This window comes from Mesocricetus auratus, unplaced genomic scaffold (assembly GCF_017639785.1).
Source record: "Mesocricetus auratus isolate SY011 unplaced genomic scaffold, BCM_Maur_2.0 Super-Scaffold_100013, whole genome shotgun sequence".
In the NCBI taxonomy this organism is placed as follows: domain Eukaryota; kingdom Metazoa; phylum Chordata; class Mammalia; order Rodentia; family Cricetidae; genus Mesocricetus; species Mesocricetus auratus.
In genome coordinates, this window is record NW_024429196.1 from 15,331,767 (window position 1) to 15,475,945 (window position 144,179).

At 41.7% G+C, this 144,179-nt stretch overlaps 3 protein-coding genes and 3 long non-coding RNA genes across 15 annotated transcripts; 3 read left to right on the forward strand and 3 right to left on the reverse strand.

Moving 5' to 3' along the window:
• The first annotated feature begins 1,561 nt into the window (after positions 1–1,561).
• LOC106022202 lies at positions 1,562–28,835 on the forward strand. Of its 5 annotated transcripts, none has more exons than XR_005880722.1 (5): positions 1,562–1,968; positions 4,104–4,160; positions 10,502–10,565; positions 27,083–28,323; positions 28,708–28,800. It is a non-coding gene; the product is annotated as an uncharacterized LOC106022202 (long non-coding RNA). The 5 variants fall into 5 exon arrangements; XR_005880721.1 differs by having other exon boundaries at positions 27,083–27,270; positions 28,185–28,730; XR_001197225.3 differs by lacking the exon at positions 27,083–28,323 and having other exon boundaries at positions 28,708–28,835.
• Spag6 (sperm associated antigen 6) lies at positions 19,757–81,822 on the reverse strand. 2 transcript variants are annotated; one of them, XM_005082708.4, is made up of 11 exons: positions 81,689–81,822; positions 81,514–81,609; positions 63,248–63,414; positions 56,031–56,214; positions 39,011–39,216; positions 37,989–38,162; positions 36,564–36,716; positions 34,081–34,272; positions 28,728–28,844; positions 26,069–26,214; positions 19,757–20,047 (listed from the first exon to the last, which is right to left on the reverse strand). In XM_005082708.4, the coding sequence occupies exons 1-11, from the start codon at positions 81,711–81,713 to the stop codon at positions 19,978–19,980; spliced, it is 1,530 nt and encodes a 509-aa protein (XP_005082765.1). In that variant the 5' UTR covers positions 81,714–81,822; the 3' UTR covers positions 19,757–19,977. The 2 variants fall into 2 exon arrangements, with proteins under 2 accessions (XP_005082765.1, XP_021090100.2); XM_021234441.2 differs by lacking the exon at positions 81,689–81,822 and adding an exon at positions 75,744–75,783.
• On the forward strand, positions 37,982–57,112 carry LOC106022203. Of its 2 annotated transcripts, none has more exons than XR_005880717.1 (5): positions 37,982–38,067; positions 39,028–39,241; positions 48,672–48,863; positions 52,428–52,712; positions 56,614–57,111. It is a non-coding gene; the product is annotated as an uncharacterized LOC106022203 (long non-coding RNA). The 2 variants fall into 2 exon arrangements; XR_001197226.3 differs by having other exon boundaries at positions 38,058–38,185; positions 56,614–57,112.
• LOC121143503 lies at positions 54,478–55,664 on the forward strand. The gene is made up of 2 exons (XR_005880718.1): positions 54,478–55,232; positions 55,324–55,664. It is a non-coding gene; the product is annotated as an uncharacterized LOC121143503 (long non-coding RNA).
• Positions 81,823–93,772: 11,950 nt separating the features above from the next.
• Positions 93,773–103,158, reverse strand: Bmi1 (BMI1 proto-oncogene, polycomb ring finger). Of its 3 annotated transcripts, none has more exons than XM_005082710.4 (10): positions 102,992–103,158; positions 98,478–98,608; positions 98,082–98,178; positions 97,477–97,532; positions 97,344–97,394; positions 97,094–97,202; positions 96,976–97,015; positions 96,616–96,714; positions 96,311–96,391; positions 93,773–96,223 (listed from the first exon to the last, which is right to left on the reverse strand). In XM_005082710.4, exons 2-10 carry the CDS (start codon positions 98,587–98,589, stop codon positions 95,894–95,896), a joined length of 975 nt encoding a protein of 324 aa, XP_005082767.1. In that variant the 5' UTR covers positions 98,590–98,608; positions 102,992–103,158; the 3' UTR covers positions 93,773–95,893. The 3 variants fall into 3 exon arrangements, with proteins under 3 accessions (XP_005082767.1, XP_012977991.1, XP_040611355.1); XM_013122537.3 differs by lacking the exon at positions 102,992–103,158 and adding an exon at positions 102,633–102,737; XM_040755421.1 differs by lacking the exon at positions 102,992–103,158 and adding an exon at positions 98,983–99,283.
• A 1,051-nt stretch (positions 103,159–104,209) lies between these two features.
• On the reverse strand, positions 104,210–107,909 carry Commd3 (COMM domain containing 3). Of its 2 annotated transcripts, none has more exons than XM_005082711.4 (8): positions 107,726–107,906; positions 106,341–106,452; positions 106,168–106,231; positions 106,034–106,068; positions 105,639–105,699; positions 105,502–105,558; positions 105,354–105,413; positions 104,210–104,544 (listed from the first exon to the last, which is right to left on the reverse strand). In XM_005082711.4, exons 1-8 carry the CDS (start codon positions 107,862–107,864, stop codon positions 104,485–104,487), a joined length of 588 nt encoding a protein of 195 aa, XP_005082768.1. In that variant the 5' UTR covers positions 107,865–107,906; the 3' UTR covers positions 104,210–104,484. The 2 variants fall into 2 exon arrangements, with proteins under 2 accessions (XP_005082768.1, XP_040611356.1); XM_040755422.1 differs by having other exon boundaries at positions 104,491–104,611; positions 107,726–107,909.
• Positions 107,910–144,179: the final 36,270 nt, after the last annotated feature.

A 144,179-nucleotide genomic window follows, 5' to 3' on the forward strand; every position in this document is an offset into this window, starting at 1 on the left:
TTTTAATAGTGTATAATACCATGTAGCTATTCTTAAAGTCCTACAGCAGCCCACCATGAATGCTACTCAAACTACCGTATACTGGAAGGGAGCTTGTAACTGGAGATTAGTTACAATTATGGACATTCACTTTCCTCGTACACTTTAGGTGAATTCACATCAGAGTATCAATACCTAGAATGAAAAGCAGCAGAGGAAAGAGCTCGATTCCCCCCCCCCCCCCCTTGGAAAATGAAATGGCAGACTGGCTACCTTTTAGCTAGTCCTTATGGATTATTGTGTCAAAAAAATAAAACTGAGTTAGGAGAGCAATTTTCTTGTGTCTTGTGGTTTTTATCCTCAACTCACGGGACCTTTAAATAAATAACGCTGTTGCTTATTTGCTGACTCAGCAGCTATCTGCAAATGTTCCCAGTACATTGCCAAATACCACACTAGGCTCCAGGGAAAATAGTGAACTCCCTGTTCTCATTAGGTTTACAGGGAGGAGAGAAACCAAGAAACAAATACGTAAAGTATATAATGTTAGCAAGACATGAAATGCCGTGACTGTGGGGGGGGTAATTTGCTATGACAAGAAACTCTAAAGCCAACTTGACTTCATATTCTACATTGCTACTTTTTGTTTGTTTTATCATTCCTGGCGGGTTGTATGCTCAAACAGATGCCTTCTCTGATGACTCAAAGCCGGTCTTCATGGACCAGTTTCTTCCCACATTCGCTTTGGGTAGTCATAAATCATATTATGGGACCCCAACCTAACTCTAACCAGGACGGTTCACTTCCGTAGGGTCTAAGGTCGTCTGGTTCCATTGTTTCTGCCCATGGTTGGACACCCAGCAGCGACCGGGAGGCCTCCGCGGAACGAACAGCACAGGTTGTGTGTGCTGTGCGCCATCCCCAGCTTTCTCGCTTTTTTTTTTTTTTTTTCTTTCACAACATGAGGGTTCAGGGAGACAGAGAACTTTGTTCCTACAAAATTTTAGAGCATGAGAAAAAACAAAACCCAACGAACAAACCACGAGCGGGGACGGGGACCGATAGTTCGAATCTGAACGAGAAGGTTGTGCATAAATGCGCCCCCCCACCTCCCCTCCACCCCCCCCAACCCCGGTCCCCGGGCGCGGGACGGTTCCTCCAGCCCGGGAAGGCAGCTGGGCCGCGGCTCGGCCGCACAGACAAAGCCGCCCTGTGCTCTGCGCTCAGCCTCGGGGAACAAAGCCTCAGCACTCGGCAGAAAACGAAAGTCAGCCTCTGGGCCCTGCGCAGACATGCCGAGGCGCCGCCGGCTTTGTCCCATCTCATCCCGACACGAAGTCATCCGATTCCCTGCTACCGGGACGCGGCGCAAGACAAAGCCAGTTCCGTCCAGCGGACGGCGGCGAGCGGGCACCTCTGCTACGGAGGAGCCCAGAGGCAGGAGCTGGAAGGCCGCCCAGCTAAGACCTGGCGAGCTCGGAGCCCAGCGCCCCGCTGGGAAGTAGTGCCGTCCGCGCGCGGAGTGGGACGCCTGCGGTGACGCGGAGTGAGACGCCGGGTGTAGTGCGGCAGGAGCGCGCATATAAGCGCGCCGCTTCGGGGCACCACAGACATGGCTGAAGTTTGGTTGTCCTGCTGTCCACCTCCCGCCTTTTGAGAGCCTGAAGACCCATCATCTGTGCATTACAGTGGCCCTGCGGCCGCTCAACTGGAGCCCTTGGCCCCGGAGGCGGATGCGGGGGCACGGGGTGTCCCGTGGGGGTGGCGACTTCAGCCTCCGAGAAGCCCTGGGCCTGGGTTCAAGCATGACTCGCCCACTTTCTAGGGCATGTTTTGCCAGAGTCTGCTCCACATCGCTTGGTCCTATCCATCCCCTCAAGCTTCACACCACTTGCTAACGGGTTGGCAGAAGTTGCTCCGTGCTCCCTTTCCAAACTGAAATGCTGTCCATCAAGGTGGTGAAGAGGAATCGAAATGAGGACAATGCAGGTAACATTGTCTAAAAGCATGTCGTACCCCAAAAGGTTGCACAACATTCCCTCAGTGTGAATACAGCTAATAGCTTGCACGGATCTGAAAACGTGGAAATCGCAAAAAAAGGCCATGGTCAATTTGAGTCCACGACTGAGTTTTAGAAGATGTAAGGTAGCTATACAAAGTGGAGGCCAGAAAACAATTATGTATCTCGAAAGGCATAGTGGTTACATCACAGTTGCCACAATTCGTTGAACTGCAGTCTAAATGGATAAAGTTTATTCTATTCAAACTAAAGTAAATTCCTCAAAAGTTGCCTGAGGTAGGATGTTTGGGGGTGGGGGTGGAGATTCCACCTTCTCATCAAGTCTTGGCATTTAAAACTTGGCCTCTAGGTTAGCTTTTCTTTGGCAGTGTTTGGGTGTTAGGAATACTTTCTGACGTTTCACAACCATAACAATTTTTTTCTCCCTGTTGTGGCTCTGAATTGCTATCTCATTAATGTGCCACTTTAGCAGTAATCGGTTGAGATCAATGCCAAATATCACTATTTGAGGTTTGGAGAGAGATAACGGTTTGGGTTTCTGTTTATTTGGTTTCTCCTGGTGTTTCCTCACACAAGTTCATAGAGCATAGGCTCTTACATGTTTTAAAATATTTGGAAGTTTAAAAAGTTGAGATGTCTGTTTTTGTGTAAAACAGAAAAGTTTCAGTTATGACTATACAGCTGTTAACCTGGGGCTCTAATTATATGTTTATAGCTTGTTTCCACAAAGCTGTGTTTTGTTTGTTCTAAGATCACCAGGAGAGGAAAAATTACTAGCCTTTTGAAACAACCCCTAGCTCATGATGCTTTGACATTTTTCTTTGAATTACTTTAAATATCAGAGAGTTAAGTTCATGGTTTTAATGATAATAGCCAGTGATTGTGACAAAATGTTTATTGAAGATTCATCAGGCACATTCTGGCTCCCTCCTGGCTTGCCAATCATCTGTAACTTGCTCAACAGTAATTTGAGATGGGACCGGCCAGGGTCATATGTTAAATAGAACATTTCCACTTTTCTGACCACAAAATCCTCCCTTTCCTGGCCACTTATAAACTGTTACATAACCTGCAAACACATGAATCTCATGATTTCTGCTGCAGACCTTGGTAAGGACCACTCCTGCAAATTTGCCTTTCTGTTGCCACAGTGTTCTCTATTAGTAACTTAACTGCTTAAAATTCTAGCCTTGAAAATCATTTAAAAATATATTCTTCTTTCCTCTACATCTGTAGTTGAGTGAATTGATTTTTACAGTGAAAACAATTTCTCTAATAGCAGTGTTTACAATTTTTAATATTTGTACTTGAAAAACATTTCATCTGAATTTAATTATGACAAAATAAAGCAAGGCTATGCAGATAATGTACACACTTTCAAAGAAAGAAAAAGACATTTAGGAATTCTTAGGTTATTCATGTCTATGCGATAGCAGAAGTAACTTAAAGAACAGGAGAACTTCTCCCTAAATCCTGGCTGCGAGTTCTTCCTAATTTATGAGGACAGAAAATGCTCAGCAGCCACACAGGTTTATACTTACAAACAGGTTTGACCTCTTCAGTAGGTCATAAGCATGCTGCAATTGTGTGCTGTTACTCAAACATTTTTAGAATTCTTCGTGCCACTAGTGTCTGAGTCACATTTTAAATGACATATTCAGTGTTAGCAAATCTTTGCCCACTTAGAGCAGATCAAACTGTTAGAAATAACTGAAAGTCATTTGCAACCACAGCTAGGGAACCAGCATTGTTAAACAGGTGAAATTTTAATGAGGAAGAATAAAACTAAGTGACCTGAGCAGCACTTAAAACAAAAATACGATAATCAAGTAATAATAATAATCATAAGCCTCCAAGGAAGGGGGGTTGAAGAATGACTACTGCAAGAGAAATGGATGAGTTAGAGACTGACAAGATGGACTAATTCAAAAGGAAAGAGATAAAGGAAATGGGGAAATTCCTGAAAAATCTATTTAACAAATTATACCGAACAAAGGTAAAACAGTAAAAGACATAGGAGATAGCACTGATTAGGAGTTTGTTATTTAAATTACATGCTACTATCATGATTATATTTTTGGTTTTATTTTTCCTGGAAAGACAGAAATCACCAAAAATTGATCAAGAAGGAAGAGGAAAACGAAGTGTAGATCAAAGCCAAGTAAGTGCTTTGTGAAGGTTTAGTGATGCTATAGGCATATCCCAACAAACTCCATAGGACATACCATTACCTCTTAGAGTATATAGATACTTTAAAACATGTTTTTATAAATTGAAATGTATTATAAAACTTTTCCAAAGTGCTACAATTTTTTCTAAAAGATGTAAGGTTAAACAACAAATCCAGGGTCAACAAATTAAATGAAATACAATAAATCATTTCGCATGGTGCTTTTTTTCTAGAAATAAAATTTTTATTAATTTATTTTAGCTTTTCATGGCAGGTTTTCTCTGTGTAGTCCTGGCTGTTATGGAATTTGCTCTGTAGACCAAGCCGGACTCGAACTCAGAACTGAGATATCCATCTACTCTGCCTTCTGAGTGCTGGGATTAAAGGCGTGAGCCACCACTGACCAGCAAAACAAGATACTGTAAAAATATACTGCTACAATTAGGCCATAAAAGTCTTAATCAGTGATGAAACTCTAATATCTATGATTAGAACAACTAATTTTAACATATTAGTTTTTGTTTTATGTGTATGGGTGTTTTGTCTGCATTTATATGTATGAACCATGTAGTGCAGTGCCCACAGAAGCCAGAGAGCACGTGGAACTGGAGTTACATGTGGTTGTTACATGCCATATGAGGGCTGGGAACTGAACCTCGTCCTCTACAAGAGAGCAACAAGTGCTTTTAATCACTGAGCTCTCTCTCCCACCCACAGATTTTTTTTTTCTTTTTCGAGACAGGGTTTCTCTGTGTTGCTTTGGAGGCTGTCCTGGAACTCGCTCTGTAGACCAGGCTGGCCTCGAACTCACAGAAATCTGCCTGCCTCTGCCTCCCGAGTGCTGGGCAGATTTTTTTAAAACTCAGTAAACAGTACATCATTAACCGCTGTTACTTTTTAATAGTGGTTTATAAAAATAATTTATAAAGATAGTTTCTTGCAAATCCTTCCAGAAATTTTTATACATGTATTCTTTTCTCCTTGGAATAAATTGTGTGTGTGGTGTGTGTGTGTGTGTGTGTTTTTTTGTGATTTTTTTGTTGTTGTTCTTGTTGTTTTTGTTTGGTTTGGTTTGGTTTGGTTTGGTTCTTTTCGAGACAGGGTTTCTCTGTATTGCTTTGGAGGCTGTCCTGGAACTCTCTTTGTAGAACAGGCTGGCCTCGAACTCACAGAGTTCAGCCTGCCTCTGCCTCTCGAGTGCTGGTATTAAAGGCGTGCGCCACCACCTCCCGGCTGTGTGTATGAATTCTTCAACAGCTCCCTGTACCCCCACCCCCAGTCCTCATCCCCCAACCCCAGACAAAAATCTGTTGTTGAACCTGGAGCTCACCAGTTAGTGAGGCTGACTGAACAGTGAGCTACAGAGATCTGCCTGTCCCCATTCCCACCCCACCCCAGTGCTGGAGTGACAGAAGCTCAACCCGGCTTTCATGTGAGTGTTGGGAACTAAGTGAGCTTCTCATCCTTACACTGATGGCACTTTACCAAAGAAATTTTATAAAGACATGACTGTTTTCTTGTCAGCATTTTTTATAATTGCTGAGTATAAATGCACAAATGAATCACAATTTTTCACTCACTAATTGGTGACCACTTAGATTGCTACACAGTTTTCTGCAATCACATAGCACTGGAATGTCTTTGCCTATTAGCTAGGAAAAACTGTCATTGAATGTTTTTGACTATTAATTAGGACTAATACCTAGTAATGGGAATGAAGAGCAAATTTTCCCTCAATATATGTTTTTATTTAAATTAGAAACATGAATGCTTCACATGTCAATCCCAGCTCCCTCTCCCACCTCTCCTCCTTTGCCCCTCTACCAGCCCCCCGAGCCCCCACCCAATCCCCACACCATTCCCCTCCTTGGAGGGGATCTCTAAAGTTTGTCATTTCATCCAGGGCAGGACCTAGGCCCTTCCCCATGTGTCCAGGCTGAGAGAGCATCCCTCTATTTGGATTGGGTTCCCAAAGATCATTCATATACCATGGTAAACACTGATCTACTACCCAAGGCCCCAGTGATTTCTGAGGCCTCCTCACTGACACTACATTTATGGAGTCTGGATCAGTCCCCTGTTGGCCTCTCAGCCATCAGTCTGGGGTTCAAGAGCTCCCCCTTGTCCTGTCATCTGTCTTTGTGGGTTTCAGCAGCACAGTCTTGGCCCCTTTGCTCATCACTCCTCCATCTCTGTCACTAGGTTCCAGGGGTTCAGTTCAGTGTTTAGCTGTGGGTATCTGTCTCTGCTTCCATCAGTCCCTGGATGAAGGTTCTAGGATGGCATATAGAGTAGTCATCAACCTTATCATCAAGGAGGGGCTTATTAATGTAGTCTCTCCACTATTGCTTAGTTTACCAGTTGGTGTTATCCTTGTAGATCTCTAGAGATCTCACTAGTGTCATCTCTCTCCTCAAGCCTATAATGACTCGATATATTATGGTATCTCTCATCTTGCTTTCCTCTATTTTTACCTCGACTCAACCTTCCTGCTCCCCCATGCCTTCTTCTCCCCTCCTCTTATCCTCCTCTCTTTTTCCTGGTTCCCTCTCCCCTCCCCCGATGTTCCCAATCTGCTCAGGAGATCTTGGCTCATTCCACTTCTCTGGGACATCATGCATCTCTCTTGGGAACATCTCTGTTTCCCATACTCACTGACACTGGGATTGTAGGCTGATACCCCCCTGATCCATAGAATGAAGAGCAATTTATGAATAGGTATTTCTCCCTTCCATGTACTGAACAGGCTGTAGAGACTTAGCTTCTGAGAGCAGACAAGAACATTCAGAATGGCCTGGCAATAGACATGAATAGGTATTTCTAAGCCTGTATCTAGAAGGGCAGAATTTGCAGCCCTTTGAAAGTATATGCAAAAATGTTAAAGGTTGTTGCAGGTGGGTGATAGGCAAATGTCATTTTATTATTCACTTTACTTTTGTTCATAGTTGAAAATTTCTATACTTAATCATATAACCATAGAGCCATTGTCGTTAAAATCAAATACAAAGATGGCTGTTATCACTATTGTTATTTAATTTTGTTGAAATACCCAAAAGACAAAATGTAAATAATAGAGAGACTATTGCAAAGAAGTGGGAAAAATACTTTTATTTGCAGGTAATACTTTTGCCTACAAATCTTTAGAGACCTAACTGAAAAGCTACTGTAAAATACTGAAAATTGGGGTTGGAAGATGATTCAATGGGTAAAAGTGTTTGCTGTGTAAATATATGGGAATCTAGCTGGTCAATGTCAATGATGGCACATGCCTTTAATTCCAGCACCCTGTAGGCAGAGACAGGCGGATCTCTTAAGTTAGAGGCCAGTCTGTATGGCATAATTAGTTCCAGGACAGCCAAGACTACACAGAGAAACCCTGTCTAGAAAAACCAGTGTGTGTGTGTGTGTGTGTGTGTGTGTATGTGTGTATGTGTGTATGCATGCACATGTCATCCCAGCACTGGAGGCAGAGATAGGCAGATCCTGGAAGCATTTTAGTCAGCCAGGCTAGTTAAATGACAAGCTTCAGTTCAGTGAAAGACTTCCTGGAAGGAAATAAGGTAGAAATGATAGAATGGGACACCTGATGTTCTTCTCTGGCCTCTATAGGTATGTATGCAGCTCTATACATCTATACACATGCATGCCCACATATACTGCAAATATGCACTCTATACATATGCACATACATATATGGTTTATATAAAAAGGTTTTCCAGTGATCTATGAATTACCGGTTGGGTAATAAAATTGTTTAAAAGACCCTATTCAAGATAACTAAATGATCTTATTTATACATAAATAATGTTAGCAAGAACTGAGTGAGATACATATCCCAAATGAAAAGGGGAACAAAGACTCAAATAAATCAAGATATATATGTGCTTCTAGGTAAATATTTGCAATTTTAGCAAAAAAAAAAAAACCTCCAGTGGGACAGGTTTGATTCGAAACAGTTTCTACCTGGAGAAAAGTAATAGTAACCAGAATAGATCTGAAGATGAAGAGTAAGAGCAGAGATGGTCACTCTACCAGATGTTAATACATATCATAAAGCCTTAATTACAGTGATATTGAATTACTGAAAAAAGATTGACAAATGATTAATATTTTAGACTAGATAGCTCTGAATTCAATATGTCAGTAAATGAAGCATCACTAATGAGGAGAACATGGATTGTCAACAAACAGTACTGGGAACCCTGGCCAGTCACTGGGGGGAAATCTAACTGAGCACATGCTTCATACGTACTGAAAATTCATCTCAGGTTAAAGAGGGAGGCATGAAACAAAGTGTAATGTAAGAAAAGATACACCACAAAACTATGGAAGAAGTAGATTTATATGAAGAATTATTTTGATCGTCTGTATGCCAAGCATTATAAATAATACGCATGACCATGGCTATTTGTGATGGCTGTCACTCAAGAGAGGTAGCATTTGCACCTTAGCAACAGTCTTTCACAGTGTTCTGGGAATTTGGACACTAGCATCAATATACATGTGTGTCAGTGTGCGAAAACCCTCAGAAGGTTTGAAAGACTCACTCATCCTTTTTTTTTCTTTTGGAATGCTCAGATTTTTGTTGTTTGTAGATTTTTTCTTTTGGAATGCTCAGATTTTTGTTGTTTGTAGATTTTTTCTTTTGGAATGCTCAGATTTTTGTTGTTTGTAGATTTTTTCTTTTGGAATGCTCAGATTTTTGTTGTTTGTAGATTTTTTCTTTTGGAATGCTCAGATTTTTGTTGTTTGTAGATTTTGCTTGTTCTCACCTCTAATCCTCAGAGGATCGCTCTCAACCAGCATCCTCACATCGTGCTTCTCCCATCCCTAGCTGCCACAGAACTCACTCAGGGGCTGTAGTCTAACCGTTGCAGTACCAAATAAGAACACACCCCAGAGACCTCAGGCTGCAGAGATGGGAGTCTAAGAGGAAGTACTCTAATTTCAGTGGGAAACTCTGCTTGGTAGCTGCATTTGTGTTGGCATTTACAAGGAATAGAGTTTGTTGTAAGCATGTTCTGACCTTGAAACCTGCAGGAATTACCTCGTGTGACCATTGCCAAACACCCCTAGAATATACATAGTTTCATTATCTATTTTCTGTATTATGGAACCTTGCTGTCACCCACTCAAATGGAAAGTGGTGAGGGTGCAGTCTGAGCTCTTTGTAGGAACTCTCATGATCTTTACAACTTTGTGAGGACATAAAGAAATATCCTTCCTAGTTTATACTAAGGCAGTGGGAAGCAGAAATGGAATTAATACATTTTTGTTTAATGATCAGAAGGAAACAGCTGAGCATGGATAGATAGGTGATATGGAATGGCTGGAGGGAAAACAAGGCTTAAAAGGCCTAGATCAGAAAAAAAGGAAAGGAAGGGAGAGAGAGAGAGAGAGAGAGAGAGAGAGAGAGAGAGAGAGAGAGAGAGAGAGAGAGAGAGTACCCTGAGCTTTTTTAGATGAAAGCATGCCAATCTTTAGAACATCATGATCCACAGCAGTCTTAGATATGAGACAGTAAAAGAAATCACACCCATACTGTTTCCAGTTGTTTGGGAATCTACCTTCCTGAAATCCTAGCTCCTGTTTGGTATCCCTGTTTATGTAAGACTCACATTCATTGTGTACAACTGTTTATTTAAGACACTTGTTAATTTATATCTCTGCTTATTTACATGGCTTTTGTTAGTTTAGATAACAAGAGTAGGGGTTGAATGTAAACCACCAAAATGAAGTTTTGATTGAGCAGAAGGATTTTCACTTACTTCCTAAATGTAAGCATGGCAATGAAGTTTAGGTAACTACTTTTAGAATTTTAGAACTAAAGCAGTATCTGTTATCTTCTGAACTTGCTGCTTGATTTTTTTAAGCACACTTTTTTTGAATTCTGAAATATTCTAGAAGTAGCCTCACCAAAATAAAAATAAACATGAATATGATGAAAAACTTTTATAAAATGATTTTCTAAATATGTCCCTATCAGATTTATCATTACAAATATTGTCTCTTTAGTGTTAACACTTTTATAAATAACTTCCATAAATGAAGTTCTAAATCCTCTCCCAAAGTAGCAAATTCCATGTCATAAATCCTTCCCAGCCTCCCCATGCCTCTCCAAATACATTATTTCCTCTCTAATTCTTTGTCATCAAAGTCCTTTGGTGACTTGTAGCAGCTAAACAGGTTTCTAGTATTTGATCTCATAGTTTTGGTTTTTGTTTTTTTAAGATTTTTTTAGACTGAAATATTTGGCTATGCCTAAGGGGAGAAAAATAAGACACTTTTAATCCATGGTTATAACAGCCTTTTTATGATTTTTTTATTGCTAGAGCTGGCATGAATGAATATAAGATGACTCATTCAATGAGAATTTGGATGCTGGTGGAAATCCAGGTGAGTCAAAAGAAAGGCCTGGAACTTGCAGGGAAAGTGATGTCAGGAAAAGAAAAGAAGACTCAACAATTGCAGGAAAACAAGCATGGCCAGCTTGAGCTCTAATATTTAAAGCTGATGAAGGCGAGAAACACATAACACCAGGATGGGGGAAAGCCAAGGGTGAAAAGTTTCTAAGCTGACTATTAAATAGATGTAACTCACTGACTAGTGTGCCCATGTGGGATTTTAATTACTGGGACATCTGTTTAGCGAAGTGTACTACTAAATAGGGATCAAATACAGAGATCAAATTACGTGGGGAGGGGAGTGGAGATGACATTCATGAGTCAGAAAGGAGAGCCATCAGCCAGGGGACAATCAATCCCAGCTTTACATCTCACCAACAGAGAAGCAATTATTTTAGATGTGGGACTGGTTAGCATCCTCGGTCATGAATTTAATTAAATAACCCTCGAGTGGCAGAAAACAGAACAAAACACTGTATTTAACTGTCAGTAAGACATGCAGCATATAAATGATCCAAATTCTTCCTCTTTCCCGCCTCCTCATACATAGATCTGTAATAATTTTTCTTCCCTTTCCTAACTTAGTCTTTTCTTCCCAAAGGCCTCCAGCGAACTCATTGGTATAGATGGTTTAAACCAGAGAAGCAGGATTTAGCACCAAAATCATTGCAAAGATGAAATTTGAAAAATGGGAGTAAAAAAAAAGATTCAAGGATTGAATTGCCATTTAAGTTCTTCCTTGGGCTCAGTACAAAAGTTAATAAATTCACAGGAATATCTTGAAATAAACAAAACTTCTGTGATGCTCTTACTGATCCTTATTTGGTACCTTGGAAGGATAAGGCAAAAGACACAAAACTTAAAAGTTCAATTGGTCAGAGCATGGAAGAGACCAAGAAGAGTGTATTTGGCTGCTTTGGAATGGATATGTTAAAGCCAGCCTCACTTGGTATGTCTACTTAGAGTCATTAACTCAGGACTAGCTCCCTACTCAAGTCTCCTTCTCCCTCTTCAACTACTACTCTGCACAGCACCAGAATTCTTCCACAGCCCAACCTGGATCCATCTGTTTTACTCCAGATGCCGTTCTACTGTTTACAAACAGCAGAAGTCAGCAGGGGAGACCCTAAGTGGCAGTACACGTTTAGAAACATGGTACTTGAGCATCTTATGGAACAAACCACACCACTTCCTTATACAATAAGTACTGTGTGGTTAGTTCCTAGTGCCTCAAAGCCAGAGCTCACTGATTCCTCCATTGGGCTGGCATGAACCACTCCGAAAGACCCAATTATCACTGTTGATATGAGTAAATTCTAAAATTCCCAGGAGACTCTGATTGGTGAGTTCACACAATAAATATGGAAGCTGAAGCTGTGGGATACATTCTGAAAATCTCATTACAGTGTGGGGTCCTTCCTTCTAGTCTTTTTTTTTTTCCTATTTTAAAATCCTAAGAATAGCTTCAGGCACTGCTAACCTCAACTGAGTCCATGTGGCCTACATAGCTTGTGTAGGAGAACTTGAAAAGAGCCTGTTCCTCCTTGGGCAAGTCATCCTTTCCTAGTGTCTTCACCTGGGCCAGGGTCTAGAGCATGCTAGTCAAATGTTCTGTCACTGGGTTCATCAACAGCACTGAGAAAAGAAAACGCAGTCAGAGCAGAGTTTCTTTAAGAATCAACAGCCAGGATGGCTCATGGAACTCTGTGTGATACCTTGTTTATACAAATAAAGCTTGTCTGAAGATCAGAGGGTGGAGCTTGCCACTAGCTAACCCTAGAGGTATGGAGTTCTGTCCAGACAGACAGTTAGGTAGCTGGGCTGAGAAAAGAATGTAAGTTGGAGAAACAGGAACTCGGTCTCCTTTCCTCTAGGAAGCTAGTGAGGTAAAGGTGGCTTTGACTTGCTCCTTCTCTCTGATCTCTCAACATTTTCCCCTATATCTGACTCTAGACCTTTATTATTAAGACCTATTAGAACTCGTGTTACAGAACTCTGCAGAGCTTCCTAGCACCAGACTGAACACAAAGATGACTAAGTATGGCTCCTTTCTTGCCCTTGTGAGTACTCCTAGATATGTATCTAGAGTAAGCAACAATCTAAGGCTTCCTCAGAGTAACTTCATAGGGTTCTAAACCCTTTTCCCTTGTATGAGAAACGTAAGCATGTTACCGGGTGGGAGGCAAAGTCATTGCTGCCGAAGGTAAGATTTCATGCTGTTCAGGGCCTGCGTTATGTACTTGATTTGTATATAACCAGACCTCTTGCTACATAGCTGCATGACCACCTAAGTCAGGTCATAGTAGTCTACAGGAACTTTTGGAATGTTGTTTCTATGGTTTCTGCTGTGATTCTTTTGAGATTCCTAGTAACTTCCTGGCCTCCTTTCCCAACAGTTGCCACTAATACCATAAGGTATTCTGAGTGGCATGGCAGGGTTTCCTGCTATAGAGCTCTTTTCCCTGGTAAAAGGGCTAGAGCAACATTCTGGTGATGAGAAAACACCACGAAGTACATTTTTCTTGGACAGTGGGATTGGGGTTTTGGAAACTGTGCTAGTAACTGCAGCAGTACCCTAGTTTGGTTTCCATTTCTGTGATAAAACACTAAGCAAATGCAGCTTGAGGAGGAAATGGTTTATTTGGCTTACAGGTTGTAATTCATCATGGAGGAAACCTAAGGCAAGGCCCAGAGTCAGGAGCTTGCAGAGAGCACAGACTTACTGTTTTGCTTCCTCCAGCTTGTAAAAATGCTTTTCTTATATAACCCAGACCCATCTGCTTAGGGATGGCACCCACCTCAGTGTGCTGACTACTTCTTAACCAGTAATTAAGAAAATGCCCACAGATATGCCAACAGGCCAACCTGATGGAGGCTTTTTTGTTGTTGTTTGTTTTTGGAGACAGGGTTTCTCTGTGTTAACAGTCCTGGTTTTGTCCTGGAACTCGCTCTGTAGACCAGGTTGTTCTCGAACTCACCTGGATCTCACTCGAGATCCACCTGCCTCTGCCTCCTTGAGTGCTGGGATTGCAGGCATGTACCACCATGCCCTGCTAGAGGCTATTTCTTACTTGAAGTTCCCCAGAACATGCAGCTACTGGTCTCCTAACCCATCCAATCTTGGTTTATTGCTGTTTTAAGCTGTTACTCTTGTAGACCACCCTCATATGCCTCTAAAACATTAAGTTCTATTAACCGTCTTCATAGCTATCTCGATAGGACCACTGGATGACACATTAACCTTGTCCTTGTGTTGCAATAATTGCACACACTTTGCTCCTGGCATTATCTGGCTTCTGTTATTTTGTGAGCTCATCCTATTATCCTAATTTCTGTCAAAGAGCCCCATTCTATAACTGTGTCTCTTCAGTCAGTCCTACATGTAGAAGATGGCCTCCACTAACATCCTTGGTAATCTTTACCCTTTAGATATACTTTATCACCATGGTATGTCCTGTGGGCTCTCTATAGATCACATCTGCCTGGCCATTTTCCATCCTTGCATAGTATGACACTTGAAGCTGTTGGTACCTTTTATCACTCTACTGTGACTGTTGTAACATTTCCACATCTTGTACAACAGACTGTTGTTTGCTCCAAGTTTCTATGAGCCATCCTAGCACCTGTGCTCCTTGCCAAGGTGATAAATCCTTCATCCTGACAGAGTGCTCCCACTATCAATGAACTCTCCCCTATGAAGTGGCAGCCAGTAGTCTCTGTGATTGTAGAGTTCGGTATGAAAATGAGCCCAAGTTTTCCTTTTGTGTACAAAAGGAAATTGTCATCGTTACTACAATAAGGATTCCCTGCTGGAGCAGAGGCCTGTTGTATCCCAGCCTAGGTTCTTGGCTAAATACAAAACAACAGAGTTACTTTCCTGGGAGAGACCTGCCATCTCGTAATACTGGTATATTTAGTATATTATCAGTGTATTGTTTTTTGTTCAGTTTTTAAAATAAAAGGGCATTTTAAAATAAAAATGTTCTTTTACAACATGCTTTGCTTTCAATACATTAAAAATCTCCTAGTTTGATCTTATGTCCAATGCTTATCAATGTAAGATTAATGACTCAATTAGTTTTTTAGAAGATTTTATTATTATTATTATTAGTGTGTGTGTGTGTGTGTGTGTGTGTGTGTGTGTGTGTGTGTGTGTGTGCGTGTGAATCTCTGGATCTGGAGTTAGTAGATTTTGTGCTCCAAAAGTGGATGCTAGGAACCTAACTCTGGTCCTCTTTGACTGCTGACTCATCTCTCCAGCCCTCAGTTGATATTTCTGCTAACTTTAACTATAGGTTTTACTATAGAATATTCTTTTTGGTAAAGAAGTGGGAGATGATGAAAGTAGTGAGCACAGATGTTTCTAGGCTTTGTTAAAAAAAAAGTTGATTCCTTTTACTGACATTAACTTTGCTGCTGGCTCCATGGTATAGTGTTTAGTGCTTTGAACTTTGAATGTTTAATTTAATTTATTCATACAAGTGTTACCTGGAATCCTTTTCTAAGCAACATTTCCCAGAAGTTAGGAGAGCAGCAAATAGACTTTTATTTAGTGCTTGTGTGCACAGTGGTGCAGGTCATGTTCTACACAAAGGCCCCAGTACTTGGTGTCATGGTTTATGCATTAAACATCATAGATTTGCGTGTTTACAAAGAGTTTTCCAGCAGATGGCAGTCAAGTGTCTTATTTTAACAAAATAAGAGTATTATAACAATTTCTATCAATAGAAACAAAATGTCTTGAGGATTGGTCACCCTTTTCAACTCACACAAAGGTATACAGACTAATGCCAAGTCCTATGGTTTTTCAGCCTCATTTAATCCTCAGAGTTGTATGAAGAGAGTGTTACTGGTCATTCACCCATGACTTCAGAGCACGGTAGCTTGGAGATTCTCACGTGGATCTTGGTCTCCTTAAGACTATGCAGTCCCTTCTACACTGCATTATTTCAGAAAACTAAAGCCTCAGAACTTGAAGAGACTTGACTGACTGTGATGAGAAAGTTGTCTGCCTATATTAGCCAGGGGCCAGAAGCCCTGAGTCTCAGCCTATCCTTTGCTACCTCTACCCACTGCAGGCTTGCTGCGGTGCTGGAGATACGGAGAGCAGAAGAGAACAGAGCCACCACCCTTGTGTGGTTTATACTGTGCACGCCACAGAAACATGTAAAATGGAGAACTCAGTATAGGTTGCAACCATTCACAAGCAACTGAACATCTTTATATCCAGCCTACTTTGAGCATTCACCATCAGTAATGCATACATTTGATATTATGGACAAACTAAGAGGCTTTATTTAATGTGTAAATGTCTATACTAGACCATTTTATGATGATGATATATTAGTATTCTTGATCCAGCATTCAGTTAAAATTACTATAGAAAAAATACCAGTCACAAATAAAAGGAACTCAGAAATACACATTTTTATACTGATCCCTAAATTAATTACTAAGGAAATACTTTCCCCTAAACCCATTAAGATAGATAGTGAAATTTTTGTGCTCTATAAAACAAAGAAACTACTGTCTCTCTGGAAGTTTTATTTTTAAAACTCTTAAGTAAAACAGATGTATTTTCCCCAAATTTTTTTCTAACTGTACAAGGCCTAGGAAGCCATTTGAAGTTAGGCTAACTTCTTACTGGATTCTTTCCTGGTTCTGAGGTCTGGAGTATTTTTGCTTTCCTCCCCTTCCTCTGCCTTTCACACTATGACCAACATTTGCAGAGCTCTGCATTCTTTAGAGCAGTACCCTGATTAGGACCTAACTTTATAGCCTCAAGGACTAGTTAAAAACAAAATGTTCTGTTCACATTTTACCAAAATCTAATTTTAAAACTAAATAGTCTTTGTCACAATTGGTAAATACAACAGTTATGGATATAGACCTGTCACTTGATCCTGTCAATCTCTGAAAAAGTAACTATAAATTAAGTTTTCTAAACATCAAATTTGATGACCAATGAGCCCCAACATTTGCTAGGACCTATCTTAAAGGGATGGCTACAGAAAATTCTTCATCCTTTCAAGGTCAGGTTCTAAACTTGACTTCTTAGGGATGGTCTTCGGGATTTAAGGACAGGGCTTTATTTCTAGCAACAGACCTTTCATTCTTTAAGAGACAGGGTTTTCATTGAGAAGAAAGGTTAGAAAAACAGGACAATGTCCTATGAATATGAAGTTGCCATTTGTTTTCACATGCTTTGTGTTCAGTGTCTTGTGACTGTTTTGCTCCATCTGGGAAATTGAGTGTTAGAAAACTCCATGAGGGTAGGAAATTAGCTTTGCTTTATCACAAATCATCAGGCTTAAACCCTACATAACTTAACTTAACCCTACATAACTTAAACACTACATAACTGTTGGCCAAAATGTCTAACTTTGTCCATCAGATCTCCCACTATCATACCAAGTTTATGTAGAATGGAAGAGTTACAACACTGTCACCTGCTTCATTATAGATTGTTTTCATAAGTATTTCATGAGAAAACTGAGTGCATATCATCACCCTTCCTCGCTAACAGACTGGTGACTAGAACCAGGCTTCAATATCCCTTTCAGAAAGGTACTATGCATTTCACCTCTTCCCACACAGGTGAAGCAGCTTCATCTGCAAAAAGAAGGTCTGGCCAGCTCTGTTCCCAAACCCCTGACAGCAGTTATCCCTCATATGTGAGGAATCCGTATAAAAAGTTAAAATTTGAGTAAAGTACAGGTGACAGCGGGAGAGGGGTTAGTCTACACAGACAATTGGCACCAACACAACTTAAGCCAGGAGTGAAAATACCAGAGAACATCATCAACGACAGACATTATTTTTGCTTTAACACAAATAAATTTTAATGTTATATTAAAAAGGTTTTAAGTTGCTTAAAGTGTCTTACAAAGAAATATTTTATACAGCTGGGTGTGGTGGCATACCCCCTAATTCCAGCACTTAAAGTGTCTTACAAAGAAACAGTTTATACAGCTGGGTGTGGTGGCATACCCCTTAACGCCAGCACTTCCAAGGCAGAGGTGATCAGACCTCTCTGAGTTGGAGGCCAGCCTGTTCTACATTGATTTCCAGGATAGCCAGTGGTACATAATATACCCTATCTCAAACAAAAACACCAGAAAAAGAAATATAACTTAAAATTTGCTAATACCATCTGATCAAATTAGAAACATCTAGCAGAACAGTATTATTTTATTCTTAGTGTAGTACCCTTTGATAAAGATAAAGTGACATATAAAGTGAAAAATGTCAACTACATTAGTATAATGGTAATAGAAAGAAACAAGAAGGAATTTACCATTCTAATATTTAAAGATATTTTAACCTAGGTATTATATGGTCATGTAAGAAAACCTACTGTGTTTTTGTTGATTTGTTTTTGTTTCAGACAGGGTATTAGTCTGTCACATATACTAGTCTCAAACTTGAAATCCTGACACCGTAGCTTTCCCAGGCCTAAGCTATAACACAAGACTGAAAAGGCCTAGTTAAGCATGAAGCTGGGTGATGGTGGCACATGCTTTTAATCCCAGCACTTGGGAGGCAGAGGCAGGCAGATTTCTGTGAGTTCCAGGCCATCCTGGTCTACAGAGTGAGTTCCATCCTATGCAGAGAAACCCTGTCTCAAAAAAAAAAAAAAAAAAAAAAAAAAAAAAAGAATGATGCAAGCTACTTTTATCTCCTCAGACCATTTAAATGCTTTAGAAGACAAACTGGATGGACAGGAAAGAGAAAGGTAAACTAAAAAAAGAAGAAGAAAAATGATATTTTCCTATGAAACAAATCTAAGAACTTTCTGTAAGGAAATAAAATAGGCTGTGAAAGTATTAAGAGATGAAATCAGGAGTGGGGGTGTGTGTTGTACACACGTGAGCATGAGCTCAATCCTCAGCATGCCACCACAAACAGGAAACCACTAGACAGTCTAGCTTAACACAAGTAAAAAACGAGATGGGAAATTGGTTGCCGGTTATGAAGAAGTTTTTAAAAGCTGTGTCAAAGCTGCTGGTAGAAAATACAGAAGATGGAGGTAAACCCAGGAAAATGCTCCTTGTAAATGGGTACTTTCATTTTGAGAAAACTAAACGTAACAGGAGTCTAAGATGAACTTGAGAAATCAGTTTTTCAGAACTGGGCCTACTGTAGCTTGGGGATTTTCTAGGATATCCTGTCCCTCTCTATTCTTCAGGCCTCCAGGAAAGGCCACTCAAGAAATATACCTTTATGGGCTATAGAGAGATGGCTCAGGGGTTACGAGCCCTGGCTGCTTGCTCTTCTAGAGGACCTTAGATGGATTCCCAGCACCCACACGATGGCTTACAACCATGTGTAACTCCAGTCCCAGGAGATCTGAGGCTGTCTTCTGAGAACATGGTACACAGACATACATGTAAACAAAACACTCATAAACATAAATAAAATTAATTAAAAAGGACAATATTCCATTAGGCCCAAAGACATAGGCACAACAACCAAGACTCTAGATCCAAGCACAAGTCCCTAAGGACAGAAGTACATTGGCTAAGTAGAAAAAAATTAAGAAAAAATTTGCAATGCTGTTTTTAATGTTTTGTTGGAATCTGCTTTGGCCCCATTACAGCTTCTTATGTGAAATGCATTAAGCCTGACCCTGCTGATATTCTGCTAAAATTATACCTTAAATCCCTGAGTATGTGCATTCTGAAAATATGTTGAGAAAGTTAACCTGGGACAAGGGAATCCTGAGGACCCATTTTCCATGTCTGTAACCTTGAAAGGGAGTCATGATAAGACCTCTCAGTGAGAATGGAGAGCTTGACCATCAGAGTACACGAAAGGGAAGCAACACTTCATGTAGGGTGAGAAGAAAAGGGTTTCAAAACCTGTACTAAAAGAGGAGGGCTTTCCTAAGTCCTTAGGAAACCAAGCAGGCTATCTGTAGATCTCTCGCATTAATTCAGTGCACTTAAGTAACCACGAGTCTTTTTTAAGGGCCCCACATTTCTGCCTCCACTTTTCTCTTTCCATACTTCCCTCCCTATTCTCTGTCTAACTGACAAGGTCAGTTAGTGTCCTTACCCATCCCCATGAGGAAATAGCCAAGGGTTTTCAAACAGCAGGTCTCATTTATATCTAGTCATAAGGATGTGTGTGTTGTGTTGTGTGTTGTGTTTTGTATAAAAATAAATACCTTAAACCCCTTTATTGCCTTTTAAACCTTCCTTTATGCATCTCTATGCATGCAAATGATAATTAGTCTTTCACACATTGAAGCTAATAATTTATAAAGCAGTACATAAATGTAAAAAATATTAAAGGTATTTCATATAGAACAAAACTGGGATGTACTTATGTGAAACATTTCAGAAAGATCTTTAACAATTGTACATAGCCCTCTGTGAATCTGAGCATAAAGTACACTTTGTTCAGTTAGTGAGCGGCTGAAAGCTGTCCACCCTCTGCAGAAGCGTATCTGAGTATCCGGGGGAATAGTACCTGAAAAAGAAAATCTGCTATTAGATACGTGGAAATGTTTCATACAGTAGGCACAAAGCAGTCTATGAAATAATGTGTGGGGCTGGTGAGGTGGCTCAGCCAGTAAGGGCACTTGCTGAGTTCATCCCTGGAGCCCACATAGTAGAAGAGAACCAGCCTTACAGGTCTGACCTTCCCATGCACACTGTCCTACATGTGTGCACACATAAACACATGTAAAATGTTGTAAAATAGATAATCATAGGTGAAACGTCACATATGTTCCAGTAATGCTTGTGGATAAATGTAGAGCATATGAAGGAAGAGAGTCCTACTCACAATGTTGTACTAGATACTACACTTCAGGAATGTACGTGTGGTGACACTTCGTCCGAGCACATGCCTTCCATCCAGTGGTCATACCTCAGAGATTTCCTTTTTAGCACATCAAATGAGTGATGGTACGCAAGGATCATAGCTAATAAATGTCTTTTGTATGTTAGACCACACAACTTATTATTGCTAATCAATTTCTGGATTCCAATTGCCTTAGAAATCATGTCTGAAAATATAGCTTGATCAGAACCAGTCATAATTCAAGTTGAAAACAATTGGAAATGGTTTTGTTAAATACTCTTATTATATAAAATATAAAATTAAACATCTTAATTGGTTCTTGGACATATATAGTACTATACATTTACATTTGTAGATTCCTAAATTGAACATCTTACAAAATATCTAGTATCAAATATGAAATATGTTAATAGTGTGTATGAATAGTGATATACTATGGAAATAATTTTTATTTACATAAAAAAGACATAAAATCTAGTAGGTATGCTGATGTTAGAAGTGGATTTAAAAACCTAGAAAATTATAATTTAGAAATTTCCAAAATATTTACTCAAAGTGATTAAGCCTTTGAAAATGTTTTCTGTAGATAAAAGTTAATGTCGAACATTGTCCTTTGTTAGTTGTCTTTATGCCTACTTAGAAAGTCATAAATTTGGAGCTAGAGAGATGGTTCAGTGTTTAAAACACTTATTGCTCTTTCAGAATAGCTGGGTTCAGTTTCCCAGTTATATCTCCAGTCCCAGGGAGTGTGCCCTCTTCTGACATCTGAGGGCACCAGGCACATAAATGGCACGCAATCACACATACAGGCAAAATGACAATACATAAAATAAAAAATAAAAAATCTTCTAAAAGGCATACTTTCTTCCACAATGTATCAAGTTAAGGTGGGCAAAACAAAGCTATATTTTCTTCAATAGTGTCTTTGCTCACGATTAAAGTTAAACAGAGTACACGCTGCCTAAGACAATCTTTTAAAGAGTGTTCTTTCTCCTGCACTCGTGTCCACAGACACATACATATACACATAATTAAAAACGAAAGAGTAGACAAAATTTAGCTGGGCATGAAAGCACACACATTTTCTTCTAGCACTCAGAAGGTAGATACAGGTGGATCTCTGTGAGTTTGAGACCAGCCTAGTCTACATAGCAAGTTCCAGATCAGCTAAGACCCTGACCCTGTCTGAAAAAAAAGTTTTCATCAAAAGTCCAAAAAGGCCACCTAATCTAGAAAAATCTATTTCAAACATGGATTTCTTAGCCTGTCATTGAGGACTGTCAATTCTGCCTCTCAGTCTGCATTAGTACTGATGTTAAAGCTGGTTCTGCTTTCATTGATGCCTCATAAATGTGTCAGGTACAAGACAGGTAGTTTTTATATAAAGGTGAGGAGGCAGGGTTTGCAAAGTCTTTTTAAATATGCTACTTCAAATGGTAGCCACTAATCACATGGGGCTGAAGAACACTAGAAATATAGTTACTATACTTAAGAAACTAAAATTTTAAATTTTAGCTTCAAAACTGACCAGTCAACTATAGGAGAACACAAAAAACAAGTCTGGAATCCTTTGTGAGTCTTCCTTCCAATGTAAGTTTTACATGATCTAAATTTACCCCAAATATTTCCAATAAGATTTACCCCCTGAATTAAGATATTCTAGAAGTAACAATGTACAAATGTACAATAACTCACTTTGAAATTATATAGTTTGGATATTTGGATTGTTAAAATTTATAAAAAATTTATTTACCATTTCATTTTATCAAGTTATTCATTGCTGAGAAAGCCTCATTCCAACTGCTATTGTGCTAACATTCAAAAAGTAGCTTCCTCTAGGAAACATGGAGGACCTAAGAGGGACACATACAGTCCCCAGGAGGAGGGGAAAGGACAAGACCTCCTGAGCTAATTGGGAGCATGGGTGGGGGGAGAGGGAGTTAGGAGAAAGAGAAGGGGAGAGGAGGACATGAGGGAGCAGGAAGATCGAGTCAGGGGAAGAATAGAGGAGAGCAAGAAAAGAGATACCATAACAGAGGAAGCCATTGTAGGTTTAAAGAGAAATCTGGCACTAGGGAAATGCCCAGAGATCTACAAGGATAATCCCAACTAACAATCTAAGCAATAGTGGAGAGGCTACCTTAAATGCTCTTCATCAATAATGAGATTGAAGACTACCTTGTATACCATCCTAGAGCCTTCATCCCATAGCTGATGGAAGCAGAAGCAGACACCCACAGCTAAATACTGAACTGAACTCTGGAATCCAGTTGCAGAGAGGGAGGAGTGATGAGCAAAGGGGTCAAGACCAGGTTGGAGAAACCCACAGAGGCAGCTGACCTGAACAAGGGGGAGCACATGGACCCCAGACTGATAGCTGGGAAACAAGCATAAAACTGTTCTAGATCCCCTGAACCAGGATGTTAGTTTGGAGGTCTGGTTAATCTATGGGGCCTCTGGTAATGGATCAGTATTTATCCCTACTATACGAATGGACTTTGGGAGCCCATTCCACGCAGAAGGATACTCTCTCAGCCTAGACACATGGGAGAGGGTCTAGGCCCTGCTCCAAATGATATGATAGACTTTGAAGATCCCCCATGGAAGGCCCCAACCTCCCTGGGGAGCAGAAAGGGGATGGGATAGGGGGTCAGTGTGGGGCAGGGGAGGAGGGGAGGGAGAAGGAACTGGGATTGACATATAAAAGAAGCTTGTTTCTAATTTAAATTTTAAGTAAAAGAAAAAAAGTAGCTTCATATTAGGAAAAAATATGTAATTCCAGCTCCACAATGAATGGCATTTTAAATACACCAGAATAATTTTATTTTATATTTGCTTGGTATGCATTTTTATCATCAAAAAATAGCAAAAAAACAAGGAACCAAGTACTACTATATAGTATCTCTAATATGATTATAAAATTAAATTTTATTTGCCTAATAATACTATTTATTGTAAGATAAAAAATAAGAATAGAGATACTCCAAAGGGACAATAAGAAATATTGATTGAATTCTTGCTAATTCAAGCCCTTGGGCTATTATGTCATTTAATCCTAATGTTATGAGATATGTAATAATATTTACAAGTACAGCAACTCTAGCTTAAAGAATATAAATAATTGTCTTTAAGATCACACAGGATATAATTAGAACTGAGATAGGAACCTAGGTCTGTCTGGACACATGACCTGAGCTTTCATCAGGACCATAAAAAAAGGTGAGACATTTCTTCCTTTCCTCTAGCTATCAACCACTGCTACTCTAACCTAGCTCTGACGGCCTTTAATCAGAGTGTAGGCAAATTAACTTTACCACAGACTAGGAGGAATTTGGGTTATTCTTGTCTTGGCCTTTGGGCATGGATCTAGTGTGCTACAGTTAAGTTACTACTGTGCTGGGTAGCAGGCTGTATGCATGCCCCCTCCCTCATCAGATGTGTCCTAGAGGCCCCTTTCCTCCTGACAGTGTGCAGAGATCCAGAAGGCAAGTTCAGAACACACCTGTGGCTGGGGAGTGAGCCCAACCTAGAGAATAGGTCCTTCGAAAGCCTAGTCCATACCCTTCCCTCTTATAACACTCCCTTGTGCTGGAATGATAGGTTAAAAATTAAAATTGGAAGACAATATGGAATGATGCTGTCTTATAAAAATAATTAGATCTAAAACAGTTGTCATCAACTGATTTTTGAGAAATAGATAACTGTAAAAATAAAACCATTTTGAAATTATATTTATCTATTTTCACAGTGTTTTAAAAATTTCCATAAAATGTTATTACATAGCAGCTAGTGCTTTTTTAAAAATCAGAAAGTTGAAAAGATCAGCTAACCAAAATCCTCATGAAAATTAGATAGTTTTAAAAATGAAATCTCAGCTGGGCATGGTAGTGTCTGCCTTTAATCCCAGCACTGCTGTAGAGGCAAGAGGATCTCTGTGAATTCAAGGCCAGCCTGGTCTACAGAGTTAGTTCCAGAACATTCAGAGCTACACAAAGAAACCCTGTCTCAAAAGACCAAATAATAATGATGATGATGATGACGATGATGATGATGAAATCTCAAAGCATAGAATTCAAGGATTTAAATTTTATGATAGTATTTTGACAAAGCACCAGGTTGGGTTTTTTTTGTTTGTTTGTTTGTTTGTTTTTTAGTATTTTCAAAACTGGCTTATTGGAATTGTTTCAAGTTCCCATCAGCTTCTTAAGAGTGAATGACTTAGACTGGAGAGAAGGCTCAGTAGTTAAGAGCATGTATTGCTCTTACAGAGGACCCAGGTGGCAACCTGAGTTTTGTTCACAGCACCATCTCAGATGCTACAGGGGATCCATCTGGAGGCACCTGCACTCATGTACACATATACACAGAAATGTAATTGTAAGTCTTTAAGAAGAGTTCAAGCTAGGCATGGTAGCACACACCTTTAATTCCAACACTTGGGAGGCAGCAGCAGGTAAGATCTGTGAAAGTTGAGGCCAGCCTCATCTACATAGTGAGTTTCAAGCCAGCAAGGGCTACATAGTAAGACTCTGTCTTGGAAGAAGGAAAAAAGGAAGGAAGGAGGGAAGGAAGGAAGGAAGGAAGGATAGAAGGAAGGAAGGGAGAACATAAAGTTGTTAGTAAAAGAACGATTTAATCTTAAAATTCCCTTGTGCTTTTAAACTCAATTGTTACTATATTTTTAAAGCCACTAGTATAGCTAGGCATGGTGGTGCATTCCTTTAATCTCAACACTCAGAAGGCAGAGGCAGGTGGATCTCTGAGTTTGAGACCAGCCTGGTCTACAAAGCAAGTTCTAAGACAGACAGGGTTGCACAGAGAAACCCTGTCTCAAAAAACAAAACATTGAGTTTTAAGTAGGAAGAGTAGGTGAAAGGTATAATTTATATGTGTTAGAGCCTGTGAGTTGTTATGGAGGGTGTTTGTATTTTTTTTGTGGAGAAAATAAAACTGTACTCTATGCTCAATTTTGTTTTTTAAGACTCAATTCTTTAGATTATTCTATTCTTTTCTTGGCAAATTTGCTTTTGTTTAGGGCTTAACCATATAGTTTTCCTCTAGGTTTACAGGACCTGAGACCTGGATCTAATGCTCTAAAAATGGGCTTAATGTTGAGAAATCTTAATCTGGAAGTATAGGTCAGTGACACAGGCCCTGAGAATATGTTCTTGTTAAACCTGGCTTGGAGGGTCTCCTGTAATCTCTATACAGCAAGAGCATCTCAAACAACAAAAAGAAACAGTTGCTTCCTCCTCCTCCTAAGCCTAACCCTCTTCGCACACTCACATGCGTGCGTGCGTGTGTGTGTGTGTGTGTGTGTGTGTGTGTGTGGTATGTATGTACATGTGTGTGGATATAAGTGCATTACTTACTGCCTTGTTTTGGGGGACAGCATCTCTCCGTGAACCTGAATCTCACTGACATCAACTTAGCTGGCTAGCCTATGAGCTTCCAGGTTCCACCTGTATCTGCCCCAGTACCTAGGACATGTGCGGCCCAGGTTCTCCACAGGTGTAGGAAGCCTAACTCGGGCCCTCTAGCTTGCATAGCGAGCACTTCTATTACTGAGCTGTCTCTCCAGCCCCCCAAATCTACATTTTGGCATAGATATAAAAGTTAGATTTGAAAACAAAACAAAACATTAAGTCTCTGTAATATTGAGCTGATTAAAGTCCGTTTTCCCACCTTACTATTTCCTCTGGGTAACAGCTGTTAATATTGTTGATGTATTCTTGGAGGAGAGAACCAGGTTCTGCTTTTATCTCTTGGATCTTTTTAAGTCCACCACTCATTACAAAAAGCCTTCGAGCTTTGCTGTCATGAGGCAGCACCTTAAAAAGAGAAACACATGAGAAACCTCGTCTGTACTGTTCCAAGTTAGATTATTTCTCTTTAAAAGCAACATTGTGTCAGAAGTGATGCAGAAGAGAACCATGTTCAATACATCACCTATAAAATAAGGAGCTGATGACTGGACATGAAATACATTAACCCTTGCTATAGAGGTAGAATAGAGCAATGAAATGAGCAAAGCTGGTGGATCCACTCATACCTAAAGCATGAACCTGGGGTCTGCCCACTATCAAAGAAAGTGAAGGCAAGATCCTTGACAAGGCAGAAAGGTCCTCTCCCATCCTCTCCTAAGTATGTCCGCACTCCAGACTCTCACGTCTCCACCCTAAGCTCTGGGTTCAGAGCTTGCATTATGTGTCATCGTTTGCATTCCCCCCCCCAGGAAATGTCCCCTTGCCTGGTTAACTCTTTCTCATTGTTTAATACTCAGCTCCCTGTCACCTCCTTTAAGAAAATCCAGGTGTGGTGTGATGGCATACACCTATTCTCAGCAGGCAGGTTATGACTGGAGGTCAACCTAAGCTATATGATGATACTGTCTTAAAAACTAAGGTAGAGCAATGATAACATTTGGCAAGTATGTCCAAGTCCCTTGGGTTTGATCCCCAGCACTGGAGATAGAGATGGGAGGGAAAAGGGAGAAAGGGGTGAGAAGGATGTGGAAGAAATTACCTTGTTTATAATAGCATTAAAACTGACCATTCAACTGAGTTGTCTCCTTAACTAAAGAAAATTTCATTGGCTATAAACACTTATTACTGTGCATGGGCGTGTGTGACATGACATGCATGTGGACTTCAGAGAACAACTCTGTAAAGCTGGTTCTCTCTTTCCATCTTCACATAGGCTCCAGCGATTGAACTCAGGTCAAGCCTGGCTGGCAATGCCTGTACTTGCTGAGACAGCTCACCATCCCCAATGCGGGGTGTTGTTTTAACATTTGTTGATTTGAGTCGTGGGGGTGCACATGCCATAGCACATGTGTGGAAGTCAGAAGATGACTGGGAAGAGTTGGTTTTTTTTCCATTTACAAGGTGAGCTCCGGATGGCACTCAGCTTGCCAGGTGTAGTGAACACACCTTTACCTGCTGAGCCGTGTCACTGGGTCCAAATGTCTTGTTTTTTTTTTTAAATAAAATTTTGTTTTTGTTTTCATTTTTGATATTTTATGTACCTTAGCTTGAATTAAACTCTTAGCATTTAACCTCTATAACAGTATATGGAATAAGTATTCTTATTCCTGTCTTGTGCATAATAATATTAAGAGTTAGAGAGGTCAAACTTTACTGAAGAATTAGAGCTATAACTTGGAATATGATGCAATAGCAGAGCAGTAACCATGTGTGTGACCTTAAGTGTGGCATCCTGAGCACCAAACACAAAACAAAAAATGTAAAGAAACAGAACTGAGCCTGAACACATAAATACTCTGCAACATGGCTTGTGCAGACCCCATTTTCTTTCTTCTGTTTTTTGTTTGTGTGTTTGTTTTGTTTGCTTGTTGTTTATTTTTGAGATGGGTCTCATTTCATAGTCTTGGCTGACCTGGAAATCTGTGTAGCTCAGACTGGCCTCAAATTCCCTACAACCACCCACATCTGCCTCGACCTACATGATAATAATTTCTTTTTTAAAATGTGTATGGTGTTTGGTCTGTATTTAATTCTGGGTACCATGTGCATGCCTAGTGACCATGGAGACCTGAAGCAGCCATGGATCCTCTGGGAATGGAGTTAAAGACTCTTAGGAGTTGCTGTGTGGATGCTAGGAATTGAAGCCAAGTCCTCTAGAAGAACAGCCAGTATTCTTAACAGCTGAGCCATCTCTCCAGCACCTGTAGATCCCTATGTTTTAATTCAGATATGCAGAGTAGAGTTTCTCCAGTTCCCAACAGATGAAGGTCACCATCCTGACTGTCAGTGACGATAACACAGTTGTTCTCTTCCAGCCCTTGCTGCCTTGTTGGCTGTGCACTTCGGCAGCCTGACCTTTCTGCATCACCATCAATCTGCAATGATCTATGAAATATGACAGTTGCATTCATAAGAAGTCACTGTGTGCCAAATGACCGAGAACATCTCCAGCAAGTATAGAGTTTCTGGAAAGTATTTTAGTGGCCGAAAGACCTTTCTCTTTTTCTAAAAATGTTTGCTATGTTCCTAGACTAAAAGTGAGACTAAAGGACACAGAAAATCACTAAAATATACGTTTCAGCATAAATCATCCATATTAGGTTTTTATGTGTTGACATATTAATTCCTTTTTACATTGTTTAAGAAGACAGTACAGAGCTATGAGAACTATATGAGGAAGGATAACTGTTTACTTGTGAGTTTTGTTAACCTATGTTACCTGTGTCACTTGAGATTGGTGAGAGTTGAGACATGAGTAGTAAAACCCAAACCAAATTATGCAGAAGAAAGCAGAAAAAGAAGCTCACAAATAGCTTTCATCGTCTTCTCTTCTTCCAGGCTATGACAGCATTCCTTACCTTACTGAACTGTCCAGCTACATACTTCAGGATATTGGGAGGTGCATCATAGAGAAACGGCTCGAGAGCTGGGAGGTAGGTGCACTTTTGTATGATATTCTTTATGGCCCTTTTACTCTATGGAAATAAAAAGCAGAATGCATACAACGCTTGGCAATTCATGTCTCATATTCTTGAATTTTGAAAATGAAATCAGTTTCTTGCAGTTGTTTCATTTTTAAACAGTTTTCTGAAGAACTTAACAGCTGAGACCTCTCTCCAGCCCCTGTTGGCTCTATGTTTTAAGTCAGATATGCAGGGTACAGTTTCACAAGTTCTCAACAGCTGAAGAACTATTGTGACTGGTTTTATCAGTTGTATCCTGTTAAATTTGAAACTATGCAGTGAGTCACTGAACTCTTAAATATATAACAGGGCATTGAAATTATAAAGTCTACTTATACACTGCTAATTAACATGTATAAGTATAAATAAGTGTATACGTTACACGTGTAGCTATTAAACAGATAACTAAAGCACCCTATTTGTCTTAATCAACAACTATTAGATAATAGTTATTATAGAGTATTCTATGTTACCTATATAGTATAGGTATTCTATACTGCCTAAAAGATTTCATGCTAATATAGATGCCCTGAAAAATGCTAGTATGTAAATTATTCAGAGTGCATTTGTAGACACTGCTATAGCTCATGGGTAGAAATTGACCCATTCTCAAGTAGAAGCAAAACAGAATCTACTCAGTTGTTGAACCAACTGTCAACTGAGTCACTCCTCAAAACATAGGCACCATTCCTACCTCTACTTCCTACCAACACTCTTCCTTCTTTTAAATTGATACCACACTGCTGTCCCCCTCCTGTATGTGGCTGAAGAGCCCAATGTGACTACAGAACACTGCTGCAACCATAGCTGGTTGTGATTCTGTTTCTTTGTATGACATGGCATCCCCTTCACATTGGAACTCTCTAGAGTCCCACATCTCGTGTGTGCTGTGCATCTGAGATGCCTTATGGACTTTGTTCTTTTCTTCCTCTGAAGCCACAGCCAATTTGGTCTTCTGATTTTGTTATTGTATGTCTGGCAATAATCTTGAAATGAAGGACCATTTTGATTTTTACATCCATCATGGGCTTTATAAATAGTAGTCATATTCAGATTTATCAGATTTGTGCTATCAGCAAATGATGTCTTGAATTTTAGGTTTTCTTTAGAGACCTATACTAAGAAGTCTTACACATCCTTATCTCCTAATACATTTTACCAAAACCACTGTTGCATAGGTTAAATAACGAATGTAGAACTTAGCCCACAAGTAGTATAGGTTGAAAATTAAACCCCAGCTTCCAACACACCTGATTATACCGTCCCTTTGTAAGCCATCTTAAGACCACGATGACCTTAGCAGACCAAGAAATTTAACTTAACTGCCATTGCTAACAAGGCCAAATAGCTGTAATAGCACAGATTATATCAATCATACCTTACAGACAGCCCTACTCTAACTCTGATCATTCCAAGTCGATGATGTACAATCAAGACATTAGTCAAGAGCTCTAAAATGCAATGTAATAAACTCAGAAGTTCATTGAAATTACTGTCCTCAATCTGAAAGATAGACAATTTATAACTATACTCTTAGATAGGAATATATGTTATAATAATCAACATAATAATAATAATAATTTCATGTCTAAAATGAAATAAACATTAGTTGGTTAAGGTTTTGCTTACCTGCCTACCTCTGAGCTGTAATAATTAACAGATAAATGACCCAGTATAAAAATGAGCAGGCCTGGGTCCTCTTTAGCTATTTTCATATGCTTTCATGTAGATGTATTTTTTAATTTTTAGAAATGTATCATTAGTACATATATGCATGTATGTGTGTGCACATACCCAGTGTCTACCAACTAGGAATGGATAAACAATGAAATATTATCTAGCAATAAAGAGACACAAAGGGTTGATATACCCTACACAAAAGAATCTATCCCAAAACTCAGGTTACAGGCTGGAGAGACAGCTTCTGGTTAATAGTAGCTGCTCTTCTAGAGGACCCAGGTTTGATTCCAGCATTCACATGGTGGTTCACAATGGCTGGTAATTCAGTGCTAGGGAATCTGATGCCCTCTCTGGCCTCCTCAGGCACAAGGTACACATGGTACACAGATACACATTTGGGTAACATATCCATACACATTAAAAATCAAACTAAGAAAACACCCTCAGACTAGGGAATAAGGCACAAGGCATAAAAGGACACATATATCCTAAGATTCCTTTAAATGAAATGCCCAGAAGAGGCAAATCCAGAGAGATGGAAAGATAATCAACAGTTGTCTGGATTTAGGCAGAAGAGATGTGGAATGATGACTGATGAAGGGGGAAATTTTTTTAAATTAATTTGTGGTGATGATTTCACAATTGTAAATACACTAAAAACAATTGAATCTTATACTTTAAATGGGTAAATTGCATAAATTACATCTCAACAAAGCTACTGAAAATGCAATGAGAGCCATGACTACAAGCACATGAAAGCTATGTGGAATAAACGACCTAGGAAGTTTCATAACAATTCAAATGCCAACATGAGCTAAAGCATTTATTTCAGCATGATGCCTCTAAAGAAAGTATAATAGATGATCTTATCAGATAACACACTTTTCACTCTTTATTAAGATATTAGAATGACATAGGGACAGCAAACAGTGACCACACAGGAGAAATTCCAAGAGGCTGCTACAGGCTCTCCCAGATTAGAACCAATTAACCAGTGCTTACAGAAGCTGACCTGCCTTTGGGACAGAAAGAAGAGTGAGGTAACTTTATTCTTTGAAAGCTGCCACAGAGGAACAAACGAGAAAGGCCACTAGACAGTTTCTAATGCTATTGTCTCACAGAGCTAGTGTTAAATGGAACAGACTTGACGGACTCCAGTCTAAAGCAGCAGCTATATGCTCCCAGACCCTGCAGAAGAACAAAAGGGATGGAACCCCTACAGTAAGAAGCTATTCAGATGAACAAGGTTTGGGAAGGCTTTGTTGCCAGGGAAATTACTAAAGGTTCTTTTCTTACATTTAATGCCTACTATATTTCCTGAAAGTAAATACTGTATCAAAAGAAACTTTTGTTAGTTAACCTAACAAAACCATCTTTGATGAATTAAAACAGAATAAAGGTTTTCTTACCTTAAAAAGTAACGGTTTTATTCAGTGGATATTTATACAATATAATGTCACAGTAATTCATTAGAAAAAACAAATTATATTGGCAGGGGACATAGTTTAGTGATCGAAGGCTTACATGCCTGACTTGACCAAGCCCTGGGGTTAATCCCTAGCACCACTTAGAAGTATATACAAAGTATACGAGGCTACCCAAGTACTACATTGCCCAGGTTTCTCAAGCTATTATTACTGTTAATTACATTAATCAGCCATACCTGAACAGATCAAAACTGCAAATGTAGCTGGGGTTTCTCACAAAAAAATTCAAAGAATCAGATAACCCTTTAACTGGAAAAGACTAGGGAGGGCCCACTGTCAGTCTCTGCCAGCTAGTTATTGCTAACTTGTTACATTACCTCAACGCTATGGTCATGAGGGGAGCTCTAAACCTATTCTTTTCTTTTTCTTTTCTTTTTGTGGGGGGTTGGTTTGGTTTGGTTGGGTTGCATTTGGGGGGCGGTTGTGGTAGTTTGAATGTAACTGCCTCCCAAAAGCTCACAGGGAGTGGAAATATGTCACTGTGGGGTGGGCTTTGAGGTCTCCTTTGCTCAAGCTGTACCCAGTGTCTCAGTTCACTTCCTATTGACTTCAGATCAAGATGTAGAACTCTCAACTCCTTCTCCACCACCATGCCTGCCTACACACCATCATGTTCTGTCATGGTGATAATGGACTGAACCTCTGAACTGTAAGCCACCCAATTAAATGTTTTCCTTCATAAGTGTTGCCATGGTCATTTGTGTCTCTTCACAGCAGTAGAAATCCTAAGACAGGGTTTTGTTTTGTTTGGCTTTTGGTTTTTGTTTGTTTGTTTGGTTAGGTTTTTTTTTAACGACAGTTTCTCTGTGTCACCCTAGCTGTCATGGAACTTACTATGTACATCAGGCTGGCCTTGAACTCACAGAGATCTGAGTGCCTCTGCCTCTTGTGGGCTGGAGTAAAAGGCATGAGCCACTAATCCCAGCTCTAAACCATTGATTTGATCTGGTAAATGTTACAACTACTAAGAAAAATCTTACTTTTGGAAATCAGTTTATAAAACTTAGCATATAAATATAACTAGATAAACTTACTTTCATAAAAATGTGAGAACTTCCTACCTTGTCATCCAAAGTTACGTTCAGTAAATATGTTTTACTGCTCATTAATTTATCTATCTAATTAAACTTTCATGCACTCTACTATTATTGATTTTATTTGGGGTTTTAATTACATTTATTTATTTATCTAGTGGGGTGGGGGTGTGAGCTTGTGCCTGCAGCAAGTGTGTGGGGCTCAGTAAGTGTCGTGGCCTGATTCAGAGTCTCTTCTTACACCATGTGAGTCCTGGGGATTAAACTCAGGCCATGAGGGGTAGCAAGCAGTGCCCACCTTACCCCCTAAGCCATCCAGTTGGCCATGGTCAGCTTATTTTGAATTACTTCCTTGATGTCAATGTCCCCCATCAGTTCAAAGACCTCCATATTTTCCTAGTATGTATGCTATAAAATATTTCTTTAAAATTTTAGAATTATTAAGTAGTCTATGTTTCTGAACCACCTTGATAGCCAGTAATAGTTTTCTTATAAAACTTGCCTTTTAAAAAATACAAGATTCAAGAATATTTACTTTAATGTACCTTATACACATTTTAAAAAGAAATAAGACAATTGAAAGATCAGGCATCCTTGAAGTTAGAAGAAGTAAATTAAAGCTTCAGGAATATTCTCTTACTAGTTACGTCTCTGAAGAGCAACTTAAATTCTGTTAGACTTTGTTTTTTAAAAGTAAATGGGACAGAGTACTCCCTAGCAAATCCAAATTCAAAAATTGTATTATTCTCCCATTGCTATTTCACAGAAAATGTCAACAGTAATATAGAATGCACATGACATCCACTTCACAACCAATTGTTTTCTGTACAAGATTTCCTTGAGAATACATCACTAACTGTTGAGACAAGGGTAACCAGTTTCCAGAGATGAGTTACCCATTCTTCTGGCAGATTTGTATTTTTTCTGACTCAGAAAAGTAACACAGTCCATCAAAAATCAAAGTATTTAAATATTTGGATCACATGTTGTAAAGACTAAGTTAGCATCTACCCAGTCTCGCCCAAGCCAGTTCAAAGCAGCCCTTACTTTCACCTGCAGGTCCTCAGAGCTCTCTGTAGACAGGTACAAAGCCAGCAGCACTGGCAGAACGTTTGTGAGGGCAACAGCCCGTGCGTGCTCCGGAGTGTGTCTCCCAACCTGTCCTAGAGCCCAGGCTGCCGCGGCTTTAATATGATCTTCCGGTTCCTCTGACAGGCAGGCTGACAACTGGGGCACACCCTGCAGTGGGGATCAAAAGAGCAAGGGTTCTAAATGTAGAGCGGAATTAAAGAGCCTCTGTGTCTCTCGGGCATTAGAAGAAATCACTCCAGCCTTGATCTCTTTTTCTTCCTAAATGGTTCGATAAATGTGCACATCACAAGGGCAGTCATTTCTGAAGTCAATAAAATGACTAGAACTAAACTGCCTTAATTACCTGTAACAATCCAGCTTGAGTAAGGATGTCTCTACTAGCTTCTACCCCCCAAACAGAGGAACATTGAAGCAAACAACAGGAAAGCCTCCGTCCAGGCAAAACCGTTTTATGGTGACAAACTGAAATGTGTAGGATCTGAACATTTATTTTCCTTTGTTTAAGAGTAAAGACTGAGGACAGCCCTCGGTTCAGCCCTCAGCTACATGTGCGCCCCAAGTACAGCAATCTGAAAATCAAATAACTACACCAAACAAAGATCAAATGGATATGAAGCCACTCTAAGTGCCCTTTACACGGAACATACTCCACTAGCATAATAGCTCCTGAAATACACAGACTTTTCCAGTGGTTTTGGTCGGCTTTGTAATGACAGCTCTGCTGCTTTCACGGCGTGAATATGGCCAGGCTGCTTTTGTTACACAGGTGGCATATGTGTGCATTTTGCGTTTTAGACTCGAATTTTATTTAAATAATAAAAACATTATCATCAAAGGTCTCAAAAAAAAACAGTTTATATACCTAAGGAAGAATCAAATAAACATATTAAATTTTAATTCTAGATTTTGTACAGAGATAATTTTTTAGCTAGTTTGAGATGATAGTAATTGTTTCAAAATTAATGCTGCAAGAACCAGTATCACATGTTCATGCTGCCGTGGCAAAGGTCAAGACCATCATATATGCCTTCCCCATGTCTTTTAATTTTTTCTTTGCCCCACCCACCTCTGCATCAGGTTTTGTGACACTTACCATGTTTCCATGTCTGCCCTTTTCCAAGCACTAAAATGGTGTGTCCACAATAGAAAAGGTCACAGCTGCAGGGGTGGAGTAACTTTGTAAAGACCCATGTGTGTAGGACGTAAGATTGAGGAAGACGGAATGAATTGAGGAGCAGCAAATGGTCCTTGCACCTCACCCCATGTTCCCACTACTGGCCCCAACTGTGAATACTCAAATGAGCCCAGGAGCATGCCTGCTGCAGAGGTAGCAGAGTGCCTGCCACAAACAGTCCACATTATCGACTGGTTCCTGAGGCACCTCAGAGGACACGGAGAAAATGCCTCACTGCTGTGCAGTTTGCCTCAGACACCGGGAGAGACCGGCAGCAGCCCTCCACCAAAGAGAGTGTCCTGGCCAGATTCAAAAAGGCAAGCAACTGCCACTGCGCTCTTCGTTCTTCTGATGAGGAATCTTCCTGACAAAGGAGTCAAGGACCAAATCCCAAACACGTCCCTAATGACCCCTGCAAATGCACTGGCACTGCTCTAGTCATCGCTGCCGTCTGTAGCGACAGAGAACAAAAGACAGGCAGGATGGGAGAGCTCAGTACCACAGAGCATCCCTGTGGAATAGGGAAGAAACCAAGAGCGTGGGCTCCTCTGTACCCTGAGGGTTAGCAAGGGAAAAAAGATCCCCATTTCTGCTTAACAAGCAGCAGCAGGTTTTCTATGCTGATAAGAACCCTACCCCCTAGAGGGCTGCACACACAGTGTGAGCACATAGTCTTTGAAGTGGTCTTCAGGAAACCCATGTCTATATACCAACATATTTTGTGAGCACCTACTATGGGCCAAGGCTAACTATAGGGTGGATTCCTACAAAGCTGTAATTGAAAAAAGGTTTAAATCCCAGAACATGAAATAACAAAAATTCTGCCATCAGCTGTGCCCTCTGATTGATTGACTACATCTGAATGAGAACTAGCCAGCACCATCTCCTTATCCAAATGACAGGAACAGGAGGAATACCCAGACCTCTGAGGTGCGTGAAAGTGATAAGTGGGAAAGTCATTTAAATGATGTTTTCAACTATAGTGTGCTTTTGCATGTATGCACAATCAATCCTTCAAGATATATATATGTATATATATGCATATATATATTTAAAGACAGATTACAGTAATGTGGAAAGCTGTACATTTTCTGTAACTTACACCTTTTGTTAAAGATCCCCCTGGAAAACAAACCAATAAATACTGGCATTAGCAATGAAACAACATGGAGGCAATTCTTTCGCTGCTCCTCTTTGGTGTCAGCCTATGGCTGTCTTAGCATGTCCTACCACAATGGCTAGGAGAAACGAAGCAAGCAGCAACCTTGGAGATGATCACGGCCATGGCCAGGTTCTCAGAATGAGCAGCCACGTAGCCCAGCATCATGATGCCAGGCAGCCGGATGTTCCCTTTGCAGGACTCAATGCAGTCGATCACTGCAGCCACGCCTCCTGCATTGACGATCAGCTGCGAGAGCTGAAAAAAAAGAAGAGGCCTTTAAATATGACCTGGCCACATTTTATGTAGGACTTAAAATACCTGGTAAAATAGAAATACCACTCAAAGAAATTACTGAATTTATTAAAGAAATGTTCAAGTATAAGAATCCTTTATTTTTTTTCTTTTGGTTTTTTGAGACAGGGTTTCTCTGTGGCTTTGGAGGCTGTCCTGGCACTAGCTATGGTAGACCAGGCTGGTCTCGAACTCACAGAGATCCGCCTGCCTCTGCCTCCCGAGTGCTGGGATTAAAGGCTTGCGCCACCACCGCCCAGCATAATCCCATCATTTCAAATGCTCAAATATTCACAGTGGAAAAGTTTATTTTGTGATTTTAAAAATATATACAACTTTTATTCCTATTGTAAGGAATTTTAGAAGTCTTCACTTAGACACTAAGCTGGGGGTTCATTCATACCTGGCTAACTACAGAAGTGCCCAGTCACAGTGCATTAGTGTTAAAATGATTCAGTGCCCAAAGATATCCCACCTAATTACCCCACACACTAGCGGTGATTACTGGCTGGGTGCCCTTCTGTTCTTGGAAAATCTCAACTACAAACAGACAGATGAAATAGGAACGGGGACTGTAACATGTATTACAATGAAAATAGATTAGTCAAAATATAAACAAGCAAAGTCGTCTCAACCTCAAACTCCGACATAGGCTTGCTTTGCCTCTCTTTCCCACACACCTAAAACTCAGGGCAGAAAATTGTATTACAGCGGCTAGCTATCAGAGTGTCACAGTGGGCCAGGGAGCCCCTGTGGTCTGTCCCAACCTCCAGATGCAATATCATTCTCACTGCTCCCAGCTGTCATGACATGATAAGGATGACAGAGGTTCATAGTCCACACAATCTAGAAATGGAAGGCCAGCAACGATTAGAAACTGGATTTCAAACTCGAATGTCATTAATACAATTCAGTGCTTCTCAAATGGAGGTGATTTGCACCCTAGAGAATGTTTGACAATGTGTGGAGTCAGTTTTTATTGCCATTATTTGGGGGGAAGGGACAGTGATGCCCTCAAGTGGGCAGAGCCCAGGAACACTGGTGAATATCCACTCTACAATTTACAGACAGTCAAGTCATCCAAAATGTCTGCAGTGCTGAGGACGAGGAGCAATAACCTAGTTAGAGGGCATGGAGCAAGCCTCAGACCTCATGAACAGATTGGTGTTTTATTTAAAACTCTGAAACTAAGTGTAACTGCACCCTGGAGACTCTGCTTTTTTGTTTTGCTTTTACCTCAGGAGTATGCTTCGCGATCTCTCTAATTAAAGTGCAAGCGTTTTTCTTCACATATTCATCTTTGTCCTTCAGACAGGTAAGTACAACCGGGAAAATCTCTGCTTCAACAACCATCTCTGCCAGGTCCACAGAGTGCTTTGCAATGTGACTGAGAGCTGACAGGACCTGGTGCTGATAAGCAGAAACATAAATAGGTAAAACAAAACACTACACAGAGTCCACTAATCCACCTCCGAGTTCAGATGTAACTTAAACAGCTTTATAATACTCAAATTTCTTTATGGGGGAGAGCTACATAGATATTTAGCACAATCTAAGATTTCTGAGCATTGAGACTTTCACGTACTAGTCTCAAAATAAGATTTTTAGATATCCCCATTAATTCTCTACTGAGTACTTCAAAGCCTTTTAGAGGTGATTAAAATGCAAGACCTTTAGGTAAAAAGTACTATTACACAGTACATAGGTTGCTAATTTATGATATGTGTGGTATGTAGTACAATAACAAGCAGAATTAATGTCTTTATTGCATGATGGTGGTACCATGTCAAAGAAATTCCCATCACTTAATGTTAACAATTAATATACATATATGTATACAGTTGCATAATTGGTGAATTTAAAAAACTAACAGAGGACTAAAAAAACATGAAAATTTCATAAGAAATTCAAATATTCTAGCGATGGACTAGAAAATCTTTAGGTCCTTGTTTTAAGTCTAGGGGTCTCCTAACATATATTTTGGCCAGACCAATGCCTTATTTTAATTATTAATGTTAAAACTCATGCTACCTGGAGTCTTCAGCATTGCACACAGATTTCCAAATAACATCTTAAATGTGACAGCCAAAGCATTATTTCCACATGTTAAAAGACCCAAGACACAATGTATTTGTATCTGCTTTCAATGCTATTTGCTAATTGTTTTTCTGTGTAACATTAGTCTGTACACATCTTCATTTTCTTGGATTGTAACAACACTGGCTTGCCTGTTGTCTCTTGACCTCAGTTTTAAATACCTTCAATTTTTCATCAGGGTTGAGGATCATCTGGGCTAAGTGAGCAATAGCTCCTACATCCACCACCGTCTGTGCTAACTCGGGAGAATGCTTTGAAATATCACCGAGGGCCGAGGCAGCAATCCTTTTCAAAGCAATTTCTGGCTCCTGGATACAGAGCACTAAAAGAGGAACAGCTCCCGCATCCACCACAGCTTGTGACAGTTCTGTGGGTCCAAGAAAAGTAATTAAGTGAGTATGGGTGACTGACCCTTGTACAAGCCATCTTTCACCCTGACAGATACAGCAAAGAAAAAAGGGGAGGGTGTACTTCACTCTCTCGACATCTGCATTTCAAATCAGCCTTTCTGGTTTCATAAACCATGTGGACCAATCCTGAGCTGAAAAGAACCCAGGTCAATAGATGGACCTCCATTTACATGAACACATTTGAGGTAGATTAGGCTGAAATGGCTTGTTATCCTTTTTTTTTTTTTTTAAGAGAGTAAGCAGATGTCAGCTGTTTAAGCTCAGGCAATTCTGCACTTCTCAATAGGCAAGCATTTTATGCATGGTTTACAATAACAGAGAAAATTAAAGTACCAAAAATTTACCACCACACTAATTAGGCAGTATTTTGTTCTATTTCCATGAGTAAACATTAGCGTGAATCATGGACCAATAATGTCAATTTTTAAATTCCCTTCACCTTCTAATACTTCGAAAAGATTTTCTAAAATATTTTTATAAAATAAAAGGCTGTATTTTCATTATATGCTAAAATACTTTCAAAAATGAGGTTTAAAACTTATCAACATACTTTTATATGTAAGTATTAATATTTAGATAAGGGGATAAATTTATATTTACCATGTTATACAGAGAGCAAACAAATATCTTTTGAATATACATGTTGATTTACTTATAGGTCCAAGAACAGCAGCTACAAAATAATAATTTTACATTTCAGAGAATGAGAAGTGTTGAGGCAGAACCTTATAATGCACATACAATAAATGCCACTTGAGAAGCAGGAGGCTCTGTTCAGTAACACATTTCAGCCCTGATGTATGTGTGGTCTCATGGAATCACACACACCATATCTCAAGTCTCTTCCTTCTAAATTATCTTTGTGTTTCCCCATATTACTTGTGCCATATATATATATATATATAGAGAGAGAGAGAGAGAGAGAGAGAGATGTCCTAATTGTCAAGCTAAAATGGCTATTGACCGTGTCACTTTAGTCTTTAATTTGAAGATACTTTTTCAAAAGATTGGTAATACTACATTTTCTAAAAGAAACTTATGTTAGCAAATACAGGTTAGTGTCTATAATTTGTTTCCCTTAAATTATCATAATTATCTTAGAAGTCTCAATGATGTTTAATCACTTTATTAATTCTTTCATTAAACAAGTATTAATGGAAGGTTAACATGTGCCAGGCTCATTGAATTCTAGAGCCTGTGACACTGCAAATTAACACTACATTCATTAGCAAATGCTTTAATTTTAAAAATAATCTAGTATGTAATATGATATAAATGTGAAGTTTATATGCCATCTCAAAACCCTGGGGAAACAAGAGGAATCTTTCTTTACAAACATAATGTCAAACAGACTTGGGTATCACACAGCAATGTAACAGGTCCCTCAGAAGTATCTGCTACTCTATCCACCAGAAGCCAGACAGGACAGCAGGCCCAGAAGGCAAGCCCTGCTTCTGTCCCACACCCACCCACTCAAGGGAAATGGAAGAGAATATAAAGTACAGTGTGTGTGTCCTTTCTAAATACAACACTCAAATTTCTTGTTAATTAACAGACTCCTGGCAGATTCGACCAACCCAACTTATACAGGTGCCATATGGTAATACAAATTCTACATGTGCCTACTGGAATATAATGGGCAAGATGGTAACTACTGTCAACCTGACACCCAGGAGTAGACCTCCAGGCACACCTATGAGGGATTGTTTAGACTAAGGTAGCCTCAGAATGTTGGAGAAGGATTGTCTTAAGTCAATTACTGCGGGAAGACCTACTTTGATTATGGACAATACTGTTCTCTGAGTAGGGAGACCCTAGGCTCCATAAGACTGAGACTGCAAACTGAGAGGTACCATGGGTGACCTCATTCATTCTTCTCTGCTCTTGACTATGCATGTAATGTGACCAGTTCTCTCAAGTCCCTACCACTGTGACGTCCCTGCCCTGATGAGCTGAAACCTGGAATTGTGAACCAAATAAACCCTGTCTCCCTTACAGCAGTTTTCACAGCAACAGGAAAGAAACTAAGACAATGGGCCAAACATTTATCTAAAGAAAGTAGAAAGATTAGTTCACTTCTGTGTTTTCACTCTCGTTCAGTTTCTAGGGGTAAAGAACACGCAGTGAACTTCAATTCTTTAAAGGAAATATCAAACCATCCCCAGATAAATAAATAAGCCATTAACAACAAAAACTTAAGGGTCTTCCTACAAGACACCTCTTTTATGGTGTGTATATATTTTCTCATGGAATGGTTGTCGGAGTAACAAATGCTCCATCACCCTAATGCTGACTGGTTAGTAAATAAGAAAGCACCGTGTCCTGACAAGTTTCCTGGCTCCACCCTCTGCTGCTCTGCGGCCTCTCCAGAGCAGGGCTGTGAGTGCTGTTAACTGATGGGAGAGTGGGAGTGCCCGTGGACCTCCACTAGTCCCAGCAACTTGGTGCTTTTATTCTCGCATCCTTCCCATCAGTAAATGCATATGGCCCCACAGTGCTGAGATATACCCCTGAATGCCACACAGTGCTCCTTAGAAATAATACTGATCTATGACCTTCACACATGCGGTCTCTATTAGCTGCCCTTCCCCAGGTGAGGACACAGTAGCCTGAGAATGTGACACCCCCTGCCTTCAACCCCACTTATTTTCAATGGTATATCTTCCTCCTTTTCCCAATTACTATCTCCTGGTGTGTCGAGCTAGTGACCACGTGTATACCCATCATACTTGTCGGCAAGGGCATGGAACTGTGAGTGCATCTTGACCAAAAGGACCTGAGTTGAAGCTTTGTAGAAAGTTGTTCTCCAGTAGAATAATATTCACAGTAGCAAAGAGCGCTGTTCCTTCACTGGGTATGGCCATACCTGCAAAGGACATCTGAAATGCCTACCCTCATCCTGTGGAAGACATCACCAATATTTTGAGGATGGCTGAGTACAAAAATGAAAACATCCAGGTCCTCCATGACACTGTTCAGCTTGGAACTATCCTGACTCGGAACGTTATGTCATCTGACATATATATATTAAGTTCTGATTGCTTAAGTCACTGTGGCCAATGTTCTATAACCTACAGCTAGAAACATCCAGATACAATTCTTTCCTGTCCTATGCTTGCTGTATATCCATATGTCCCCATCTGCCTTCACTTGCCAAGTGTTCAGAGAGTGTTTCCCACTGGCTGGAAATCTGGCTGACTTGGAGGAAGTAAACAGAACAAAACCTTGCTGTAGACAAGAACTCGCTCCAGATGAATGCAGGAACAGGCACAGGGCAGAGCCAGGCCTTGGGTCTGTTGCACATCCAAGGAAATGTGCACAGTGGCTTCATCCCAGCAAGTGCTTGCCAGCTGCGGCCTTCTCCTTTTCCCCCTTCTCCTTTACTTTCCTGCCTGACAGTCTCCTGAGACCGGAGTCTCACTGTGGTTGCTAGCACTCAAACCCAGGTCCTCTAGAGTAGCAGTCAGTACTCTTAACTGCCAAGTCATGTCTCCTCAGGGAGCTCATTTTAAAACTTTAGGAGCCAGCTTGTGGATGTTCAATTAACATGCTTAGGAAAGCGATGGTTGGTGTGTACACAGATGCTCACTGAGGGCTGTTTCAAAAATTAAAGAAAAGTAGGCCAGATGTGGTGGCAAATGCTTTTAACCCTAGCACTCAGGAGGCAGAAGCAGGCAGTTTCTGTGAATTCCATGCTAGCCTGGTCTACATAATGAGTCCCAAGTCCCTCAGAGCTACACAGTAAGACCTTATCTCAAAAAATCAATTAACTTTTTAAGAGTAGCCAAGAAATTCATCTTCAGTACCTGAAACTATCTCAGCCTCATGTTAAGTTTTTTAATTATTTATTTTAAATATCAACGAGTTTCCCCTCTCTTCTCATTCCCTCCCCCCACCTCCCTTCTACCCTCCCCACCCACTCCTCAGTCTGTCTCCATTCAGAAGGGGTAAGGCCCCCCGTGGGAGTCCACAAAGCACAGCATATCAAATTGAAGCTCCTCCCCCTCTGCATCAAGGCTGAACAAGGTATCCGGCCATAGGGAATAGGTTCCAAAGAGCCAGCTCATACATCAGGGACAGGTCCTGGGCCCACTGCTAGGAGCCCCACAAAAAGTCAAGCTACACAACTGTCACCCAGATGCAGAAAGTCTAGGTCGGTCCAGGGTCTGTGAGCTCTCACACGCTCAGGTCAGCCTGTGTGGGTTTCCTGACGATGATCTTGATCCCCCTTGTTCATATAATCCCTCCCATTCTCTTCCTCAGGACTTCCAGAGCTCAGCCCAGTGCTTGGCTGTGGATCTCTGTAGTTTCCATCAGTTAGTAGATAAAGGCTCTATCATGACAATTAGGGTAGTCACAAATCTGACTACAGGGAAAGGTCAATTCAGGTACCCTCTCCACTATTGCTAGGAGTCTTAGCTGGAGTCATTCTTGTGGGTCCTGGGAGATTTCCCTGGCACCAGGTTTTTCCCTAACACCATAATGGCCCCCTCAATCAAGATATATCTTTCATTACTCTACCCCTCCCCCAACTCTACTGTCTATATCCCTCATATTCCTCATTTCAGTTTTTAACTAATCTTTAAAACTAATTTATAAGCATCTTTTATTACATAATATGTGACATAACCTTACACTGTTCAACAACAGATTAAGAGTGTATATAGCTACATTTCAAAAGTACATGGGAGGCTTGGTATGGTAGTCCATTCCTGTAATGCAGAATTTAGGAGGGTATGTATGACAATTAGTCATACTTGGCTCCATAGCAAGTCTGAGACCAGACTAGACTGCATGAAACCCTGCTTATTTCCATTTTATACATGATAGCTGGGAAACAGAAGCATCCTAGAACTCTATCCACTGATGAATGGATAATGAAACTATGACACATATACAAAACATAATTTTATTAGAATTTTAGGTTAATGTATGAGATTGGAAAAATATATTTATTAAAGTAATCCAGACATATAAAAGCAAACATCTCCCACCAGGCCTCATGGCACAAACCTTTAATCCTATCTAGCACTTGGGAGACAGTAGCAAGTGAACTTCTGTGAGTTTAAAGCCAGCCTGGTCTACATAGTGAGACCCTGTTTCAAAAACAAAACACAACACCGTATATTCTCTCTCATATATGGACTGTCTCAGTTAGGGTTACTATTGCTGTAATGAAACAGCATGACTAAAGCAACTTAGAGAGGAAAGGATTTCTTTGGTTTACATTTCCACATCACAGTTCATCATTGAAGTAATTCAGGACAGAAACCCAAACAGAGAAGGAGCTGATGCAGAGGCCATGGAGGGTGCTGCTTACTGGCTTGCTCATTATGGCTTGCTCAGTCTGCTTTCTTATAGAACCCAAGACCACCAGCACAAGAGTGGCACCACCTACAATGGATTGCCCACCCCCCCACCAATCACTAAGTAAGAAAAGTCCTATAGCTGGATCTTATGGAGGCATTTTCTCAGTGGAGGTTCTCTCCTTTCAAATAACTCTAGCTGTGTCAAGTTGACATAAAACCAGCCAGCACAGGACCCTCACTTCAAATCTCTAGTTTTGTGTGTTTAACTTAGAAAAAGGCTGTTCTCCCTGCCGGCATTGCTGCTGGAGGGGAAAAGACATCAGAGGTCTGTCTTACCCATCTGGGAAACACAGGGCTATACCCTAAACCCTCCATTTTACTTCTTAATTATGCATTGAGAAGTTATCTGTTTAAATCCGTGAGTAAACTCAGTGCCTACAGGGTTCAGGAAAGCCCGAAGAAGTAAGAAAATCAGGACACTTGGAAGCAATGGAGAAGGGGAAAGCCTCTATCTATAAGTGACAGAGGTTCCCAACCTTAGTCTTGTGTGGCTGTGCAAGAATATGGGCATTCTGTTGTTAGAACCTTCTAAAATATGAAGTCCCTTGCCCTTTAAGTGTCAGCAACTTTATGTTTTAAAAGAACTCTGTGTGAGACAACATAATACAGGCCAAATAAAACACATCCACCTGGGAGCCGGCTTTAAACTCAACCACCGTTTTACAACCTCAGGCTTAAACTCTTAGGCCTTCTTAAACGACCTGTGCAGGGGCTTGAAATGAAAACATGATGTTCTTTCTCTTTAATTCTTAAAGTCATCGTCAGGGATATCATAAATGAAGACCACTACAGTGGTGTTGGAAGGAAAAATGAAAGGAGAAACTAAGAAATGATGAACAACTAACAATAACTAAGGGGGCAGGCTAACCTAAGACCAGATACTCAGCCGAGTTTTCTCTCATAATCAGTATGTAAAGAAGAAGGTGAGCAAAATGAAGTCATAAATTAAAAGGTACACCAAATGAAGAAGCTTTCCAAAATGAAGAAAGGAAGAAAACGTGTGTGTGTGTGTGTGTGTGTGTGTGTGTGTGTGCGCGCGCGCGCGTGTGTTCTAGCATACAAGTTCAGCAACTCCTCTGGAAACCTAATTTCTTTAACTTTACTTACTTTTTATTTTATTCCTAAGCCCTGAAAATTTACATTTCAACCTGTTTGCTTATAAAAATACAAGGAGTCATAATCCAATTCCTTGCACTTAGGTGGCCCTATGTCAGTTTAAAAACCGGCTGGCTGGTTTTTTGCTCTAGCCATAAAAATGAAATACATAGCTGTAGCTTTATCACTTTCAAGCTTTCGTTCATTTGTTTATTTATTTTGAGGTAGTCTTGTGTACCCCAGGCTAGTGGCCTCAAATGCATCATGTTGTTGAGGATGACTTTAAATCTCTGATTCTCCTGCTTGGGTCTCAGGAGTGCTGGGATGGCATGTCACTTTACATGGGCTAGACAAGCACTCTACTAACTGAGCTACACTGCCAGACCAATCAAAACTTTTAAAAGCAACATAGAAAATAAATTGAGAATGTAATCTTACATTAATAGTAATCTGATTCAACCATTCAACCACTGTTTCATAATTAGGTGAAATTACACTTAAAACAACAACAACAAAACCAAGCTGCAGTCCCAAAGCTTCAGGATAGCTTCAATGACAGTTCTTCCAAAGCAAAATTAATTTAATCTTGGTCTAATGCAGCTGTTTACCATTGGTTTGGTTATCTACCGCTAGCAATAAAATCACATCAAACTTAGAAACCTAAAGCATCTACTCCCTAGTGGTCTCTGTTGGTCAAAATTAGGAAATAGTTTAGCCAAGGGGCTCAAGTCTTTCACTAGGCAGGGGGTCAGACTGGACTGGGTGGCTGCTGAAATCCACTTCCAGGTGTACTCAGGAGTCTTGGGAGAACCCAGCCCTTCCCAGTCCGTGGGGTTCCTGGTAGGCCAAGGAGGGTAATGTGAAATAAGAGATCCAGAACACACAATCCAACACAAAGCCTGCAGCCTGTCATGACCAAACTGGAAGTTAGGAAACATCACATCTTTGGGGGAAGGGACCACACAGGATGTTCACAGTAGGAAGCAGACATCCCTGGGCTGGCTCCTATAGCAACCTGTTCTTCACCAACACAGCTGAAAGATACAACATCCATAGTCAACAGTCCCTCAATTGGGCTATCATTATGAGCTGACTGACATCTCAATTAGCAGATAGAAATGAGAAAAACAGAGAGGAAACTACCCTGTACTGTTAAAAAGTTTCATGTGATTTTCCTTTCTCCTCCCACAAACAAATGTCATTGTCTTTCCATCATTCCCATCTCACATTCCCCTACTAGATTTTCATAGTCATTGGTCTATCCCTAACATACGTATTAAATGATAATTTAAGGGGTAACATATATACATACATTTGCTTCCAAGGTCAAATGATTCAGGTACCTTAAAACACTCAAGTGAGTCAAACAGGCCACTGATGTGCAGATACGGGGCTTTAGTTAGAAATTACAATCGACTGGTTGGACAGAGCAGGCAGCACGCACACAGGCTTTTATGAAAGGAGGCTCAAAACATGATGTGGGAAAATCAAAACTAAGAGCACAGAAGAGGAAGCAGAAAACAGTGGAAACTGGCTGTGGCCTGAATGACAGGAGGAGGAGGTTGAAAGCACCCTGAACCCCACCCCCACGCCCACCTTAGCCTCTGATTCTCCACAGCTAAGACTGGGCAAAGTCAAGCTACTGAGCAGGTTACAGTGCCCTGGTAAAAAGAGAAACCAACATAGGAAATAAGTGGAATCAGATCTTTTCAAAATATGCTTTTTATGTCTAGAAGTCTTTTTTTTGGTTTTTGCGAGACAGGGTTTCTCTGTATTGTTTTGGAGGCTATCGGTCCAGCCCGGCCTCAAACTCACAGAGATCCTCCTGCCTCTGCCTACCGAGTGCTGGGATTAAAGGCGTGTGCCACCACCGCCCGGCTGTCTAGAAGTCTTTTTTACGTTTTCCACTTACTTGATGGAGTTTTGCACCCATGGTTGGAGTTTCACTTAGCCTACAATATTAAAAACAAAAATCCTTCTAATGGGCACCAGTGTTTATTACTCAGACTTCAGTGGTATTCCTTTTGCTTCTGCCCAGTGCTAGGTAGGGTTCCTGCCTTATATGGGATGGAGAAGGATGTCCTGTCCAAGGTTACAAAGGTCTGGTGGAATTCTCTATGGAAACAGGACAAGGAGGGAGGCAACTGAAAGACAAACAAAAATATGACACTGGGCATTAAAAAGGTCACACCAATGCCAAGTGTGGTGGTGTACATCGTTAATCCCAGCACAAAAGAGGCAGAGTAAAGGAAATCTTTGTGTGTTCAAGGTCTGCCTAGTTTACACAATGAGTGCCAAGACTACACAGAGAGACCCTATCTTAGAACAAACAAACTGTAGCACAATAAATAAAAGACCCAGAGACAGATATCGGGGTTCAAGCTTCAAGCTGAAGATCAGAGAAGCAAAGCAGCCAGCCACTACATCCTATCTCTACCTTAGGCTGAGAGGGCTGATCCTGTCTCCACGAGTTCTCACCAAACCTCAGACTTCTGCCTCTCAATGTGGCTGGAGAACAATCCTAAGACTGAACACCTCTACATTTTATACCCCTCAAATCCTGGGATTAAAGGTATGAGCTCTGATTCACTCTCCAGTTGCCCAGGGTGGTCCTGGAGTCAGAGAACGGTCTACCTCTTAACCCTGAGTCCTAGCCAGATTAAAGGTGTGTGCCTAGCTTCTATGACTAACTAGTATGGCTGCTTTGCTATTCTGATCTCCAGTGACTTTAATAAATCATAAACAATATGTCAACACACAAACAAACAACAAAGTCATACAAGGCTCTCAGAATGAGGTCTCTGTTCACAACTTTCTGCTGGGCCTCCCCTGAGTGGCTCCAGAAAGTCCCCTGAGCTTCACTGTCTACTTTTAATTCTGGAGGTGGAGCTAACACAACATTTTTTTAAAAAAAAGATTTATCTTTTTAATTATGTGTTTGTGTGCAGGTATCTATGTGGGATAAGTGCAGGTGCCCCTGGAGTCCAGAGGTGTCATCCCTGGAGCTGGAGTTACAACAGATGTAAGCCACCTGACACTGGTCTTGGGAGCTGAACTCAGGTCCTCTGGAGGAGGAGGAGGATGTGCTCTTAACCAGCTCCTCACCTAGCATTTTTAATGTTTGTCTCAAACCACATTGGGTAAGTATTGCCATTATTTCCTCAGCCAGTCCCCATAATAGATATTTAGTTGTTTTTCTTCAGTTTGGTTGTTATTTTGGGGGTATAATACAATGGATCTTCTGTGTCTGATCACATGTTTCTATATTTTTTAGTATTATGTGTGGCATACATGTGTGGGTGCATGTTTGCATATGTGTGGGTACACAAGTGTGTGGAGACTAGGCATTGACATCAAATGTTTTCTTGATTGCCTCCACACACACACACACACACACACACACACACACACACACACACACACACACAATTTATTGAGGCGGGGTGTTTTGCTGAACCTGGCCATTTCAGCTAGCGTGGCTGGCCAGCTTGCTTTGGGGATTACCTGCTTAGCCATGTGTAGCTGCTATGTGTACCTGGCTACTTCTGTTTAAGCATAAACCTCATGCTAAGGTTCACAGACATTGTGGGGAGGGGCACAAGACCTCTTTGATCTTCCTCCCAGTGTGACCACACTGAATAAATCTCCTTTCTCTGCTTTCACTATTACTTTTTTGCTTAATTGGCCTACTGAGGATGGGTGGTCAGCTTGTTAGGGCTGCCAGGGCCCAGCCTCACACCCTAACAACTTCAGAAACACTGTTTGAGTAAAAGGCTTTGATGGAATTAACTTACTCTGTACTTTGAAAGCAAGCTGGGCCATTCATCTAAAACCACATTTTAAAAAAAAAGCAAAAAGGCCCCCAAAGTATGTCAGCTAGCACAGTATACTTGCCATTTTCCTGAAGACTATAGCGTTGAAGACTTATGGTAAGACCAGGTGGTATGTGTATATTACTGTAAAGCACAATTTCAACACTCACAAAGTCCTTAGCATTCAATGGCTAACTTCTCTCATCGAAGGCTGTGAACTGCCCAGGTGGAGTACTTTCAGATTCCAAATGCATTCTGCTCAATGTAGTCCTAGAAATTCAGCTCCATATTTAAGGGATATTGTGTGAACTGGATGATAAATGATGTTCGAGAAGCAGGGTGGCTCAGAATCTGTGTGGAACATGCCACAGTATTGTGTTCAAGCACTGGAATACCCTTCTCTTCATCCCCAGAGTCTGATCAGTGGTTCATAAGAAAATGAGACGGGCCTAGACTGAGGTTCTAGAGGCTTTACTTGTACCTCATGATTCATATGCCACTATCCTAATGTATGTTATTCAATACACTATATGTGTTTGTTTTGTTTTGAGACCCGGTTTCATGTAGCCCAGGCTGGCCTTGAACACAGTACATGGCCAAACATGACCTTCTGGTCCTCCTTGTCTCCACTTTCTCAGTGCTGGGCTTACATGCATGTGACATCATGTCATTTTATGTGGTGATGAGGATCACACCTAGGCCAGCATTGTACCAACTGAGCTGCATTCCTAGCCCTCATCCATGCTTTTTAATACAGTACTGTAGGTCTATGTGCTTCTGTCCAATGTTAACCACATTGATTGCATGACCTTTATGCCCATTTGTATCAATTATTTTTTCCTCAGGGATGAAATCTTAGCCAATTAATTTTACTCTGTCCATTAAGAAAGGCATAGTGATATGAAAATTAAAAGTTTCTGTAAGGCAAAGGAAACAATCAACAGACAAATAGATAAGCCACAGCATGGTGAAAATCTCTACCAGCACACTTCACACAGGGACTGACATCCAGAATTTACAAAGAAGTGCAGAAATCTAACCAAGGAAATAAAACTGCCCATCAGTAAGGGGAAAAACTAATAGCTTCTTAAAATAAACGCAATGGTCAATAACTATTTTTAAAAATATTCAGTATCCCTCTTCATCAGAGAAATTTAGACTAAAACTACTTGATATCCCAGTCAGAATGACTATTGTCAGGACATCTGACAGCCAGGTAGGAGAGGGTGTGGAGAGAAAGGAACACTGTTTACTGTTGGTGGAGGTGCAAATTAATACAGCCATTGAGGAAACTGGAGATTTCTCAAAAAATTAAAAGAGGAATCACCATAGGACCTAGTTACTTTATTTCTGGACATATACCCAAGAACTCATACCCTACCTTCCACAGGGATATTTGCACCCTTATATTTATTGCCATTTTATTCTATATAACAAGGCATTGAAACCAACCTAGTTGCCCATCAACAGATGAACGGATAATGAAGATTTGGGGGAGGTGTGTGTGTGTGTGTGTGTGTGTGTGTGTGTGTGTGTGTGTAGAATAGTGCTTAGCTCTAAGAAAAAATTAATTTTAAAAAACACAGGGAAGTTTATGGACCTCTATAACATTAAGTGAGGTCACACAATCTCAGAAATAGTGTGTTCTCTCTCAGATGTGGAACCTATAATATGTGTATATATGTAAATAGATGTCCACGTAGGTACACTATAGCATATAGGAGAGGGGAAAAAGAAGGCTAAATGTGCGTGATGAGGAAGGCTGATGCAGGAACCGGACGTGGGTTATGGAAGACTATAAAGCTAACCATCTTTCTAGTTCTGGTTCCACCACGGACTTTTTCTTTGAAGTGGTAAGTAAGTGCATAAGATATTTTTGATATTGAAAATGTAAAAAAAAATTATTTCGTTTTGTTTGTTTTCCGAGACAGGGTTTCTTTGTGTAGCCCTGGAACTTAACTCACTAGACTAGGCTGGCCTTGAACTCAGAGAACCTGCCTGCCTCCCAAGTGCTAGGATTAAAGGCATTCACCACCGCTGCCTAGCCTGAGTTCTTAACAACAACCAAAAAAAAAATCACAAGAATTTAAAAATACAGGAAAATCACAGTGTACTTCTTACCAGCATGCACATGTGACTGGCAAAGTCGCTGCCCAGTAAGTAGGACATGGTTCTAACTAGAACGATATTTTAACACATTTGACCTCTTCTCCCCAAACACACAAGAGATGTTTGCTTTCCACTTTCCCCTTACCTAACTCCTGGGTCCTTGGAAAGGGATTTGGGAAAACAAGTGTCAGGATCAAATAGATATGCTATAAAATGTTATGGTCCTCTAAGATTCATTTTCCTCTGTGTGTACAACAAGCATCCAAGATTAAATAAATATAAAACAAAAAATAATGTTAGAGAAATCAGCATTATTGTTTACAGTCACCAGCCTACAGGGCTTTGCTTTGTTTTGTTGTTGAGATGGGAGTATTTGCTCTGTTGCTTGGGCTGTTTTCAAGCTCCCAGGATGCTCCCACCTCACCTTCCAGTACCTGGGACAGTACAAGTGGCCTCTATGGTGGCTTCATTAGGCACTTCATAGGAGGCTCCTGGCCCCCCGATGCTCATCTATTCTTAGTCTGTTAGCACAACATCACTAACACTTGTCTTCAATACTGATCATTAAAATTTGTACTTTTAAAAGTTAATTACTTTGAAAATTGTTAAACAGATTTAGGTAGTTTCATCATAAACAAATATGAGAGTTTTAAAGTTGATTATAGCTTCCTAGGCCATTCTACCCTCTGTATGCCACTAATACTTGCATATTGAGAGAGATGAATATTTCTAAAAATTCTACATTTTTAAGCCTTCTCCTTTCCATTCTTCTGCATAAGATAGTTAAGATCCCTTCCACGTGCTATGCATTTCAAGAGCTGCACATAGATCAGAACTGAAGAGGAATAGCACACATGTGGAAGCCAGCCCATGGCAATCAGAGGCAGAGTTGTCTGACATCATGAGGGGCTTGAACTGAAGAGGACGGTATCCTGGAGACACTCTTTCCCCACAGAGGAGGGGCTGGGAAACTATTGACTGTCCAAGAGTTCCATCAGAAGCTGCTGGTGACAGAGGCACCATCTAACCCTGCAGCTTCCTCAGCTGGACCCAGACACAGAATCATACGTAAGTTGTAGAATATCTGATCAAATGTACTCCTCTGTGCTAGATTTAAGTTCAACCAAAGCTTACTACCAAAAGATAGCCTGAATTTTAACTAAAGGTCTCAAAACCTAAAACTTATTTTTGAGCCCAGGTATAAAGAGATTTTCCTCAAAACACGAAGCCATTTCTTGCCTTCCCTTCAGCTTGCATTTTTAATGAGGCCACCAGTGGCACTAGGGGTTCAGCTTGGGAGACTGGGGACAGGGCTCCTGTGGCATCTCTCTGTAGCTACTGCCCACTACCCAGAGGCTACAGTCCTACTGCTCTTTCCACCTCATCCCTCATGTTTCTGGTCAGACACTTTTATCTTCAAAAGCAACACTAGGCTTGTTAAGTAAGAGACTTGTTAAGTATCTGATCTGGCTGCACAGTGGTGGCACACACCTTTAATCCTAGCACTCTGGAGGCAGAGGCAGGCGGATCTCTGTGAGTTCAAGGCCAGCCTGGTTTACAGAGTGAGCTCCAGGACAGGCTCCAAAACTACAAAAAAACCTTGTCTTGAAAAAAAAGAGAGAGAGAGACCATTCTTAAAAAAAAAAGGGCTGACCCCCAACCTCCAACCTCCTCTTCTTGCCCTTAAGAAAGGTATAATTCCTTTGGCATTTCACTTAAGATCTACAACATTTTAAACCACTGAGTGCTTTAGCATGGACAGTAAGAAGAGGACAGTGAATGGATGTTTCCAAGTGATCTCAGTTAAGTTTCACTGGGAAATAAACAAGTTATTTGGGGATAAACATTCCATTGTCTTTGATTTGGCTATGACTGGTGACTTCTGTGGAACTGGACAGTAGTTCCCTTTCCTTCCAAGAAATTGATACAGTAATCTCTTCTAGGAGTCTTGGACCCTAGGCCCTAACTGCTGTGAAATATTAAATTAGAGGGGGCGTTCCACATGGGATCCAGGCCATCGAGAGAAAGTGGAATGTGATCCCTAAGTTGGATCCTACTTATGAACTACAGTAATATTTCTCAGACTGTCCAAACAAAAGAAGATGGGCAGGCCATTCCTGGCATGTGCTTCTCAGTAGTACATGGTTCTACAGAGCTTGCATGTACTACTCAGAGACACCCCCCACAGTCCACACCTGTCCTCTGCCTTATCACAACCTACCAAATCCAATTGTGAAGCTCTTGGCTTCTGATTGAACACTTTATATGACAGGCTAACATTACAGACTCCACACACTATGGAATGGAAATTAACTTTAATATGAATCTTTCTAAACATGACAAGAGTTTTCTTTTGCAACTTAGTTTCCTGCTGTTCTATTTCTGTTCTGTCGCTAGTGGTGTCCCCATCTTAAAAACCAACTATAATGTGAGAGAGGCTCTGCCTGCTTCTGTGGCTTTCCTCCAGCCCTGCCAGGAAGTGGTCAGCCCAGCTGTATGGGGCAGCGGCTAACATGCTCTTGGGAGTAGGCAGATTTAGACCCGATTCTGATGCCACCATTCGAATCATCCCAGGCCTCTTCTCTAAGTCACACCTTTCTCGACAAACAGGGAGAGAAACACCAAGGGCAGCTGCAACCAAAATGAGATAATGCACTGCAAGACACAGAGTCAGCCTCGTAATAGTGACTTGCCACATGGCAGCTGCTCTTCTCTATACACACTGGAAAATATAGAAGCGGAAAGAGGCATCTTTAATTCTACCAGCTTGGTAATGCAGCGTGCATTTTGTAATCTACATCCAAAGGAGAGCTCATTTGACAGTATTGTAAGCATAACATACAACTTTCTCCTTTTTAGTATTTAATTACTTTTCCTAGTTAACATGTAAGGACTCTACCTTTTACTTTGTTGCATGAGATTTCATTAAATAGATTACTATAATTTAACTACTTAAGTTCTGTCAAATATCTGTGGCATTTGATACTGCAAATAATGTTATAATAACATTTTCACAAATATAGCTTTTTCATTCTGTGATAGTCTTTCTTCAGGACCCATTTCCAAAGCAGGTGTCTGAGGTAAGCCTGAGCTCTCCCCTAACGTCCACTACTTTTGACAAACTGCTTCCCATTAGTTTATACAATTTACTTCCTCCTCCAATGTCATAAATGTCACTTTGTTTTGCTTTACTGCTTTGTTTTGTTTTATAAGATTCAAGCTTTACTGTGTAGCGTAGGGTGACCTCAGACTTTCATTCCCTCATCCTCCAAGTAGCTGGGCCTACGGGCACATGCCACCTCATCTGGCTAGAAGCCATCAGTGTTATAATGTCCTTTCCAATATTTAACACTAAAATTGACACCTTGTATTCACCAGGTACATGACTAGCAATGATTGGAGATCTTTGCTTCTAATGCCACCATCCTCATTACAAACCTGAGAAATGACTGTTAGCTACCCTCTGTTCAGATGAGGGTGTCAAAGCTCAGAAGTTACAGAGCTGAGGTCATACAGCAGCTAAGTATGCAAGCCTGGATGGAATCCAGACCCTAACCTGTGGCTGTCCTGCCACGTCCCTCCTCCCCTGTAAGCAGATGGCTATCCTGTTTCAATATGCTACCTGTTGATTCCTAGCAAAGCTGATCGTTTTCATATGCTTTTGTCATTTGCTCTTCAGCAGCTTCTACAGAAGATGCAGTGAGTCCATCCCCCACATATCATTTATCAATCGTGTGTCTGCACAGCTTTCTTCCGGGAGACCCACATCCCATCCTGTTGTCTTCACCAAGACATCAGTTTATAGAAGACTGTTGCCCTTATTTTCTTCCTCCTCCTTCCTGCTAACATGAGGGAATAAAGCATTTTCTACACCTTTTCATCATCTTTTCACATCACTCATTCTTGTGATTTAGCACCTTGATTGGATTCAAATGTCCTGTCATGAATGACAATGGGCTCAGAAAAACATCATTATCTGACCAGTTACCAAGAATAAACTTATCTGGTTGGTTGGTTGAACTTTTTGGTTTTTTGTTTTGTTTTGTTTTATCTGACTTGGTTTGGTTTAGTTTTGAGACAGTGTCTTACTGTGTAACCCAGGTTGATTGAATCTTCCTGTTTCTTGAATGCTGGGACTACAGACAATGTGCCATTGCCAATCCCACTCTGCCATACCACTCACCCCCTTCAAGTTTCCCTTCTGTTGGCATTCAAATGTACATGTGTTTTGTAAATGTGTAATCCAAACAGTATGACCATCCCTCGAGACTGGCCTTTCATGATATCCAGCAGCACCTTGAAAACTCCATCGATCTACTAAACAAGCCTGTTTTTAGCTAATAAATCTAAACTTGAGTCATCGTATTTTCAAACACACCCCAATACCTGCATTATGCCTTGCAATATATGCAAGTGCCCAGGCTGCAGCTTCCTTGACTCCAGGGTCAAAATCTTCCAAGCATATCACGAGGGAGTCCAGGGCGCCACAGTCAACTGTGGCCTGCGCCAGCTGAGGAGAGTGTTTACCAACTGCTCGAAGCACAAAGGCAGCTGCTTTCTTGTAGACACACTACAGGGAAAAGAGAACAAACCCAGAATCTAAAATAGCCTGAAAGCAACACAAAAATGGCATTAACCTAAAGCACAAAGGCCTCTGAATGCAAACAATGCAAACCGCCTGCAAACATGCTGATTCTTTGATATCCCCCATTGCTTTTCTGTTCAGTAACTAACCTGGAAAAGAGGTAAGCTTTAAATGATGTTACAAATATTTTTCTTTGAAGCATGCATTGTGAAATTGTATGAAATCAAACATAAACATGGTGCTTTCTGCAAATTCATAAAATAATAGGATTTTCTGTGTCTGCTTGATACTGAAAGGTACTGTTTGACTTGTGGGAACTCTAGAATGTTAGTTCGTTGAGTGTCTCTGTGGACTGACCACCTCTTCTCCTCTACTTCCTCTCAGCCTCTAAGGATGGCAAGCTGTCCTGACCTCAGCAGATCATCCTGAATAGCAGCTATGCTCCAAGACAAACCTAGCAATCACAGAGACAGTAAGGTAAAACATTCACATTTCTAAAACTTGTCCTGGTTAAAAAAATAATACGGTAAACAATAGGATATGTTATTTTTCTATTCTAGAAAGGCTTTTTTAAAGATTAAAAACAAGCCAGTCACTGTGTGGCTGGTGAATGGTGTTTCACAAGATTATACTTTCAGGGATCATTTCTATAGTTTGTGAATGGTGTTTCACATATATATGTTTCATATGGTCAGGTAATAAAAAAACTGAAAGTGAGACATAGGAGTAACACATTTCTCTCCATTTGCTAAAAAGTTACTGCCTCACCCCCTGCGCAGCCTGTATCCGAGAATGTGCAGAGGGTGTCGGGATTGATGACACAGAGACCAGTCAACGATGTAAAGAAAACTTTAAGCAGGCCCCAAAAAGGCTCAAGAAGACTTCCCAAGAAAGGCTTCCCTCCAGAAAAGCTTCTGCTCCCTCTCTTACCCCTGGCTGGTTCTGCTCTGACACCAGAGACTGACTTGGGTGGGGTCAGAAGAGGTGGTTAGTCTTTGGAAAAGGTTGAGGTCAGGGCAGTTCCCATGGGCAAGCCCTTATCAGGAACTTATTGCCCTGGGCACTGTATTGTTTTTAGTAAACATGTTTTTAGTAAACATTGTCTTACAGCTGTCTGGTCCCAGGCTGATGGGGAAGTGGGTCTCTGGCCAAGGTCTGGTGTCCCCACAATTCCCCCTTTTTTATTTTCTAATGAGGCACTCCTGTCTTAGGTCAAGTAGGGTCACCCTCCCTTGCCCGTCCGTGGGGGACCTGCCGACCCCTGTCTTAGGTGGGAGGTGTCTTCCCCACAGGTTGCCCGTCATTGAAGAACCTCATCCTTAAATCATCTGTAACCAGACTTCATGGCTACCGGGATTGCCATGGGCTAAGCTGAGCAATACTTGGTTACGGATCTCTTGCCTCTGGAACAAGGCATGTTTGAACTCGGCATAAAGCCAGAATGCCTACTGCCACTGCCACCATTTCCAGGACCCCCATTGACATAGTGCCTCTCCATCACCGTACCCATCCCCAGATCTGGGCCATAACATTCTACCAGCCTTCCACTGTTACAAGGGTAACCCGCATGTGATTTACAGTTACAATTTGATGGCCAAAACAGTGATAAAGTTTACAATCATTCCAAGATCTACTCAGGAAAGCATTTAGAAAGTGCACTTGCACAGATACATTAGGTACAATCATTGATGTTACACATGTAGCATGATAAAAAATATGAACAAGAGGCTTGTTGCACTATCCACAGAGCATCAATTTGTTCCTGTGGTAATGCAGTTTGTTGATTTAATGTCAGCAGCCTCAGCTGAATATGCGACTTGAGCCAAAGTCTCTTTTTTGTTGCATTAGGACAAGTTGCATTTCTCCAGAAAAATACACTGGCATAGGCGCGATTCCAGAAACAGGAACCACCAAGGCTGATAGTTCAAGTGACCATGTCCTGTTCAAATACTGAAAAGGAGCTTTTGCCACTCATCACAGTCCATAAACTTCTGAAAATCACTCAAAGATTGTAAACTATACTGTGTCCTAAATAACTTTTGAAAATTATTTTAAATCTGTGAGCCGTCTTTCCCAATCTAACCGGTAGAGCTCTCACTAGCTGACAAGGTCTCATTTGCATCTTAACTTTTCTGTTCAGACATTAACCGACTGGCTGGATGTTCCTTCAGAGTCTGTGGAGTGCTGCTTACTGGCTTGTTCCTCATGGCTTTCTCAGCCTGCTTTCTTCATTCAGGACCATAAGCACAAGGATGGCACCACCCACAATGGACTGGGCCCCCATATCAATCACTAATTAAGAAAATGCCCTTCAGGTTTACCTACAGCTTGATCTTGTGGAGATTTCTTTTTCTTTTCTTTATTCATTTGAAAGTATTTTTTCTTTCTTAAAAAACAATATTTTTATGATTTTTTGTGCATTTCACATCATGTATCCTGATCCCACTCATCTCCCTGTCCCTTCTTTTCTTAATTCGAGTCTTTTTTAGTTCTTTTTTAAGGGCCGTGATCTCAGCACGTAACCGTTCCTTCTCAGACTCTGACGAGTCTGAGTCTGAGCTACTTCCATTTTCTAGATCTGACAGAGAAGGATATAACCGATTCTGACTGGAGTCCTTCTTTTTGGGTTGCACCCGGAGATCTGTACCCATTTTTTTGTTGTTGCTAAGAGACTCCTCCTCATCCTCACTAACAATGGAGCCTCTAGTTTTGGGCAGGGTCTCTTCAGATGATTCATCCTCACTCTCTGCCCCTGAACTCAAGGAGGCTTGAGTCTCAGTCTCTTGTAACTCTAAAAAAAGCCTCTTTTGTGTCCTGAACTACCTGGCGGTGACGAACCTTATCTGTCAAAAGTGCACCCCTCACTCATCTCCATAAGGAGAATGTTGTAGGGGGCAAGGACTCAGATCCCTCTTTTCGTAAAAGTCTATGAAGATCACAGTGAACCTCCTCCCAATCTGGGATATTTAAGCTTCCCCCAGTAATGAACCATGGGCTCGCTCATTCAATCCATTTTAGAAAGCCTTCTAGGGTTTTAGACTTGACTGCAGTCCCATGTCCTTTAAGTAACTTTTTTTAATTGATACTGTAATGATTCAAGCTTCCCGGAACTATTCCCCATCGTTTCTTAACCCCGTCCACTTACCTCGCTTTCACGATCTCGGTGGGACCGCCAATTGCCGCGCCCGCTGCGCAGCCTGTATCCGAGAATGTGCAGAGGGTGTCGGGATTGATGACACAGAGACCAGTCAACGATGTAAAGAAAACTTTAAGCAGGCCCCAAAAAGGCTCAAGAAGACTTCCCAAGAAAGGCTTCCCTCCAGAAAAGCTTCTGCTCCCTCTCTTACCCCTGGCTGGTTCTGCTCTGACACCAGAGACTGATTTGGGTGGGGTCAGAAGAGGTGGTTAGTCTTTGGAAAAGGTTGAGGTCAGGGCAGTTCCCGTGGGCAAGCCCTTATCAGGAACTTATTGCCCTGGGCACTGTATTGTTTTTAGTAAACATGTTTTTAGTAAACATTGTCTTACAGCTGCCTGGTCCCAGGCTGATGGGGAAGTGGGTCTCTGGCCAAGGTCTGTTGTCCCCACAAGTTACATCTGCAAGAAATATTTGCCTACAACACAGTTGTTATGTGACTAAAATAATATAGGAATGACCTCATAATTTTCTGCTGGTTCCATTGCTTGCTTGTTTTTTAAGATAAGGTCTCACTGTGTGCACTGGGCTGACCCTGAATGTACCACATAGCCCATGTTAGTCTTGAACTCATAGATATCTGCCTGCTTCTATGTCCTGAGTGCTAACATTAAAGGCATGCACCACTATGTTCAACTGACCTTACTATCCTTATTAATAAAACCCAATTAATTTCTGACTTGACATTATCCAGTTTTGATTTCTTTATATTAAAACTGTCGTGGTTACTTTTCTATTGCTGTGAAGACTCCATGACCAAGGTAACTTATGGAAGAAAGAATTTCATTATAGGGCTCATACTTGTCAAAGGTTAACAGACCATGGTCATTAGGGTTAGCAGCATGGCAGCAGGCAGACATGGCTCTGAAGCAGCAGCTGAGAGCTTACATCTGATCCACAACCAGGAGGCAGAGAGAAAACTAACTGGAAATGGCTAGCATTGGCTTTTGAAACCTCAAAATCCACCCCAGTGACACACCTCCTCTAGCAAGACCATACCTCCTAATCCTTCCCAAACAGTTCCACCAACCAGGGAATCAACCATTCATATATAAGAACCTGACATGGCTTTTCTTATTCAAACTACCACACTACTAAAGAAGGAATAGCAAACTACCTTCTCTGAAAGATTGCTAGTCACTTAGACTAAAAACATACAAATTAAGATAAAAGAAGAAAACATATCACGTGCATTTTAACATGTTATATCTAAAACAGTGACACCTTAATACAAAAAATACTAGTACTGATGTTTTAGTGGTACATATTTCCTTTTGTTTCTTAAATTATGTCAAAAACCCAATTTCTACTAATTAATTTAAAATTAAGATAGGCCTTTAAAATAACTGTCTAAAGATTATTTTATTATAATCATAAAAAATAATGTTGGCACATTTCTTGTCATTATCTTAAACTAATTGGACTTTTTATTCTGTAGGATTACCAATTTATAATGCAAAGTCATCAATAGCTCCCTGCTAACTACCAGTACCTAGAATTTTCACTTTCTTATCACTTTCTCCTGCACTTTACTAATGTTTCACATTTTGCCCTCTTATTCATATAACCAAAAGAACTGAAAACAAAAAGAAAAATTACAGGACTTCTTAACTTACACATAGGGCATGGTTTGCAGCCACTGTGTCAGTGACGGGCCTCATGGGGAATGCCTCGCATCCTTGCTTTATTGTAATGAAGCTACCTCCTCACTTCTCTGTCTAGTGTTAGATGTCTGTTTACGACTAGAACACAGATAGTCCTGATTAGAAAACCATCAAGAATTTACACATGGGAGGCAAAAGCTGCTCTCAAAGGTAAGGCTGAATGGTCCAGAGAAAAAACCCTGACAGCACATGTGAAGCAAAAACACCCACAGAAAAGTGAAATCTCTTTAATTCTTTTAAAAGGCACTAAAAAGTAAATCTATGACATAAAACAAATTTCTGCACAGTTAAGATGTCTTAATCTGGTAAGATAAATACATCATTAAATTCCCATTTAAACTCTTAGTATTGTGCAGGTGCCACTGCTGTCTGGTTCTAGAACATTCTCACCACCCAAGAATCCTTTAAAGGACTGGGCAGTGGTGGCCACACCTTTAACCCCAACACTCAGAAGGCAGAGGCAGGCAAATCTCTGAGTTTGAGGCTAGCCTGGTTTACAGAGTGAGTTCCAGGACAGCCAGGGCTACACAGAGAAACTGTGTCTCAAAACCCATCCCCAAAAAGAATCCCTTAAAATTCAGCAGTGCTTCCTCTCTTCCTTCTTCCCCCACCCTTTGGTACCCATGAGTCTGCTTCTGTCTGTATGGATTTGCATATTCTGTATATTCATATAAATTACACTGTGCAGGCTTTTGTGTCTGGCATCTTTCACTTGGAATAATGATTTGAGAATCATCCATGTTGTGACATTTATCAGTACTCAATTCCTTTTTATGACAGAACAATAGTCATTGTATGGGATAGATGATTTTTTTACGCTTTGTCCTTTGATGGACTTGCATTGCTTTCCCTCCAGACTACTCTAAGTTGTGCTGCTCTAACATTAGTAGATGACTTTTGTGAGTGTTGCATTTAGTTCTTTCAGATGCAAAGCTACAAAAATTGCTCATTCGTATCATAAAACTGAACTCACAGCATACCTGCTGAATTTCTTTTCATAGCAATCATGTCATTCTGCATTCATTCAGGCAATAGCTGAGGGTTCCTATTTCTCCACTTCATCATCACACTTGTAATTTTCTTTGAAACTATTTATTATGGTCATCCTCGTAAATGTGCCATGATACCACACCATGCCTTTAACTTGTACCTCTTACCAATGCTACCTAGTTTCTCTTGTGTTTGTTCATTATTTGGAGATGTTCTTTTGGGAAGTACTGTTCAAGTCTTTTGTCCATTCTTCAGTTCTTATTTATCTTTTTGTTATATAAATAGGAATCCAGACTTAAGGATATCAAAAGAAGCTGTATACCTGCATTATGATAAACTAAGAGTGGAATGGGTAGTCTAAAAGTCTACTTACACATACCAAATAGGCGGAGAAACATAGAATAACACCAAAGCACTGTGTGTCTGTGCGTGCACGTGTGTGTGTGTGTGTGTGTGTGTGTGTGTGTGTAAACCAGAGGCATCCATCCCTAGGAATGTCTTCTGCTCCTTTGAGACAGTGTCCCCCTTTGGCCTAGCTCATCAGTTATGTTAGGCTGGCTGGTTTGTGAACCCCAGGGGTCCTTATGCCCTGCCTTTCATCCCCAGGGCTGAGATTAGAAGTATGGGCCGCTGTGCCTGCCATTTTTACATGGATTCTGAGGTTGAACACAGGTACTGGTGTTAATGGGGCTCAGTTTATGGACTGAGCTATCTCTCTAGCCCCCAGAGAGTGTTTTAAAAAGAGTTAGGATACTTGTTTACTCAGAAGAATTTATCAAACTCCATTTAATGCAGTGTCTCCCCCAGAGTTGTCACTCACTCTTCAGGCAGCCTGTAAGGGTTGCTGACAGCAGCTATGTTCTGACCCAGGGTACTGCCCTCTTCCCTGAGGTAGATCCTAGAGCTTTCAAATGTGGAGAAATGCTGCATGTGTCTAATTTCCTGAACTTTTATCATAGGCCTCTTAAATTAACAGTAATGAAAACAAAAACCTCATATCAGCCCCAAAGCAAAACTTCCCTAAAGATATGATATGTTCATGTACATATAAGCATCTAAGTTATATTAACGTCCCAGTGATTCTAATGCCTTCAAGTTTACAACTGTGCCAAAGCTATCAATTTTTTAAATCTAAGAAAACAAAAAAAGTAAGTTTTTGAAAAAGTCTTACATTTTGCTCTGCCAGTGAATAGACAAGCTGTGGAAGAATGTCACCCTTCACAACTGCTTCTGCTAAGTCGTCATTGTAATTGGCCAGCCTCCCCAGAGCCAAGGCAGCAGTCTGTTGAATTGTTGGGACCACATCCAGAAGGAGAGGCCTCAGCAAGGACATTATACCTGCGTTAAAGTGTGGAAACTGGAACTCAGCAAAATTTTCATTTAAAACGCAACATATATGTAGCAAGAAAATGAAAGTTTAAAAACAAAACAAAAAATTAGTAAAAAAAACAAACAAAAGTGAGCTAGGCATAGTAGTACACAGTAATGTCCAGCCTTCCCCCACACACAGAGTATTCACTGAAAATTAACTGTATACTTATAGTACTTATAAAGGCATCTAACTGGCCAACCACGCTGGCCACCAAAATTGCTACAACTGGTTTTCATTCTAATGCCATTCCTTTGTGAGCAGGAGACATATACACCCACGTGCCCCTGAAATACATATGCACGTGCACACACGCTCACACACACAGTGGGGAATACAGGCTCTGGAGCTAGGTGAAAATTCACACCTCTTACTCAGCAGGTAAACACCTATGATATTATCTGAGGAATTCGGAGAGAGGTAGAGATTCCGGGGCAAAGCCCAGTTGCCAGCCCTTTGCAAGTCCTATCTCTCAAGGATCGATCCTTCCAGGTCTTTTGTTCTGGTTGGTCCTTTTTTTTCTGACTGAACTACATTTTATTATGGAAAATGTTTTCAGACTCTATCTCAGAGTTCTGGCCATGTGCTTGGGCCAGATCTCACACTCACAAAAGGCAGAAGTGGATCTTTAAACAAATCCTTATGCTAAGGAAGCACAATGTATTACTAGCTCTCCCATATTTGTGCCAGGGTTGAATACACAATGTCCATATGGCCGTTGTCACTACAGTAAGTCATGCAAAAGCATTTCTCTGGGACCTTTTTCCATGTTAACTCACTTAACTCTCACAACAAACCTATGAAGTAGACCCTTTCTTTATGTCTATTTCACCAATGAAGAAATTGAAGCTGAGAAAGTCTAAGTAAATTGTCTACAGGTAGGAAATGATGAACTAAATCTAGAATTCAGACATTCTCTATTGATAAATAGTGAACAGATGTGTATTGAGGATTGAGGAGGCTGGGGAAGGGAACCCAATACTGAATGCATTATAGTTACTTGCAGGATATTTCAACTCTTATACCAACCTCATCTTACTATCTAAAGCGGGCAGAGTGCCACGTGCTACTTCTGCCTTTCTGTCACTACTTAGGTTTAAAGTTACAAGAAAGAACAAAGTGTTCCTTGACTTCCTAAATGTTGTTTAATATACACATTTCTTAAACTTTGTATCATTACACCTATTTTTGTAATGTTTTTATTTAAATTAGAAACATGAAAGCTTCACATGTCAATCACAGCTCCCTCTCCCACCCCTCCTCCCTTGTCCCTCCATCAGCCCCCGAGTCCCCCACCCAATCCTCAGTGATTCATCAGGTAAAGGTGCCTGCCACCAAGCCTAACTACCTAAGTTCCAACCCCAGTACTCACATGTAGAGAACCAACTACTGCAAGTTGTCCTCTGACCTCCTCATGTACCCTGCACCAGATAGATACCCACATGCATAGACATGTCACACAAAATAAGTAAATAAAAATATAATACAAATATATATATATATATATTCTGATGATAGACAAACTTGAATATTGCCAAATATTCTTGTATCATTTTATATCTAGAAATATTTCAAAGAGAAAAAATAGCATTTACAGTAACATGAGATCAGACCAAAAATAGCACTGCCAAATAGCATAAGCTAGAAACGACCGTGCTTGTCAGATGTATTTAATTATGCAGCCTGTGAGTCTTCCTAGTTTTCCAGTTTCACGTGGTTATTATTTCTGTGTTGAAATTGGCCAGCTCGGCCCGTGCTCTGTAAGACCACAGCTGCCTGTGTGGGAGAGGTGGCCTGCTCACATGTGGTTCAGGGTCTGTGTTAACCAAGCCCCGATGTTCATGGATGCTGTTTACATTTATCTAGACTTTCTAATAGAGATAGCGTCAGAAGTCTCACAGCAAAAAGTTTAAAGCACAGAATAAGGAAGTAAAATAATTACCAAATGCTGACATGGGTTATTTCTGGATAGTTTCTGGATATTAAAAAAATTTCTTTTTAATACTTCATTTATTTTGTTTTGCTATGATAAAATACAAATAACAAACTTACCTTTTTCATCGCTTTAAGTATGATGAGTGTGTTGTCTGTTTACAGTGCTATTTAACCTTCACCAGCTAAGAACTACCTGTCTTCCACAGCAGCTACACAAAGAGCTCAGTGTCTCTACACCCTCCCCATCACTGTTATTCCCCCTGTTTAAAAGTGGTAGCTATCCTAATGAGTGTGCATTGGTAGTTCACTGTGGCTGATTTGCATTTCCCCAGCCTCTTCTCACATGCTTATTGGACATTTCTATGTCTTTACTGGAAAAAATGTCTACTTAGGTGTCTGGCCCATCTCTTCATTGGGTTGACTTGTCAAATATCATTTGACATATTTATAATAAATCTATGGCAGGTCTATTAAAAGAGGTCAGCATAATAGTGTAGTATCACAATGAATGCAATTTTGAGACCACAATGATAAAGTTGCTTAAAATAGTTTTTTAAGAACCACCATGTGGTTTTATGCTATTCTTTTTCCAGATGAATCTGGTATTCATTTCCCCCTTTTCTCTTTCTGATATATTTATGAAAAGGCAGTAGCTTGTTATCTCTTGAAATATGTAAATGAAAACAGTCAATATGGTGTTATTCATATTGGACTTCATTTTAAATTAAACCACAAGGTCTCTGAATTGTTAGGGATGTGAAAACACCTTTAATCTCAGCACAAGGGAAGCAGAGGCAGGAGAATCACTGTGAGTTTGAAACCAGCTTGTTTTCCACAGCAAGTTGCAACCCAGCCAGAACAACATAGTGAAACCCTGTCTTTCACATTACAAATAAATAAATAAAAATAAAAAGCTTAAGGTGAATTGTTGTCTGGGGTTATATTTATTTAATTACAAGTTTTTATTAGTAATAGTTTGTTAGTTACAACTAACCAACTACAAATCTCCCAATTTTGGAAATTTTCAGTTTTTATTTTACCAGTCCACAAGGTCAAAGGAATTTTTTCCTTTTATGTTTTCCTCATTTCTCAAATACATCTGACTCAGAAAATATCTAGTCAGGGCTGGAGAGAAAGCTCAAAAGTTAAGAGCATCTGCTACTCTTCTAGAAGACTTAAAATCAGTTCCCAGGGACATCAGGCAGCTTACAACACTTGTAACTCCACCTCAGGGGACTCTCTCCTGGCCTCCTGAGGTACCTGCACTTAAGTGCACACACCAACACACACATACGCATGCACACAAACACACATGCACATAAACACATGCGCACACACATGCACATAAACACATACACACACACATGCACATAAACGCATACGCACACACATGCACATAAACACATGCGCACACACATGCACATAAACACACACACATGCACATAAACACATGCGCGCGCACACACATGCACATAAACACATGCGCACACACACATGCACATAAACACATACACATAAACACATGCGCACACACATGCACATAAACACATACACACACACACATGCACATAAACACACATGCACACACACACAAACCTTTTTAAAAAGAAATCTTTATGGCCGGGCGATGGAGGTGCACGCCTTTAATCCCAGCACTCGGGAGGCAGAGGCAGGCGGATCTCTGTGAGTTCGAGGCCAGGCTGGACCAACAGCCTCCAAAACAATACAGAGAAACCCTGTCTCGTAAAAACAAAAACAAACAAAGAAATCTTTATTTATTTAATTCAAAAACTGGTATTTTTCTGCTCCTTTGCCCCAAATCAGAATTAATCTATGTCAGCATTTCTGCCATATCATAATCTTCCTATATTCCTTACTTTAGACAGTGGCACAGTGCAAATTTTTAATACAGAAAATAGGAGAGTCAGCTTGAAATACTTATTTTGAATAACCTTATTCAATAAATGACTTTGAGAAAGGTAACTTTTTATTGCAGAAGAAAATAAATTTTCAAATATTGCCCCAAATGTCTACTTCCTAAATTATAGCTTCACTTTATCTGTAGCAATCTCCTGACACTTCCCTTTACCTAGATGTGTTCTTACCTTTACACAGGCATGGAGACGTCATTACTCCAGTTACAAGTTTGGGGTTGAACATGGACCTTAATGGTAGAACACTCACTATGCTGGCTGGTCTTATGTCAACTTTACACGAACTAGTTATCTGAAAGGAGGGATCCTAAATTGAAAAAAAAAATGCCTCCATAAGATCTGGCTGTAGGGCCAGACTGATTGATGGGGGAGGGCCCAGCCCATTGTGGGTATGCCATCCCTGGGCTCCTGGTCCTGGGTTCTGTATGAGGGCAGGCTGGGCAGACCACAGGGAACAAGCCAATAGACAGCACTCCTCCATGTCCTCTGCATTAGCTCCTGCCTCCAGTCCTGTCTTCCTTCAGTGATGGACTACAATGTGCAAGTATAAGCCAAATAGACAATTTTCTTCCCCAACTTGATTTTTGGTCACGGTGTTTCATTGCAGCCCTAAGACACCTGCAAAATGTGCCTATAACCCTGGTTTTAATCCACAGACCCATATGATAGAGGATAGAAAAGGGAGAGGTAGATAGGTAGGTAGATTTGTTCCAAAAACATGTAAGAGGAATGATACAAAAACAAGCACCCACTAAAGGAAGAAGGAAGGTGACAGAGACAGGCAGGAGGTGGGAAAGTAAGAAGAAAAAACACAGCAGTCTCTTTTACCTGTCCCTTAGGAACCCGGTTTACAATGAGCTCGTGAAAGTAAGAGTCCATTAGGAGAGACTGTAGCCTCTGATCAACAAGTATCTAATGAGGGGCTCTAATAGTGCCACTGGCATTTCCTCTAATGGTGCCACCAGCATTTCCTCTGAAGGCCCCAGTAGGCACTAGCAGTTTTAAAAATTAGTTTTTATTCTTTGATAATTAATACATGTGTAAAATGAATTTGTCATTTCATCCCCACCTTACCCCTATTACCCTCTCACTACAGTCCTGCTTCATCCCAAAATATCTTTGCCTTGTTTTCATGTCTTGTGTGTATGACCCACCAGGTTAAAGTAGGATTGTTTGCATGAGCAAGGGTAGGCATTGTTTATTATATATATTATTATATCAGTGACTGAAGTAAGATGACACTACCTCCCCCAGAAAGGGGTGTGGCCTCATGAGTCCCTCCCTATTCATGATGAAATGTCAATGGGGCTCAGTATTGTACAGTCTCTTATGAGTACAATGGCCAAGTCGTGTCCAGGAGGTGTTCTGGTTTTGATTTTTTTTTTAGCAACAGTCCCCATCGTCTGGCTCTGATGTCCTTTCTGCCCCCTTCTGCCATGTTGTTCCTAAACCTTGGAAGGGGTAATACATGATATAGATGTTCTGAACACTCAAAGGTCACTTATTCTCAGCATTTTGACCAGTTAGGAGTCTCTGCATTAGCTGTTGCCCACTGATAATAGATGCTGCTCTGTCCAAATGTCCTACTCTACTTTCTGTTGCTATAATAAAACACTCTAACCAAAAGCAGCCTAGGAAAGGACAGGGTTTATTTGGCTTATACTTCAAGGTCACAGTCCACCATTGAGTGATGTCAGAGCAGGAACTCAGGCAGGACTTGAAGCAGAAGCCACAGAGGAGTGTGCTTGCTGGCTTATGCTCAACTAGCTTTCTTATACAGCCCAGGCCCACCTGCCTAGGGATGGTGCCTCCCACCGTGGACTAAGGCTTGCCACATCAACCATCAATCAAGACAATCCCTCACAGACATGGCTACAGGCCAATCTGATCTGGGAAATCCACCTCTTAGACTCTCTCTTCCCAGGTGACTCTGGGTTCTGTCAAATTGACTATAAAAGTTAATTTTAAACTAAGTTTTAAAGAAGAAATTGTTCTGACTTTGGGTCTGATATATCTGCAAGCTCAAATATTTGAAAGCAATTGGTCACCAGCTGTGGTGATTTTCTGAGAAGTGGTGGAACCCTTAAGATATGGAGCCTAACTTTCAGACATAGGGCACTGGGAGCAGGTGTTTGAAGGTTATAACCGCCTTTGCTTCTAGTCTAGCTTAATGTCTGCTCCCCAACCGGTTAAGACTCTGCCACACACTCACACTCACAAAAACACAGCTACTCCTGTCACTAAACCAGCATGGTGGATAGAAACCTCTGAGACTGTGAGCCAGAATAAACCTCTGTTCTGCTGAGTCACGCTGAATCACTCAGGCCATGCATTCTGCCATGACAGCAAGAATGCAATAAAAACCCCAATAGTCAAGAAGAATTACAAAATAGCCTCTAGTGATCACAAGGCTATTGTTTAACCCTTTATATTTCAATGTAGGACAAATTACTTGAACTCTACATGTCAATGATGCATAGAAATCACTAGGAAACAATAAATATTTTCAATGACAAAATTATTTTTCATTTTACGCACAGTTTTATACATACACATATATTACCTCTATCTGCTATTTGTTTTCTTTTCTTTTATGAGACAGGTTCTCTCTAGGTAGTTAAGCTGTCCTAGAACTTAATATATATAGCAGGATGGTCTTGAACTCACAGAGATCAAACCCACAGAGGCTTCCTGAATGCTGGGATTAAAGGTATGTACCACGACACCCAACTTACTGTTTTTTTTTAAGTATTGCCAATTTTTGTTCTTCCAGTTCTGAAGGTATACCATAATAATATTTAAAAATATCACTATAACAAAAGGTTAATATTCTTAAAAGGATATGCTAATAGGCCTTTGGTCTGCTTATGTCATAATAAAATCTTTTGGTCAGGTGAGGTGAGGTTCCAGATAGAGCCAGCTACTCAAGAGGCCAATAATTGTCTACTTTGAGCACAGAGCTTGGAGCCAGCTTTGGGCAACACAGTGAGATCATGGCTTTTAAACATAAAAGCATGGCATGGTGGCTCACACTCAGACCAGTACTACCTCTAGCTCTAAGTGCAGGTTCAAATGTTTGAAAACCGCTCCCCAGTTGTGATGGTGCTAACTTGGACTATACAGTAAGACCCTGTCTCTAAAAGGAAAACAAAAAGGCTAGCAAGATGGTAAAGTGAGTAAAAGTGCCTGCCTGAGGGCTCCAATTAAATCTACAGCACCCACGTGGTGGGAAGACAGAAGGAAGAGCAAAGGGACAGCCATTGCCGCTCAGGTTCTATTACCAGATTTATTTAAGTATCTTAAATTTACTTACTTTGGTCAGGGGGGGACACATGTATGCCACAGCATGTACTTGTGGAGGTCAAAGGCTAGCTAAGAATGCAGGGTGACCACAGCACAAGAAGACAGACAGATACAGGAGGAAAAGGCTGAAAGCAGAGTCTTGAATATTTTTAACTTCATTCCAGAAGTAAAGTGGCAACAGGATCAGATGCTAAACCTCTCTGAATTACACTGGGGAGAAAGGATGCCGGGATCACATGGGAGGCTGGACAAACAAGTAGTAAGCTGTATGAGGAACTGAAGGTACCCAGAGTGGGGAAACTGAAAGAGCTAAGAGATAATTGAGGAGACAGGAGGGATAAGCAACACTGCTGTGTTTCTGACAAGGAAGAGGGACAGATCCCTTGTTGCTGAGTCCTGATAAATTCCTATTGCCCTGAAATACATGATTGGAGAAGGACCATGGGGCAAGAGATAAAGCTAGAAAAGTTGGTTGGAGCTAGATCAAATCTAGCTTCAGGCCATATCCAGCTTCCGATTAATTTTACTGAAAGCGTGGTGGGAAGTCATTTCATTGTTTGCACCACTTATTCTTAGCGAATTAAATAAATAAGTAAAATGAAGATTTTTGCTAATGCCCAGATCCATTTGGGATGGGTATTCAGGTCTTGTAGTGCACTGGTCCCAGGGACACCACTTCCCTGCATCATGCAGCAAACAGCACCCTGGAAGGATCTTGGATGTGTAAAAAGCACAGGGGCCAACCTTTTCATAGCAATGAGACACATATGCTTTGTTCCTGGCAGTACTAATTTACTTCAGAGAAGATGATGGTCATTGAAAAACCACCTCATGGAATTTGCTTTCTTTGTGGCAAAAGTTAGCCACAGGGGGAAAAAACTGCACTGGCCTCAACTGCTGATAGTATGTTGTCTAAACTGGACCAGAAGGATACAAAAGAGAGAGTTACTATCAAACTTTGCTAAGACAAGGTAGGACAGTCCTTCAAAATTCCTGCTTCACAGAAAAATCTATTGGATATTCTAGGCCTGTAGGCCAAAGGTAGATAACCAGTGTTACAGAGGAACCTTGGGTGACTGTCCAGGTATCCAGATGTTCCTATAGTTTTGAAAGTTGTTTGCTCTATACTTCCTGTTTACTCAGGTAATATTATATCCTTCTAGGGTCTGATGGGGTTGAAGAACTAGATAGTTATAGTTTTGCAGTTTTCCTTATTATCACATTCAGAAAAGAAACTTACATAAGAGCTGTCAAGTTTATAAGGATGAAAAACACAAAAACTTAAGTTGTTTAAAAAGAAGTTTTAAGGTCTAAAAAGATATTTTTAGGACAGTAATACACGTTATGATAGAAAGTAGTTTAGGCATAAAACTTTGGATTCACTAAGATAAGATAGATAAGACAATACTTTCTCCTAATCTGCCAAATACAAATGGACTAAACATTGTAAATGTAATTCTTTCTTGATAAATGTTCTTATTGTACATAGTTTTACTATGTGAAAGTTAAAACCTTTTCTTTTTATTTAGACAAAACTGAGGAAATGTTGTGGGATATTTGCACACTGTGAAAATGTATTGCTGTGATTGATGTAGCAAAAAGCTGAATGGCCAACAGCTAGACAGGAGGTATAGGTGGGATTTCTGAGGAGAGAAAGGAAGAAGAGAAATCGAAGCACAAAGAACTTATAAAGTTGACAGATTCCTTTTACCTGCTCAAACATAGAACAAAAAAATTATCTTTAACTGACTTGTGCACACTGCACATTCCATACTGTGTTAATGCTGACATGTTTTCAGAAAGGAAAAAGAGGAAAAAATATCAATGAAGACAAGTAGCCCCAGGTAATCCAGCCTCTCAGAATGCCTCTGTTGCAGTTTCCTCAAAATTCTGCATCAAGAACAACTTCAAAGATGCTAGCTGAAATGGTCCAGCTTCACACACTACTACAGCTAAGTCTTCAGATAAGCCCTGCATTTTCCTATTACACAGAGATTAAACAACAACAACAAAAATATAGCTAGCTCTCCCAGGACTTAACAATTATCCCAATTTTCTCAAGGTTCCCTAAAGATGCCATCACCCCCAGATAGCAGAAGGCAGTATAGAGAACATGAAGCCCACATTCCCAAGCTTCACACAGTGTACAAATATCCCACCACACAGAAATCTTCTGTGTCTCTCATTCTCAACTGTGAGTCTACAGTCATCAATACCATTGCAAAAGAAGCTTCCTTGCCCTTTACAGTCAGTGGGAACATGGATCATGAACTTCCACATGGTTTCTGGTGACACCATGGACAACAGATATCCACATGGCCTCTAGCATCAGCACAGACCATAGACCTCAGCATGGTTTCCAGTGGCGGTACAGACCACGGACATCCATGTGACCTTTGGTGGTAAAGCAGATGACAGACATCAACATGGTCTCCTGCAGGAGCAGACCATGGACATTCACATTGCATTTGGCTGCAACAATGACCACAGACCTCAGTATGGCCTCCAGCTGCAGGACAGACCAGGACATCAACATAACCCTTGTCTGCAGCATGGGCCACAGACATCCACATGACCTTTGGTGGTATCACTGGCACAGGCCACAGACTTCAACATGGCCTCAGGTGGCAGCAAAGGCTGCACACAACTTGTTTTTGTATTAAGACTTTCTTGCATTTTAAAAATTGTGACCTTCAGGACTTCATCCAGTTTCTTCTGACCTTTGTTACCTCTGACCAGTATAACTGCATTTGATTATTCATAAATTTTAGTATATTTGTCATAATTTTAGTGCTACTATATTTAGTATTAGTTTCACTCTCATAGTTATAAAGCCTACTATGATTTAAGATATTATGATAAAAAGTCAGCACAAGTTCCAAGAAGTATATTGTTTTTACATAGGATATTTGTAATGGCAAATGGTTCAAGAAACTGTAAGAAGCAAAACTTGCCCGTTTTTACCTTTCCTATTTATTCTCATTAGCTGTAAGACCTTCCGAGATCTGCTTGGGGCTTCACTGTTAATCACTGGGTAGAGGACTGTCACACCTTGTGTCACTGCTGAAGTAGGAGACTTGGGAAGGTGGGACGGAGACCACAGACACTCACTAACCATCTAGTGACTCTTCTGGGAAGGCAGAGGTTATTACAAATGTATTTCTTAGTTAACAAGCACAGTCTTACCACATATCAGGTGCTTCCCTAAGGAACCAGCAGATACCAACCCACTAAATCCTTATTTCAAACCTTCAGGTAGATACTATTTACAGCACCAGCCTATGTTGTTTGCTTCTCATATCATCAGTCGTAGTCTACCGGCCATTGCGTGTGCTAGGTTTACAGAGGACACCAAGGGTTCAACTTGTTTCCGTCGGATTATTCTGCCATTAGCATTGTTGTAATTATCTCCTATGCTTACTATGTTAAATGAAAGCTCCCCTGATTTTTCTAGTGTATCTATCTCACTCTTGACTTGATCAACACCACTATCTGTCCATGAGATTTCAAGAGAGAACACACAAGTTATTTCAACAGAGTGCATATCTCAGTAATGGCATGTGCAGGGAGGGCCCTGGATTCAATCCTTAACACCACACTAAAAAGTTACTTCCAGTCAGAAAATGATGGTGCACACCTTGAATCCCAGTACTTAGGGAGAAGAGGTAGGTGGATCTTTGTGAGTTTGAGGCCAGTCTGGTCTGCACAGTGAGTTCCAGGACAGCCAGGGCTGTTATACAGAGAAACCCTGTCTAGAAAAAACAAAATAAAGTTACATCCAATTAAATTGTATTACACTGTAGACAAAGTGATTAGAACATGTTTATAATTTCATGAGGGAACATTAAATGGGCTTTTATATAGTTTTCAAAAAAACATGTATTTTTTCCTGTGTCTAAACCTCTCTCCAGCTAAGCTCTCCTTCCTAAGCTCCACTCTGTCTCTAAGCTGCTCACCACATCCATGCTGTCAGAGGGAGGAGCCATCCCTTCATTGTGTGTCCTCCATCTCTAATTGGTGCTGGTGTATCTAAGCAACAGCGTTTCTAGGAGTCGTCCCCCAGCTCATTTTGTCCTCACCTGCCCCTGCGCTCCATCCTGAGTCACCACATCTTCCGTACTTCACCCATTTACTGCTCTTACCCGACATGACTGCTGCAGCAAGAACAGGCTGTTTAACCCCTACCGAACTGCTCTCCACGCTAGCCCCACAACCATGTTTCCACGAACACTGACCCAACCATGCCTCTACCTGCAACCTTGCGATGGCTTTGCACTTGTTTCAGGAGAAACCCAGTTTCATGAGTAGGCCTTCTCTCCCCTCCAGCTTCACCGGATGCTAGCCCTTGCCTTAGCACCCACGCTCCAGCCATTCCTCAACAGTGGCCTCTGCTCAGCACCACTTTTCCCTTGTCTTCCCGTCTTTACACATACTGTTTTCTCCATCTAAAAGCAGTTACATCTGGCTAACTTCTAGAAATTCAACAGAGCTCACGCCTACATCAAGATGCATCCCCTATACAGCATCCCTCATACCCAAATCTTGACTGACATGTCCGTTAAATAGCAACATATAGATATATAACAGTAGTGACATATAATCACATAACTATAATATATAACCTATATCCTTTGGCAAATAAGCCATAGAAAAACAAGAACTATTTATTCCTTTTAATATTCACATGATCAGCCCATATGTTCAGTGTCCATCTAGCACGTGTACATGCAATAAATGTTCACTAATGGCAAATGAACCAACTGTACAAATTAGTATGCAACTTTCTCTCCTTTCAGATAAACTTTGTTTAAAAACAATAAAAAATATTTTGCTGATAGTTATTTTCATGTTAGGCAAACAATGTTAGGTATAGCAATAATGCAATTATATATTCATAAAACTTTAAGGAACTTTTATTGGTCATGTAAACTGTTCCCTCCATTAAAAAAAATTACACCATACAGATACAATTTCATGTAACTTGAAAGCCATATAGACAGCTATAAACTGATTTTATCTTGTCTTCTTTTATTAATGGGTTGTTCCTTATGTAATATATATAATTATTTAACTTCAGATTATTAAAATATCTAGGGAGGCAGAATGCTAAGTAAAAAGGGCCGTACCAAAAGGACTAGCTGCTGCTCCATGTTCCATGGGTAATACCTGCAGAGAAGATATTTGTAAGACAGTTCATTAGAGAATTCTGTCTGGACTCTGGAGATCCTCCATGGAGGGTCTCACCCTCTCTGCGGATCGGAGTGGAGATTGGGTGGGAGGTGCAGGGGTGGAGAGGAGGGAGAGGGAGCTGGGATTACATGTGAAGCAAGCTTGTTTCTACCTTAAATTTTAAAAAAGGAAGAAAAAAAAAAGAAAACTCTGTCCAAGGCTTAGGGTATACATAATTCAATAATAGAGTACATGGCTAGCTTACATGAGACTGAGGTTCAATGTGCAGCAAAACACACACACACACAATCTTCACATAGTTAATTCCTTATTCACTGTACTTTTTATAAACTATTTACACATTTTACTCTATTTATATGCGCATTAGAGAAATTTTATTTTAAAAGATGTACACATGGTACACTACATGCCTAGTGTGTTAGAAGCCCTGGGTTCAATCCACAGCACACACAAATATGGTATGTTTAAAATGGTAATGATAGCTATGTATCAGGGGAGGAGATTAATAACTACCAGAAATATAGGTTAAAGTTATTATTGTAGTTGAGGACTGAAAACAAGTCTCCTGGCAGCAATACAAGAGGGAGAACATTTTATAAAATAAAGAGGAACAACTTTTTTACCAGAAGTATCATACAAAGTAGCTAACTTGACATATAACAAATAATTAAGTAACTATGGAATAAACAACTATCTTTTGATAAATTCTTTTGACAAAATGGCCAATGTCTTCATTGACAGATTATGCTTGTGTGGTGGTGCAAATCTAATGAGGATTTTCCTTCTGTATATATGTTTCTCTCTTTTTTAATAATTTATTTAATCTTTATTTTATGTGCACTGGGGTTAAGGTTTCAGATCCCCTGGAACTAGAGTTACAGACAGTTGTGAGCTGCTATGTGGGTGCTGGAAATTGAACCCTGGTCCTCTGGAAGAATAGTCCGTGCTCTTAATCACTGAGCCATCACTCCAACTCTATATGTTTCTCTTATTGGTTGGTGAATAAATCACTTATTGGCCAGTAGCCAGACAGGCAGTATAGGCAGGGCTAGCAGACGAGAATTCTGGGGAGAGGAGCCGCCAGAGAGATGCTGTGTAGCCACTGACGGAGTAACATGCTGGAGCCTTCTCCAGTAAGTAAGGTCATGTTGAAAACATACACTACTTATGGGTTAATAATTAAGAGAGAGCTAGCCAGTAAGAAGTCTGAGTCATTGACCAAACAGTTTATAAATAATATAAATCTCTATGTGCTTATTTGGGGCTAATAAGCTGTGGGACAAGGCAGAATAGAAACTATGCCTACACAAACCTGCAATCCCAGCAGTCAGGGAGCTGAGGCAGGAGGATTATGAGTTCCAGAACACCCTAAGATACATATTGAGTTCAAGGGCCAGCATGGATGACTTTAACAAGATACATGTTGCTATAAAAACATTTCTATGGAAAAACAATATAGTCCATACATACTTTGACAATGACTGAATTGACAGGTATAAAACTTAGAATGTTTAGAAAAATGGACAGACATTCCCTATGGAGTGATACTCTTTCAGCCCAGATACACGGAGGAGGACCTAGGCCCTCCCCCCAAATGATGTGACAGACTTTGATGATCCCCCATGGAAGGCCTCACCATCCTTGGGGAGTGGTTGGGTGGTGGGATAGGGGGGTGGGAGGGATATGGGAGGATGGGAGGGAGAGAGAACTAGGATTGATATGTAAAATAAGATTGTTACTAAATTAAATAAATAAATAAAAATGAAAAGTGAGCAGAGGTCATTCTCTCTAGAGATGTATACATATACAAATATCACTTATTTTCAGCTGGACTTTTGAAAGAACTCAAACAAGCCAGCAATTTAACGTTGAAGGGATGGAGAGATGGCTCAGCAATTTGGAGCTCTTGTTGCTTACAACCATCTAACTACCCAGAACTCCAGTTCCAGGGGATCCTCTTTTGACCTCCATGGGTACCAGTCCTACACATGGTGTACATACATACATAAATAGAGGCAAAACATGCATATACACAAAATTTTTTAATTCTTCAAAAATAAATACTGACTGATCATCATGGCAGGAAGCATAAGGCAAATGACAAAGCCAACATTCCTCTTTGGAAACTAGGTATCCTAGCTTGTATTCTCACAGACCATCCCCTATTGGCTCTTAGACAAGGCCAACATTCTTTCCAGAATATAGCCCTGGGTTTCTCCTAGGACTGTTCAGCAGAAATCCCAGTTTTTGCTCCACTGAAAAAGAATTTCATACAAACCAGAAATCAAAGAGTAAAGTGTTCCTCATAGACTTAAAATCAACGAACAAATATTAAAATACACCTCTTTTTTCCCTGCTACTTCTCACAGTCAGTAAATCATAGATCAGCTGACTGCTCAGAGGTTGAAACAATATGCTGTGGACCTGCCTTGGTCCAGGCAGATTATCAGTTCAATTCTTTGAACCACTACCTTGGTTCTCAGTACTTAGGGAATCATAGACTTTGCCATGTATACTTCTAAAGAGCTTCTGGTTTGATAAGGCTTTTTTTTAGGACAGAAAAGCCTAAAGCTCCCTGAGATACCAGCTTAAATTTACTATCAGTCCTACTCCCTCACACCTCCAGGGAATTATCTGTTAAGGCTAGCTTCGTTCAAGTTCCCAAAGTGATTCCCAAAGAGATCTCAAAGGCTAACAAGTTTCACTATCATTTAATAACCACTAGTACCTGAAGATATAAACAGACAACTTCTTTGCACAGTTAACAACAAAGTTCATTAACAATTTTCACCTTTAATATTATTTTCACATGCAATGATTTAAAATTCTAAGCAAGGGAATTATGCTTTTCTCATTCTACCTATATAGAAAATGTTTTTCCTATTATCCTGGATCCATGCAGCATGTCTAATTAAAGAATATGTTGGGAATGGGGGAACAAAACAAAATCTTGCCAGATACATAGTAGTCCATGTGTTAAAGTCAATAGTCAAATGTATCCACACCTTACAATATCAAAGGGAAGGCACTTGCCTGTTGAAAACTTACCTGTGAATATGGAATTCAAACACACTCAAAAGCATGTTTAAATCGGTGGTGACTTTTATCAAGAATATACCAAAAGAATGATTAATCTTATTGACTAGCAAAGCAGAAAAGGTTTCATAATAAAACTTGTACATTATTTTTAACTAAAAGAATATACATACTGGGACACTCATGATTTTAAATTACTACAGAAATTATCAGATCTAGATTACCTTATTATATTTAAAATGTTTCCCCAGAAAAGAAAAAATCTTAACATAACATTAAGATAATTAAAAGCATATGATTTTTAAAAGACTACTATATCCCTATTGTATTAATTTTTTCACAAGCCAAACATAAGTGTAAAATGTCAGGTCTGAGTTACATGTCTCTTGGAGTTTGGTGACCACTTAAGTCAGTCAAGTAACAAGCAGTTCAAGGCCAACCTGCATGCCAAAGTTGAAACCTTGTTTTAAAGAGAAAAAGAAAAACAAAATAAACAATGTATACCTTGAACTCTATGAGAAGAGAGAACCTGTCATTAAAATTTCAAAAGGTACTCCATATCTTCAATATTTCAGAATTAAATTTTCTAATTTAAAAAGTATTCTTTAATTTAAAAGTATGCCTGTATGCATATTGTCCAAGCAGTAAATCCTTGTAAATACCAATCATCCATTCACAGGACTGAGAAAAAAATAAATTTAAAAGTAACTGTTTTTAAAATGTAAAATGCCCTAATAAATGTAATACTTATACACAGAATAAAGAAAATAAAGCTATACAAAACAATTACAGAACAAAATGAGTTCTACAATGACAACATTTTTTGAAATATATACTACTAGTTCTGTGGTTGCTCAGGGGTTAGGGACATCAGGGAGGGATCATGATTATAAAAGCACAATCCAAGGGCTGGCATGATGACTCAGTGGGTGAAGGTTCTTGATGACAAGCCTGACAGCCTGGGTTCAATATCCAGTACCCATGAAACGAACAGAGAGAACTGACCTCCTAAACTGTCCTCTGACGTCCACACACCATGGCATGTGCACACATACTAATTCCTTTATAATTTAAGAGGAAAATAGAAAAGATCTTTGTAATAATCAAAGTGTCTTGCCTATGACAGAGGTTCTGAGACAAACCTTTATAGAAGGAAACAAGACAAGAAAAACTGGAAAATTCGAATTAGGATCAGCAATTTCTGAGTTTGCACCCTTATTGTAATCATGTGCTAAAGTTTTGAAAGACGTCAAATAAAGGGACTAAATAAAGGGAGTCTTTATTCCCTGCAACTATGCATACATCTACAATTATCTCATAGATATTTAAAGATTTTATAATACTTTCTTCATTATAAATGCCTCCCTATCACAACCACAAACTGCAAAATTCAGTGAGGGAAAAATGTATCTGATAAATAGAAGACTGTTTCCTCAAAGAAACCCAGAGTAAACACTGTCTAAATACTGTGGCCATGATGGTGTGTTCTTGGTTTATTTTTAATGATGTGCTCATTTGAACTAGTCTTAAAGATCTCATCCTAATAATTAAGGATCTCTTATGACCTAGTAAGCTGTATCTAGCTTACAGTTCAATCCATGGCTCCTGTGGAAAGCTGTCCTCTGAGTGAGGCTGGTGCCCTCCTGAACTCTCAGCAGCTGTGGTTACCAGCAGGAACTCTCCCAACTCCCCCAACTCTCTCTCTCTCTCTCTCTCTCTCTCTCTCTCTCTCTCTCTCTCTCTCTCTCTCTCTCTCTCTCTCTCTCTCTCTCTCTCTCTCTCTCTCTCTCTCTCACACACACACACACACGTCATGGGGTGGGTAAAGATAAAAGCTTATCAAGTCCAGACCCTCTCCAGGATGTCTAATTAGTTAAGGTTGCTGAGGGAGAAAGATATTTTCAGTGGTTTAAGCTACTGATAAATTGGTTCACTTAACAATGCTTAGTAAACTCATTGGTTCTCCAAGCTAGTCTTGGATGGAATCCTTTCTATGATCTGCCCTTGGTGCCCCATTAGGGATGAATAAATGTCTCTTCAGAAACACACACACACACACACACACACACACACACACACACACCAATAGAATAAGGACTGATTTTACCTAAAATGAACTCTCCTCTCTCCCCTCTTGCAGACTAAGGGGTGGGAAGGGGATGCCTCGTGAAACTCACAGATCCTTACCTATTTCGAATCTCTTGGGAAAAGGTTCGAGCGTATTACTCCTCTTCCATTAATGTCAAGAGGCGAACTGCGAAAGCAGTCTGAAATTTCTCAGTTTCTCAAGAAGGGGATGTGACAAAGAGTGACAAGAAAGGGCATCGGGATAAATGGGTCTGGTTAGGATACATTCCCATCCAGGAAAATGACTTCCAGACAGTTCATATGGCTGGCCGATTACAAGATGGAAATGATACCAGGCCTCCTCCATCCTCTCCGCTTCACCCATAAATTCCTTAAGAGAGGAGAGGGTCCAGAAGAACCTGGCACTTAAGCCCATTCCCGGGGCTTCCCAAAAATTAAGCTGGTAAGGGAGCAAGGAAGCGAATCTGACAGCAGGGGCGAGAAGGGGGACCGGGACCCGGTGAGGCCGGCGTGGGTGCTGGGAGGACTAGGATGGATGTGGGATGAGGTGTGGGACCAAGGCACCGCATTGTGCAGGCTCACCTGCATTCTGCAGTGTCTCGATGTTCTGAGGTCTGGTGGCCTGCTCCGCCACCATCTGCACGAACCGGGTCCGGGCATTCTGGTACAGCTCGAACACTGGGGAGAGAGGCAAGGTGGAGCAGCCGGGCACCCAGTGCTATCTATCCCGTCGGGGCGCCCGTCCACGGCTCCCTACCTTGCAGCACCTGCCGCTGGCTCATGGCGCCGCGTGCGAGGTCCGCTCTCCACGATCCCTCGGCCTCCGGTCGGACTGACTGCTCGGTGTACTCACATCCCAGGGCAACCGACCGGAACCGGAACGCAGCCGTTTCGTGGCAACGGTAGGTACCGGGCGTGACGTCACAACCATGATAGACAGAGCGGCAGAGGGGTGACCTCGTACCCGGGGACTCACGTCGCGTTCCGTCTGGTGTCACTTCCCTGTTGACCTGGTACGAGGAGCGGGCGTCCTTGTGGAGGACGCGGTCTGCACCAATGCATGCAGAGAGGCGTTGTCCATCCCCCCACCCCACCCCTACCCAGGACTGCACCTGGTCGGGCCCTGGGGGAAGGGCGCTCGGGCACCCGATGTCAGTTCCGATAGATAGGAGTCATCGGATCAATCCAACACTGGCAGCACAACCTCAAGTTGCTCTGTGTTCCTCTTAACCTACCTGACATTTATGATTTCTGAATTCCTGAAGGGTCAGAGCAACCAGCAATTAAAGACACCTAGGGAGTGCATGGGAAAGCAGAGAAGGGAAAAATGATAAATATCCTATCTTGAAAGTTTGCCTGGTTACTAGCAAGCTTGCTGTCTCCTTATTTCAATATGATTTTTAAAAATAATGGTTTAAATCTGGTGTCATTTTGTTGCTGAGTGACGTTTCCAAACGAAGAGCCTTTACCTAGGAACACTAGCTTACATAAGTTGAGCTCAGCGTTTCTTTTTACCAAATTTAAGCACTGTGGTTCACCATTAGTTCTAGTTACTCTTTGAAAATTCTGTACCAAATGTTTCAGTGACAGGTGTCAGCTTTAAATATTTCTCTCTCTGAAACTACCATTTATCAGGTGGCAAGTGGGCAGCTAGCCACAGCTGCTGCCTAATAGAGGCAGACCGGAAATCCTGGCTGTCTCTACCTTACCAGGAGGAAGCATACACATCTCTGGCTTTCATATTTGGAATCTTCTACAGTCACTTTAAAAATCTCATCTGAAGGAGTCTTGGCAGTCCGTGGAATCCCCCAAAAAGTTGGGGAATGGGCTCCCTGCTCGAGAAATGAAGAAGTGTGTAGACTCCTGCTTCGTGCTCCAGGGCAGGTACAAGCCTGTAGCGTCTTGCAGTTAAGAAGGTAGCCACACAATCCTTTCACTAAACTCTATATGTTTCACAATGTTCTTCTACACGTTTCCCAACAGGGCCTATAAAGTGGAAGTGTCTGCTCCTGTGTAGAGATGTACAGGAAAACTCTGAGTGGATAATTAAAATTGCTAATGAAGTGTCTTAGTTTTATTTTTTTTCAGTTCCTTGTTGCATTTTGAAGAATAAAAAGTCCTTAAAATTAAAAGGTCCCACTGCTTGATGAAGTCTTTAAACAATTCACACTTCCAAAATTGCTACACTTTCCACTTTCAGTAGGTCCTTTGTATTTTCTACTTTAAAATTGTCAAGAGCCCAGTACCCTACTTATGGGATGCTGCATGGTTTGAAAAGTTAAGTAGAATGGGTATTTTAAACTAGAAAGCTTGTGTATGTCATGGACAATGCCCATGAATAGAATTTATTGTCCTAATGAAACACATTAAAGGATGCCTATTTCTCAGATCTCTGTGAGTTGGAGGCTTGCTTCCAACCATTTCATATCTGAAGTTAGACTTATTAAAGAAGTTTCAGCTTTTTAAATCTAGTATTTCCCCCCAAAGTCATTAAAGTTCAATGAAGAAATGTAACACAATAATCATAATATACTCATAAGTGGAATTATTGGTAATTTAAATATAAAATACAGTGAAGAGATTACTGTAATGGAAAAGAAAGTCACTCTATTTTCTGACCCGTTTTCAATTTATTAACTTTAAAACAAAGTGCTTCTCTGATTTACATAGTTAAATGAATGTTCCATGATCATGTATAAACCTTTAGACTATTGGTTAAGTGAAAGACTAGTCAAAACGTTATCAAGCTAAGATTATTATTCTTAAAGCATCAGCTGCATTTACAAGTATTATGCACTTGCCAAATAAAACTATGTATTTGACTTGGAATGAAATATTAAGTTGAAAACTGTTTCAATGAAGTTTGGAAGCCTTTACCTCCTTTTGGAAAAGGCTATACAATTTCAAAATCATTATCCACTTCATGAAAACAAGACTGGAAAACCCAAAGTACAAAGCCAGTTTTTAAATCTTGTCCCCTTTCTCTTTACAAATGTCCTCTGAGAATCCAGAAAAATCCCACTACTGTGGGGCTGGATGCTACTGGTGCATAAAAGCTTTGCTAATTTTAACACAGTTCCAGTTCCTAGCTGAATGTTAAAAGGTAAAATTCTCTGTATACTAATCATATACTAATGTCCACATTTTTAGAAACCTGTTGAGATTCAAAATACAGAGCAAAGCACCTACTAAAAGAGGAAGGTGTAGCAATTTAGGAAACTGAATAGTTTAAAGACTGAGCCTAACACATAACAATATCACTGTGCTCTTGAATGTGCCTGCCTTCCGGGACATAAACTCTAATAAGAGAAATTAATTCATTTTTCTTATAATACAATCTCTATTAGTTCAACATGTACCACAGATTTCAGTTCTAAAATCACTCCAAATACTGTGATTTGTGAGCAAAGATGAGGGGGGGTTCAGGTAAAGTAAAGAATGGCAAACTATTTGAAACATTTAATTAAGGAAAAACTTCTTGTTAACAGAATATTATGTTTTATATAGACATGAAATCTCTTTTTAATTCTTCAAATATTTTTAATTTTTCAGAGGTATTCCATTGGTAATTGAATGTCATTTGTCAACTTGTGAGACATCAACAATCCTTTTTGCCAACATCAAGTGTAAAAATCACTGAAGTAGCTTCACATTTCCAGGCTTCAATTAAAGAGAGAAGTACTGTATGCTCCAGAGCCAAACTGGTTGACTCGGATGTTATCTAGAATGAAGAAATCAAACATAGGCTATCTGAATTATGGTACAACCCTCGTAAGAAGTATAAGCTTAGGATCTCGCATTTAGGTCTGAGGGGACCATCCAGTTGTGCCAGCAACTGCCAGCAGAGCAAAAGGTAGACACTTGTCTATGAATCGGAAGATTAACATTTGTATGCAAGTGTTGTGGTTGTGTCTTATTTGTATTTGCCTTTGCTTCTCAAAACTATTACAGTATGCCTTAAGGGGCTAGTGCTTTTCAGGCCGGTAGAATGTCAAGGTGAGTGGCTAGACAGATCTAGATCTAGATACACCAAGACATGGCTTCTTTGGAAATGTCTAAGTAGATGCAGAACTTCCCAAAGAAAGTTATGATCAGAGTGATGGCCTCACTTCCCCCACCCCAACCCCAAAACACCAAGAGCACAGTGGTGATTACTAAAAATCTACCTTTTAAAAGTAGGAGTCAAACAGTGTAATATGTCTCATGCTGTAACATGCAAAGCAAAAACAAATTATTGCTGTGTCGGGTAAGCATGTATGCATCTTACTTACACAAGCTTTCTTAATTAAAAGTTGCTCCAAAGCCAGCATGACTACAAAGAAAACTCTGAGCACTCTGCATTTAAGATTATCCACCACCATCCCGAGGAGAACGCCTATATCTCACAAATTTTGTTGGATTCTTCTTAGAAATCATGTGGGGTTTTGCTCTCCCGTGCTTAAAAATGATCATTACTGTACAAAACTTAAGAGACTATGTTGGAAGGTGTTTTGCTGGAGACGATCCCCGGGCTTCAAGGACAGAGCACAGGCACGGCTCAGGCTCAGGTCTCCCAAACTAGGCAGTGTGGTCCAGACCCTGGGAGGGGGGGGGGATCGCCAGTGGATCACCCTATGCCACTCGCGTGCTTGGGTCCCCGGAGCGAGGGGCCTGCCCACGACAGGCCACTGCGTGCCGAGCTGGGCCAAGGGCAAGGCCCCGACCTCCTTTACTTTATCACTCGTCCGAAGTTCTCCAGCTCCTAGGAGCATCCTCGAGATCTCAGGCCCAGGAGAGAGCAGCGGGGTGGGGACCAGGGGCAAAATAGTGAGCCAACCCTGAAGCCACGGAGACGCGCGGGCGGCAGGGCGGTGAGCGCGCGGGGCCCCGAGAGGGGAGGGCGCGCGCCAGCGGAGTGCGGAAGCGCCTCGCCGCGCACCCGGCCTCGGCCTCGGCCTGCGGCCTCAGGTCCCGGCTCCCCACTCTGCCCTCGGGCCGCGCTCAGGCCTTGGGAGCCGGAGGGGCCGGACTAAGCCAGGCCTCGCTCTCCCCTCCGCTTGGGTTCTGCGGCCCGGCCTCCCGTGGAGGCCGCGAGGGGTCTCGGCAGGAGTCACCACTCAACCTCCCCGCGGCGCGCCTGGCAAGAGCGCGGCCACGACGCCGGTCAGGCCTCCGCCGACCCAGCCCGGAACCCGGCGGCCAGGCCGCAGCCTGGGCGCAGCCAAGAACCGCCCCGCGGCGGCTAGGCTGGGCTGGCCGGGCCGGTCTCCTCCCCCGACGCTCCCGAGCTGCGGGGAGAGTGGGGAAGGGCTCCAGACCCCTTTGCTAGGACTGTGTGGGAACCCTGCGAGGTCCGCCAGCAGACAGCGCCTTCAGACCCCCCAGGCACACCGGGTCCCACAGGCGGGGACCGGACACAGTAGCTTATTTAGGGGGAAGGCGGAGAGGGGTGGCGGAACAGCTGCACCTCACTGCGCATGTGCGAGGTTCCAAAAGGGGAAAAAATTTTTTTTTAACTTTTGCGGTTCTGAGTAGTCCCAAACCAAAATGTCTTGTGCAGTGATTATTTCAGAAACTAATTGGCTGTGTGCGCTGACTCCTGAAAGTCACTGCAAAAGTACAGAAAACGTTTGCGAGGTTTCTGAAACCTTGGAAGTAAAAACAGCGTCACTTGTTTATCGATTCTTCAGGTCCGTTGCTCTAACAGAAATGGTCAGGGCGGATAGTGAACCCCGCTGAAAGGTAGAGTGAATCCAAGAATCCCATAGCATTACATTCTCATTCCTACCGAGAACATGCGTGCGCTATCAGTAGTGTTTCAGAGTTAGCGTGAGTACTCTAAACTGAATTATTTAAATTTACTTCCTATCCCACTATTAGCCCATAGTTAATTTTACGGTGAAGAGTAGCGTTCTCATACAAATAACACAAAGGGTAGTCCACATAAAGAAAATATGATTACCTTTCCCATTGATGAGAAAAATGTAGTGTTAACTGCAAAGGAATGCTTTCTGCTCTGGAAGTCTGTTCTGGTGAAACAATATGGAATTGCTTACCGTTTTAGTTGTAAGGCAAGGATAAAGTTCTTGAAAGTTTCCAAATAATTTTAGCATCTTTATGGACATATCCCAAAGAGAAACAGCTGATGAAATCTTGGCAATATCAAGGTTGTGTGATGCCCAAAGTGGAAAGTGTTCTTGTAACACAACTGTTTTTTTTTTTAATGTGGTGATCCTGTAAAATGAATGCAGGACAAAAGCTCAAGAAGGGTGGCAAGTTACTGGCATCACTTATCTGTCTGGGAAAGGGTCTCCCCAGAACCTGCTGCAGACCAAGATAGCAGAATAAACACGGGTTGCTGTAGTATCTGCCCTTAAGTTAAAAAAGACTACATGTACTGTGTTAAAGTTCATGAAAATACATTTTCCTAAGCCTAGATTAAAAGTTGCTTAAATTGTCCAGTGGAAGGTTACATTAGTGTAATGGATTTCCTTTAAAAATGTGTTTTCCCAAGTGGTGGAGACATGCTTAAAAAATGAGTTCTTTGATCAGAATGATCATTTGGTAAAACCAAGCAGGTTCCATTGAATCTGGTAGCCCCTTTCTCCTCAGGGGGAAAAAATGAGTTTGAAGAAAACCCAAGTGAAAATACTTTAAGAAAATTGTCATGAGTCGCATATAGAAACAGCTGGTAAACACATTTTCTCAAGCTTGCCCCGACTTAGTTTTCCAGTTACACTGGGGAACAAACTGAAATGAATCATGTTCAAAGCAAAAATCACTTCCATGAGCTAATTACTGATAACACTAATCTGTCTGCTTTCTGAGCACTTAAAAGTATGTATCACTTCATCTTCCCATTGGGATACATCCCTGGACATTTGTGAAGTGTGCTTGCTGAACATGGGAGTTTGGTTAAAGCTGGAAAGATGTCAAAATCTGAGTGGTAAGAGTCTATGGAAATGTAACTGCTCCAGTTTTTTTTTTTAAGAGTCGTTTGTATGAGCATTATGGGATGGCTTGTCAGACCTAATTGCTTGGTTTTTGAGTCCTCATAAAAGTTCTACAGCCTTAAGGGTGTAGCCTCAAGAGCAACAGTGTTTCAGCTTTCAGTTTAAATAAAACAATAAAATCCATCATTATTCGAGTCAAAATCAAGAATTCACATGATATAAATTGCTTTGATCTTATCCTTCGGTTCACTGAAAGAAACAGTTGTAATAAAAAAAAGGGAGATAATCTCTTTAAATTAGCCCAAGGCAAGTTGTTGGCACTTTCCTTTCTTGAAAGAAGGTAGAAAGGAACTTTTCAATACAGACTTGCCTTCCAGCTTTTAAGGTGGTGATGAGAGTGGTTGAGTAAAATACAGGTTTAGGCTGCCTTTAAGAACCAAGGAGGGCTACGTTTCCTTTTTGAAGTACACTATCTTAATGAACTTAACATTTTGCAAGGTTTGAATGTGAACTACTTTTTTGTGAACTACTTTTTTGTGAACTACTTTTAATAACATTTCTATGAGTCGTTTAATAAATTTTCATCATTGTATGTGATAGACATTGCAAGCATTTATTAGTATAATTTAATCTTTATTACGTAGACTTTTCAAAGTGCCCTGTCTTAGATCTACAATATCCAATACTATAGCCCTTTAGATACTCTCATAAACTGTACGGGGAGTTGGTGAGTGTTACTTGGCCACTTAAGCAAAATTTCAGACATTTTGGGCAAGAAAGGAACAATGTTACAAATTCTTATGTACAAAGTATTTCAGAATCCAGAAACATCTGTCAGGTGTTTTAAAATATAACCCACATTTGAGATATAATTAAGTTAAAATATGTGTAGAGGAGGGTGTCTGATTAATACCATTAACTGGGAAAGATGCTCAACTTTGCATTGAGTCCACTAAACATAGCCAAGACTGTGCCCTAATACTAAGTTTTTGTTTTCTACTAAAGGTAGTCGATTTACTCTGCAAACCCGACAAATACTTGTTGAGCTATAGAAAGGATTCCAGAGCACACAAAGGTAAATAAGGCAGGTTCTTGTCCCCCAGGAGCTCTGAACTTAGAAATGTCAGCTCACTTGCGACTTGGGTGAAATTTCAATCTACAAAACTACTCTGCTAAGTGTAATATATACTTAAGGCCAAGGCAAGTATTAAGACCCAAAGAAATTTGGCAATACATAATAGTAGTTAAGTAAAACATTTAGCAGCACTTTAAAGACCTTTCCTTAGTAATTAATACCTGTGTGAACACTTAAGATTGTTGTTTACAAAAGCTGGTGTACTCGAAATACCCCCTCCGCGAGCGAACACACACACACACGTTTGGGGGGGCGACACCTCTTGTCAACCATTTTCTGCAGTTCCTAGGTCTACACGGACTAACGCTGCTGTGTGTCGTCAGATGAAATCAGGTGGAGGTGAGGTGCTCTGTCCACTTAATAAATAACAGGAACCAAGACATGCCTGCAGCATTTATTTGAGTCAACGCAAGTAATTAAATATTCGTGGAAGGAAAACCAGAGGTGTGTTTAAGCGTGTGGGAAAGACACCCCTTTCCAAGATCAAATACAGTGAGCTCGGCTTTGTGTCAGTGCTGCTAAAGAAAGGTAGTGACCATCTTGTCGCCTTCTTTGACACCATCTTCGTTCCCATTAACTGGCCCTTGAAAAGGGATTTTTGAGAAGAGGGCACCTATGGCTTGTGTTCTTGAAAACGCCCGCAACTCGAAGAAGGTGTGGGTTCCGCCCTGCTGAGCAGTGTGCGCCGGCAGCTGCCCCTATTGTCTGCCGTGGGGGCAGGGCGAAGCCCCGCACCCTGGCTTTTGAATATAGCGGAAGATACAGGAGGGGGAGGTCGCGGGCCGGGGAGAGAGCTGTCACCGAAGGCCACCCCCATATTCAAATGCTCAGCCCCGAGGCGTCCGAGAAGGCGGCGGTCCCCGCGGCAGCGGCGACGGTCCGGGCTGCGAATCGCCGTCGTGTGGTTGCTACTGGCAACCGAGCCTCCGCCGGGCGCACAGCCCGCAGCCGCCGCAGGAAGGTGGCTAGGGAAGCGGCTACGGCGCGGCGGGTGCTCAGCCCTGGCCGCCCCTAGGACGGTCGCCCCCGCCAGCTCCCCGAGGCCCTCCGCCCCCTGACCGCAGCTATGCTCGCCGAGGAGCCGGAGGGAGGCCTCCGCGCCGCAAGTGTCAAAATCCCGGCGCCCTCCGTGAAAGCAACATGGCAGCCGGGACTCGAAGCCCCGCGGCCTCTGAACGGCAGCGGATCGCCCAGCGGCCGCCCCGGGTGTCCCCGCGTTCAGCTGGTGGCTGTCGGCCGCCCCAGCCCCGTCAGGCCCCGGGTGGCGCGAGAGTCGGCCTTTGTTCTCCGCTCGGCGGCCGACTCTCGCCGTGGGGGTCCGAAGGGCGACCCCGAGGCGCCGCCACAGGGGTGGGGGTGGGGGATCCGCTGCTGCACGCAGGGACTGTGACCCGGCTCTCGCCACCCCGGGTCGCCCACTCGTCGCGTCGCCTCTTTCCCTTCAGGCCTGGGTTCCCATGATCCCTTCTCACACCTTGTAGGTGTGAGGCGGGAGGCCCGGGAGGGGACGTGGTAGGGGCCGCGACACGTTCCTCACGAACGGAGAAATAAGATCTTCCGTACCGGGCGGAGGACGGCTGGGCTCCACCCGCCGCCACACCAGCTCCTGGGCACAAAGGTCCCCCCCAGGCCAGGCAGGGCGGTGCACTGGTCAGAGATGAGGAAAGCCAGGGGGAGAATTTGCATTCGCCAAAACCGAGGGGAGTGTGGGCTTTATTTTTAAGACCGGAGCCACGTGGGCGAGCCAGTCGTGACGTTTCACTCGGCGTGTTACAGAAATACCGAAATCCGTCACCAAATGGCGGTTCCTCCAGCCTGCTGCCCCGGGAGGGGATGGGCCGGCCCGCGTCGCCCGTGGCAGGGCACTTTCACTTCTCGGCGGCCAGAGAAGCGCTCGCGCCCCCGCGTCCCCGGCCCCACTGAGGAGAGGGGATCCCCTGGGCGACCCCGAGTCCGAGGCCGCCCGCCTCTCTCCCCTTCGCTCCGCACTGGCCTGGCCTCCCATCCGGACGCCCACCCGGGAGAGCCAGCTGTCTCCACCGTCCCGGCACCTGCGGGGACCTCGCCGCTCGGCGTCTGATGGGGACTTAGCTTCAAATCCGAGCAACAAAACCCGGACTCCAAGCTCCGAGGACACCTCGTTGGAGAAGGAGAAAGGGCTTTGGCACTGAAGCGAGCAGAGAGGAGGGGACAAAGAGGCGACAGCCATGCAACCTCGGGTTAGAGACCCGGGTCCACGCGGGACTCGGGTCTGAGACTCGGCCTCGCGCCTCGGTGGCCGCGCGGTCCCGGGGAGCGGACGGCTTCGGAGAAGGAGCCCTGCCCGGAGGCTGCGGTCTGGCAGTGGCCGCCTCTCGCCCCCGGGCTGCGGTTCTGCGAGCCTGCAGAGTCCATCGGGCGCCCGAGTCCCGTGGGGCCTGACAATGTCGCTTTCAAATTTGGCGGGAGTGACGTCCGCGGGGCTGAGGGCGGCGCGAGGCGAGCGGCGCACGCGCAAAATGGCCTCCCGGTTCCTCGCGGCCTGTGCTCGCGCGGGGAGAGGCAGAGCGCGCGGCGCGCCTCGGCCCTGAAGCGCGGGGCGCTGCTCGGAGGAAAAACTAAGAGGAGGCGCCGAGGGACGCTGCCTCTCCAGCCTGCTCCTGACGGGGAAGGCAGCTCTGCCGTCCGAGCGACGTTATTTCCTCGGGCACCCAGTTCCTTCCCACCCCGCACTGGAAACTTTTTTTTTTAACAGGTGCGGCAATCGGACAACCACCGTGGTCCCGGGCTTCATTTTCTGCAACCGCTTGCCTTTGTTGGAAAGTCTCCCCTGGTTTCTGGGTCATTTAGAAGGAGATTCTCAATCTGCAGTACTTCTTGCCCCAATGGTCGACGCCTTTCCCTCTGGTCATGGTCCCTAGCTTTCTGTCACTCCTGCCAGCTTGGGTTCTAGCTGATTTGGGACAGACTTGGAAATCTTCCAACCCTCCTGAACCTTGAAATCACGTACATTTTGAAGTTGTTGGGGTTTTATGACGGCCCAAAATTAATACCAAGCAGGGAAGGTGTAGGTGATCAAGGGAACACTGGCTTTCTTCTTTTTTTTTAAAGTTCTGATAATCTCTGAAAGTAGTATTTTTATGACGAGGGTCAGAGAAGATGCAATTTAACTCGTTTTTATTGAGTGTTTTACTATTTATTCAAAGGGCTAAATGAGATTTCGGGATGAGTTTTTCACTTGAACATTTTCAGAAAAACCATAAGGACCCTGGAATGATAAATGACTTCTGATGTCGTCGTCTTGGTGAAGGCAGTTATAGTGAAGTTCTTCGTGTGACAAAGACCTCCAGAAATTACACACTAAGAAAAAGAAACTGATGCAAATAAAGGAAATCCGTTTCAGGAACCAAAAGAAAAAAACGTTTTAAAAATTAACTGCGGAAACAGGAAACACTAGACTGTGTAAACATTTTTCTGAGACTTTCATAACCAAAGCTGGGTGATCTTGAGATTTGCAGGGCGATTCTGTGGTTCAAGGACTCCGCAGGACTGCTTCTCAAATCTTGTTTACTAGAGGTTGGAATGTGTGTGTGATAAGTTCTTTCTCTTCTTTGTAGAACCCTGTTCCTGAGGCCCCATTCGAGTTCACAGGACATGTTTTGGAGGAGGGTTATTTCAGGAGTCGGAATTTTTTAAAGTAGTTTTGGAAATATCCACCTGTTGTACTGCTCATTTTATATAGGAAGAGACTTCCTTATGAGCTATACATGTAACTCAAGAACTTTAAGTTAGGACTGGAAGTCCGTACTCCATTCTATCAGGTGTCTTAAAGGGATATGCAATTTTTAAGGTTTTTGTGTGGTGTTAGAAGATGTACAGATCTAACATGATGGAAATCCAGTGATTTTAAATGCAATTTGATTAAAAGCCTTTTGTTCTTTCAATCTCTCGTGTAAGCACTATCAGGACTATCATTCCTGGTGCAATGGGAGGAAAGATACATAAACTCTTAAGAAAAGCAAAACAACTTCCTTTATCCCAGGATGCTGAGTTACCAGTGCAGTATGCTTCTGAATCGTATTCCGTCTAAAAGCTCTAAACTATGTAAAAAAGACCATACATCTTCATTTCTTGCTGATCGGTACAAGTAGCATTTCATGTGGATAAAGGCGTCAGAACAAAAATAAACTTGTTTTTGAAAGGCCCACACAAACATGCCAGTGTAATGAAAGACATCACTAGTAGTTTAATTTCAACCCTTGGGGAGATGGGAAAAGATGGAGGAAAGGTCCTACCAGTTTGCTCTTGTATTTTGCTTCTGGGGAACCTACCATCTGAACATGCGCATATGGAAATGAAGCAATGTGCTTAACTAGTTAAGTCATCTGCAGGGCAACCTTTTTCTACCCAGTGCAATTAACGGCCGGCAATTTAGGAGGTAAAAAGTACTTGGAAAGCATTATGCATGTGTAAAGCAAGATAGATCACTATTTACACAACAGTGGGTGGGGGATTTCTCTTTCTACCTTCAAGCTAAATATCTGTGGGATCAATTTAGGCATTTTCTGTAGACCACTTGGTTAGCCTTGTATCTTAGGATTCTAGAATACATTTAGGAGTAAAAGTCAAACTTTAAAGTCAACTTCTCATGTACCCTAATTTGGTAAATTAAAAAGTTAGGAGATTTGATAGATTTCATTTTCTTAAGGTGAAGGTTTTTAAAGTGGCAACGTGGGAAAGGTTTTATATCTCAATGGTAAGAATAATGAGTAGTCATTTAAGAAGCAAACCATAATTCATCTTTCTGTTGTTTTATTAAAAGACAATTTTTGACTGAAATATCTTTTAAGCTTAAGCAATTTTCAAATTGAGTAAGGGTAAAAAGCCTCTCCCCAGATACAATAAATGGAAATGTTTTCAAGTGTGGTGACACACTGCTGAGTAAGCCTTAAGTGCCGTCCATCATAGAGGGTGAGATGTCTTCTGTCCCAGATAACACCGTGAAAACCTTAAGAAAAGCCTAGAAAAATGAGTTAAATTCACCAAAAACTGGCAAACATTACTAACTTTTGCTTCAAATATTGTAAATAAACAGATACATCTTTCATTGGGCTTCCAAGCAATATACAACAAAGCATTTACCTAGCAACACCATTTGAAGACAACAACGGATTCTCCTTAGGTTTTAGCTCTCGTAATCCACTACAGGGTTCCCAAAACTTATGCACATTGTGCTTTTCATAGCAAATTTTTAATTAAAGATCATAGCTATTTTCTAAATGAATATCCTTTATTGAATCTTTCCAATTAAAAATGAAATTTAATTTTACATCTATAATTAGAAACAACACACAATAGGACTGTACAAATTTAGGTCAAAATAAAAATATATGTATTTTGTGGCTTCATAAAACATCATTTACTGAATCTTTAAAGAAAGCAGAAGTAACAGCAATCTATGTAAAAGTAATGATTTAATGGCTATAAGCAAGACAAAGCAATAGAATTGTGCTTCTTTCCCAGACTGGAGACAATGAAATGCTTAGCTACAATTTCCCATACAAACATGAAACAATATTCATACAGAATAAACATCCTCACAAACAAATGACAGGTGATGAGCACACACTAAGTTCGACCAGAGCAAAGCAGAATTGGTGGAGTCATTCGTATTTTAAAGTCAACATGTTTGCTCTGCTTAAAAATACCTGTAGAAACTCATAATAAATTGCTTCTATTTCCAAACATTACAGAAAAGGCAGATACCTTTAACTATGAAAACAACTCTTAAATTTGAAAATATTATTATGCCACATACACTGAAATAATTGTAGATAAAATGCTTTCCTTCAGCTGGTTGACTTAAAATCTATTTTAGAATTCCAGTGATAAATAGTATTTAAAAACACATTACTTCTATTTTAACCAATGGAAAGTTAAAACATTATTTCCAATTGCCTTGGTTAAAATTTTTCTTTACTGCAACATTAATTTTCAAAGTATTGGAGAAAAGCCAGAACTAGGATAATCTGCCATTTGCTTCTAAGTGGAAAAGAATTTGAAACTAGTCATCAGTATTAAGATAAATTGTGTGCTGGTGGTAAGTAAGCCTCAACGTAGGGCATCTGCAAAGGTCGAACAAGTTTGGAGAATTTTAACAACTGTTTCTGAATGCATGAAACACAATATTTTATAGTATTTATAAATATATCATACAACACTGTTTCCTGTTTGTCATATACCAATATGGCATTGTACAACAAGCATAATGCCATCTGATTCTTACAAAAGCGAATCGTTTAAACAAGTCAGTAAAATAAACGGTAGTACCCGCTTTTAGGCATACAGATTGTAAAACTGAAGTTTCCTTTGATCATTTTGTGTAGCAACAGAGAAGTAAAAAATCAAACAGGAATTAAAATGGCTAAATATGCAAGAAATTGTTATTCACAGTGACATGGCTACATAGAATGCATTATTCTATGCTTATTCTTTCCATTTGCTGAATTTCAAGATAAAAAGCACTTGTTTTCTACAGGTTCACAAAACAGCATAATAACAAGAACAATCAAAGAGAATGCAATGTAAGTGTTAATTGAGATTAACAAACTATGGCCCAATGTTTCTACCCACCGCAGAACATTTCCAAATCCAAACCATTTCGCATCTTTCCTAACCCAGAAAAAACATCTTGCCTGCCCCCTCAGAATCCAATTCTTTACAGAAACAATCTTTGCTTTCAATTAACATCCATATGATGTGTCACATCTAGTCCATCTTTTATGGCCAAATTTAATGTCACTACAAAAAAAAGCAAACTGGACAATAGTCACATGTATTAGCATCTATAAAGCTGTAATGGATGAAGGTATCTAAATCAGGGGTTGAAAAATCTTTTCCTTAACAGTCTCAGGACTCAACCAGATGAAGTTGCTGATGACCCATTTATTGATGATTTTCGAGGTCTACTGGCAAAGGAAGATTGGTGGTTACCACTGGGGCTGTTGCTGGTTCCATTCATAGTACTGGAGATGTGAGGGAACTGGGGGTGAGGAGACTGCACTGGAGTACTGGGGCTGGGCAAACAAGAAGAGGTGGAGGGAATACCTCCTGCTGGGCTGTTGGCCTTGTCACTCCCAGAGTCACTTTCCAGTTCTCCCGCATTTGTCAGCCCATCTCTCTGGTGACTGATCTTCATTCTTTTACAAGTTGGCCGGACTCTGTATTTCAAAGGAAGAGGGCCATTCTATAAAGTTAAAAGGAAAAAGAAAAATCACTCTCAAATCTTTATATGCATTTGGCCAACATAAGCTAAGGGTAGAGATCTACTTACTCTTCTCCAGGTATAAATGTAGGCAATGTCCATTAGTGTATAGTAATCCTTTAAAGGTTCCTCTTCATACATGACATCAATCTATTGAAGTATATTTCAGGTATTCAGTGATAAAAAGACAAACTTGTATGTTTTTGACATCTAAATATAATTCAAAATGCTTTTAAAAGCCGCTTCACCAGTTATTTTAAGAGATATATTGAACTTAGCCACCAAATTTAAGATTTTTTTGTATTGCTTTTTCAGGTTCAGAATCAAAATTTTTAAAAACTGTAAAAACTACATAAAATGCACGAAGTAGGTACCTGGAAAGTATTAGGTATGTCCATTTTACTCCTGAGAAACTTCCTCAAGTGCATCACAGTCATTGCTGCTGGGCATCGTAAGTATCTTTTATCATTCACCTAGAAGCACATTTATAAAACTAATTTCTCCCAACTCTTAACTTTCAGGTAAAAAGAAAGTCTGAATTGCCTGAACACGATAGAAGGTACTAATATTCACACCAAAATGCAACAAGCTATATTTTGAATTTACTATTAAAAATACTAAATCAACAAATTCCCAACTCCATTTGGCCATTTAATAGCATTCTATGACTATTGTAAAGGACAACATAAAATGGAGACCCTGAAGTCCCCTTGTGTTTTGTAATGTGAACATACCTCCTCCTTTGATTTCTCTTTGTTTACCTTCCGATCAGATCTAAGAGACAGACAATGACTGGTAAGGCAAAGTATCTAATACCACATTGCCATAAAACACATGTCCTGGAGAACTTACCTGTTCTGATCAAAGAACTCAATAGATAAGCTTATTATCTCATCGTCAGTTATAATTCGCTTATCCTCATCAGCAACCTCTCCTCTGTCTTCATTAGAACCATTGGCAGCTATAAAGACATTTTGAAATCTGACTTTAAAAACTGAGTATTGTATATAAAATAGAAAGGATAATTTTGAGTAGACTCAATTACTAAATAGATTTTCTTCCTCCCCAAAATAGATTTTTTTTTTGTCCCACAAAAGTTTACCATCAGCTGAAGGATGAGCTGCATAAAAGTCCCTCCTTCTTTTCATTTCATCTGAAAGGTGTAAGAAGGGGAAATATAGAAATTTGATACAAGTAAAACAATTTTTAAAAATTCGTTTAATCAAGGTACTTACTTTTGAAAAGCCCTGGAACTAACTTGTACACAATATCTTGAAGAGTTTTATCTGACCTGAAAAAGAATAAGAATCAATTAATATGGCAAAACTAGAAATGGTGTTAAGTTTTTGGTATTTTGGGTGTTGTGGTCATTTTACTGATTGTGATACAGTGTAAAGTACTGAAAGAGAAAGTGAGGGCTCTGTAGTAGTTCTTCAAATCAGCTGATCCTTTATAGTCAATAATTAGTTCTTCACATGCATTGAGTCAAGGGAAGTGGGTCTTTCATGTAACTAAATTCACTAATAAGAATACAGAAAAGACTATGGAAATATTGAAAAATTATCCTTGTCTGTCATTAAGCAAATAAAGCAATGCACAAAGAAGGGAAACTTGTCGGACAAAAGATACCTTAAGAAACTGGAATAATACTGAGCTTTGTCTAAACACAGTCATCATTAAGATGTTAGGAAATTAAAGTTGTGTCCCCTATAAAGCCCATATATCAGGTTAAGACTCAAGAATAAATTTCCTTCGAAGCAAAAACAGGGATGCCTTCCCTACTTGTGAATTATGCAATACCAACAACAATTACCACTAAGAAATGTTAGCATCTTCCTACCTTATATTCAGTAGTGGTCTAGTTTTGTGAACTTGGACATCACAGATAGGACAATACTTGCTGGTCTCCAAGTAACGTACAATACATGTTTTACAAACTAGAAAGAGGAACATAAAACGTTTTTGTAAGTTTAGAAAGTAGAGGTTCAAGCATTCATAGCATCAGAACTGAAAATTCAAGGATGGGAAATGACAAAGGTACTGCCCAAAATTAACAAGTGAAACCAATTAATACCCTGAACACTACATACTACCTAACTGTAACAAAATCAGTAACAAATCACTACATGTAAAAGAAAGTAAATCCCACAACTGTGGAATGTGGGAATGTTACTAGGTTTATCAGCCAGGATGAGCTGTAAACTGTAAAGACACAAGAAGGCTAATGTACACTTACAGGAATGTAGACATTCTATTATGGTAGTGGCATCAATGAAGTACCCTCCACAAAGTACACACATTAGGTGGGGATTTAGCTCAGTGATCTTGATTCTGGTTGTTCGATGCATTTCTGCTTGATAAAAGATCCTGTAAGACACAAAAATATTGGCTGTAATCCAAAGAAAGAGAATCAAGATTATCTCCACAACTCTAAGTAACTGTATACCCTGAAACACTGGGTAGTTCATAAAACTCGTTTAACACTGTGCAGCTGGACTCTCGAAACGTTTTCCACAGAAGGAATTTACTAATGAGATCAGAATAACCTCCACTGAAATGGTGTAAAAGGATCCAACTAAATTTACTTCTGGCCTCTCAGGTCATTCCGGGAGTGAGAAGAAAAGGTCTGAACTGGGGGCTGGGAGTTGAGTGGATTCAGGTCTCTTTTCTTCCATCTGTACTCCAACTCCTCGGACACCATGGAACTCTTCAGACATCATGCAGTCCCCGAAAATATTTACCAGCCACTAGGGCTTGATCTAAGTCTTCGAGTTTACTGTGGAATTTCCTGCAGGTCCTCTGGTCAAAAACTTCGGGATTCTTTAGACGGCTCGAGCAACCAGAACCTGGCAGGGCTGAGGCAGGCCCCACAAAGAGAAAGCGCTCGGTGCAGCCTCCTGTAACCCTGGCATTTCCGGACTGGGTGCCGACAGAAGCACCTCGTGGGCCTCCGCTGCGGCCTGGGAGCCACGGACACGGGCGGGATGTGAGGGGCGGATCCCGAGGTGCCCCAGGCTAGGTCTTGCTCCGGATTCGGAACTCGCCTCTGTTGGGGTTTCCATAGCAACTTACACTTACACTTGGCATCCGGCCACCGCTGCAACTCTGCGAGGAGCTGGCCAAGCCGAGCCTCTGCGGGCTTGCGGGGTGGCAGGCGCGGGGGAGGGGCGGGGCGGGGCGTAGGGTGCGGATCTCCGGGTGACCGCCACCGCAGTCCCAGCCCCAAAGAGTGTACTGGCCATTCCAGACTCTCCCGGTCTCTTCCACGTCCATTGAGAGAGAAAAGCTACTTTCTTATCTTGCGTGTTTCTGTCTGACCTGTTAGCAATCGCTTCGTCAGAAATTTCACTTAGAGATCTTTTTGACAATTGCCAACTGTGCACTTAGTCCCAACCCGGCAAGGCTCGAGTTGCAGAGTCGTTTATTGAACTGAACTTTTAAGGCTCCCTTCTCTAACAAGTTCTCCAGCAGATTAGATTAGCCATGCAAGGTTTTTGAAAGGGCTAAATATTGAAATCTGTTTTACAAGAGAAGGAGGGGCAAAACTCCATCTGAATAAACGATGTTGCAGGCAAGAAAAGCTACTTTAGTGGGGAGGATAGTGACAAAATGTAAAGCGTCATATGACCAGCCCATTCCCCAAAGTTAAATGCAAGGTAAAGATTGGGGGGAGAGGGAACAAATGTCATTTTCTCACCTAACATCCATACAATACTCACAAGATGAAATGATAATCCCAACAGATACATTTCAGAAAACTCACAGTTGAGAACTGTCAGCAACACCACACCAGAAAGTAATCAGGGAAGTCAATTACCTAGTGTACAGCTGTGGGACCTATCTTAAATTACTACCTTTTCATTCATTAGACTTCTAACCAAGGCTGACCTTCTACACCTGACTGAATCACATCCTCAAAGGTGTCTGCAATGGAAATTTAGAAACTTGCATTTGTAATAAAATGCACCGGGGGAGGGGGCTTTAATTTTAAGGAAATTTGAGGGAAATAACAACTAGCATAGCCCAATGGCAGGAATGAAGAGCTGACAGTACTAAAAGATGGCCCAAATACAAAACAAGCTTCTCTGTGGATGTGGTTCAGTGGCAGCCAGTGACTTCAACCAGAGAACGTCTTTGGGTTATGTGTTAAGAATATTGCCAAAAAACAGCATTAATCTGAGAGGAGTAGTAGAGGAGCTGTAGATGGAATCATGTCTCTGAAGAGGAGCAAGATCCAAATTCAACCATACTTAGTGATTAAGGACCACCTTGCCTGATGCTTAAAGGGAACTCTCCTGGTGAAACCACAGGATCTGTCCTAGAAAGATGGTCAGTGAGCTTGACACTCTGCCTAGGAAAGAAACCATATCCTACTCACAGCACCCATCATGAAACTCACAAAGGGCTCTGCCTTCTCCCCCCTGTATTGCAGAAGGAACATTCTATTACATAAGTGCCAATACTGACTCAAAGAGGACTCAAGTCTCAACAGAGGGTGATCACTAGTTATCCTTGAACATTTCAGTCCATGGACTTGACCAATGCCTCTCAAATTCACCTCAGATTGGAATTCACACAACTCTTCTACCTTAGTTGAAAATAAGTTGGCCTCATTCCTATAAGCATTCATAATGCTAATTATCATTTTGTAATTGATACAAACAGCAATTCTTCATCATTTTATCCTATTGGATAGTACTGACAACCTAATACTTTCTGAAATGTTTGATAAAAACCTAAGAACAATCTCTTGCACCACAGAAACTGCTTGTTAGCCTTTAAATTCAGCAAGCACACAATGTTGAAAATACTCAATAGTTAAAACATGCCTTTATAGCTTACTCAGCTGGGGCTGTCAGTTTTTAGTTGGAGGCCTAACACCAGTAAGGTCAAAATGATGGAAAACAGAAGCAAGCTCTTATGTTAACAATCAGCTTGACGACTGCAACCTAAGAAATGCAAATGAACTCCATAATCCCACTTGGGGCTCCCTGCTCAAATGCTAGGATGGGTAAAGTTGGGGGTGACTTGACTCATGGGGAGAACTTGCCTATTTGGACACTTACCATACATCCAAGAGCTCAGTGGTAGAGCATTAATGGACTTACCAAATAAGTCTAAAAGCTTACTTGCCTTACAAAAGTTTTATGTAACTATATTTGAGTGTCTACACATGCATTCACAACCTTTTACATACCTTTAAAGATATTATTACAAGAATATAATTTGCCCTGGTAGGTTATTTGAAATACTGCACTTTCCTAGGAGATATATGGCAATGATCTGGGTAAAAAAAATTACAACTTTACTTAGGAAAAACAACCTCTGAGAGATTCTCCTTAATCTGTCACTATTCTATTTGAGACCTAAATGTTACTACATAGTCTCATAACTTGGTTACACACATGCCGTCAACAATTCACATCCTTTAGTATCAAGTCTTTACTGCGTTTTACAACGTGTTTCCAAAGGTGTGGGGGGGGAGGGTCCTATAAAAATAGGTTGAGCTAAAATCATACATCTGCATTTGGGTAAATATGCCCGGAATTTTGCCTACTTTAAGGGAAGGGGTTAACGCTCAATTCTCTTTCAGATATTGAACCGTGACCACTAAGCCCACTAAATCCTTTTATTGCAATTGGGAATGATCAAAGTCTCTCTCCTTGTTTATTTCCAATTATTAACTGTAAAGCTCTGGGGAAAAGATCATGCTCCAGCGCTGTCAAGTCCAAATGACTACGTAAACATAAGCAATCAATGCGTTAGTATTCCTTCCCTAAAGCATCCCCTTTACTACATGCCCTTTGCTGACATTTAGCGAAATCTACAAAACGCAGTGGACCTAAGCCACGAGTCTCTGCGCATCCCACAGAATAGAGGAAAGTTGTTGTGTCTTCGAAGGAAAAGAAGAAAAAGGGGGGAAAGGAGAGGACAGAGAAAGGGAGCTTTCAGCAAGGCTAACGACCAGTCACCATCTTCACGCCACAACAAAGCTCTAAATTTGAAATGCCCACCTCCTGGAGAGCTCGCCCCAAGTACGTATGGAACCTCTGTCCAAGACTCCCAACAAATACCACCTTGAAAACTTTACCCTTTCCAACACAAATGCACAAGACCTTGGAAACAACTGGGAACCGCCATCTTACCAGCCATCCAATTTCACACAAGTGTCCCTCCAACTTAAGTTAATAACATTTTTGTCCGGGCTCCCCCCAGCCTAACACCCACCTCATCGGGATCGCTGCCCCCCACAGTACCCGTCCCTATAAAATGGGGGCGTTCCCTGGAGGTTCAAAGACCTCCAGAGCCCTTTCTTCGGGAGAGGAGGGAAGCCACCGGACCCAGGCAGCGCCCGATCTCAGGATCCCGTCCCCATTTCAGCAAAGTCTACCTCTCAACAAAGGGCGCTGCGGCCGCGGGAGCCGCGCAGGCTGAAGACACAAGTGCCGCTCTCGGGGACCATGTGCGGCGCGAGGGTGCCGGGGGGGCGCTCGGGGGAGCGGGGAACTAAAACGTGGGGCGGCGCGGCGCGGCCGGGCGCGGGCGGCGGCTGGAGCGGCTGGAGCGCGGCCGGGCGGCGCTGGTGCGGGCTGCGGGGCGTCCGGCGCCGCGGGAGGTGGCGGGCGCGCGGGCGCGGGCGCGGGGCGCGGGCCGGTTGCCCACGCTGTCAGCTCCGCCGCCCCCCCCCACGCCGCCCCGACCCCCACCAGTCCCCGGCCACGGCCCGCCGGCGCCTCGCCTCCTACGTACCCGGAAAGAGCGGCCGGCGCGAGGCGATCGGAGCGGGCGGAAAAGACAATGAAAGTTAAAAGTCGTTCAGCAGAAAATGAATGCGAGCCAAGCGGCCATCTTGGAGCAAGCTGCCGCCGCCGCTGTCAATGGGCACCGAGCGCGGCCGAGTGCAGCCGCGGCCGCCGCGCTCGGCTCATGCCGCTCCCCCGCCGGCCTCCTGGTCGCGCGCTGAGGCCTCCTCCTCCCGCGCGGCCTCCTCCGCCTCCGCGCGGCCTCCGCCGCCGCCTCCTCGGGGCCTCTCCTCCTCCTCGGCGCAGCCGCCGCCTCCCGGCCGCGCTCGGGGGGAGGGTGCGCGGAGGGGCCGAGCCGTATTATTCTGCGGGGCTGGGAGGTGTTGCTAAGCCGGCGCGGGGCTCCCTCGCCAACCTCCCCATTGTCTCGCCCGGTCTCTGCCTTTAATACTACGATTATTATTTCAGACTCGCGTGGGGGAGGCGGGGGGCGCCGAGTGTGCGTGCGGGCGGGGAGGCGGGGGAGGGGAGGAAGGATGAGGAGGGGGAAGGGAGAGTGGAAAAAAATGCACCGCTGAAGGCAGAGTGGAAACTGACACCGGCTCCAAAATGGCTCGGAGTCCGCCCGCCCCCTCCCCCGCCCCCCGGCCCCCGCCGGGTCACGTGCTCCCCTCATTCCTTAAGGGCGGCCTGGGAATTAGTGTCGGTGTAGTCGGGCCCGTGGCCGCCCCCTCCCCTGCGCGCCGCGCGCCCAGCCCCCTTCCCTCGCTGCGCGCCGCGGCCGCGGCGGCGGCATTTCTCCACAGCGCCACACGCCGCCCTCTCGGCGCGGCCCGCTCGGCCCCGCACGCCGCCCCGCCCCCCACCATGTCTCCCGCTCGCGGCACACACGTCCGCGGGGCCCGCCGCCGGGGGCGCCCGGCCGCTGCCCCCGCTCGGCCCCGCCGAACCTGCGCCGAGTCAGGCCCGCGGAAACAACAGCGGCCGCCCCGCCCGCTGGCGGCCGGGAAGAGGCGCGCGCGGGCAGCAGCCGGGCTGGCTCCGCGCGCAGGGTCGGGCGGCCCGGGCGCAGGTAACGGGCCGTCCCGGGCGCGAGCGCGGCTCCCCGCACACCTTTCCCGTGGCGCTTGACCCGGGGGAGGCAGGCGTCCGAGCCAGCGCCTCCGGGATCTGCTTTGCACACACAGTCGTCATTCACACACAAACTCCAAACAGAATACCGTCCTTCATGTGGGAGCACCACCTTATTTATTCAGGGTACGATACTTTGATAGGGCTTGAAAACGCTCCAAAAGGAGGAATGTATAGTGAATACTGAAAATTCAAATGCTTAAGAGTTTCCCTCTTAACCATTTCACATGTGTAAAAATGTGTCAAAAATTGATGTGTGGCAGAACTTCGAAAGAGAGCTCCTTTTCTCCTAAAAATGACATCCAGTTCGCACGGTCCTGCAGGAGGCAAGGCGCGTCTGGTTTTCCTCTAGGATCGTGGGGTCCCAAGTTACAACTGAGTTGCTCTTTCCAGGCTTTTTGAGGCATCCTTAAGTTTTCCCACCAAGTCCTAAAAGATGTACAACTCATGTCACAATTTTGGGATACATGTAAGGAAGCACTCAACTTGAAGGCAGCTGCAAGAAAAAACGTCGGAAGAACACCTAAGGAGTCCAAAACTAAAGCAAATCACTATCAGAAGAAGCGCTTCTCCTACAGGATCTTGTCTCTGAATCAGCTATTCAAGTTCTAATTAAAAGGGAATATCTAAATCATGTCTCAACTTCTCTAAAGAAGGTTATGATTCACACATATCTTCTAACTTTTTAAAGTTTCGCAAATATTTACACTGAAATGATTGCAGATGTCTTTGGAACACTCACTTTCATCCAACTTTTCAGGGATGATCTTCATTTTATTTGATTGGTAAGAAATAAATTCGTTGTCATGTCCATCAATCAACAAATTCTCAATTGCTTCAGTTGTACATTGACAATATAAACAGTTTTAAGAACTTATGTGACTTTCCCTTTATAGAGTAAAACTTGCTCAAAAATATAACTTTGGAAGTTTAATTTGTGAAAGGCATTTTTAAATCCTTGCTCTCACTTTTGCTCAGTTTTACTGAATCAGATGCGAGATACATTGAAGAGAAGTGAGTGTACTATGCACATTTCAGAAGTATGTTTTAATTAGAGAAAACAGCAAGTACAGGCTACTGGAAGTAGTAACGACCTTACTTTTGAACATGAAGTCTATGTTAAATTTCTGCTTTCCATCCTCCCTTTGCCATTAAATCCTGAACCAACCTTCATTATCTGATAACAGACTACAGTTCTCAAACAGAAAGAAGCATATTTAAAGACCCTAATACTGTACCTGTAACTGTTCCATGTTGCAGCTAAAACTAATCTCTGGGTAGGACTGGGAATCACTGTTCTATGAAAGAAAAAATGCTGTTTATTTGAATCAAAGAAATGGGAATATTTGTTACACATTTTATTTTTAGACAAGGATCTATACGTACCTCTACATTTAAGGTCACCAAATACCCAGGTTGGTACATCTTATGAAGTTGATTAGTCTACAAAAACACAAAACCCCAGTCTTTAACCTAAAAGAAAAAAAAAGCTCCCTAAACCCCCCTTGTGTGTTAAATTTTACCTTTATCTGATATTCCAAGCGCCAAGAAACATCAGTTATATGAGGAAGAGATCTGCCTATACTGAAAGACAATGACAAGTTTGTAATACCTACAGAAAACTTTCACTATCTACTAAAAGATACCTCTCCTGAACCCACTTCACTCCACTCTGAACGTTAAAGTGCTGTTGAACTTCATCTTCAGGTTCAAAAGAGTGAAAGCATCCTAAGATTATGTCAAGCTCCGCCTTTTTAAAAGCATCAGCTTGACTTCAATTGCTCCCCATGCCCTTTGGCCCTTTTATTTTGGGTCAGGATCCCAGGTTTTTTGGTCCTGTTTTCTTTCACACCAGCATGCTCCATTCATTACCCACAAGTGAAAAGTGCCCCAGCTTGACACCTAATACAGTACCTACCTTCCCAGTAGGATTTCAAGAGAATTCTTATTATTCTGGGGAAAGGGGAAAAAAAAGAAAGAAAACACATTTTTGCAAACAGACGAGGGGGGAAGGGGGACTAATTGTTAATTTAAAAGTTTAAAGTAAGTAACCTGATACTCCGTACAAAATATTTCTATTCGATCTTGGTCAAATTTACAGTCTTCTAGGTAAGTGCTGGAGGAGGGGAGGGTAAACAAAGGTTTAGTCTCTATCTTTAAAAACTGAAATTACAATCACAAAGATACCACTTACAAATAAATGGGCATTTAAATAAAGCCTGTACCTTAGAGTAGATCTGTCAACTCGGTGCTTTCCTGCCTCCAGTATGTAAGTTGCAGCTGCTGCATGACAATGCTTTAAAACCACTGGGTCGATATGTTTCAAGCCTGGGTGATCTAAAATAAATTAATTGCTAATGATTACAAATTCTTTAGACCCCCTGTTCCTAAGAGGGGTATTTGGTTTGGGTAAAACTTCCTTTCAAAAGAGATAATAAAAATGCAAGTGTAAATGAATGAGATGAACAAAGTCAATTGCAAAACAATAAAGAGGATACATCAATAACCTACTGTCAACCTCTTTACAATTACCTTTTATTTTTGTCTTAATATTTTTTTAAGAATACCAGGCTTCAAAGAAAAGGAGGCAGTGGTTACTGGATGGAATGAAAGCAAAGGAGAAACTGAAAATAGTTTACATAGTGTAAATTTCAAAATGAGCAACTTCCAGAATTACATTTTAGAATAATTGGCTCCTTGGACATAAATACATCAAGGAAGCTTGACGGGAGGAACACACATTAAAAGATACAGCAGAAATTTCAAAATCGCATTAACTTACACACACACACACACACACACACACACACACACACGCTCCGAGATTAACCCAGGTGGTGGTTACTATTTTTTACTTGGTGAACAGTTTCCACTTTCATACGTTTGGTCCAAGTGTCTATGAAACCGGGGGCGAGGGGGTGGGGGTGGGGGACACGGACACAACCTAAGAGATCTCAATTGTGTTTATACTTTTCAGGCAATTATCTAGAAGTGATTTGTCTTAAAGTACGCTCTTAATCCATAATGACAACTGCATTCTGCGACCAGACAGACATTTAAAACTGCCTCTCTTCCTGGTAACAGCTGAGGAACAAAACATTATGCGCCCTACTTGAAGGTTCTGGGAGAAGAATCTGGATCTAACACACTGAACGTCAGTGTAGCAGTGATCACAGGATCCGAAGGTGTTCTCTAGGGTGGAAAACGTCAATGCTATTTGACCCAGCCGAAACAGACCCTTTTCAAAGCCCTCTGGTCCAGCCGAGGGAGCTTGAATCACAGGACCTCCCCAGTTGAAGTCCAAGTGTCAAAACAGCCGCAGCCTCCGAGAAGGCTGAAAACCCCACACATTTAGGCCACAAACAAGACTTGAACGCGGCTTTACAAAGGAACAAAGAGACTGGCAGGAAAACCAGGCCAGGAGCGTGGAGCTGGCCGCGTGCAGGTGCCCTGCAGGGGCAGATCGGCGCTCAGGGCCCGCTTGGGTCCCCACACTCGGGCTGAGCGAAGCCCGGGACTTGCCCGGGCCGGGGCTGTGCCCACGGCGCCGGGCTGGCGGCTCTGCCGGGCGCCCCTCCGCCCAGGCCACGGCGGCGGGCGAGCCGCTTACCTAGCGCGGCCTCGTCCGCCCGGGCGTCCAGCAGGCTCTGGAAAGCCGCCCGGAGGAGAAGCGCAAAGGCGTTGGAGTCAAAGGAGCCGGGATCCGCCAGCCTCTGGAAGCCTCTCTGCACATACTCGGAGAGCTCCATTGTGAGCGCGCCGTGACCTTCGACATGCGCACCACGTGACTCGCGACGCGCGCCCAGCTGATCGGTCGCGCGCGCCCGCGGCGGGGAGGCTCGGGGAGGCTCGGCGAAGGCTCGGGACGGTTCGGGGAGGTTCGGGTGGCGGCTCGGGGAGGTTCGGGAGGGTTCGGGCAAAGCTCGGGCGGCGGCTGGGCCTCTCGGCCTCCGCCACCCTGCGGGGCGCGCCGGCCTTTCCTACTCTGTTGAAACCACTGGCCTGGGTCTCGGAGACCGCGGACACCCATTGGATGCGCTTGGTGCTCACCTGGGACCGCACCGGCTCTGACCCCGCCGGGCCCAGTGCCCGGAGGCGCGGGAATCCCTCCGCCGCCAGTGACGCGAGAAGCTGGGCTTCGGGACAGCGGGAGACTGAGTGCGTGTGTTAACTCGCCAGCCTAACCCGCAGCGCTGCCCTTTTGTGAGGCTGGAGACAGCTAAACACAGCGATTTTACCTCGTCTTTGTCACTTCAGGAATACGGCAACAGATTCCTGCGTTATGTGCACGGAGACACACGCAGAAAGAGCGGGTGTGCGCGAGCCGTACTTAACAATTGGGAGATTAATAAATTATTCATGAACATGTTTGACAGGATTATTAAAATTTTTATAAGCTACTGCAAATAAATACCTTTCAAAAGCACTCTGTCATATAAATTCTGTGCTCCTAAACTCATTACGTCCGTGGCTTTAATTACTCAATAGAGTCTTCATAAATATATATATGAGATAGTTATCTTAGTAAAGTACGGTTAGGAACCGCAAGACCTTTAGTAGAAATGAATTAATTTTTCAGATACCCATAACTTCAAAGACAAATCCTGTATAAAGTTTAACTCCCTCCTATTTTTTTTTAAACTACGAAGTTGGTTTAGGAGAACAAGAATGATTCTTTGTAAAGAAAACCGCGAAGTAAGATACATCAGGCATTTTTTTTTTTTAAACCAAGAGAGTTTCAGAACTAAAAAAGTTCCAGTTCTTGAAGGATGGAGGAAAGGGCCACGGAACAAGAAACGAGTTTTCCTCTTCTGGGGAAATAATACATAGCGTCAGGTTCAACATGAGACACTCGCGTTTGCCCTAACTTAGGTGTGGGGGAAAGGTTGTTATTAATGAATAAAGTCAATATGCCACGTCGCACCGGCATGTGGACAATACCCCACTTCACATAACAGGACGCCAATGGAATGTATTTGAATGGAATGTTGAATAATAGCACTGCTCAGCCAAAGCACGCGCAGTCCTTTCCTAGGTGAGAACTCAGCAGCAAGCAGGCTTAGAAGACTCCTTAGGTTTTTATGAAGCAAATACCTATTAACTATGCTGTTTCTTTCTTTCCACTTCTCTATTTCTTTTTCAATTTTGCACCCCCATAAAATGTCAGTTAAAGAATTTCAATATAACTTTATTTTACAGGGCAGAACCATCTATATATTAATATTAACACCAAAACATTGTTTATTATATATTTTATGACCACTGAGTGTTACCACTTAAATAGAATTTGAGTGGCTAACACTGATCACACTTTAGTATCATAAATGGAGAGATTAATGTGTGAGCATGGACTTTAAAAATACTGTTTTAGAAGAGAATAGTGAACAAATGGTACTGAGTATGGGCATGAAAGCTAGGAAATTCACAATGGTTGTTTTCCCCATAGCCCTCACATTACTCTCTTGCCCGTATGTCAGTTCTTAGATATGTGTCTCTTCTGTCTAACTATATTCATGTGTTAGGCCCAAATAATGGGTACATTTCCAGCTCTCACAAAAACAATTAAGCCATAATGTTTTCTCATACTAAAAACTGGATTTCCTTACTATAGGTAAATTTCTTTTTATTCCCTTTGGTGAAGGCACAGGATTAAATATTTCATTTAACAAACACATGTGCCTTTGACAAGCCGGTTGCAATGTATAGAAACATGATCAATAAAAGTCATGCTAGATGTCCTTGGCCACAGTCATGAGATCTATGCATTTTATATTATTAGAAAACATTATGTTAGAATACCATTATGAAAGTGAGCAAATAAGTACTTAGCATTTTTGCCCACATGGTGAAAACAGCCTTGAAACTTCCATTAAACTTTACAAATTTTTGCAGACTCAAAGCCAACAGACTGTATCTGAACTCAAAGGGAGTTTTAAAAGAATAGTTTTGGAGAGGTGAAAATAACAGAATTTAAACATCTTCATGTCAACATTGTGGCTTGCTTCTATTGTTACAAATATTGAAGTACCAGATACTAATAAATTTGTCTTACTTTTTAAGAACCTAGAAGTTATATCAAGAACCACAAAGCCTCATTTCAAACAATGTTTAGAGTTTCAGAGCACATTGTATCCTTTGAACAGGCTGCTTAACAGCTTAATGTTGGCCACTGCACTGCCATCACAGTGACAATGACCAGGGCTTTAATTTGATCTCTGTGGTCAGCCTTCCCCCAAAGGCCTTATTGCTGTAAGTTTGTTAGTTTTATGAATTAAAAAACAGTTTTTAGGAGATCAAGTACTTTTGCTGCACTGGCTCCCACAGAGTGTCATGGTGTCATTCAAGGTGGGCTAGGTGGGTCATCATCTGCCATGTCCACAAGTCATTCGGTTTCCAGGTGTTCCACATCTCAGCCACAGCAGGGACTGTCTGGCAGTGTCTTCTCGCTTGGTTTCTATATATGTTCTCAGGCCTCAGAAATTGGAATTGTGGTCAGATCGATTGATTCCAGCAAAAACACAAACAAATAGGCCTATGCCAGGTAATATGATTGCCTGTAGCAATAATTTTTAAAGTTTGTATTATGAGAGCATGCTTATCACATATTAAAATTTAAAGTGCAAATAGCCTCATTTATTTTAATCAAGGGACTTTAGCTTTCCAAGGCAAATCAAAACAAAATGAGAAAAGGGAAAGGAATGTTTTTATAGATTTAAACTCAGATAACAAGACTCTGCCCTTGCTTATAAACTACAAGAGTTGACTATATTCACTTATCAAATGATACATTCCAGCAGGAAAATTACATGTAGAAGGGATGTTTTTAATTAAATACATTATAAACACTAAAAGGACTATGTTAAACGTACTTTGAACTCACTTAAAATAAGCATTTAAATAAGCATTTAAAAGAAAAGAAAAGTAAATTTTAAAAGGGTCTCAGCAACAGAACACTCGTTGAATGCATGCAAGGCCCTAGATTCAACAATCCCTGACACAGCTAAAAACAAACCCACAAAAATGCAAAGGACTTCTAAAGAGTTTAGCAAAGAAAGGTCTAGAAAAAAAGGTTTGTTCATTTTCAGAAGAGATGTGAGATTTACTAATGAGCACGCTTTGGTGGGATGTAGAATTCATCAGCGGAAGCCCTCAAATAGAGCTTGCCCTTCCAGGGAACCACGTATTTGAGCCCCACAGCCATCAGGGATGAGCTTGGCAACCATATCTTCGAATTCATCTACATTAAGTTTGCTGAAGCCCCACTTCTTTGAGATGTGGCTCTTTTGGTGTCCAGGGAACTTGAGCTTGGCTCTATGGAGAACCTCTGTCACAAGTCCACAGAATTCATAGTCTGCAGCTTCATGAAGATGTACTTGATGACCTCACCAACCTATCCAAGGTGCTTTAGAGCAACCCATAGAAGCATACTAGTTTAGAACTTAACATTTTAATTGATTGTTAATGAATATGTTACTTTCAGTAAAATGAGTATTCTGTTTCTCCTTTCAAAATAAAACATAGAATTGAAACAATTTTACAAACAATTCAGTCAAAAAAGTAATTTCTAAAAAGCCTTAATAGTTCCACTTTCTCACATTTTTGCATGATAGAATTTTTCTGAACAACCTTTGCATCATTATACTAGCTTCAAAATAATTTTTTTGAATGTGGAGAAAGCAAGTACCATGAAAACAGATACAACTTTCCTACTGTTTCTTCCCATGCACTCAGATTTTCTCTTTGTTTCATTAGTTTACTAAGGTTTAAAATATAATGTAATTTTTTCAAATGTTCTACTATAAATTAGAATTGTTTTCTTTGTGCTCCTGGGGATTTATTCAGGGCCATGTGCTTGCTAAGTAAGCACAGTCCCAAATCCAGGCTAGAAGCCTCTGTGCAAGCATTTTCTGTGCAAGCATTTTCATCTGTATTTTAAGGAAGGGGGTTGGGTTGAGGCAAATTTTACCAAATCTTTTCCTTTTCTTTTTTCTTTTCCTTTCTGGAGCTGAGTGAGGTTCAAACTGAGGGCCTTGCAGGCTAGGGAAGTACTCTGCCACTGAGCCACATCCCCAGGCCCATAAAATCGTTTTAATGTAATAAAATACCAAGAAAATATTGTTAACTGCTAACAGGGTGAAACAGGGAATTGTATTATATAGTCAATTTAGTCCATGAAATTAGAAACTTGGACCTCTATTACCAATATTTATATAATTACTCAACTCCACAGGCTTTGTGTGTGTGTGTGTGTGTGTGTGTGTGTGTGTGTGTGTGTTGATAGAAATAGTTCTTTATTATTTGGAGTACCTTAAAACCATCATACAATAACAATTTAAATCTTATTTATAGTTCTCTATAAAATACAGGTCAAGAAATAAAAACTTCAGAGAATGATAATAATACAGATGGATGGAAATATATTGGGGGAGAATCCCGGACACACTGAATTTTCATGAACTTTGCTTTAAAAAAAAGTGACATATTCTTATTTTTATTTATTTATTTATTTTTATGAGATGAGATTTCTCTGTTTAGCCCCAGCTCTGCTGGAATTCACTCTATAGACCAGGTTAGCCTCAAACTCAGATCAGAGATCTGCCTGGCTTTGGCTCTCCAGTTCTAGGATTAAAGGTATGCACCATCAGGCACAGCCCTCATAAACATTTCTTAACTCAAGGCAGAGACTTTTGAATGAATCCCAAGTATAATAGATAAATATATATTGATAATATATAAACATATATAGGCCCAAATATGATTTATAAATATATATTTCTTGAATAGTATAAGAAAATTGTTGGGTTTTTAAAAATACTAATAATGTCATACATGTATTTGTGGACAAAAATGAAGACTAGTCTCATAAGGCCGCAGGTTCCAATGAAAGTGACAGGTTTTGTTCCATAAATTACTTTAGGTGCTATACTTTCTCCTTTGCAAACCTGTCTTTCTTGAGCTAGAGGGATGGCTCAGCACTTAAGACCTGGGTTCAATTCTCAGCACTCACACAGTGGTTCCCAACTATCTATAACTCTGGTTCCAGATGCCCTCTTCTGACCACCTCAGACATCAGGAATGCATGGGGTGCATATATACACATACAGACATACATATACAGAAAGAACACTCAACATAAAAAATAAAATAGATGAGTCTAAAGAAAAAAATTTAAATAAGTCTTTCTTTTAGTAGAAATGTTGGGAAATACTGACCTTTTAATTTGTAATAACCATAGAAAATATATTCTACATACATTTTTATATAGTTTTTGAAAGCTACCATAGATTGTTTTGGTAACAGAATGGATGTAAATAAAATATAAAGATGTTTTAACCAATGGTTAAATCTTCAAACTGATATTTTTCAATTAATCGACAGTTCATTTTTTATTTCTTTATTTCTAAGTTGCTATGATCAATATTTGTCTGTTTATAGAGACAGTGGCATTTAATGTTTAAGTTGAGTCATAATAATAGTCTGATAAATTAAAATCAAGAGCAACTGTAGGAAAGTAGTCATTTCGAAAGCAAACATCCTGCCACGTGGAGAGGGGCAGCATGTGTCATAAGTAACAGACTCAAATATTTACCTCAGCCACAAGTGTCTGTCCACTGACATAAATGGCATAAAGACAAGCTAACTGTATTTGCTTAAGCCTTTCCTCTTAGTTCCCTTTATTAGAATTTTAGAAAATAGTATTCAATCTTGGTCAGATTTAAACATACAGTATCAATATGATTCCTAAGGTGGTTTTTAGAAAAAGTCTCAGTGGGTGGGAGAGAGGGCTCAGGGGTTATGAGAGCACCAGTAACTTCTCTCAAAGGACCAGCAGTTTGATTCCCAGCGCCAGCATGGTGGCTCACAAACCTTCTGAACCCCAGTCCCAGGGGATCCCACGCCCTCTTCTGTCCTCTCTGGCCATTGCATGCATGTTGTGCACAAACATGCATGCAGACAAGACACCCATACACATTTTGAAAAGCAAAAATAAATAAGTCTTCAAAAAGAAAGGAACCACCATGACTGGAAGTACAGCTCAACTGAGTGTGTGCTTTGCCTGTAGCTGCCGATAGAGCCCCCCCCCCACATAGGCAAATAAAGCCGAGTTCTTGGCTGAGTGCTTGCCAAGCATGCACAAAGCTCCAGGTTTAATCTCCAGTCTTTCACAAAGCAGTGTGGTAGTCCATTCCTTTAATCTCAGCATTGTGGAGATGGAAGCAGGAGGACCAGATGGTCAAGGGCATCCTCAACATGGGGAGTTTGAAGCCAGCCTGGGCTACATGAGATCCAACTAACTAACTAAATATTTTAAACCGGGTGTGGTGGTACACATCTTTAATCCCAGCACTTGGGAGGCAAAGATGGGTGAATCTCTGAGTTCAAGGCTATCTTGATCTACAGAGTGAGCACAAGGACAGCCAGAGCTATGCAGAGAATTAATTTAAGAAGGTTGTTCCAACTCAGTCCTAAAAGAGACATCTCCATCAAAGTGTCCTCTGAGGGAACAGGGAACCCAGCAAAAGAGGAGTCAGAAAGAGTGTCAGAACCATAAGGGATGGAGAAAACCAGGCCCTCTAAATCAACACTATCAAAACACAAATGAACTCACAAAACTGGGACAGCAGGCACAGGGCCAGCCCCGTCTGCACCAAGCCCTCTGCGGGTGTGTTATGGCTTCCAGTGAGGTCTTTTATGAGATTCCTGAGTGTGCGAACACACAGGTCTCTTGTTTCTTGTGCCGTCTCTTGACCTCTCTTTCTTCTGTTTATTTGTTTTATTCAATTCCAATGTGTTAGTTTTTGTCTTATCTTATATTTTATTTTATTCTTATCCCTTTGAAGCCTGTTTGCTTTCTAATGAGAGACAGAAAGGGGGTGGATTTGGATGGGAGGGGGTGGGGAGGAACTGGGAGGAGCAGAGGAAGGGGAGAACATAATTAGGACATATTATGTAAGGAAAAAAGTCTACTTTTAATAAAATGAAAAACAAAGAAAGAACATTCATCAGAAAGGAAGGAAGGAAGGGAGGGAGGAAGGAAGGAAGGAAGAGAGGAAGAAAGGAATCTGTTCCATAGAATTGGCATCAGAATTTCATAGTCTTGGCTTATGACAATTTTTTTTTTTTTTGGTTTTTCGAGACAGGGTTTCTCTGTGGCTTTGGAGGCTGTCCTGGAACTCATTTTGTAGACCAGGCTGTCCTCGAACTCACAGAGATCCGCTTGCCTCTGCCTCCCAAGTGCTGGGATTAAAGGCGTGTGCCATCAATGACAATTTTTAATTAAAATTATTTGTTTTTGGTGTGTGAGAGTATAGATGACCGAGTGTGGGCATGTGTGTGCTCTGGCCCACGTGGAGGTCTGAGAACAACTTATAAAGGTGGTTCTCTCGCTCTCCTTTTACCTGGGCTCTGCTACTTAAAGTCAGGCTGTAGGACTGGTACTGCTGAGCCTTCGCATCTGCTGTCATTTTAAATCACATTTGCCTGCTTATTTACTCGTGTGTGTGTGTGTGTGTGTGTGTGTGTGTGTGTGTGTGTGTGTGTGTGTGGGCCCAGCATGTCATGTGGAGATACAACTCACGGGTGTGGTTCTCTCCTTTTACGATGAGGTTCCTGGGGATTGAGATATGCAAAAATCTTTAAATCTTCCTTCTAACTAAGTAAAACATGGAAACAAGAGAGTCATTGTATTAGTCAGGGTTCTCTATAGTCACAAAACTTAGATACGTGGGATATATTGGAATGACTTACAAGCTGCAGTCCAACTAATCCAATGGCTGGTTGTGAAGAGAAAGTCTAAGAATCTAGTAATGGTTCAGTCCACAGGACTGGATGAGTCAGCTAGTCTTCTGTACATCCCGAAGAAGTGGGCTCCGATGCCAGTGAAGGAATGGATGTGCTAGCAAGGCTAGGGCGAGCGAGCAAAGAGCAAAAGCATCCTTTTTCCGCGTCCTTACACAGACTTGCAGCAGGAAGTGCAGCCCCGACTAAAGGTGTGTTAGCCCACCTCCAGATCCAGTTCAAAAGCCTGTGTCATCCTACCTCAACGGGCCCAACTAGACGTGGGTCCACCCACTCCAACCAAGCAGAAACTCTCACAGGTGTTCCCTCCAATTCTGGATTGTAGTTCATTCCAGACAGAGTCAAACTGACCTCCAGGAACGGTCATCCCAGCAGCCAATACAACTTTATGCATTATAATATCTCACCATTCCCCAAGTAAAAAGTTATCTCATCTTTGTTAAAGATGCCTGAATAATTATGCGATTTAGTACTAAGGGAAATATAAAGTGCCAATTTTCAGAGTTAGATTTTATTTTCAGTTCTAAGTAGAATATCATTTTCCTAATAACATAATCAGTTACAGTGAACTTTATTGAAAAGGAATACTTAGGACCTTTTTAGACAGCATTCATCCAAAGGCATAATCACATTTTAAACAGAAAGTTTTCCTAACTTTTCTTTAAAAGTTAATTTTTGTCTTGATAATGGTGCAGATTATCATCAAGCTACACAAATAAGCTGTGGTGTCTTCTCAGTGTCCACTGAGTTTCAGGGGAGTTACAAAATGGACTACAAAAAAATGGTTACTTTTTACTTTTCTGTTCTTATAAAGAGTCCTTTTGTTAGGGAAGTGCCTGCCATATAATAGATAGCCCTTAAGAATTTGCTGAATGAATGAAGGTAAGAGAGAACAGGGAATGGAGGAAATTGGGGTCAAAGCCCCATCCCACCCTCTTCCTCTTTTATGACCTTGGGCTACAGATATTTTTTCTAAGTCTCATTTTCCTCAAGTGCACCGTGGAGATGACAAAGACATGGTTTTCATAGGCTCTTGAAAAGCATTCAGAGAAAATGTGTGTGTTTTATGCATGTAGTTTCAACCAAATGGAAGAATTCTGTAAACATGAATTTTGATTTTACTGACGTAGATTGCTTCTTAGTTAAGTTTATAGCTGTTGCGCATGTGATTCACCAGAAACTAAAATAAAAATTTAGGGGCTGCCTGAGACTGCATTCAGGGACTCAAAGTGAATCATTTAGAGTTTTTGTTTTGTTTTGCTTTGTTTTTTTTACTTTGGTTTTTTGAGACAGGGTTTCTCTGTGTAACAGCTTTGGCTGTCCCAGAACTTTGGCCTTGAACTCAAAGAGATCCAACTGCCTCTGCCTCATGAGTGCTGGGACTAAAAATGAGTCACCTCCATATAATGTGATTATAATGCTAATCATTGTCTATCCTCCATGGTTTTGATGATAATAATTTTCATACCCTCCCCTCTCTTGATACCATCCTCTCCTCACTCTCTGGAGTCCACAGTTCCTGCTGTTGTCAGCCTCCTGTAAACAAACTCCTGCCTCTAAAGGGGCTGGCTAACTAGTTTTTACTCCATAGTTTCAAAAAGTTGTTTGTATTAGTATTATTTTTAAAGTGAGTGTGTGTGTGTGTGTGTGTGTGTGTGTGTGTGTGTGTGTGTGTGTGTGTGAAGGCCAGAGGCATTGGATCTCCCTGGAACTGAAATTGCAGGTAGTTATGAGTTGTCACATGATGGGTGCTGAGGATTCAACTTGGGTCCTGTGCAAGAGCATTTGTGCTTTTAACCATGGAAACATCTCTTCGGCACCTCCAGGTTTTCTTGAAACACCTGCTTTGACCAGTGTTCCCAGAGAAACTAGAATCTCTCAGGAGAGCAGATGAGATGAATCAGTCGGCAAAGGCGCTTGTGGCCAAGCCCGGCAGCTTGAGTTCAGCTCCTGGAACCCATGCGGTAGGAGGAACAAGTTGAGTAATTGGCACACGTGCAAGGGAGTGTGCACACACATAATACATAAATAAATGTGCTAGTGTATACCCACATAAAACATAAATAAATGTGCTAGTGTACACACACATAATACATAAATAAGTGTGCTAGCATACACACATAATACATAAATAAATGTGCTAGTGTATACACACATAAAACATAAATAAATGTGCTAGTGTACACACATAATACATAAATAAGTGTGCTAGTGTACACACATAATAAATAAGTGTGCTAGCATACACACATAATACATAAATAAGTGTGCTAGTGTACACATATAATACATAAATAAATGTGCTAGTGTATACACACATAAAACATAAATAAGTGTGCTAGTGTACACACATAATACATAAATAAATGTGCTAGTGTACACACATAATAAATAAGTGTGCTAGTGTACACACATAATAAATAAGTGTGCTAGCGTACACACATAATAAATAAGTGTGCTAGTGTACACACACAATACATAAATAAGTGTGCTAGTGTACACACACATAATATATAAATAAATGTGCTTTATTTTTTTCTAAGTCTCAGGAAGCAAAATCAAGATACACTCATATTCTCCCTAGGATGGTCTCTTGTCTTATTTCAGAGAATGGTTGTCACCCTTTTACTGAGTGATCTGTAATTTGTGGTCCTTTCTAATCTATTTGAAATATCTTCCACAAAGACCCACATGCTCCATAAGTCGCTGAGAAAAGACCACATGTTTAACAGCAGTAAGGACTCTCACTCACTGCGGACCGAAGGACACACAGTTTGCAATGTGGAGGGTAAGCTCCATGACTCCGCAATGTGAACAGTTCACTGAACACTGGCAAACGAGAGCGGTCGTGGCAGCACCCACAGTTGAGATCGAGTCTTGCAATCTAACACATCCCAAGCTCCGCTTTGCAGGTGTCATGACTGACCCAGCCCTGAACTTAAAGAACTGCCCCGGAGTAGCTTCGCCATTTCTGGAGCATCGTGCAACAGGGGAGGCTTTTGTGTCTGGTTTCTTTTACCTCACATGGCAACTCGGGGATCTGCCACTGTTGGAACGTTGGCAGTTCCCTACTTCTCCTTCCTACTATCCCACATACAGGATGTAACACCCTGAGCTTCCATTTGCCACTGATGACCACATGGATTGCTTCTAGGTATTGAAAATTATAAATAAAATCTATATAAAGATTTGTGAGCTCAACCCCAGAGAAGCTAGGCGAAAAGGGGGACCCTAAGAGGGGCACACACGGAGGGCACCAGGAAGGGAAACTATTTAAGATCTCCGGGGTAAACTGAGAGGGGGGATAGAAGAGAGGGATGGGCATGGGAACAAGGGATCAAGGAGACTGAGTTGGGGGAGGGACAGAGAGGGAGAGCAATGGAAGAGATATCTTGATAGAGAGAGAAGCCTGGTGCCAGATAAATTCTCAGGAATCCACAAGGATGACCCTGCTAAGACTCCTAGAAATAGTGGAGAAGGTGTCTGAACTGAACAGGCCTTCCCCATTAATCAGACTAGTGACTACCCTAATTGTCATCATAAAACCTACATCCACAATGGAAGCATATGCAGTGACCCACAGCCAAACACTGGGCTGAGCTCCTGGAGTTCAGTTGAAGAGAGGGAGGAGGGATCATATGAACAAGGGGGGGGGTCAAGACCACGATGAGGAAAACCACAGAGAATGTGGGTGGCAGTTGTGTGACTTGATCTGTTGGGGGGAGGCTGGCAATGGCACCAGGACCTATCCCAGGAGCATGAACTGGCTTTTTGAACCCAATCCCTGTGGTGGGATACCTTGTTCAACCTTGATACGGGGGGGGGGCTTGGTCCTGCCTCAACTTGGTGTGCCCGTCTTTATTGACTCCCCAAGGAAGGCCTTACCCACACTGAGGAGTGGGTGGGAGTCGAGAAGGGGGGAGACAGGAGGGTGGGAGAAGGGGAGGGGGACACTAGGATTAGTAATTAAAATGAAAAATAAAATGTTTTAACTTAAAAAAGGATGTGTGAGCTGATTTCGTTGGGAGGTATATTTTTATTTTTTGGAATAAATTTCTGAAGTGTGGAATTGCTGGAGTATATGATGTCCGTACACATAACTTTATAAAGAATTGTCAAACTGTTTCCCACGGTAGCCAGAGCTCACTGCATTTCCCATCATTATTGTGTAGTATTGCAAGTGGCAGTTCAGCTGCTTCAAACGCCCTTCCATAGGTGATTTTAAGGCATTTTGCCTCCTCCCCTTCTTTTCTCCTTTCCAGACAGAATCACGCTATGTTGCCTGTTTTCATAGCTACATAGTGGCATGTTCTAATACTAGGATTTTAATGTGCATTTCCTCTAATGAACCTCTTTCTATGTTATTTGCAATGCAGTCTTTAGTGAAAGTATATTCAAACCTTTGGCCTTCTCCCTTATTTGTATTATTGAGTTTTGAGTGCTCTTTATAGATTCTGCATGCAAATCTTTCCTTAGAGGTTTTGCAAATATCATTGTGGACATCTCATGGCTTGTATTTTCATATTTTCATTGTGTCTTCCAAATAAAATACATTTTAATTGTGTAAGTCCAATTTTCATGATGACATATGCTTTTGAAATTGCATCTGAAAATTATCTTCTAACCAAGTCATGAATAACCTCTCCTTTGTTTTATTCTTGAAGTTATTTTTTTTAATTTTACATGCCTGTTTGTGATCAATTTTAACTCAACTTTTATATATGGCAGAAGATGAATTAAGTTGTTGGATTTTGTTGTTATTATTTGTTTCCATATGGAATTCAATTATTTGTGTTTTTAAATATTTATTTTTATTATTATGTGTGTGAGTATTTTGCCTGCATATATGTGAAACATAAACATGTCTGGTGCCCCTTGAGGCCAGTAGAAGATGTCAGATCCCTGGGAACAAGAACTATAGATGGTTGTGAGCTACCATATGGAAACTAAATCATCATCCTCTGCAAAGGCAGCCAGTGCTCTTATAACCATTGTGGTGGTTTGAATAGGAACTGTCCCTACAGCTTATCATTTTGAATGCTTGGTCACCAAGGAACAACACTATTAAGAGAGGTACCCTTGTTGGAGTAGGTGTGGCCTTGTTGGAGGAAGTGTGTCCCTGGGGGTGGGCTTTGAGCCCAAAGTCAGGCCCAGCGGCTTTGCCTGCCGATCTGGATGTAGAACTCTCAGTTATTACCCAGCATCATGACTGCCTGCCTGCAACCATATTTTCTGCCATGACAATAATAGACTAAACCTCTGGAAGTGTAAGCAAGTCCCAATTAAATACTTTCTTTTGTAAGAGTTGCCATGCTCATAATGTCTCTTCATAGCAATAAAATACTGGCTAAGACAACCACTGAGCCTTTTTCCTGTGTTCTGATATATTATTTATGATTTAATAAATCTTTCCTGAGGGTTCAGAATGCAAAACTAGCCACAAGTCATAGAGGTCAGGCAGTGGTGATACACACCTTTAATCCTACCAGCCATACTAGCTACCCATAGAGGTAGGCAGTGATGGCACACATCTTTAATCCCAGGACTCAGAAGACAGGCAAACCTATCTCTATTAGTACAAGGCCACACTGAGCTACATGAAACTGATCCACTCCCAAAGCGAAACAGCTCATACAAAGGCTATCTCAGCACTTGGGATCACACACCTTTAATTCCAGCTCTAAGAGAACGAAGCAAAGGGTCTCACAGGGACTTAGTTTCCAGACAGGGAGAGCTATTGTCTCTAAGGATTCATGGAGCCAGATCACCCTTTCAGTCTGAAGTAGAGGTAAGAGCTGGCTGTTTCGCTTACCTGACCATCAGCTTGAACCCCAATATCTATCTTTCGGCTTTTATTTTTCCTGTTGCATTTCTGACCACAATTTTGTCACCTTTAGGACTGATTTACTAAGTTATTATTATACTTTTTCCAAATGTCAGTTGACCTATTGGGTCTACTTCTAGATCTTCTACTTTGTTGATCTAAATACCTACCCTTTTGCTAAAATTACATAGTATTAGTTATTACAGATTTAAGTCTTAAAAACAGGGAGTGTGAATCTTCTAACCTTGTTTTTTAAAGCTGTTAAAGTTTAATAACTTCCTTTTGTTTACTTTTTCCACATTAATTTTAGAGTAACCTTGTTAACTTATAAATAACAACAAAAGCCTACAGAGATTTTTTTCTTACATACTGGTTTGTTTTAAAACAGAATCTCAGCCTAGGCTAGACTGGAGCTTAATGTGCAGCCCAGGCTGGTTTTGAACTTGCAGCATGCCTGAGTCTCCTGAGTCATGTGACTATAGCGATCCACCACACTGTCTGGCTTTGTATGACCTTATAACTTCACAGAAACTCATTCACTGCCTCCAGTAGCTTTTATAGCCCCTACGTTTTTCTGTGTAGAGAAACAGGGTAGTTTCAGTTCTTTCTTTCTAGTCTCCAAGTCTTTTATCTACTGCTCATGCCTTAATACACTGGCAAATATCTTCAATATAAATGTTACGTAGGAATAGTAAAAGTGGACATAGTTATCTTGTTCATGTTGCTTAAATCATATGCCCAATTTCAAGTGTAGGGCCATAAACATAAATACTAACCATATTTGTGTTTGTTTCTAAATATTTTGCTTTATTTTACAAAGTAAGGAAATTCAATTTACTCTGATGAATAACATTAGAGAGTGCTTATAATAATCCCAGCCCTTAGGTGACTGAAGGAGGAGCCTGGGTTTTCATACTGAGTTTAGACCAACAAGTCTCAAAAAAAAAAAAGCACCCTTATATATATCTCAGGCTAGCTCTGCAAACCTGGTCTGTATTATGTATGAGAAAGCCTGGGAAGGGAGAGTAGCAAGTCATAGTAATCCTTAGTAATCCTTTGGTGAGGCGGTGTGAGACAGGTTCTCATTATGTAGCTCTGGCTGTCCTGAAACTCACTATGTAGAGGTTGGCTTTAAATTCACAGAGATACATTTGCCTCTGCCTTCTGAGTGCTAGGATTACAGGCCTGCATCACCACATCCGCCTTGATAATCCTAACAAAATAAAATAACTTGAAAAACAAAGGGAAATGCCATAAAGCTAACATTAGGGACTTTAAGCAAGTTTGCTTCGTATTATGACTACTAGAGACTGTCATTGTGTCTACTGGGTACCACGTGCTTGATACCTTGAGGCATGCATCCTTACAATGGTTCTTTCAGGCAACTTTTTTTTTCACAAATAAGAAACTGAGATTAAACTGCTGAAGAGAAGGAAGAAGGACAGAAGGAGCCAGAGGGGTCAAGGACATCACAAGATAACCCACAGAATCAACCAACCTGGCCTACAGGAACTCACAGAGTCTGGACCAACAACCAGGGAGCCTGCATGGGACAGACCTAAGCTCTCTACACATATATGACAGTTGTGTAGCTTGGGCTACTTGTGGGACTCCTAACAGCAGGAGGAGGGGCTGCTCCTAACACTTTGGCTGGCTGTTGGGAACCTATTCCTCACAGCGGTTTACCTTGCCCATCCTCAATACAAGGGAAGATGCTTAGTCCTGTGGCAACTTGATACGCCATGCTTTGCTGAAACCCATGGAAGACCTGTCCCTTCCTGAGCACAGAGGAGGAGTGGATTGAAGGGGTGGTGGAGGAGAGCAGGAGGGAATGGAGGGAGAGGAAGGAGGGGAAACTGCAATTGGGATGTAAATTAAATAAATAAAAATTTAAAACACTTAATTAAAAACAGCAATGACTTGAGTGCCAAAATAATTAACAAAGGGGGCTGGAGAGATGGCTCAGCGGTTAAGAGGACTGACTGTTCTTCCAGAGGTCTTGAGTTCAATTCCCGGCAACCACATGGTGGCTCACAACCACCTTGAATGAGATCCGGTGCCTTCTGCTGGCATACAGGCAGAAGACTGTATACACAATAAATAAAATACTAAAAAAAAAGATTATTTTAAAAAAATTAACAAAGATAAAAGAAAGATAAAGAAACCAAGCTTAAGAAAGTATCCATCTTGCCGGGCGTTGGTGGCCTTTAATCCCAGCACTCGGGAGGCAGAGGCAGGCAGATCTCTGTGAGTTCGAGGCCAGGCTGGACCGACAGCCTCCAAAACAATACAGAGAAACCCTGTCTTATAAAAACCAAAAAAAAAAAAAAAAAAAAAAAAAAAAGAAGAAGAAAAAAAAAAAAAAAGGAGACAGTATCCATCTGTTACTTGGGGGAACAGTGTGATGGCTTTTTATTGGGGACATTAGCTAGAATGATCTTGTCCAGAGTTCCTGAAATGGTTCTGTAATGATTAATACTGTCAACTTGACAGTCTAGGATCACCCAGATGACAAACCCCTAGGCATGTTTGTGAAGGACTATCTAGGTAAGGTTTATTGAGCTAGGAAGAGCCCCCTCACCTGAGGGCTGGGACACTGGAAGGAGAGAAAGGGAAGAGCAGTCTGAGCTTGAGCATTGTGCTCTGCTTCCTGGTCCTGGTTGCCATGTGACCCAGCTACCTCTAGCTCCTGCCATCATAACGAACTACATTCTCAGACTATCAGCTGGAATAAGCCCATTTTCAGTTGATTTTATCACAACAATGAGAAAATTAATATAGAAAGTTGGTACTGAGAACTGGGGTTGTGGCTATAATAAATGTGGCCATATGGTTCTTAGGCCTCTCAAATTGGTTTGTGGGAGGAATATGGAAAAGTTGGGAACTTTGGGCTAGAGAAGCCCTTGGATGATGTTCTGAGAGCCAGATGGGCTTTTGGGAGCTTGGAAGATGAGAAAGCTACGAGAAACGCAGACTGTGGAGGCCCAGTTCACGACATTTCAGAAGTGAACAAGCATTCTCTTGGGAACTGGGCTGGAGGCCATTCAAGTTGTCTTGGCTATATTCTTCCCATGATCTGATAACTTGATGAGGTTGAATTAAAAGAGATGGCTCAGCAATTACGAGAGCATAGTGCTCTTGCTGAGGACATATGTGTAATTCCCAGCTCCCACATTGGGTGGCTCCCAACAGCCTGTCACTCCAGCTCCAGGGAAAGCTGATGCCCTCTTCTGTCCTCCACCGTTCTGTGCACACACACACACACACACACACACACACACACACACACACACACACACACACACATCATTTTAAAATAAATCTCTTTTTTTTTAAGTAATGGACAAGAATAGTTGAAGGAAGAAATCTGAAGGCAGATAGCATTTAGTTTGTGGCATGGCTATTACTCACCACTCTTACCCAGGTTAACAGGGAAAAAGAGCAACAAGTAGAGTAGAAAGATAATTAAAATGGGCAGTTTGTCAAGGAAAAGAGCAAGAACAAGCTTAAAGTTGCTGCTGGGAAATGTGAAAAAACAAACAAAAACAAATGAACAAACAAAAAACCACTCTCCAGTCATTAAAGAGAAACTTCTGTTCTGCCCTGGGGCAAAAGCAAAGTGCCCGGGGCAGACAAGGCCTACCCACCAAAGTTTGCAATCGGTGAAAATGAAAATTCATTTGGAAGGAGAGAGCATGAATTGGGAATGCTCTGGAAATGCTCCTAGAAAGCAAATGCCTAAGAAAGTGTTCCTTGTGCTTGTGATCTAAGGGAGGCAGGTGTCATCTCAAGCTGGCAGGCATGGAAGACTCAAGATTGAAGGAACCGAATCTTACATTTTAGTTCCAGAGAGCAACTGAGGACAGGCAATGTGTGGCAGGATCATGTGAGGTTGTGGAGGGTGAAGCCTGAGTTGCAATGGAGACTTTCCTTGTTGTAGATGCCAGTACCATTCGCCAAGAAAAGGTACATGAGCGGATTAGAGTTGGTTCAAGAAAGAAGAGGCCATGTGTGCTGCAGGAGCAGGGCTGGAGGGATGGAATTACCCAGATGATTCTATTACCATTCCTTAGTGCAAGATTTGTTTTTCTTTTTTCCTGATGTATTTCAGTCTCTCTCTCTGATCCAATCATTCTTTCCTATGACCTAGTTCCTTCTTTGGGGACTACTACTTCCCACTCTTTCCATGGTGAGTTTCCCATCACGATGCACTAGACCCTCAAACTGTGAGCCAAGCAAACCTTTCCTCCTTAAGCTGCTTTTGTTAAGTACTTTATCACAGTGGTGAGAAAAGTAACTAATGTACACTACCTCCTGTACTAAGGCTTGTCATAGGGACTTTTTAAATGTATTATCGAAAGGCTATCATCTCATTACAAGTGGAGTAATATGTGCAACGCGTTTCCTTTTCCTAAGAAATAGACTCTAATTTACCACCAAACAAGCCTGGTGGAAATGCAGTGTGGTGGTGGCCACTTTATATGCATTATATATGTCAGCAATTCCATGTCTTCGAATTTATTCTGGCATAATAACAACTTCTCTCCATACAAAATCAGCCCACAAATCTTTTATACAGGCTTTATTGATAATTGTCAGAAAAAGTAGATGCCATCTATGGTGAATGAGACACAAAGTGGTGCATTCTGTTTGTGGGATAGTGGTAAGGAGAGGAAGGAGCTGTTGATACGCAAGAGCAGCAAATCCCGGACTTGTTATGTGAGGTAAGAGAAAGCAGACACAGACTGCATGATTCCATTTGTGTGATGTTCTAGAAATGGCAACGCTATGATGGGGCAGGAAAGTTCAGGTGGCTCCCTGAGGTCAGGGTAGGGCAGGTGGCTTCCAGTTTCAACACCTCATTCCAGTGTTCAGAGATCTGCTGGCTTACATAAACTTAATCACTAGGCTAGTTTATATAAAATGGTGTGGAAATGAGTTACTGGGGGAAAGGAAAAATATTAGTCCTCAGTTATGTCCTGGACCACTAGGTAAAGGTAGATGGATTGGCCTCTTCTGCCTCCTGTATCATGTTGTTTGCCTTCATAGGTCTTCATCTGGTTGAGAGTCATATGCCAAGGAAAGAACTCAACTAGCCATCCCCATGACTTGTGAGCCCTTCAAGGTCCAGACTCCATGAGGCTTCTAGAATTCTTACAGTGGCTAAGGTGGTAGTGAGGGGTGTCCTGATGTTTTCTCAACCTTTTCCTAGGGGCTGGAGAGACAGATCAGTGATTAAGAGCATGGGCTGCTCTTACAGAGGACCCCAGTTCAGTTTCTGGCCCTTAGTTGGTGTCTTACTACCATATGTAACTCTAGGTCCAGAAGATCCTGTGCCCTATTCTAGCCTCCTTGGGCACCTGGGTTTTGAACGCCCAACCCTCCTGCATCAGCCTCCTAAGTGAGCAGCACACCCAGCTCCTTCAATGCTAAACAAGTCTTGTTTACAAGTGTGCCCCCTTCTAAGTTACTCCATCCTAGGAAGAATGTGGCAAACACTAGGCACTGATGAAATGTTTGCTGAATAAATATTGTTTCTTCTGATCGTGACTCAAAATTCCAGAGGTACTTTATTTTTACCTTCAACTTCTAGAGCCCATTGGAATAAGATACCCCCAATTTAAAAATTCCAGCAAGTTTCTTTTTCTTCTCTGTAGAAACAGAAAGCCAATCCTAAAATTAATGCAGACTTGCAAAGGATGAAGGATGCCTTACAAAACCTTGGAGAAGATAGGGCTGGATAGACAGTTAAGAGCACTTGTTGCTCTTGCAGAGGAACCAGGTTTGATTCTCAGCACCCAAACAGTAGCTGGTAACCATCCATAACTCCAGTTCTGGGGACCTGATGCTGTCTTCTGACTTCCATGGGTATTGAGCATGCGTGTGGTGCACATATATATGTGTGTGGGTAAAACATGCATAAAGTAAAATAAATAAATCAAAAAGATTTAAGATAGCTTTGAAGAATAGAGTTGGAGGACATTCACTGTTGGGCACTGGGACTGCTGGGGTGGTGAAGACAATGTAACTCCTATGAGCAGGGAGACAATCTGCTGTGTAGAACAGAATAGAAAAGCAACAGTAGGACTGTGTGTATATGGTTATCTGATTTACAATATGGTTGACACTAGAGGGCAATGAGGAAAATAATGATGCTGGATCAATTTGATATTGCTAGGAAAAAATGTATCACAATCCTTATCTTACACCCTATACAAAAATAAATTCTAGATAGCCTGCACATAGAACAATATCACTTGCTAAAGGAGAACACAGAGGAAATCTTTTTGGCACGAGTAAAGATGGTTTGCTCACCATGCAAACAGGCAACCACATCAAGACCACAAAAAGAAGGTTTTCCAGGATTATATTAAATTTAAAAGTCTGTTCATCAAAAGAAGTCCTTAAGGCTGGAGAGATGGCTCAGTGGTTAAGAGCACTGACTACTCTTCCAGAGGACCCAGGTTCAGTTCCCAGCACCCACATGCCAGCTCACAACTGTCTGTAACTCCAGTTCTAGGGAACCTGACACTTATGGTAAAACACAAATGCACATAAAAAATAAATAAATACTTTTTTTAAAGGAAGCCCTTAAGAGAATTAGAAGGAGTTATGTGATAGGAGTGCTCGCAACCCCAGGGTTTAAGAGGCTGATGCAGGAGAATCAGGAATTCAAGGGCAGCCTGGTGTATATAAACAAGACCCTGTCAAATGGTCAAAAGACTCAAACAAATTTCACAAAGGTGATGTAAAAATGTCTGACCAGCCTATGAAAAGATGCCTAACTGCACTGAACAACAGAAAACTCAAACTGAACCATATAATTTACCAAATACTTAAAGAATTAGCACCAACCTGCTTTAGATCCCGGCAAAGAACAGAGGCAAGGGAAGCACTAAGTCATTCTGTGTGGACAGCACTCTCCTGCTGAAGGCAGGCAAACCACAGAAGAGGAATCTACACTCAGTATTCCTTATGGTTGTTCAAACAAAACCAACATCACAGTAGGAGAATTATAACTGAGTGGATTATTTTCTCTTCGTTTTTTTGTTTGTTTGTTTGTTTTTGTTTTTTGTTTTTTGTTTTTTTTTTTTGGTTAGGGTCTCACTATTTAGTTAGGGCAGGCCTCAGACCCTTGATCTTACTGTCTCAGGCTCATGAGTGCTGGAATTCTAAGAATGTGTCACTATACCTGGCATGTGGGTTTAACTAGGGATGAAAGGTGGTTCAAAACCAAGATAATTAGCATACTACACCACAGGATGAAGGAAAAAAAACACAAGGGTTTCAATTGGGTTAATTCAAAAAAGAAGGAGGAGAAGAAGAGGAAGAGAAGGAAGAGGAATAAGAAGATATTTGACAGAATCCTTTTATAAAACAGAAAGAGAAAAAGGAAGGAAGTTAGTTAAGTTAGAAAAGTAGGAATCGCTAGGAGGTGGTGGTGCATGCCTTTCAACCCAGCACTCAAGGAGCAGAGATATATGGATCTCTGAGTTTGAGGCCTGGTCTACAGAGAGAGTTCCAGGACAGGCAGGGCTACACAGAGAAACCCTGTCTTGAAAAACAAAACAAAAATGTAGTCACAGAAAGGAACCTCCTCGTTGTGCTAAAGGGCACATTTATGGGGTGTCCTCCTCAGTAGCAGAGCACAAGGCCTTGGCTTAGGGTCAATCACCAGCAGTGCAGAGAAGGAGAAGGGGAAACATGTTTGTGTAAGACTTAGAGCGAACATTGTACTCAATGGTGAAAGATGGAAAAATTTCCCCTAAGATCAATGCAATGATAAGGGCATTCATTGCAACCTCTATTATTCCGCAGTGTGCTTCAGGTTCTAGACAGACCATTCAGGCAAGGAAAAGCAACAAGGGCATCGGATTTGGAAGAAAAGAAAGCAGAATTATTTATAATAAAAGAGGACATCAGAGGCAGAGATGCTCAAAGATTTCGAAAATGAATATTAAAGCCAACAAGCAAATTCTTGATACTGCAAAGTAAAAGGTTAACACTCAACAAAGCAGGTTTGTTATCCAAGCTTGTCCTGAGCTCCTGGGCTTAAGCCACCCTCTGCCTCAGCCTCATGAGTAGCTAGGACTCCAAGCGCAGGCTAGAGACTTGAACAGACCTATAAAGGACTTAAGAAAATAACCCCAAACCTCTGTGGAAAAGTTGGGAGATAAGAAGTTGTCTCCATGTAACCCAGTGAAGTGAGCCAGAATAAGAAAATATAGACTTTATTCCAGAGGTGGGGCAGAGAGAATGGGGGACAGGGAGAGAAGGAGGGAGGGAAAGAGGGAGGGAGGGAGGGAGGGAGGGAGAGTTCAAGCATGAATATCAGAAATTTACATAGGTGGGATGTCTAAAAGTACAGAGAGAAAGACCCGGGTACGTACGGGGGAGAAGGAAGCAAATCTACAGGCAACTCCAGCAGCTGCACTCCCACTGTAAGGAGGGGAAACTGAAGAAGCTTCCAGAAGGTAATCCAAACAGCCCTAGAGACTAGAGACAGGCAATCCTGCCTTAAGAAGCGACCCACAGCTCTGACAGGCCTCAAAACTAGTTGTGCAGAGACCTCCTGCGATCTTGGGAGAGAACTTATTCAAAACTGAGCTATTCTGGGGGTCAGAGAATGCCAAAGAGTCACAAGATCTGAGCCTGAATTTACTCTGCCATGGCCCTAAGGTAAGTGACAGCTTTGGAAGGCAGTATGGAAAGTAAGAAGGCCTAACACTGAAAGGTGGTCAATACAGAGGAGGGGACATTTGATGGCAGGCTCAAAAGGGACGCCATGCTTTGGTGGCTGGGACCCGACCTCATCAACCAAGAATAAACTTGGAGTGGACAGTCCAAGCCTGAGCTCAGTGGAAGGAGATTAGAAACCCAACTCCAACCGGTTACTTCTCAATCATAGCTGCACCCCTCCAGCAAAGTCATTAATAGCACAGGGGCCTTGAAATGACAAAAAGACAAATCCTTTGCCTATGTTACTACCAGTGCTGTGGTTGCCTCTAAAACACAGAAGTACCTGGGAGACATTCTACAGTAAAAACAGCTTCCCCAGGAACAAGCACAGAGCTCTGGTGGGGGTGGGAGTGGGGGATGGGAGAGCTCTGGGCTGGTGGGGGGGGGAGTTCTGAGGGCTGGAGAAAGCTCTAGGAGGTGAGAGGACCTGTAAAGCTAAGCTTGGCCAGCAGAGGCTCTGGTAGTCAAGGATGACAAGCTCCTGCAGTGGGGACAGCATTGGCAAACTGAAGGCACTTACCCAACACAGGATCCAAACCAGCAAAAGTCATAGGAAAGACACTCAAAGAGACTGCTCTAGTCCCTCCTCCCTCCTCCCTCCTCCCTCCTCCCTCCCTCCCTCCTCCCTCCTCCCTCCCTCCTCCCTCCTTTCTTCCTTCTTTCCATCCTTCTCTTCCCTCTTTTTTCCTTTAAGATTACTTTCATTCCTCTTTTATTATGTTTTTATCAGAATTTTCACTTCATAGTATCTTCAAAATTTATTTTCATTTTATTCACCTATATGCATACATCTAACTTTATACCTTTAAACTATTATTTTATTATTATTCATTTTCACCCCCTTTATTTCTCTTTTTAAAAACACCCTTACTTTACTTTTAGTAGTATTTTAGTGTTTTAAAAACACTCCTGTTTGGACTAGAGAGATGGCTCAGAGGTTAAGAGCACTGGCTGTTCTTCCAAAGGCCCTGAGTTCAATTCCCAGCAACCACATGGTGGCTCTGAACCATCTGTAATGAGATCTGGTGCCTCTTCTGGTCTGTGGGCATACATGCAGGCAGAACACTATATACATAGTAAATATAAATAAATCTTTATTAAAAATAACTCCTGTTTTTAATCCTTCTTTCTATATTTATCTAAGTTTGTATTCAAACTTTCTTATTGACAAGAAAACTTTTTTCTTTTTTCCTTAAAAAAATCCGCTTTGTTCCCTTCTCTTCTCCATTCCTCTTTATTTCTTTACCGTATTTAACCTTACTTCTCCTCTATTTTCTCCTTTTGTCTGATTATTTCCACATTTATTGTGAACAATTTTAACTCCATAGCACATTCTACATTAGCTTTCCCTTAACTGGGTTATAATTAGTGATGTATTTATGAGCCTTCACCAATTTAAATGTATTTCTGTCTTGTTCAAGTTGATGTTTGCTATTATAATTTGTGATTTAAATAAGAATGGCTCCCATAGACTCATGGGGTTGACTACTTAGTCATCAGGAAGTGGCACTACTTGAGAAGGATTAGAAGATGTGGTCTTGCTGGAGGAAGTGTGTCACTGGAGGTGGGCTTTGGGTTTTAAAAGCCTAGGCCAGGCCCAGTGCCTCTCTTCCTGCTGCCTGCCATCTGGGGATAGAGCTCTCAGCTCCTTCTCCAGCACCATGTCTGCCTGCACGCCATGGTGACAATGGACTAAACCTCTGAAACTGTAAGCAAGCCTCCAATTGAATGTTTCCTTTTATAACAGTTGCCACCGTCATGGTGTCTCTTCACAGCAACAGAACACTGGCTAAGACAGTTTGTTTTCCTCACTGAGTGGAGCTAGAATAGGTACCTGCACCCACCAGCAGAGGTACAAAGGCACCATAGAAATCCATATGGAGCTAGCACATATCTGCACAATATCCCATCCACTGGAAATAGAATACATATCTTTTTGTAGCTTTCTCTAAAACAGACTACAGCCTGGGTTACAAAGCAAGTCTTAGCAAATAAAAAGTACAAAAATCAAAATAATCTCTTCTGTCTTATTGGATCACAGTGGAACAGAACTAGAAATGAGTGCAAGAGAAATGACGAAAATACTTGGAGACTGACCAAGACACTCCAGAATGGCCACTGGGTCACTGAAGAAATCAGGGAAGACATTCTAAAACTTCTAGAATCATATGAAGAAAATACTAAAAGGAAAAGACCTCATATACTCATGGGCTGGGAGAATTAAAATAAAGTGGGTATCTCACCAAAAGAAAATCCACAGATTCAGTGCGATCCTGATCAAAGTCCTAGATAAATGCTGGGCAGTGGTGATGCACAACTTGTGGTCCCAGTACTCAGGAGGCAGAAGCAGGCAGATCTGTGTGAATTTACAGCCAGCCTGTTCTACACAGAGAGTTCCAGGAGGACAGCCAGGGCGGCACAAAGAAGCCCTGTCTCAAACAAACACAAGAAATCCCAGACATAATCTCTATAGAACTAGGAAAAAAATGCTAAAACTCATACGGAAGCCTAAGAGACCCTGTCTTGTTCCTCCCTCCCAGCAACACCCGGGCCTCTTTTCCTTTAATTACCATTGTTACATATAGGAATAAATAATTAAGTACAACCTGATGAGTACATTTAGTGTTTCTCGTATGTACATGTTTTTAGAGTGGACTACTTAATATTGGTTAACCAACTGACTGTCTCTCTCCTGGTAATCACTAATTGTCTCTAGCTCTTAATATAGGAGTGGGAGCCTGTGAGATTTCTCCTCTTCACACTGGCATGTCAACGGTATTGTCACTGTTCAACCATGTTGTTGAGAATTTATGGATGAAGCTCCTTTTTTTTCACACATAGAAGATAATCTCACAGCAGACAATCTGGTCCTCTGGGTTTTAGAGTCTTTCCACCTCCCTGTTCTTCAGTGTTCCCTGAGCTTTAGGTGTAGGGATTGTGTTGCAGATATATCAGTTGGGACTGGACACCCCTCAGTCAGTTGTTCTCTGCATTTTGGCCAGCTGTGGCATTCTGTGATTGTCTCTGCTGCAAAAAATAAGCTACTTTGATGAGGGGAGGGAGCTACATTTATCTGTGTGTAGGGAATAGGTTGCGGTGATATTTTGTTTATGATCTAACAAATAAAGCTTGCCTTAAGATCAGAGTGCAGAGCTAAAACACTAGTTAGTCATAGAGGCTAGGCAGTAGTGGTACACTCCTTTAATCCCAGCACTAGGGAGACAGAGGCAGATGGATCTCTGTGAGTTCAAGGCTGCCCTGGAGTACACAAGATTGAATTCTGTCTAACAGAGAAACAGAGCTCACAAAAAGGTGATTCTGGGACTTGGTATCCCATGTCTTTAATCACAGCACTAGGGAGATGGAGACAGAAGCGATATGGATGGATGGAGAGAGGAATATAAGGTGGAAGGAGACAGGATCTCAGGGGTAGTCTGGGGATTCGTAGGAATGGATGCAGCAGTCAGTCTGAGGATGCAGTCAGAGGATGCAGTCAGTCAGAGGATGCAGCATGAATACAGGATCGCCCCTTGGGTCCGAGCATTGGTAGAGGTAAGAACTCTAGTGACTGGCCACTCTGCTTCTCTGATCCTTCAGCTTTAACCCCTGATAACTGACTCGGAGATTTTATTATTAAGACCAAAGAGAATTCGTGATACGGTAAATATTTATAATGCAGTTAGAAATTACATTTGTGGGGTTGCAAATTTGTGCAGCCACTCTGGAAACAAGTGTGGGAAATTCTCAAAAAGCTAAGAATAAATCTACCATATGACCCAGCTATACCACCCCTTGTCATACGCCGAAAGGACTCAACAGACTCAACTCCACAGACACCTGCTCAGTGACTCTATTCTCAATAGCTGCGAAACAGAAACTTGAGTGTCCTTCAAGTGATGCAAGAATAATGAAAATTTGGTACCTAAATACAATAAAGAAAAAAATGAAATAATGAAATTTGAAGATAAATGGATGGAATGAAGTGAGGTAACACAGATCCAGAAAGCAAATCACGTATTTTCTCTTATTTGTCCTTCTTAGCACTGAATCTTTTTTTTTTTCTTTCAGTTTTTTGAGACAGGATGGCTGTTTTAGAACTCACTCTGTAGACCAGGCTGGACTCCAACTCACAGAGACCCACCTGACTGTCTCTGCCTCCTGAGTGATGGAATTAAAGGTATGCACCACCACCACCACCACCTGGCAACTTTGAATCTTTAAATGTGAGTACAACTTGGCATAACCAGACACCAGGAAACTGAAAAGAGACTATGATGACTGCGTGCTGTCTTAGTTTCTCCTCCTGTTGCTGCAATAAAATACCCCAACAAAAGCCATGGAGAAGGGTTTATTCTGGATCTCTATGAGTTCAAAGCCAGCCTGATCTACAGAGTGAGTACAGTCTATCCTGGTGGGGACGTCAGCTGTGCACACAAATTAATAGTTGAGAAAAGGGAGCAAGCAATGTGCGTGTGCTTTCTCAGCTTACCTTCTCCACTCTATACACTCCAGCGCCCCCTGCCCAGGGAGCAGGTCTTCCCTTTTCCTCCTCTCTCTTCTTATTTGTGTGTTGTCTGCATTGTGTTCTGTTTTTTGAGACAGGGTCTTACTATGTAGCTCTGACTGTCCTAGAATTCACGATGCAGACCAGGCTGACCTCGAACTTACCTGCCTCTGCCTCTGAGTGCTGGAATGGAAGGTATGAGCCATCATGCCTGGCTTAGGTCTTCCCATTTTATTTTTGGTTGTGAGCCTCACCTTTAGTGACTGAGCCATCTCTCCAGCCCAGGTTTTCCCACTTTAATGAACAGAATCAAGACACTTTCCCATGGCACGCTCTAACTTTTGCAAGTTGACATTTAATGCGGATGATCACAATCGCTAGCATGATAATTCAAAGCAGAAAAGACAACGCTGAAGGAATCACAATAGATGATCTCAAACTATATCACAGATCCCCCGTAACAAAAACTGCATGGTACAAAAACAAACATGTATACCAATTAGTGGAATAGAAAAGAGTAACCAGAAATAACTTCATATGACTACAGTCACTAATTTTCAACAAAGGTGTCAAAAAACGTATGATGGGAAGAAAACCAGCCTCTTCAACAAATGGTGCTAGCAAAACTGCATATCTTCTTGTCAAAGGTTGGACCTAGATCTATATCTCTTACCCTTCACAAAAATCAATCCAAAATATATTGAAGACCTTAACAGTACGACCTGATACCTTTAAGCTGCTAGAGGAATACACAGGGAAAAACATTTCAAGATATAGGCATAGGCAAGGACTTTCTAAGAAAAGGACTCTAATAGTACAAGAAATAAGTCCAAAAATTGACAAATGGATTACATAAAACTAAAATGTTTTTGCACCACAAAGGAAACAATAGCTATAGTAAAGAGACAATCACAGAATGGGCAAAAAAATTGGAGACTACATATCTGACAAGGAATTAATATATAATCTATACTGATTTGTTCTATGACCACTTGACGTGTGATAGAGTCATTTGAGAGGAGGGAACCTCAACTGAGAAAATGTTTCCATAGATCTGGCTGTATGCAAAGTTATACAGCGTCTTCTTAATAATTAGTAGGGGAGAGTCCAGCCCCTTTGGGTGGTGCTATCACTGGGCTGGTATTTCTAGATTCTAAGCGAGCCACGAGGAGCAAGCCAGTAAGTAGCAATCCTCCATGGCCTCCATCATCTTGGGCTACAGGATCCTGCCCTGCTTGAGTTCCTGCCTTGGTTCCCCTCAGTGGACAGTAACTCGGGATATGTAAGCCACATACAACTTTTCCTCCCCAGAGTACCTTTCAGTCATAGTGTCTCGTTACAGCAACAGTAACCCTGACTAAGACCTAGACTATATACAGAAAGTTTTAAACGAAGCACAAAAATCCCATTAATAAATGGGTTCATGAACTGAACACAGTTCTCAAAAGAGGAAACACAAATGGCCAATACTTGTCTGAAATGTGCCCAGCATCCTTAGTCCTCAGGGAGATGAAAATTACAACATTTCTGAGACTCCTGTCTCACCCCAGTCAGAATGACTACCATCAAGAAAAACAGCAAATATTGGTGAGGAAACAGGAAAAGAGGAGCCCTTATACACTGCTGGTGAGAATAGAAACTTGTTCGGCCACCGTGGGAATCAGTGTGGTGGTTTCTCAAAAAAAAAACAAAAACAAAAAAAAACAAAAAACCTAAAACAACTGTGTGACGTGTGACCCAGATGGAGCCTCCTGGGTAAATGCTCTGAGGACTCTGTTCAGCATACTACAGAAACACTTGCATTTAAGTTTTCTCCCTCCCCTTCAGAGGGAAGGTCCCGATTGCTTTCTGCACACTTGAGTCTGGGTGATACCCCTGCCTCTGCCCCCTGTCTTGTCTGAGTGCTGAGATTACAGGTGTGGGCCACTGCACCCAGTCTTTTGAAGTCCACTCTGGGGACTGAACTCGGGCCTCTGGGCTTGCACAGCAAGAGTTTTAGCCTGGAAGCCATCTTGCTGATCTGCAGGTGAGTTTTGAAGGAAAACTTAAAAGCACCCAATTGAGTACCTTCTGGATAATGCGTTATGAATTAAAAAGAATGTAAAGTACACAAAGCATTTTCTAGGTTGGACAATTTGTTAAAGTTAGGAAATTTACTTTAGTTGATCTGTTCCTTAAGAATAAAAGTGAAAGGTGGGGTGTGATGGCACATACCTTTAATCCCAGCACTTGAGAGGCAGAGGCAGGCAGATCTCTGTGAGTTCAAAGCCAGCCTGATCTATAGAGTGAGTACCAGGGCAGCCTCCAAAACAATACAGAGAAACCCTGTGTCGAAAAACCAACAAGAGAGAAGAGAGAGGGAGGGGAGGAAGGGAGGGAGGGAGAGAGAGAAAATGAATGAAAGAAAGAAAGAAAATAAATTTAATATTCTTTCTAAATCTGTCAGTTCCCTGGAACCCCAGTCCAGTAACAGGAGACAAGGCAGGGGCTGACATGCCATTAGCCTGAGCTGGAGTCTGGCTCTGAGAGTCTCAGCTGGAACTCCTGTTCTGAACACCTATGCTGGATGCGCATACATGGTTCCTTGGCCACCTTCCCCGTGCCCATCTGCTGGTGTGGCTGGCTGCCCATCCACGAGTTTTGGACTCCTGCCTTGGCGTGTAGGTGCCAGAAAAGTAACAGTCTCCTCCAGCAGCCTGTGCAGTCATGACAGAGAGAGAGAGAGAGAGAGAGAGAGAGAGAGAGAGAGAGAGAGAGAGAGAGAGAGAGAGAGAGAGAGAGAGTGGTCGTCGTCTTTCCCCCAACCCCCCTACCCTCCCCCCCATCGAGACACATATCCTCTGAACCTGGGCACTGTGTGTGCACCGGCCTCTATTGCAGCACCGTTTTCACCATATGCTCCTGACAGCAGTAGTGGAGGGCGGGGAGAAGATGAGAGATTTCCGCGATTTAAGTAGCAGTGATTTCCCTGGGGCAGCGGTGAAGGAAAGCTTTGCCAGTGACTGCAAGGTCATCTCCACCCTTGCAGAGGACTGATCCACAGGAGGCTGCACTCCCTGCTTTAAGTGACTCCAAGAATCAAACGGATGACTTTTTTCGTGAAAAAAAATTTGGGGTGAGGGCAGGGAGGGTTACAGGGGGTAAAATCCAGAACATTCTACACTCTAGCAAGTGCTTTACCCATGAGCTATGTGCATGCAGCCAGAGCCCCAATTCTTGTGAAAAATAGGTTTTCTGGAATTTAGAGAAACTAAGAGTGATCGAATAAACAAGATAAAACTCTATTCTACAGAGCCTGCTGAATTATTGTGTAGCTGCATCCCAAATATAAGGTCCTTGAATGTAGAGATTATCTATTTCCCATATTTCATTAAACCTACCAAATGCTAGAAGTGAGTAATGGAGTGCTAAGGCATATGGCTTTCTGTTTTGTTTTGAAACAGAGACTCAATACATTGCTCAGGCTGGCCCTAAATTCCTGGACTTAAGCAGTCATTTCAACCTCAGGCTCCCAAGTATCTGGGACCAAAGACCTGTTCCACTTGCAGCTCAAGTATAAGGTTTCAAGCTTCTGGAAAAGACAGTTTAGGGTCAAATTTCTCTGATGCTTCAAATGCAGGAGGAGAAGGGCTGGAATAGCACACATAGGAGGACGAAAAAGATCTTATAGCTTGATGATTTATTCTCTAGTTCGAAGAAAATAAGTTATGAAGCTCTTTATTCATTAATCTTGCAGAACTCCAGGAGATGGATAAAGTGTCTTTCTTTCATAAGGACAAAGGGTAAGTACAAGCGTCAGTGGAAACCGCAGACCCATTACAGTAGCTTGTGCATCTTTAAAAAGTACTTAAATAGCTATGGCTAACACGATCTAGAGGTTAGATTTCTTCTTCCCCTCCCCCTCCCCCCTTCCTCCCACAGTCTCATGCATCTCAGGCTGGCCTTGAACTATTTAGCTGAGGATGACTTTGAACTTCTGATCTTTCTGCCTCTACCTTCCAAGTGCTGGGACTACAGGGGTGCACTACCATACCAGGTTTATTTGGTGCAAAGGATGGAGCTCACAACATGCTAACACTCTATCTGAGCTACATCCTCAGCCACAATGTTGGTTTATTGTTGACAAATTATATGAATTATCTTTACTTTTATGACTAGTCTGGTAAGTCAGAACAAAAGAATAAACTTATTGTTTACCTTAAGCAATTAGAAAACATGTGCTTACTGGGCGGTAGTGGTGCACACCTTTAATCCCAGCACTTGGGAGGCAGAGGCAGGAGGATCTCTGTGAGTTTGAGCCCAGTTCAGTCTACAGAGTGAGTTCCAGGACAAGCACCAATAGCTGGTTACGGGACCTCAGACAGTAGCTGGTTGTATGAGAGAAGGACTAAGGGACTTAGCATGTGTGAGACTCTGAATACAATTCAGCACTGAGAAAGTCAGGGAGGGAGGGAGGGAGGGAAGGAGGAGTGAAGGAAGAGGAGGAAGAAGAAAGACAGGCAGGCAATGTAGCTCAGTAGGTAAAGGTGCCGCCGAGCATAATGACCCGAGTTTGAACCCTATATCACCCACAAGGTAAAAGGAATGACCAAACTCCCTTATGTTGTTTTCTGATTGCCACACATATGGTATTGTTTCCTCACACCTACACGGGAGGCAGAGACAGGAGGGTCTCTGTGAGTTCGAGGCCGGCCTGGTCTACAAGAGCTAGTTCCAGGACAGTCTCCAAAGCCACAGAGAAACATTGTCTTGAAAAAAAAAAACAGTAAATAAATAAATAACAAATGTGATTTTAAGGTTTTTTGAGAAAGAATGAACAGACATGAAGAAACATTTATTCTCTTTGAATCTTACTTTTTTTTCTCAGTAGAGTGGCAATGCTTGTCCTGGTGTCTTTAATGTGGTCACTATTGTAAACAACTCAACAACAAAAAAACTCCTTGTGAATTATATAGTACTGAAAAAAAAAACAAAACAGGAAACATTTTATACCTCTAGGGAAAAATCATTATATAACATTTCTGGGATGTTATATAATGTCTGGGAAATAGCTTTTTACTAACATTTTTTCCTTCAGTCCAGGGATGGAACCAAGGGCCTCCTACATGCTAGGCAAGCTTTCTTTCTTTTTAAAAAGACTTATTTACTTCAACAATGTGTATGTGTGTTTATCTGCATATGAGTACAGGCAAGCACTGGGGAGGTGAAGATAGCAGGATCCTTTAGCTCACTAAAAGATGAGCTCCAGGCCAATAAAAGATCTTACCTCAAAAAAGTTGGGTGACATTCCTGAGGATCAGACCTGGGGTTGTCCTCTGGCCTCCATATGTACATGCACACACATACACTCACATTTGCACACACTTATGCATAAACAAGTAAAAAGATAAATGAATAAATAATTTTTAAAAGGAAGAAAAACCACCACCATACCCCTATGTAAAACTCTATTAGGTAACATCCTAGCTTAGGAAGACACTAGGCACAGAGAAAATAAATGCCTTTCCTTAGTTTATGCAACCAGAAAGCAGAAGAGCCAGGGTTTGAACTGATGATTCAGCATACACTCTCTAGTGAAAGTCAACTAAACTCAGGAAGTATTTTCTGAATACCAAGGAGCAGGCACAATGTAGGATATTAGGGTGAAGCACAGCAGCTGCTCTTGAGCAGATTCTCCTTCCTGAGTGCACGCATCACACTTTGCTAATCAGAAATTATCAATGTTTATCTGTTCATTGTACATTATTTCTATCAGATACATACTATGTGCTGGCTATAAGTAAATGGGTGAATAAAAGTTACAAAACTCTCTACTTTTGTGTACCTTACATGTCAGTGAGGGAAGGCAGACACATAAATAAAACACTGGGTAAATAAATAAATAAAATAATGTACTTCAGAAGGTAAGAAGTGCTCAGGTCCAGTGTGGTGATATAACTGTAACCTTAGCCCATGGGTGAGCTAGGCAGAAGGGCCATGAATTAGATGTTACACAGCGAGACCTTTTATCTTAAAAAATAATCAAATAAGGGGGGAAGTAACATAAAAAACTGAAGAAAGAGCAAAGCTGAAGAGCACTGGGGAGGTGAGTGTTATAATTGTTAGTATTTAGGCATCTGTACTGACCTGCCTTTGGAGTTCTGACAGGATACATCCTCAGCTGCTACCACTAAGGGCACTGCCTGTGGCTATTCACTATATTCCCTTTTAAAAGGGCCCTGCCCACCTCCCATCCTTCTCTCTCCTCCCTCTTTCTCTCTCCCCCCTGCCTCCCTGCCTTTATAGCTCTCTTACCTCTCTCCCTCTGCTTCTGTCTCTGCAAGCCTGTCTCCACACTCCCATTTCCCATTTTACAATTCTTTTCCCTTAATAAAAAAAAAAAACCCTTTGCTTGAACGCTGTTGCATGGTGTATGTAAAACAAGCTATTTAAAATTAAAATAATAAAAAATTAAATTTGAATAAGAAATGTCCCCCATAGGCTCATTGATAAACCCTGGGTCCCCAGATAGTGGTGTTATTTTGGGAGTTTCTGCAAACTTGAGGCAGTAGGGATGAGTTGGGGGAACTTGTCACTGAGAGTCAGTCCTTGAGGTATCATTTCCCTGATCTCTTCCTATTTGCTTTCTTGACTTTTCATCTACTATAACTCAAACAACTTCTTCTCACACATGCTCCCACCACCATGAAGCCCATGGAGCCAGGTGGTGTGGACTGACACTTCTAAAGCCATAAGCCCCCAAAAATCTTGCCCTCTCTTGTTTATGTCAGGCATTCTCTTATTGTGACAAGAAAAGCTAATAAATACAGAAAGAGTTACAATCTAAAAAGATAGTGTCAGGGGGATGGCTCAGTAGGTAAAAGTGTTTGCTCCTTGTACTGGCTAGTTTTATGTCATCTTGACTCAAGTTAGATTCATCAGAGAAGAGGGAACCTCAATTGAGAATGCCTTCATAAGATCAGGCTGCAGGCAAGCCTGAGGGGGCATTTTCTTTTTTTTTTTTTTTGGTTTTTCGAGACAGGGTTTCTCTGTGGCTTTGGAGGCTGTCCTGGAACTCGCTTGGTAGTCCAGGCTGGTCTCGAACTCACAGAGATCCGCCTGCCTCTGCCTCCCGAGTGCCGGGATTAAAGGCGTACGCCACCAACGCCCGGCTTTTTGGGGGGGGGGGCATTTTCTTAATTAGTGATTGATGAAGGAGGTCCCAGCCCGTTGTGGATAGGGCCATTGCTGGGCTGGTGGTCCTGGATGCTCTAAGAAAGCAGACTGAGCAAGCCATGAGGAAGAAGCTTGTAGGCAGCACCCCTTCATGGCCTCTGCATTGACTCCTGCTTCCTGATTCCTGCCCCATTTGAGCTCCTGCCCTGACTTCCCTCAATGATGGACTGTTACCTGGAGGTGTAAGCTGAACTAGACCCTACTTTCCCAAGTTGCTTTGGTCATGGTGCTTCATCACAGCAGAAACCCTAAGACAGTCTGAAAGCAGAGTTTAATCCCTGATTCACACAGAAAGTCAAATGTGGTGCAGAGCATCTATAATCCCAGTACTCCTACAGTGAAACCAGAGATAGACCAGATAGCTAAGAATATTCAGTGCAACAGCAGTAGTAAAAGATGTGCCTCAACAAAGCAGAAAGCAAGGACCAACCCTTGAAAGATGTTCTCTGTCCTCCACATGCATAAACACACACACACACACACACACACACACACACACACACAAGTCAATTGAAGATTGACTGACAAGGGGACAAGTGACTTTGAACCTAGGACTTGATGCTCTGTGCATGTGTGGAGAAAGTATTCTTTTTGTTGTTGTTGACTTTCATTTTTGTTTTTTCTGAGACAAGGTTTCTCTGTATAGCCCTGGCTGTCCTGGAACATGATTTGTAGGCCAAGCTGGCCTTGAATTCAGAGATCCACCTTCTACTAGCTCCTGAGTGTAGAATTAAAGGTGTGTACCACTACATCCATCTTAGAAAGAACTGAGAGAGGTAAAGATCTTGAGGCACATTTGCTGGTTTGAGAGTATGGTGGTTGGAAATACAGAAAACAAGCCAGGTGACTAGAGCAAAGACAGTGTCCAGACTAGGATGATCAAGAAGAGTGCTGAATGAATTTAAAAGCTTTGACTCTCTGCAGAATGAGAACATTCTGGGGGAGGCTGAGCTGAGGAGATTTTAAAAGGCACATCCTGACTGTTATAGTCCAAATAGACATGAGATGAGTGGGTTGGGGAAGAAGGGAAACCAGTCAGGAGATGTAGAAATCAGGGGAGAGCCACATGTACCATGATAGAGGTGGTTGAGGATTTGAAAGCAAAACCAGTAAGATTCATACAGTTTGGTTAGAGATATGGGAGGGAAAAGAGAAAGCCATGAGTTACATTGATTTTTTCCCCAGAGCTTTTTAGAAGGATCTCCTAGGATTACCAGTTGTTGAGATGTAGAAGGCTGTGGGAGTCACAGTTTTTATTTAAGTGAAAATTCAGAAGTTCTGTTCAGAATACATTAAGTCTGATACCTAGTAGATGTTCATAGGGTAATGTCCAAGGCAGGAGGGTATGTAAGACTGAAGTTCAAGCAAGGAATGTCAGGTGAGATGGGAAGTTGGGACTTGTCAACATAAAGACATTTCTTAAAGCACAGGGATTACATGACAACAACACAAGAAAGAAGCAGACACCAAGACTAAGCTCTGGGTGCATCGACAGTAGAGTTCAGCAAGAAAGGGAGATCATGAGAACATAGGAGGGAAACACGGGGACCCCACTGTTGCTCTTGGAAGAGTCTTAGTTATGTTCTCCATGATATGTGACAAATTACCCAACAGAAACAGCTAAGGGGAAAAAGGTTTAGCTTGTCTCATGGTTTCACAGGGTGTAATCCATGGTCTTGTGGCTCTGTGTATCTGAGGAGACAGCATGATGGCAGTGAAAGTGTGTGATGAGGCCAATTACTTACTTCATGGCTAACCAGGAAGCAGAGAATAAGACAGGAAGCAGCCAAGGTTATTATGTCCTCACAAGCCTGACCCCAGTGACCTACTTCCTTCAGCTCCTAAGCCTCTACAACTTCCTAAAATAGGGCCACCATCTGGAGACCAAGCATTGAGATGATGGACCATCGATGATATTACAGCTTCTGACTATAGTGAAGATCTTGTGTTGCTTTTAAGCTGGAACAATCACTCCCCCGAGGT

Coding starts and splice junctions, on each gene's coding strand:
- Spag6 (XM_005082708.4), bottom strand. CDS start 81,713: ATGAGCCAGCGGCAGGTGCTGCAAG. Junction 63,415..81,513: donor CGAGACACTGCAGAATGCAG/GTGAGCCTGCAC, acceptor ACTTTAACGCAG/GTATAATGTCCTTGCTGAGG. Junction 38,163..39,010: donor ACCCTGATGAAAAATTGAAG/GTATTTAAAACT, acceptor TCTGCTTATCAG/CACCAGGTCCTGTCAGCTCT.
- Bmi1 (XM_005082710.4), bottom strand. CDS start 98,589: ATGCATCGAACAACCAGAATCAAGATCACTGAGCTAAATCCCCACCTA. Junction 97,533..98,081: donor AGACCACTACTGAATATAAG/GTAGGAAGATGC, acceptor ATTCTTTTTCAG/GTCAGATAAAACTCTTCAAG. Junction 97,395..97,476: donor AGTTCCAGGGCTTTTCAAAA/GTAAGTACCTTG, acceptor TACACCTTTCAG/ATGAAATGAAAAGAAGGAGG.
- Commd3 (XM_005082711.4), bottom strand. CDS start 107,864: ATGGAGCTCTCCGAGTATGTGCAGAGAGGCTTCCAGAGGCTGGCGGAT. Junction 106,232..106,340: donor GTTGACAGATCTACTCTAAG/GTACAGGCTTTA, acceptor CCCCTCCTCCAG/CACTTACCTAGAAGACTGTA. Junction 104,545..105,353: donor GCAACATGGAACAGTTACAG/GTACAGTATTAG, acceptor TACATCTTTTAG/GACTTGGTGGGAAAACTTAA.